Source organism: Rhamphochromis sp. 'chilingali' (genome assembly GCF_963969265.1).
Source record: "Rhamphochromis sp. 'chilingali' genome assembly, chromosome: 12".
In the NCBI taxonomy this organism is placed as follows: Eukaryota; Metazoa; Chordata; class Actinopteri; order Cichliformes; family Cichlidae; genus Rhamphochromis; species Rhamphochromis sp. 'chilingali'.
Window position 1 is genome coordinate 25,506,249 of NC_137939.1, and position 144,179 is coordinate 25,650,427.

General features: G+C 41.3%; 3 protein-coding genes across 9 annotated transcripts in view; 2 read left to right on the plus strand and 1 right to left on the minus strand.

Annotated features, from left to right (window-relative positions):
- The first annotated feature begins 1,156 nt into the window (after window positions 1–1,156).
- Window positions 1,157–13,184, plus strand: LOC308407998 (dystroglycan 1-like). Of its 3 annotated transcripts, none has more exons than XM_080900041.1 (3): window positions 1,157–1,468; window positions 7,655–8,221; window positions 9,277–13,184. In XM_080900041.1, exons 2-3 carry the CDS (start codon window positions 7,799–7,801, stop codon window positions 11,581–11,583), a joined length of 2,730 nt encoding a protein of 909 aa, XP_080756167.1. In that variant the 5' UTR covers window positions 1,157–1,468; window positions 7,655–7,798; the 3' UTR covers window positions 11,584–13,184. The 3 variants fall into 3 exon arrangements, with proteins under 3 accessions (XP_080756167.1, XP_080756168.1, XP_080756169.1); XM_080900042.1 differs by having other exon boundaries at window positions 1,157–1,310; XM_080900043.1 differs by lacking the exon at window positions 1,157–1,468 and adding an exon at window positions 1,473–1,592.
- Window positions 13,185–24,977: 11,793 nt separating this feature from the next.
- LOC308406821 (metabotropic glutamate receptor 7-like) lies at window positions 24,978–101,300 on the minus strand. Of its 3 annotated transcripts, XM_080898055.1 has the most exons (12): window positions 101,211–101,300; window positions 99,750–101,080; window positions 70,751–70,967; window positions 63,640–63,775; window positions 62,907–63,061; window positions 58,915–58,965; window positions 58,027–58,164; window positions 56,050–56,250; window positions 49,436–49,575; window positions 43,790–44,725; window positions 31,506–31,758; window positions 24,978–26,085 (listed from the first exon to the last, which is right to left on the minus strand). In XM_080898055.1, exons 2-12 carry the CDS (start codon window positions 100,251–100,253, stop codon window positions 26,036–26,038), a joined length of 2,781 nt encoding a protein of 926 aa, XP_080754181.1. In that variant the 5' UTR covers window positions 100,254–101,080; window positions 101,211–101,300; the 3' UTR covers window positions 24,978–26,035. The 3 variants fall into 3 exon arrangements, with proteins under 3 accessions (XP_080754181.1, XP_080754183.1, XP_080754182.1); XM_080898057.1 differs by lacking the exon at window positions 58,915–58,965; XM_080898056.1 differs by lacking the exon at window positions 101,211–101,300 and having other exon boundaries at window positions 99,750–101,179.
- A 40,553-nt stretch (window positions 101,301–141,853) lies between these two features.
- Window positions 141,854–144,179, plus strand: part of LOC308407762 (amphoterin-induced protein 3) — a 4,221-nt gene continuing 1,895 nt past the window's right edge. Inside the window, exon 1 of one of the 3 annotated variants that reach the window (XM_080899613.1) lies at window positions 141,854–141,951. The gene's annotated coding sequence lies outside the window, so the exon portion shown is untranslated. Of the gene's footprint in view, window positions 141,952–142,498; window positions 142,852–144,179 lie in introns of those variants that run through there. The other 2 variants (XM_080899614.1, XM_080899612.1) reach the window with 2 other exon arrangements.

Below are 144,179 nucleotides of genomic sequence, written 5' to 3' on the forward strand. Positions count from 1 at the left end.
TTTCAACACCGACTGTCAGTCTGGAAAATGTTCCATTTTCTTTAAACTTTCCTTTCGTCTTTTAAGTATTTTTCCCAAAAGAGCTCATGCCCTATTTAAAACCATAATAATGCAGGCTTAATGCAACCAGTCATTCGTACAGGCTCAAAGATCTTCACAAAGGATTGCCACCATCTTTGTGTTCCACCTATAAGAGGAAAGGTAAGAAGTTGTCAAGGTGAAGAAAGGGGATTTTAAGGAATTTTATGCAATGCAATCAGGCAGCAGCTCAAACCATTGCTAAACAAATCCACGAACCAATACTGACCTTTTTCCTCATAGCTCTAACTGGTACAGGATTTTATATATTTGACATTTGAAAACGTCACACGTTACATAATGTATCAGAAACTTACCAAGAATGCTTTAGCAATGAAATGTTAACCTAGAAACACCTAATTCCTTTAAACCTTGGACTCATAAACAACCACATGCGTGCACCCTGTGACTAATATTACAGCTGCCCTCACTCAGGAGTCTGAGAACAAAAAAATCACTCTTGCAAATGCACATTGGTGAAAACCGTGCACGCACACACAATACCCCACTTCCAGCTTTTAGTTTGTTTTGACGATAAGAATGTGCAAACACGGACTGTATTTCTACCAGCACAAACAGAAAATCAGTTCAGCTGTTAATCATTTCAAAACCCTTCTTTGAACAAATATAACCTCCAGACCACGAGTGACCCTTAAAATATCTGACCAGTTTCCAGCGAAAAACAAGCACAATCTAAACTGTTGCCGCAACAGCTTAGATATCTTTGCCAACTCGTTGCAATGACCCCATAATATTTGCTATAAAGCACAGAAAGAAAGTCAAATATATCACTTCAAGAGTGTTAGTTAAAAGGGTACATTCACGGCAGAACAAAAGTACAAGTGGGAATACCTGCACTTGCCTTTTTAATCATCATCAGAGAGGCACATTGTCATAAAAATAAAACAAAGCTCTGCAGGGAAATACTTGCCCTCACTGAAGTTTGCATCGCAAGCAACACTGTGAGGTTAGGTTACTGGGGAACTTGTGTTTTGCTGCATACTGTCCTGCATCACTTTATTCTGCGTTCACCTGCACGTCTCCAAATAAAAGGGAGGTGGAGTCACGCTGGTACACACGATCGGCCTCAACCTGTAGACCTGTGTAAGAGAAGGATAGAGCGAGGCAGCCGGGGAGGGGTAGTAACCGACATAATTACAACACAGAGCTGTGAAGTGTCTGTAGACTTACCAACCCAGAGGGGAGACATATGTTACCTTGACTGTGCCCAGGTACCCTATTCACACGATACTAGACTTTTTATTTTTTCCTCCCGTGGCGCTCAAAGGGAAGCGCATGTTTTATGGCATTTGAGAAGTCTTCGCTGCGCTCTCAGGGTAGAAGAGGAGACATTACGGCGCGAGTTAGCTAACGTTAGCTCGCTAACAAGGTCAGTTTGAATTTTGGGGTTCCGTTGCTTTTTCACGAGTGGCACTAAGAAAAACGTCTGCCTCTTCGTCTTTACTTAAATGGGCGCATTTTGTGGCACGAACTCCTCTCGGCCGACGAGGCAGGTAAAGAGCTATATTTGTCACCACTATACTCTACTGCTGTTAGCTTGTTAGTTAGCCCGTTCGGTGGCTACCAAACCTCGGTCCGGTTCTTCGATTTTAGTGTTTGTGAGTTGATGTATTCGGACGGTGGCTTATGGAGCGTGCTGCCATGCAGCCTAGTTTTTGTCGTGTATGAGTTTGAGATTAGCGGCGTTTATTTTATTTTATTTTTTATTTTCCGAGAGCGAGAGTCGGGCATCTGTGGTGAATGCCCCAGCAGCAGCTCGCTGCTCTGGTCCGCCTAGAATAGAACAGGTGCATCCCTGAGCTAGCGATGGACGGGCTCGGGATGGCACGCATCGCGGCTCCTCGATTATACGTTTACTGCAGTTTTAGAGGCTTGTATTGCAGTCAAGGTGGAGTTTATTTACTGCGGGTTGCCAAATGGTTTATCAAGGTTGAACGTCGTAGGCGGCGTTGTCATTTACAAAGGCCTCGTCTACCGAGCCCGACGGAAACGGGGCAAAGGAAACGGGGCCCGGTAGCCAACGTTTAGTTACTTAGCTGACACTACCTCCAGGGCAATAACTGGCTACCCAAAATTACTAACAATCCTATAAACATGTAAATTAGGTGTTTTTAACTAAACACACACACACAAATAAAAAATAAACGACCGCAGTATATGCATCTGTTACATCGCTAATTTCCTTTTAGCCTGAGTGTTTTTTTTTCCCTCTTCTTTTTCTTTCTATTAAAGCTGGGTGAATATCGAATTTTGACGTTATACCAGCTCGTTAGCTTCGCTTTAACCTTGCTTTGCGGGTTGTAACCTCACAAACATCAGTAGTCTCGGCCATAAATGAATTCTCACGACTGAAGGAAAATTAATCAGTAACCTAGATCTGAACAAGGACCAATTTCCAGATTAAAATATATTTGGCTAGTTGCTGTTTTTCTCCTGAAACTCCACTGCGTCTTTGTGCATTACAGAGCTGTGAATTCATTTACAGAAAAAAAGAAGTGTGATTTGACTTCCTGCGTTTGACAGCATACAGTAGTTTTTCCTGTAGCGTTAAACGAGCTGCTCGCAGGTCACCACGGCAGGTTACACTTTGACTCAGTCAAGGCCGATTTTGTGTTTTCTTTCCACATTATTTCATTACTTTGTTGAACAGAGTGGAGGGCAACACAAGGGAAACATCCAACTGCAAAGCAAGCTTGTCTTGTGGATATGTTTGTTATTCAGCTCATGCACTATCTAGAGGCTGCTGGATGTGGTACGTCAATTCAATTGGCCCAGAGTGCCACTGTGCATCGGAGCCCTAATTATTTTTGATGGTTTTCAAGTTTTAACTACTGTTGAACTGCAGACTGCATGGATACCACGGCTGTTAAACGGTGTCGTCGCCCCACTAGTGTGGGCCTCAATGTGAAATGGGCAGAAATCACCCACGCTCAAGTCTGTGTCATTGCTTTGTTTACCATAGATTTTTTTTTTTAAAAAGGCTTTATCATAGAAATGGGGAGGTTTTGATGTTTTCAAGCATTTATACAGTTGTCATAGGAACATGATTTGTTGTAGCATATGTATTTGGCTCCACTATGTGTATAAAACAGAACAATTTAATGAGGTTTGGGTTAATGCTGGGGTTTTGAAAGTATCCTTTAAATATTTTAAGGAGTGCTATGTAACTCGGCCTCAGTGCTGCTACAAAGAAAATATGACAGTAACAATGGTGCATAATTATACTCTTTTATGTGCAATGGGAAAGGTAATTAAGCCAGAATAGGTTTTATTTTCTTTTTGAATGAGTGCTTTGATGAAGAACACTTTAGTTTATTTTTGATATATTTAATGATTTGAACACCAGAGAGACCCAGACTTCATGAGTAATCTCTTTATAAAACAATGTTTAGATTGCTGGGCTTTTCCTGAAATGACACATCCTAATTAGTCCTGAGGATTATTCATCTTAAACACACCCTGTTATGCAGACGTTTGAATTTTAAAGCCGTTTAGTTGTTCATTTGAACAGCGTGTTGGAACACTACAAATGCACATTGATTTGAAACGTTTAATGTTTCTTAATGAGATGTCGTTTGACTTTTATTTAAAACTTCCTACATACTGAACGTGATTAAAATCTAGGTCACACTGTGGAGAGCTTACTTTGATGCTCAGATGTTGCCTACCCCCCCCCCCCCCCCCCATTTGTGTGTGGCAGCAGCCTGAGGTGTGGTGCTCAGTCTAAATAAGGCTTATGGGTGTAAACTGTTTTCATGGTAATGTTTGTGTTTTACATTTTGAACACAGATGGATACACGGCTCAAGCAGTACCTTTTGTCTTTACACTCAGCCTGCATGTTGCAGTCAATTCAAGATGTATGTGTGTTAAAGAGACTGCCTGGGTTTGGAGTCAGAAGAGAACTGGGGGAGAGGGACAGGGGATTGAAATCCCACTGAAGTGACTCAGATAAAAATCCCAGATAAGCAACATGTTTCAACCTGGTTTAGGTGTGGTGTGACTCAGTACTCTTTTGCAGAGTAGGCGTCAAACTTCATATTTGAAGAACAAATCCATTGTGTTCTTTTTTTTTTTTTTTTTTTTTTTTTTCTTTTTTTTAAACTAGTGTTTTAAAGTGCCTTTGTGTAAATATATTTTGTATATAAAATGCTCCTCCTCTGATATGTCTCTTCAGCAAGCTGGTGGGGGATACAGAATGTGAATTTTTCTTGTATATCATCATTTGCCCATCTGGCAGTGTAGTCGTAACAGTCCAAATCAGAGTGAGATACAACATACCTGCAGTGGATTTTGATCTGTGATTTTGTTTTTTGTTTTGTTTTGGGGTTGTGTTTTTTTTTTTTTTTTTTTTTTTTTTTTTTTTGGTTATCTTATCTTAGACATTCATCCAACCGCATTTGGGAGACAGGGTAGTGATGCTTGTAACAGTCTAGACATGCAAGTTCAGCAACCTCAAATGTGACCAAATTTACATGTCAGTAAATTTATTACATTTAGGTTTGGAGTTTTGTTGTTGTTTTTTGTTCCATATATAAACCTAAAGCTTTCTGGTAATTGTAGTATATGTACTTGGAGTTGTTCATGTGTGGCTGTTTAGTGTCCTGATTAGTTGTCACATGGTATTAGCTCAAAACAAGCAAACAAAAATAGTCTTATATGTATCTATATATCTGTATAAATTGAGGGTTGTCCTCTCTTAGTCTCATTGGGGCATTGGTTGACTTGAAAACTACTGTAATGTGCACTTGTTGTAAAAAGAACTTGAACGATCTATATTTAAAACGTGGAACAGTAGTTGTTGGTTGTACCATTTTGACGGGTTAACAGGAAAAGGGTATTAATTTGCCACAAAAGTAATGACAATATTTCGAGCTACAAATTTTACAGTAATGTAAACTGTTATTTTCGTAATTGGCTTTTCTGAAGAACATGTTTTAGTTACTTAAAGCAAATCACTAAAATTAAAACATTTAATGTGTTTAGAATAATTTAGATCACAAAGGCAACATGGTATCTTTAGTCAAGTAAATATCCCATCCAAATGCCTTCTTAGTTGCAGTGTGATATTATAAAGGTTATTATATATGTGTATATATATTATAAACGTTATTAACACCTTAAAAAGAGGTGTTGGCTTAGGGATGTTCCAATTTTCTCCTCTTTTTCCTTTTTAAAAGCAGTGAAATGAGCAAATTGATAGAGGTCTGCAAATAATGTGCAGGATTTGCCGTTTCAGATTCCCTCTGAGATTCTGATCACTCCCACCTGCAACATTGCTTTCTATTGAAAACCTTCCAGTAGAGAAAATGCATCCATTCAGCTGTTTAATCAGCTGAGTTAGAATACACAAATTGCAAATAAGGCTTACTAAATGGGTGTAAGGAGTTTGGGGGGCAGGGGGGGGAGGGATAACAGTAGGAACTAAGAATGGGTACAAATTTTAAAGGTTGTCTTATTTGCATAAAATTGATCAACCAGGTGTTTGAGTGTCAGTGATGTAGTAGCAAGTAACAGTTATTCTTAGGAACTATCCATCCATCCATTCTCTTCCACTTATCCTTTTCGGGGTGGGGGGTGAGCCTATCCTTGCTTTCTTAGGGCAAGAGGCAGGGTACACCTGGGCAGGTCGCCAATCTGTCTAACACACAGCCACAGACAACAATTCGCACTCATTCACACCTATGGGCAATTTAGAATTACCGATTAAACTAACCCCACTAACTGCATGCCTTTGAACTGTGGGAGGTAGCCGGAGAGATCCCACGCAAACACAGGGAGAACATGCAAACTCCACACTGAAAGACGCCAGCCTGATGGTGGAATTGAACTCAGGACCTTCTTGCTGTGAGCCAACAGTGCTAACCACCGTGCAACTATAATTTCTTTTTCTTTTCTTTTTTTCTTTTCCAAAGAGATTCAAGTTTAAATATGTTATAGATTGTCTTAATGCTTTTTAAAGGAGAGCGAATAAGGGACACAATCAAATCTGAACATTAGAGTTATTGCTGCTGCATTTCAGTTTACAGGTACACCAGAGTTTCATACATGGATGATTTCAGTAATGATTACTTTTCATTATGTTCATTAAATTTAATGGCTTATTGCAAAACAATAATGCACAGCCTGTGCTCCCACCAATGTAAAGTAAATACTTGTGTATATATTTTGTGATGTCTTGCTTCCTGTGAGTTTCCTTTCATTCATTTCCTTTCATTGCACGGCTGCCCTTTTTAGTTTTTATGCGCTTTCTTGTATGAATCATCCCGGTAATATTGTTTTTATTGTTAGTTTTTTTCCAGACAGCATAAAGCATTGATAAATGAGCAGTTTGTGTATTAACTGTTTTGTTTTTCTATGGCTTAGATTATACATAAAGGGATTCTAGTGAGGGACAAGTGTAGCCACTATTTGACAATATATTGGAGTGTGTCTGTTGACGTCATACGTTGTGCGAGTTAAGCATTAGGATTCTGGGCAAACGGCTGACCCTCCTGTGCCCATTTGAGTGTTACAGGATTGGGGTTGGCTAGGTCAGCGCAATGGAGACTCTAATTCCAACCCCAGGGCATCTAATTAAAATTTACAACAAAGACAAACAACCTTTGACACTCCATCATCTCATGAGACTCATTATAACTCAAAATGGCGTGGCATAGAAGTAAAGATCATTAGGTGATCAACTTTTTTTTTCTTTCTTTTTCTAATAATGTATTTAAAATTTCCCCCAGGGATCAATAAAGTATTCTGATTCTGAAAATGTATTAACATTATGTTACATTGTTATTGAACTTTTTTTTTTTTTTTTTTTTTTTTTTTTTTTTTGGAAAGAAGAATGCATTTGGGAACTTACCTGAATAATGTTGTGGCTCTAGATTACAGTGAGAAAGCTTAATACCGTTTCAAATCCTTTTCATTCACTAGGCCATGCATAATACTTGACAGTACTTGACTCCATGGTGAGCTGTAAATTAAGATGTCAGACATTTAATATATCAAAAAACAATTTAATAACTTAAAAATTGTTGCCATTTTACACCATAAACCACAGATTTAAAGTTGCATAGCTGCAATTTGCATATCAATAAAATAAGACAAATAGTGTTTTGAGGGTTCTTGGCAGAAAGTGAATTTTTTTTGGATTGGCAGATGTGTAATGTAATGGGCATTTGTGGTGGTTTGTCATTATGTATTAATTCTGGGTTCCTTCTTAGAAGCTGGGCTATGGACCAGTGACAGAGTGAGACATTGAGGTTTTTTTTTCTGTTGCTGATTTAGCATTCTAAATAAATGGAAAAATGAAGTGTCATAGCAGATCCTTTTTATTTTCCACTGAGCAATTTTTCAGGACCCTCTACTGTGTAGTACATATATTTACACCAAGAATTATGGACATTAATATTAATTGGTAAACAAGTGCCAAAAAACCCCCACCATAATAGATGTCTGCAGAAACTACCACGCAACCTGTAATAATAGATGTATGTTTACACTGATGTTTTTATGTATGTTTCCACTTTGTTGCCCTCATTTTTTTTTTTTTTCTTTTCTATATAGCCAGATGTCATGGCTGTCTAGCAGGCTGCCAAAGATCTCTTCATGGATCACAGAGGACAACAAAGAGAAACCGTTGCATTTTCAAGCATAGCCAATCACTAAGGAATCTGACTGTCAAGCATATCATCAGTTTGACTTCAGTGCATGTGGCCTCTTCAGTTGTTCATAGACATCTGTTGGGCAGCCCAAAGGCCTATTGCTATGCACTATAAACGGAGAGACGTGAGCTGTGGGGATGCTGGGGGGAGCAGGCTTATTTCGTGCAGGACTATCCCTCTGATAATGGGGCTTCTGGCGACCCTGACTCAGGGCACAGTACCAGAACAGCAAGAGACACTTGTGGAGATGATATCTGTGGAACTAGAGGCATCCATGCAGTCCTCTGTGCTCTCTGAGCTCAACGCTGCAGCATCCTTAGTTGGTGAAGGGCCGCCCACAGCTGTCCCAGATTCCTCTGCAAAGAATGAGGGAGTGCACACCAGTATCCCTGACTCCTCAGCAACTGTGGGCCAGGTGTTCCAGTTGAAGGTACCACCAGGACGTGCCCATGCTGGCTGCAGTGTGCAGGTAAAAAAACCAGCAAAATCATTGAGATGAATCTAATGGTGATATATGTGGCAATTTATTAATTATAAATTAACATTTTAAAAAAAATCTTTCTCTGTGAAGAAAAGAACAATGTTGCTGTACAAATGGTAACAAAAATGGTCTATACTAATAAAGTTTGCATAGTAGATTTGAGCTCCTTTTATTTGTTGGAAAATACAACCATATTCCTCTTCAGTGTGGATGTAGTGTAGGAGAAAAAAAGACAACTGAATGTTAAGGGTCCCCCCCCCCCCCAGGTTAAAATTCATTCTTATACTAAACTAAATGAAAGCTATATAGAAAAGTGTGTTAAATTTTTGTTTTTTTCTGGGCCTCTAATGAAAGTATAACTGAACTTAAGTGTGGTTGAGGAAACAAAATTTAACACATTACTTATTTTTTGTTGTTCTGAGTCTTGTCTCTCTTTTTTTCGCCTTGAATTTCAGTTGGTGTGGAGATTTGTCTTATCCCATTTACCCTTCAGATTTGATCACTGTATCACTGCTGATTGAAGCTGACTTTGTTGCAATTTGTTCAAGTCAGACTTACGAATGAGATGAGATTATTATTGGCCCAAGTGGTGATGCAGAATGATATCCTGTCATACAGTAATAACTCAAAATGATGAGTGATGACTCACAGTTCTTATTATGAATAGACGCTCACTCGGCTTCCTGTTCATGTTTGGAAGGATTTGATAAACTGAACTGAATGACGGTCCCGTTTACTGGCAGCTCGTTCAATGTGAAATATAAAAAAAAAGATTCACATGTTTCCAGACAAGACTATGAATCTTCGAATTACTACTTCAAATATACTTGTCTGTCTTTGTTCTGTGTCATAGAATTTAATCTGCTAGTCAGACCAGGTAATTTTGATATTACTTGAATCCTTGTACATTTTCAAAGTCATTTGCAGCTACTTCTGATATGGAGCAGTCAATGAATGTGCTCAATTTTTATCTCAAAATTATCTTTGTTGTAAAAAAAAAATGGTAATGACGTGTTTTGTTTTTTCCTGTTTCCCTCTTGAAGCTCACCGAGATGGGAAGGGAGACTTTACCCTCCTGGCTATACTGGGACAGAGAGAGCTGCATTCTCAGAGGTTTGGCTCTGGAGCAAGATAAAGGTGTATATCATATCATGGTGTCAGGTGAGGAGCAAAGTCAGAAGACTAGTAGCCAAGTATTCCCCAGTACAGTCTTCTCTATTGAAGTATACCCAGAAGAACGAGCTGATACTGAGCCACCCCTAATCACACTTCAGTCTGATATTGGTGGCCTGCAGCCTTTCACCTGTGGTTCTGAGGAGCCTGTCACTGTCCTTACTGTCATCTTGGATGCTGACTTGACAAAGATGGTTGCTGAACAGAGGGCCAGCTTACTGGGCAATATGAGGAAATTCTCTCATGTGCCACTGGAACACATGAGGGTGGTCCCTGTTGTCAACAACCGCTTATTTGACATGTCTGCTTTCATGGCTGGACCAGGAAATGCAAAGAAAGTGGTGGAAAACGGCGCCCTACTGTCATGGAAAGTTGGATGTGCTCTTGACCAGGGCAGCGTTCCTGACATTAGCAGTGTCCAGTCCTCAGCAAAGGATGGGACTATGTCAGCTAGGCTGGGCTATCCAGTGGTTGGCTGGCACATTGTTAATAAAAAGCCCCAGGGAGTCAGACGGGTCAGGCGGCAGTTGTACAATACTCCTACTCCAGTGCCCTCCCTGCTTCCTCCAACTATTAACCAAGAGCCATATTCACGTGTTATTCCCACTCCAACATCACCCTCTATTGCCCCAGCAACTGATAATTCTGCTCCACCTGTCAGAGGCCCTTTGCCCCTTCCAGTCAAGCCTACCATGAGGGTCAGGGATCAGATAGCTCACACACCTGTCTTTGGACCTCCCCAACCCACCAGAATACTAGGAACTACAAGCACTATCCCCATTCAACCTACCATGACCCGGCCTACTTTTGTGGAAGCTACTGCAGTGCCAACACCACCAAGCACCACTAAAAAACCCAAGCCCTCTTCCACAAAAAAACCTAAGAAACCCAAAACCTCGACTCCACCTCCCCGAGAACCGAAGTCCACAACTCCTAAACCACCTAGGCGCACAACAGCTCTCTCTCTTACTCCGGACTCTAATACAACTCCAGAGATCCGCAACCCCATTGATCAGGTGACTGCATGGGTGGGAACATACTTCGAGGTTAAGATTGCTGCTGATGCATTTTATGACCGAGAGGATGGTACTACTGATAAGCTGCGTTTGACTTTAAAGAAGACACCCAAAGAACCAGTAACTGAAACATCTTGGATCCAGTTCAACAGCACTATCCAGCTTTTGTATGGCCTTCCAGAGGAGCAACATGAGGGGAATCATGAGTATTTCATGTTAGCCACTGACAAAGGGGGGAAGAGTATCATGGATGCGTTTGAGGTTAGAGTCCATCGCTGGTCTAATAATAACAAACCTTCAGTAATGTTTGCTGCTCGTTTTCATGGTGACCCCAACACTTTAAGCAATGATGTGCATAAAAAGATTCTTTTGACTAAGAAGTTGGCTTATGCCCTGGGAGATCGGAACAGCAGCACAGTGACCTTAAGAAGCATCACTAGGGGCTCAATTGTTGTGGAATGGACCAATAACAGTCTCCAGCAGAGTCCTTGTCCAAAGGACCAGATCACAATTCTCAGCAACAGGATTGCTGATCCCCAAGGAACCCCTAAAGTGGTCTTTATCAAAGCCATGGAGCCTGAATTCAAACCCATTAACATCTCAGTTCGTGGCACCAATAAATGCCAACATTACACATTCATTCCACCAGGAGAGGTGCCAATGCCTGAGCTTCCTACAGCTACGCCTTCACCTGATCCAATTAAGGGCACTGATGACGTTTACCTGCACACTGTCATTCCTGCTGTAGTAGTAGCTGCCCTGCTGCTCATCGCTGGAATCATTGCTATGGTTTGTTACCGCAAGAAGCGTAAGGGGAAGATGACCATAGAGGAGCAAGCAACTTTCATCAAGAAGGGCGTTCCAATAATATTTGCAGATGAGTTGGATGATTCAAAGTCACCACCGTCCTCCAGCATTCCTCTTATCCTCCAGGAGGAAAAGCCCCCACTTCCTCCTCCAGAATACCCAAACATGTCTGGCCCTCACAGCACCCTGCTAAACCAGGATCTGTTGGAGGAATATTCAGTTTATCAAGATGATGATCCTAATGCCCCACCTTACCAGCCTCCCCCACCATTTACTGTGCCCATAGAGGGCAAAGGCTCCCGCCCTAAGAACATGACCGCGTACAGGTCACCTCCTCCCTATGTGCCTCCCTAACGCACACCAGGGGCTTTGAGTTTTGAAAGCAGGTGCAATCTAGGGATGCTTGTCGAATTACTACAGGAGTAATTTTACATGTTTAATGAAATGGCTTTGACTTTATAGAGAAGCAGGCAACCATAATCATATATCTCACCAACATGGATAAGACAATACATCATACAATTCAACTACAGGCACAGGGCGAATGGATGAAAAACTGTTTAATTTTTCTTTGTCCTTCAGATCTGCTTTTGACTTCTTGCATATTTTTTTTTTTTTTTTTTTTTTTGTCTGTTCTTGCCAAGAGGAGTCAATTTTATCTTCAATGATGTACTATTTCTATTGTATAGAAAATAATAAAGAAGCAGGAAAAAATGAAGCCCACAGGGCCATTGAGCAGATGTCACCATGACAACAGACTTGAGGCTCTTCCTCACAATGTTAATCTTTATGAGTTCTATATCACTCTTATCTGTCTTTTCGGCTAGGTTTACTAAGATTTTGCACCTGTTATTTCTAGAGGGGAATGAAATTCATAATGCCAAACTGAAAGCATGAAACATTTTATTTACACAAAAAATTAGTTTGTTTCTTAGACATGAGTCTTTCCCTGTTCTCTTCTATGCTTTTTGCCTCCCTCTCGACAATAACATGCAAATGTTGCACTTATGCAAATTCTTGTTAAACCTTGCACTATGTGTCTTGCGCAGAACCGAAAGCATTACGTGGTGGTCGAATGAGGAGGAGAGGGGAAAAAAAAAATGTATCCTTGAACTCATTACATGACTGAAATTCCTCTGGTACTAGATCACAAAAGAACATTACACTGATCATGCCTGTTGTAGCTGTAGCCTAATTAAGTTACAAAACAAATGATTTTATTTTTGTTCATCTGTGCCACTGAATCTGCCTGTGAGATGTCTGCGGTCACGAGGCAAACCTTGTAGGGATGCTGGAAAGATAACAAAGGGGCCATAGGAATGCTGTGCTTTCGAACAGTATGAGAAATGGAGACGTACCCGATGAGTTGGATCCACTGTCTTATATTCAGTTGGTTTTGTTGGTGTGGGGGCGGGTGGGTGTAAGAGTACTGTATTATCACTGCTCTGCCTCTAGGTGTTGCACTGTTATGCTTAGTGCACTGCCTGTTGTCAGTTCAGATGAGGCATGGGGACAAGGGGATGTACATAATTGTGTGCCTGTGAAATTAAACCACTCCATAATGTCAGTGTTTTATCAGTAAACCTAGTCGGGGGGAGGGGGCAGATTGGGAAATTATTTTATTTTTTAATTGTATGTCTAGATTTATGATCACAATCATAAAAAAAGACTTTATAGTTTGTGAGGGTATAAAATGTTTACCTGCCCATCACAAAAGAAATTCTCAATATGATGGGGGATCAAAGAAACCACTATAATATGTGAATTATGTACATTTCATATCTGATATCACCATAAGAAAAAATGGTTAAAAATCTAATGTTTTTACTGAGTTTTTGATACAGTCTTAAACTTGTTTTATGAAAATATATTAATAAAATGTAATACTATTTGTAAAGCCTCAAAGATGGTGTAAAGTCCCATTTATTTGAGAACATGGTGCAGCATTAAACATGTTTTCAATGATGATGTGTCTGTGTGTATTACAGGGGAGATAAACCACAACTCGTGACAGAAACTAAAGACTAGTTCTTATATAGTGCTTTCTATATCTGAGTACTCTGAGAGCATGATACAATATGCCTCATTCACCCCTATTCATACAAGCACTTTTTTTCTTTCCATGCTTAAGTGCTTTCTGTCGAATATTCATACTCCGATGGATTCATCAGAGAGCAACTCTGGATTAGGATCTTGACCAAGGATATTTAGAATGCACCAACCTTCCGATTAGTAGATCAATTGTTTATATGTACTTTATTATTACACCTCTCTACTAGGTATTCAGCATTATTTCATTATTGACATAATGGCATAAAACAGTTACTGCAGTTTTGTCAGCTGCACATCCATGATGTTAAATTTCCCTTTCCACCGCATTCCAAAGCTACACTATTGGATTGCGATCTGGTGGCTCTGGAGACCTTTTGAGTACAGAGAACTCACTGTCTGATGATGATTGAGCTTTGTGACATAGTGTGTTATGCTGCTAGAAGCAGCAATCAAAAGATGGGTACACTGTGGCCATAAAGGGATGGAGATGCTCAGCAACAATACTCAGGTAGGCATTTAAACGATGCTCAATTGGTGCTAAGGGGCCCACAGTATGCGACGAAAACCCTCACATCATTACACCAACTGCAGCCTGAATCGTTCATACAAGGTGTGATGGTTCCATGCTTTTATGTTGTTTATGCCAAATTCTGACCCACCATCCAAATGTCTCGGCATAAATTGGGACTCATTAGACCAGGCGACATTTTTCCAATCTTTTATTGTCCAGCTTACTTTAAAATGTTCCTTCAGTTTCCTGTTCTTAGCTGACAGGAGTAGCGCCCAGTGTTTAGCCCATCTCCTGTGTTCAGAGATACTCTTCTGCGTACCTTGCAACAAATGGTTTGCCTTCCTGTCAGCTCAACACAGTCTGGGCATTCTCCCCTGACCTCTGGCATCAACAAGGCATTTTCTGTAAACCCCAGAGGTGTTTGTGCAGGAAAATCATAGTAGATCAGCAATTTCTGTATGTGTGTGTATTAGGGTATTATTCTGTCTTTCAACAACAGCTGAAAAAGTGTTCAGGTTGTTCTGAATATGTCTACATGACTGAATGCATTGAGTTGCTGTCATGATCAGTTGATCAGTTATGCTAATGAGCAGTTGAACAGGTATATTCAAACTGTTCAAACTGTCATTGATTTGCACGTAATCAGTGACAACTTTTCTGCAAATCGGGCATCTGTGCAAAGTCGAGCTTGAATTTGAGTCAGCGGAGTAGATAATGGTACAGTCTTAAAATGTTGCCACATTCTTGACAGCGTTTACACAAGCATGCTACATTTGGCTCCTGTAGTTGGCTGGGTTTGCAGCATGAGCTATGCTCTCTTTGTTGTAATAAACCAAGCACACAGCAAGCAGCCCCTGCGAGACGGTGTGATATTTTAAGAAAAGGGCTCCCTTTCTGTGGCATTTCGGTGGGCAGTTTTCCTTTTTTTAGGCTCCATGCTCCTACGTCTCTTGGAGAAATATCAATAACAATGACTAATATCTGCTTTCAAATTCTTTTAGTATAGAGTTGTTGTTACAATGGCTTATTCAAAAAAGGTCAAAAACAGTTGACATGCTGCCGACCCATGCTGCTTTGGAAAACGTATATTTTCAAATTACAATACATGACATTTTGATTGGTTTTTGCGTAGTCCGAGAAAAATCATTAAACTGTGAATTGCTGTGAAACATCATGGCAGTGGTGTACACTTCAGGACCTATTTGATGTACTTTATATTCTGCTATTTCTTTAGATAGCATTACATAGAAAGAAAGACCGCTTTTATTTTTTTTAGAAAGGACTTATTCCCATAACTTGTTATACGTAAGTCATGTATCTGTAGCAGGTGAAGGTTTATGCAGAAAATGTCCATGAATGTCAAAAATTACATTATAAATTTCTTTGGCAGTTCTGTAATTATGCTCTCATTTGCTCAGTCTCACCAGTCTCTATTACACATAATTGATCATTATGAGGTGAATTATGTTACAAATTGAAGGTAATAATCATTTATCAGTTAGCCAACAACCATCTAACTGTGGGCGACTGATTCATTTACAAGAGATATTAGTGGCCAGCACTTAAAAGCTCTGTTTCCTCCAAGCACTAACTGTGTGATTGAACACTGCACAGATTAACCACAGCCCTGACAGGTGAAGTGTGTAACACTGATTAACTTATTTCAATGCAATGTTATGTTAGAAACTTGGCTTCTGGCACTAGCACAGTGGACGCTACTTACCTACCACCCACCTAAATACTGTTGCTTGCCAAGAGCTCTCCTTCAAGGCAAAGCCACTGCCTGATGGCCAGACACTGCACCTCACAGCGCTAAATCGAAAACTGCTGAAGGATCATGACAGAGAGCCCAAGAAGTCCAAAATCCCCAGATTCTAATCGAAACAAGCTCCTACAGCATGCACCTCAGCAAGCCCGACGTTTTCGTGGATGAGGGGAGACCTACACAGTATTAGGCAGGTGATTTTTAATGTCGGGGGTGTCTTGTTTAAATATGAAGACATGGCACCTCCTCTTGCAGTAATATTAGCCAGATTTTTATTAACTTAAGAGCATTTGTACACCGTATGGATCATTAGATTGACCAAAAAAAAAAGAGGTTTTAGGCCGTTAAGTGTCACCAGAAGGTCTTCAGTACACTTTAATTTATCTGACTTTTTTTTCTAATAGTTTTGAGAAGAAAGTCATGACCCCAAAATATATATATATATTCAGTGACACTAATCTTCTTCACTTTGTAGTATTTAGTTTTATCTGAATGTATTAAGAAAATCAATTCACTTGGGTGAATTTTCCCCTATTATTCATTTTGGCATTATGTCTTAAAGATTGCTCGGATATTTTTAATGACTTTCTAATGATGGGAATTTTAAAAACTGTTTACCAAACCATTAACACCTGCAGGATCGCCTCTGGCTTGCTTTGTTCAACACGACCAAAGATATGTCGCGTCTAGATATGCCGTTATGATAACACACCACTGTGTTGCTGAGCAGTAAGAGTCACAGTTTCTAATATCAGCAGCTCTGGAGTCGAGGAAAGGCACAGAGGACAAGAACAGTTGTTTGTATCTTTTCTTTTTCTTAAAAAGAAAGAACTCAAGCTGGACCTTGTTTGGTAAAATGAACAAATTTGCTAAACATGGTGAAGGACTTGAAACAAAGGGATAGCACGTTTGCTTTCTATTTATACTCCAGGTGAAGACTTACCTAATTGCTACAGCTGAGTGATTTGATTCTAGAAATGGAGCTGAGCTGATCAATAAATAGATGTAATAGTAGGGTACATCAGAATGTGGAGTTGAGGCTATTTTATACCCTGCCAATCTCTCACTTCATCAGCCTCCCCCACTGCACTCATTAATAATGTACCTGGAATGAAAGTTAATGTATGTGATGAAAAATGTATAAGCTCGTGAAAACTGAACTGACCTTTCAGTTGTTGATGTGTCTGATGCACTTTACTCGAAAACCTGCTGTTGCGGTTGCTTTGCAGCTCTTCACACAAAGCCACTAATCTCATTTATTTCTGAACTTTTCATTTCTAAAATGAGAGAGCCTGCAGCTGTAGATACAGATCAATACAAATACTTGACTTTATGCGTTTAGTTATTGAAATTCTTTCACGGGTATCGACGTACCCACATTAGATGTTTATGCAACTCAAGCTGTATCCGCTAATCAGAAATACTGTTTTGTAAGTGTGTTTATAATTCCTACCGTCATAACAATTTCTAATTACACCGGTAGCCATGCCAAGCCAGGCTGTTATTATGCTCAGGAGGGTAATTATTTCCATTGCCCTGTATTATTGACACAAACTTTTCTCTTGATTAAAAAGGAAAAACTAATCAGTCATTGTATGTACCTTAGTGTTGAGGGGGCGGTAAGGCGATCTGCTACTAAGCACTGGAAGTAGCAGAGAGGGTATGATGGTGGGCAGCACCATGTGATATGGACGGCTTAGTAATAGGCCTCATTAGATGCCCAAAGCCCAAGAAATGTGGCACTCTGTTTCCCATTAGGAAGAAAGCACCATAATAAAAAACATAATAACGATGAAGGATAATTGTCAGCGAAACACAAGTTATATATTTCAAATGTTATTATTAGCAATCCATAAAAATGTCTTGCATATGGCCATATTAAATCATGCAGAATGTGCTGCGGTTGGAGAGTATCTATAAGGAGAGGTAGACTTTAACCTCAGCATTCAAGGTACTAAAATATTAAAAATGCTGCCAAGCAAAACTAAACTGAACCAAAGCCAGATCTGCTAAAGCCAGAATGTGTTTATCATTCAAAGGACATAAAAACAAAATCAATGCTAGAAATAAAAATAAAACATTAAATGCATTTAAATTTTAAATGATACTGCTAGCTTAAATTGTGTAGCATCATTAGCAAAATAAACACATTTTTTACAGAAACTTGTAAGTACACGAGTAACTAGTGTTGAAATCACGCAGTTCTTTGAATCTTTGGGCTGAAGGAAGGACAATACTCGGTGTATAAATGCTCAATCAACAATCATTTATTTCCATACAATTCAACAGTTAGAGCATTACAACGTCCGGACGGGAGAGATGCTACCAGAGGGTCAGGCACATGTCTCAAAATGGTGACGGGTTGCTCAGCTTTTTATAGTCTCTAGTGGCCCCCAGCTAGTCGTAAAAGCCAAAACATCACATTTTTTCTCTGTTACAGCGCCTAAGTTATGACCTCGGCAGTTGTTTCTCTGCTTTCTGTAAGGTGGGGGTGTGGAATGTGGTCTGTCTATCTCCCCTGTCTTTAGACACAGAGTCTCCTGCTTACAACCTTCTCTTCATGATTCAACACTTAAGCATGTCAAGAAAACAGTGTAACACATTCCCAGCAGATCAAGGATACAGAGTGATGCACATTTATCTAATGAACTAATATGTGAATATGTTCTGTTAACTCAAAAGTATAATGAGAACTAAACTACATACAGCTCACACACTCTATATTAAAGGGTATAATGTGATCTACAGCAGTATTCTAATTCAACTACTTTGATTACATATATAAGGTAACATATAATAACAGAATAATATCACAATAGGAAGTTTATTTGATAAAATAATTCACTATAAACTTTGTACAACAGAAGAAGAGACTTCTTTTTACCTTTGGTTTTGTGGTGTAAATACACGGGCATCCTGCTAGCCTGAGTGCTAATTTGCTAACTCATGTCAACACTGGCTTTTTTTACTGCTAGTAGGTCACTTTGGTTATTATCTCCTCATATGAGCATTTTTTTTCCTTTTTCTTTTTCATCATAGATGGGAGCTTTTATGGTAAATATGAATAAAACATACTTCTTCTTAATGGAGATCTCTAATCAGTTATTTACATGGTAGGAACTCATGTCGCAGACATGGACAAGATGACCTTCTGAAGTTCAAACCAAACATCTTCCTTTTCGTTAACCTTTATTTAACAAGGTTAATCCCATATTTTTTCTTGGCACACTATGGGCCCCTTAGTACCGACTGAGCATCTTTACTGAGCATCGTTGCTAACCATGTTCATCCCTTTACGACCACAGTGACCACAGTGTACCCATCTGTAATGATCTGAGCTGATATGGTGCAGTATCTTGCTGGAAGCAGTCATCAGAAAAGCAGTTTCTTGAACTTGAATGAGTTCCCTGTACTCAAATGGCCTCCACAGCAACCAGATCTCAATCCAATAGAGCACCTTTGGAATGTGGCAGAACAAGAAATTTTCTTCATTGATGTGCAACCAACAAATCTGCAGAAACTGTGCGATGCTATCGTGCCAATATGCCCCCAAACCTCTGAGCAATGTTTCCAGCACCTTGTTGAATCTGTGCTACAAATAAGTCTAACAGAGCATGCATTTGGGTAGTTCAACACCATTTTCAACTTTATACACAGAATGTATTATTGTATGCATATATCATAGTATATTGCCAGGACCCAATCACCCAGAGAAGCATATTTTTACTTTCTTTTGTTTTTAAGCCATAACTAAATTGCACATAGGCCTATGAATTGGTTAACTGCACATAAAAGGACTGTTTTTCATTTTTGCTCTCACAAATGAGCATTGCTGTATACCACTGTGGTATTTTTAGGTTTTTGTATATTGTTTTTGGTATTTTGCATCACATTTTCTAGAAATTTTTCTCTTTTAGCGGCACATTAAAGTAATGAGGAGGAAGATTGGGGTTAGACAGATTGTATATTCGTAATAAAATTGAAAACTAAATATGCACCTAAGTATGGCACTGAAAATGATCGTGATGAATTCTTCATCTCAGGCCACAGCTTGCTCTCCCATCAGCAATGACTCCAGCACCATCTTGTGAAAGAATTAGGTAAGTCAATTTAAATGCTTTTTAACAGAGACACAATGAGCTTCTTTGCCCTTAGCACTGAACAGGAAGTCTCTTCAGAACTACTGCATTTTGTCATTTGTCAGTACTGGTTGCACAGGTCTTACATTTAGAGATGTGATGTGAGATATCTGAAGGCTTTTAAGGCACGGGGGGAAAGCAAAGCTAGATGCTGCAGTATCAATAGATGGCAGTAGCATCACATCATGGCAAAGATACTGATTAATGCCCTTTGCATGAGATCATCACATCTTTTGTAGAGTAATAAAAGGTAGCCTCAAGCTGTGGCCAACTAAACACAAAAGTGCAATTATCATTAATCAGTTTCTGCATGTATAGACAGCAAGATCCTATTACAAGATATTTGTGTTTATTTCAATTCATTACCTTCCAGAAGGGTTACCATGGCATCACATGCTCAACAATGAAGGTATCATCGATGCATGTGATGCTATGTATTAAACAGTGCATCAGCAAAGAAGTGATCCTCGGTCAGTTCCCGGTGATAATAAAACGTGCCGGCTCTCTCTTGAGTCACACTTATAATTAGAAAATGAGATAAGTTGAGACAACTGTGAGACTCCATCATTCAGTCACAGATTTAGAAAGTGTAGAGTAATTGCATTTTGCTCCTTATCTCATAAATTGGATCCATTCCAGAGCTGGGGATGGAAATCCTCGTCTTCAGTCATGGAAGGAGCCCATTTGCGTCGAGGCTGTGGATTTTCAGAGGCATGACAAAGCTAAGAAGTTGGGAGACTTTCACAATCGACTCGGGGATGAAACATGACAGAATTCGCCTTGCACCGGCGTTAATGGTGAGCGCAGCCTTTTAAGCTGAGGCTTACTGCGGCAGCTGAGGGCGCGCGGCAGACACTTGTCGTGTGAGAGGTCACTTGAACCATTTATGCGGCGTTGCATTCCAAAGTAAAGGAGAAACAACAGCATTGAGGTCAGGTTAAATAACCCTTTGCTCTGTAATGTCATGTCGAGCCAACCTCCGCTTCACTTGAAAAGATCACAGCTGAAGCAACATGTTGTTTCGGCTCTAAATTATACACAACACAGCAGCAGGATCACTGTCAGTTTATGCACCGTGCCGCATCTTGCTCTTTGTGGTATGCATTTAGCTGGAAACTCTCTGCCCTGTGTCATTATACATGGTCCGGACAACACACAGCACATCAAAATAAAACATGAGGGTTTCTCAGTGTGTGGTTGCTGCTGTACACCATTTCTACCTTTTACAGGCATTGTGCAGTCTGCAAGGCTCATGTAAGCACAGGATGTTTGTGCACAGCTTTGGTCTTACTCCCTGCTGGCTTGATGGCCAGATGGGTCAGTGACAGTGTGGTCGGAGCTTGGCGGGCCCCTTCTGTTCGCTGTGAGGGTCCACTCATGGGATCAAAACCCCCGAGACCAGAATTCTAGAAACTGGATCACAAGGTAAATGGATTGCAAGCTGAGCTGAGACATGCAGTGCACACACATAACCCCACACAGTTACAATAAGGAATATGCACTGTCTCCTGAGTAGCAGAGCGGCTACGTGAACATATGCTTACACGTGTATGGCGTGTATAAGGATCTCCCACGATGAGACAGATCTGTCAGAGGACAGAATGTTTTACCCAGAGAAACAGAAAAATTAACTAAAGAAAATGTGATTTTATTTAATAAGCCAGAAGCAGACCTGATCTTTTATCATTCAAGGCAAGCTGTTCAGGAGGGTTAGATTGCCAAAGTGATATTTTTCTGGTCATGTCATGTGGAAATTTAGTCAAGTCATCTTCAACTGCTATTGCAGTCCATTAACTCCATTGTGAAGATACATAATTGATGCAGCCTTTGGGTAGAGTTTAATCAAATGGAGAGTTCTCCGCACTCCACCGCCAACTGAAAAATGAGACACACGATCCTCAGTGATGTAGTGCGTGAGGTAAGAGTATAAGTCACACTTTGAATTGATTTATAATCATTGCACTGTACACGTCCTGCACAATGCCCAAAGCAAAACATGTGGGTATAAGCTTTTAAAGTTGGATTCGTGTGTATTTATGTGCCCGAGACAGGATCAGCAGAAAGTGTATAAAAATGAAAGTATAACAGCCAGACAGCTGATTTTACTAATCTACTCCCAAACAAAAAGGAGCACCGTTTTGGTTTTCACTTTCATTTCATTTTTGTTTGATGTGGATTTTCTATCACTCTTCCCCAACTATTCATTTCCATCTTGGTATTTTGATTCTCTTTAGGCGTTTACTTTTCTTTGAAATAACAGTGATCTGTGTGGGATGTGGAAATGCATTGTTTATGCCATGCTCCCTGAAATCAAGGGCTTAGCTCTCTAGTTAAATTTCACACTCAGCCAGCACTTATCTCTGTCAGCTCCTGTTTGAGCCACAGATGATCTGCCTTGTTTTAAATGCTGTTGGCTTTTGTTTGTGTCCTGAACCTGAGCTGTGATTCAGTGGTAGAAATGTACTACTTTATTCTATACAAGTACACGCTCCTGAGAGTGTGCTACATCTTCCACGCAGCCAAGGCGGGAAACAAATATGCAACATATTCATAAGATCTATGCCAGCTCGCGTACGTCTTTTCTCCATGAATGCATTTTTGTGACAGGGGAAATTGGGGGAAAGTGGCAGATTAGCGCACCTACTCAGCTGCAAATTCTGAAGAGCATTCGTCTCACTCAGCCATGCTAATAACACAGCAGTCAATTAAATCCATGAAGTCAGATATGTAATTTTCGAATAATCATTAACTAGAATTAGAAGTTTGGCTATTGAAGAGATGGGAAAGGAAGACGTAGAGAGAGGCGGTGAGAGACGTATAACCATCATTACATTAGAAGCGACATATACTAAATCCCTCAGCCGAAGATGAGTGAAGATAAAGGAGGTGACTGAGCTAATTGTGTACTGTCAGAATCCATATCTCTAACGACTGTCAAACGAGCAAATTTCAAATCTATTCTCTCCACCCACCGACACCCCCCCCCCCCCCCCCCCCCCCCCCCAGGCACTGAGAGAGAGAGAGAGAGAGAGAGAGAGAGAGAGAAATAAATACCAGGAGACACTAATGTGATGAGAATGAGGCCTAGTCTCTTCCGCTGATTAAAAATGCAATAACACTGTGACAAACACACACATGCATACACACGATGTGCAGCCAAAGCATGGCCAAGGTGTTGCTCTGTGGACCGACAGATAAGGAATGGCACCCTGGACTAATTATTCACTTGGAGTGAAAGGCATTGTATATTTTCATGTATCACTTCAAGAAAAACAAACAAAGGAGCGAATGAATGAACAGCATTTCACTGGTGGAGCAACAAAATTTACAAGTGATCTTTCTTCATATGATAATTAGAGTCAATGAGAAGATGGTGGATGTTATGACTCATGCCTAGCCAGTGGCTAGCTTACTGTACTTATGAAATCTTGACGTCACTGTGTACTGGTAATGGTAACTGGCCTGGTTTCTGGAGAACAGAAGGAATGCAGTGGAAGGAAAAGATGCTGGTAAACAAAAAGCATCAGAAGGAGGTTTCCAGTACAAGATGCAGCGGGGAAGAAATAAGTGGAGTGAAGAGTGTCTTTATCCACCCCCTGTTATATCAGGCTTCAGTTGGTCACTGATGGGAAGCAGATAAGGTTTCAGTCTGGCTGGAGTTGGATAATTGGACATTTATGGAGAGATAGGAGAGCCCAGAGCCCAGGAGCCATGAAACAGAGCTAATCTAGACCCAGCATCAGTAAATTGTCTGTGAAAGAGCGCATCAGGAGTTCTGACAAGATAAAGAAGGCTTTCCTCAAAGGCGGAGCTGGACCAAACTGACATGAAAACTCAGATAGAAGAAAGCCTGAGCCTTCGGTGCCAGGACTTTTACAAGTCACATGATGTGCGCGCTAAAACGCACATTTCACAGCGCAGCGCCATCACCTTGTCATCCAAATTGGGTCGCGCAGGCTTGTAATTCGTAGACAGAGAAGACAGTTTTGACAATTTTTGTAACTAGACAGCTCTTAAGAGCCAGAACTCTTTTCAAGCTGGTGTACATTTTTAAAAAGCCCATAAAACCTATTGTTCTGCATCAAATACTCCATGTCTTATAATCTGTGACTGGCATCCCTTAAAAGTTTCAAACATTTAAGCCCTCCTGGTGGAATGTGCCTTACTCTTAGTCCACCATGATTAGTTTCCTTCCTTTGATGATTCTTTCTCCCATTTGAGTCTCCCTGGAATGTGCTGCCTACAGAACAGGTGCATACTAAGCAGGTGGGTCCTTACGTAGGAGCCCCGAGAGCCTCGTGATGGAGTAGTTCATATCCCATACTATTTCAGGCAGGTTTATAAAAGAGATTCCAGGACCTGCTTTGTTTTTTTTTACACATTTTCTGCATTTTAAAGTTTTTCTTTTCTTTGCATCACGATCCAAAAAGATATTGCTTGAGTTATTTATTGTTTCGGTTCTTTTTTTTTTGCTGAGCTGCAAATCTAAACTCTGTACAGCCCCTACTGATTGCTTGCACATAGGCACTGACGCAGGCAATTAATTTGGTGGGGGAGAGGCTAGTCTTAATTGGGTATAAGTGGGATTTTTCTTGGCTGTGTGCAACAGAAAATGACAGACTGTGCGTATGAGAAGTAAAGACCATCTGGTCCCACAGGAGTGGAGCGAGAAGCCAGACAAATGGAAAGAGAAACAACTGAAAACCTGTGTGTATCATTCCCCCTCTCGCACAAACACACACACACGCACAGACAAGAGGAATCGGCATTTCTTGGTCATATATCATTTGCCAAGTAACAGCCTAGAGGGTGAAGAAGCAGAAGTCTCTCATGCGTGGCCTATTCATGTTTTGATGCAATAATCAATATTGAAAATAGTAACATTATGCTTGTAGGCAGGCACGGGAATAAAGAGCGGTTAGCTTGTAAAGACTTGGTCATCAGCAGGACAAATTGATCTGACATGTTACATTATTCATGTAGGGGATTGGCGGTGAGACTCGGGAGGGGTGTTGGTGCGGGAAGAGGAGCAAACGGGCGAGTAAGGAAGTCAGCAAGTGGGCATCGTTTTCTCTCGCAGAGGTCACAGCTCCTCGGTGTACGAGCACCAAACATTTCCATCAGCTACGCAAGCCTACAGTATAAACAACACGACGCCTGATTGCACTTGTACGCCACTTTTGGACTTTAGTCTCTCCGAGTCTCTCGTGCAAACTCACACATTTCCGCACACACAGAAATAACTATGATATGCCGTCTGGTTTCGTTGTATAAAAGATAACAAAATGATTTTATTACACGTCCATAATTTGACAGACATCACAACATACTTGCAAGATTGCTCTGATATTAATGTTTCCCACACCATAATTAGGCATAATATACCCAGTGTGAAACTAAATAAAACAAACATGCTTTTGCAGATACAGGGAAGGTCAGTTCAACAACAGATTAAAGCCATATTCTGTCCCTCAGTGAAGTTCACTTCTGGTAAAGAAAACGAGCAGCAGAAGGATGCTGAAGCTTATTATCATTTTCAGAATTTATGTTTATTATTTTTTTTTTCCCCTTTTTTTTCTTCAAGTTTACATCAAATAGAACAAACATACATTGGCACATGCAAAGTGAACACTTTGTGGTGCTTTTCATAACCATTCAAATCCAACAGAACAAAGACTGGATATCTATTGTTTTACTCCAAACATGAAAATACTCTCAGATATTTACAAAAAAATAATAATATATACTTACAATGCCCATCACTCTAACATAAGAATCATCTGGAACTGATTTGAATTAATTAAAATAAATTACTGTATGTGGCAGAGCTTGCTGTTTAAGGTTATTAAATCAATTTCAAGAAATAAGAGGCACAGGAGAAAAAGAAATCACTTAGAAACAATACAAACAGAAATCCAATAATGGGAACCCCAAGAGAATATGGCTTTAATGACATTTTAAAAGAAAATATCTTGAAAGCAGATCCAGTGTCTTTTTCTGCATTTGTCCTTATTCACGGTGGCCCCCTGTTTAGCAGGCATGTTGATCTCCGTCAGCAAGAGAAGGGGTGGGGGTGGGGCCATGACACAAGTTTAAAAAACCCCAAAAACCTACAGTTTGGTTCTGGAGGCTTGACCCAGCCACACAGGCCTAAAGCCGTGCTAGTCTCTGTCAGGACTCATGCATCATGTCTGGATGAAAGTTGGATGCAATCCATAGTCCTGGAGTGCATAGGTACTGCAGGTGGTGCTGGGATGCCTCTGTCTGTCTTTCTCTGCTTCTCTACAGCTCTCTTTTCAATCACAGATAAAGGACATACAGTATTCGTTTCCAAGCAGATCAGATCCTGAGGTTGTTGTAACTCACATATGTTTTCTTTGTTGCTTGACCTGAAATCACAGTGAAATATGAAGAGAGAAAAAAAGATAAAGATTTACTTTAAGCACAGCTAAAACATAAACAGAAGAATGGAAAAGAAAGCATGTTTTCAAAGGTAAATACACATCGTCATCCTCCTTCCTGCTGTGCTGTGCATTCTTATCGCCAGCTGTGTGCAATCAGTAGAAACAAATTCCAGGCCTTGTGTATCATTTCAACTCACAATGCCCCCATGCAAAGCCTTAGATTCTATTTTCAGATGTTAACTAGTGATAAAAAACACAAACACCACACAAGTGGGCACCGAACAAATGCTGGGGCATGCAACGCGATCCCAGTCTGGATTGCCATGGAAACGTATCAGAATGTGGCTGCGTGCCTGTGTGCAGTTTCTGTTTGTGTGTCCTGCTGTATATCGAGAACCACTTTGAGCTTCAGACCTTCAAAGTGAAAGTTTTTTTGCAAACTGAGGTCATCCTGGCTTGTCTGTTTTATGGTAGGAATAAAATGTGGAGTTGTGGTTAGTCTTTGGCTTGCAGTGACATTTAAGCAGGGTGTCATACTATGAAGAATGGGCTAGGGTAATGTGGATGTAGTCCGTAGAGCAATGACAAGTAGGAGGATATGTGTATCTGCAGGCTTGTTGTCCTGTTTGTGCATTTCTTAATCACAGTCATTGCTATTCTACTACTTTAATGTTGCTATGGCGACCATCTCCCATGGGCTATCCAATTAAAGTCGCACCATTTCTTTACAGCTGCATTTTGTAGTCTTGGCCGGGAAGTATGATGAATAAAACATTAGTAAATGTACAACAGAATCTTGCTGGTAAACATAGTCAGGAGGATTTTTTTTTAAATTTTTTTTTAAAGTAAGATGTTTTTGTGTGCGTTTTCAGGTTTGATACTAAAACATTTTGAACCGCATGCATTTTTTAAGAATCCGACTTCTCTGTTTATGATCTGCGCCAGAGTAGCGCATACATTGTGTGCATTAATCATGACCTGATCTAAGGGGTTAACATAAATGGAGGCAGCTCAAGCTGCGCTGCATCATTCACATGTAACATCTTTAAACATCCAACACATAGCTCATACAGTACCAGTCACACCCTCCCAATTTGATAGTCTATTTAAGCTGCAAATTCCCCCTCGCTCCCTCTGCCTCTTACACATCAGTGCCACCGCCGCTGCCCTCCATCACCGCCTGTTGCCTAACCCCTCCGCAACCCCAGCATCCCTGGGAAGGTTCCGCCAGGGATAATAACTAATCACTTCCCAATTTCTATGTATCATATTTATGGGGAGCGGTCAGCTCAGGGTTTAGGCACCTAACTCTAACAAAGCCCTTCCAGAAGCAAGTCTCGCCATTCTGCAGTCCTCCTGAAACGCCTCATTTAAGTGGGCCATTTGAAGGATTATGTAAATTAACTTTAATTTCACTGGTCACTGGGACAGAAAAAAAAACTGCATGTGTAGAATAACTGTTCAAATCTGATTAAAAAAAGTTTTACTTCCACCAACCCGTATCCCCCCCCCCCCCCCCCCCCCCCACACACACACACACAGCAACTGCAGTAAGCTAAAAACTAAACCAAAAAGCTGAATTAAAATCAGATCAGTACAAATGTATGCAAATTTATAGATGAAGAAAAATTATGTAACTCTTTTAAAGGCTTGTATTTTGGTTTCTGCTGTGTACAAGCAACTGACCCTGGAGCTTTCAAATCCAAGCTGCCTTTCCACTTCTTGATGACATTGTTTTTGGTTCAGTCACACTAGAGTAAAAATAGGACAGCGACCTCCATGTGACTAGGAAAAACTGGTGGTTGCCCGGTGCAGCTGGTACCCCAAAGATTAAGCGTGCAACGGCGTCAGCCTCTTTGTGACCGTTTTCGACTGCACAGGCCGCCTCGGGGTGAAAGCAACCTGTCAACCTGCCTCGGACTGATTCCTGTCACTCTCAGACGGACTGATGAAGTGTTGCAAACTACTGCCGTCTAATTTATAAACGTAGACTTATTAGACCATCACATCTAGCTAGCACAAACAATCTGAGCTAGTCTGTACAACTTGCATGCGATGTGTCCCTCTGCAACTGGTTGTATTCTAGCTATATCCCTATAGCACCTGTATCATCTTGCAGTTATGTCTGGACCTGAAGTAAGTAGTTAATGTGAATTTCTGTCTATACAGATGGCAACAGAATTGAATGATTTATCACAGTTTTTTCCATAAAACAGATTGCATGTAATTACCAACCTGACCACATTCATTTGCAAACTGAAAGCTGATCGATTGTGTTTTATCTTGATGCACCAAAGTTGTTTTGAAGACTACAGCTGACTCCAAACGGTTGCAGACCTGGTTCCCATCCTTGAAGCAACCAGTTTAAAGAAAACAAGATCGCAAGTTCACTGCAGTAATTTTGGTTGCATTGTAGTGTGACAGTAACATTAGTTATGTGAGCAAGTCATCCATCTGTGGCTGCCATATCCTCAAAGCTCATTTTCCTTTAAGGGGACCTAAAGTATTATGCTTTTCCTTAATTGCTGTCACATATATACAGTTAAAATGCTGAATTCTCATATTAGATATAGCCAGAGTTTCAAATAATAAAGTCTTCTATGAGATATGATAAAAGTCACATTCGCCTGCTATTCAAACTTTCTGTTTGTGAGCGGCAGCCAATCAGAAGAAAGTTGGCTTAATGGAAAAGAGAGCTAAATTGATTAACTAATATACATTTTATTTCCATATAAAGAAGTATTTAAAAAAAAATCCAGAGCATGAATCTTCTAACGTCTGTGATTCTAGTTAGTTGTAATAGAAATTGGCTCAGACAAATCCTCTCTATCATCCTAATTTTTAATATTAAAGCCTCCCATAACTCTTCTTCCTTTTGGTTCTTCCATTTGTTAAGTTGTGTTTTCCGACTACAGATTTCATTGTTAATTAAATGAAATCAGTCAGAGAAGCATTAAGGCAGTCGCGCACATGCCTGTTGGGAAAAATGTAACGGGACAGTGAATCAATGCGACATCTCAGGGCGAAGCCTCTTCTCCGAGAGGTGTAATCATGATGATATTACACCGTATCAATATCAATGTAAATCTGCAGAACTGCTAATGCTCTTAATCCTATAAATCAGTTTGAGTCATTCCATAAGGGGGCCCCTGAAAAGAAGGAATTTGGCACTCCGATGGTTACAGGAATTGACGGACATTCTCCCGGGATGTTCGAGGCGCAGTTCAGGTTTCAGGGCGGTCATGCACATAAATTCGCCATTAATAAATGTCAGTTCCAATATTGCTAAAAAAAGAAGGGCAAGAGGAGGAGAGTGCATGCAGCGAGGGGAGAAAAGGCGAGAAGATATTCATGTTGGAGAGACAGAAGGTGAGAGACACACCGAGCAGAAGATAGGGGGCACTTTTGGGAGGGTCTTACAGAGACCGCATGCCCTGCTTGGGGACTTTTGATGTGCTGCTACAACAGATGCCAAGGTTTCACCCCTATTTACTCAAAGAGCCACATGTGTGACAGGCAAAGATGTGCTCCCCATCCCCTGATACGCTTGCATCAGCACTCTGACTTATGCGCATAACTCACACTTTCGACTCACACAATGATACACACATTGAGAAGCACACTCAGTCACAGACCCACACACTCATTCTGCTCATGACAGATGAGTGTGACAACTGTTGGCTGTTTGGAGAAATTCCCAGGAAAATCTGTGATCTCAGAGGCATAATCCAGAGAGGGGTTGTGGGGCTGGTGCACCTGTGGGTGCCATGATCACTCTGTGTGATTAGAAGTGTTGTGGGAGAAGAGGTCTTTGGAAGCTGTGATGTGTGATTTGCATGAGCTGTCAATCTTCACTGTCTTTGTCCTGACAACTAGAGATGAGCATAAAGCTTCCATGGCAACGCTGGCCTAGAATTCTGCCTTTGCAGTCTTTCTTCTTTAAAGGGCTTAAAAAACTCTTTCTCATGTTGATGTTTCTCACCCACAACAAACACCATATCACCTAACTACGGAAATATGTAGGCCTCCCCACTCACGTACTAATACCCAGCTTTCTCTCTGCTAACAGGATCACACTTACTGTTTTAGATGAAGGGTGGTATGAGTAACACACAGCAACAGGGACAGATAATCTCCTTCCATGCCCGTCGACAAAGCCCTGCTGCTTGAAATCTCTTCAGAGAGCAAGTGCCCCCATCTCTCATGTTCCCTGCCATGCAGCTGGCCTAAAGGTCGAACTATTAATCAGGATACAAGATAACTGGGTCCTTTTTAAGGGACATTATACATCATTTTAACCAAGTCACCATCCTATTAAACCAGTGGAATGGGCTTTCTAGTACAAGAAAGGAAAAAAGATCTAAAAAAGACTAAAAAGATCTCATTTATGTGTCTTGGGAAAATTTACATCTATTATACAGATGTAGATCTCAGCTCCTGGGTCATCTTTATGGTCTGTATCATTTCTCATGGCTATAAAGGGACTATTTTTAATATTAAAGGCTCACTGTGGACACAAATGTGTTTGTAGATTGTGGACCGTTCATAGGTTAAGCTTATGTCTAACTAAAGTGTTGTACTAAAGTACAAGCATTTCTTTTTACAATGTATTGGTCTTTAAAACTGTGAAAATAAAAATTCAAATGTGTATTTCTAGCAGTCCTTTGGTAATACTCTACGTCCACATTCAGCCTGTATAGAAAAACAATATTAGCATTATTGTAGCTTACAAAAGTACAAAACAGAGCTTAGGCAAGGGTTTTATATTCAAAGGTAAAATCTTATTTTTTTCCAGATTAAAGTCATATATGAGCAAGAAAAAAGAAATTCCAATTACTGGTTGCCATGCATTGTGCCTGCAGTGGTAGACCTTATCAAATTATACTCTGCAATCAGGAAATACTTAGGTCAGGACAGAATTGCTACATGATTGGAAGCATTTATGCTTTGAAGAGACACTGCCAGGAGAACACCACACACGTTTTTGTGAAAGAGTTACTGCTGCGTGTCTCTTACTACTCTGCACTTTGGGCATTCCCTCTGTGCTGGCCTCTGAGGTGTGATGCAGTTGCTTCAACCTAGTGAAAGTGAGGGCTGTTTTTTTATTTATATATATTTTTTCTCATGTAATGTTTTAAAGTTTTACAAGTTTAGCCTCAGAGAATATCACATGACTTTAGTCATGAATTAAAAATTTTAATCTCAGAGAGTCTGAGTTTTGCAGGATGTCCACAGAGTAAGTCCTGGACATTAACACTTAAAAAAGGTTTGTGTACGTATTCATGATTATAGAGTGCAGTAAACTGTTTATTAATAGTCTGCATCCTGCTTACAAATGTTAAAAACTGCGCAAGCTTCTCTGTTTTATTGCATGTTGGCTAAAAACGCCACACCAGATTACTTACTCATGGGGTCAGCAGCGGGGTTCTCACACAGCTCAGTCTTTGCCTCTCCATTGGGCCTCTCGTTGGGCTTCTGGGACAGACGTGATGACATTGTGGCAGCTGTGACTACAGCCTTGAAGCTGCGCTTCCTCTTCTGGACGTTCATCTCAGGGTGGAAGATAATGATGTACACCTTGGGCATGTAGAGCATGCCCAGTGCTACTGAGGCACTGAGGTTCATAGAGATGGTCAGGGTGGTTGTCTGAATGTACAGCTGTAAGTAAGCAGAGACAGGTGAAGAGTGATTTTAATAAAGACTAGAATAGCAGCAGACATAATCAAAATGGGTAGCTCCTTTGTGTGTGGTATCAGCTTTGATTTGGCTGCTCTATGAGGCAGATAAATATGTTAGGAGTAGCATTTAAACACTTATAAAGAAAAATTAGAAACAAGACAGCGATGATGGCTAAACGTCTGTTGCCAATTAAAGAGCAGTCACACTGCTGAGCGAAGTGATGAGGCAAAACCTAATAATAGCCACTGCCCAATAACAAAATCTCAGCATCCAGAAGATACATTACATTGTTTGTTGCCATTTTCTGAGTCTTGCAATGTGGTTAACCTTTCTGCAGAAGGAGCCATGATGTTAGTCATTAAAAACTTTTATAGTTTTATAGGAACATATTTTTAATACTGAATTCCCACATAATTTAATGGATTATTCAATTATACAATTCTTGGTTTGATAACCTACTATTATTAAGAGATAAGTAGGTGATCCCGGCATTTGCTATGTGTTGCTATGAGCAAAAGAGCACTCATGCGTTTAGTACATGATCTAGAAGCATTTATTAAAGCTTGACCTGCAGCTACTCACTCAAGTCAAAGACGGTTCAAGTGTATTAATGACAACAGCAGAAGAATCACCAACAAATATCCTTACTTGCCCTCCTTCCTGCCAGCCTGTTGACTTTTTTCACTCTAGATTGATGGACCACACTGTCAGATGACAAGCTGTCCATGACATATTGAAGCCACCTTTCTTTTCCTTTTATACGAGCTGTTTTATTTCACCGCTCAAGCAATCCGAGCCCTACTTCTCCCACTAGCAAATTCTATTACCAGGCCCACTTTAATGTATATTCCTCTGAGAGTACAATAAAAGAACATGTATGCACTAAGAACACTACATTTTCAGCATACAGAAAGTCTACATTTATCTTTCTGCAGCTCTGCACACAGCAGAATGCAGCCCGAGAAAGGCTGTCAGTGCGGTAAGTGCTAGGATCATTCATTGGACTCCCGTGACATGAACACAGGTACATTCTCTCAAATGCATCCAACATGACATTCCCTTTCAGTCGTTGCATAACACCTTTCACACTGTCAGCCTGTAATTGTGAGCTTGCATAACCCAGATCATGTAGGGATTGCAAATTTTAAACACTGACTTCATTAGAATCTAGTGATTTTTCTAAGAGGTGGTGAAGTCGGTAAATCAGAGGACATTTAAGAGCTCTTTGTTTCATTTAAGGGTCTTGGAGGAGAAATAATCACTTCAAGAGGGGACATTATTGTTTGAAGAGCCGATCACCATAGCCTCCTCTCTAATCTACTGCACTTGAAAGTATCAGATGTCACTTACATACTGCCATTCAGTCAGTCACTGGTAATGTGCACTAGGAGAGGGTACCATTGTAAACACATTATCCACCACAGCGTGTCTGTGGAGAAGCAAAATGCTCAGTGAATCAGTGAGAGGAGGAAATGTCACCATTTGCATACAATCTTTCTTGGTAAATATTCGGAAACGGTAATTTCTTTCACTCATTTCCATGCTAGTCATGCCTTTGTCTTCTAATCTCCAAAAATCATTCAGATGCCTGATATCATCAACACACCAATGCACTCAATTGCCTCCATACCCTCCAGTTTTTCTGTGAAGCAGCATCAGAAGCAGCGATCTGGCTGGTACACCATGCATTAATAACTGTATGAATATCACAGTACTCTCAGCGCACTCTGTTCTCTGTCACTCTGGGCTGGGGGAATGTCGTTTCAGCTGCAAATTTGCAGGGCTCATGACTAGATTTTTTTGGGGCCACGAGTTAAAGCGTTGTGGGGCAGCGCACGTGGCATCAAACATAATCGCCAGAGAATCTTCAGCCTGTGCTGCTGTGCTTCCATGTTTGGTAGATGGTAACCTGTCTGGTATCCATAGCAACACTACAGAGTTTGGTGCAAGCAACTAAAGATGCCTGGAATAAGCTTTTAATGAGATTCTGATACCAAAGAGTCTGCAATGCTGACCCTATCACAACTGATTTATTGACCATGCAGGAGAGCTGATTCGGGAGCAAGCTCACAATAAGCTGTAATAGGCACTTTGTGTGCTCATACGCACACACAAAGCATGTGTAGGTATGTGGGCTTTCATGCTTTCTAATACACATGCACGCACGCACGCACGCACACACACACACACACACACACACACACACACACACACACACACACACACACACACACACACACACACAGGCACATAAGCACACCAAAACAAATCCTTTTTCTAACCATCTCTAACCGCAGAGACAGGGTTTTTCCATTGTGCATCTCTGTGAGCTTGACCCAAATTCGTACCCGCCAATCAAATGCTTTGCTTGTCGCAGAACAGTCATAATTAGCTTCTGTTGCTTTAACATAAATAAATACATGAAGGCATTTTCACAACTGCTTGGCAACTTACTATTTATAACCCCGTAATGATTTATTAACGCGCTCATCAGGAATCAAACGGTTGCTTTTGAATTTTACATCTCACTGACAAGCCAAATGCCAACATTCAGTCACAACAGACGATGTTTCTACTATTTAGACAAAAAGCTGTTGAGCGTAATTCTCATAATTATACCCACCAGGGATATACTTACTGCAAAGGCAATTTAATTGTGTATGGATGAGTACTATAAATGCACACAGTGATAAGAACTTGATTCAGTAAGTGACAATTAGGATGCTCTCTGCCCCGTTAGAGAATGCCTTCAATAATGAATCCAGGGGATTTGCAGTCTCCCCTCAACTACCTGGATGTCTCTTGTTGTTTGGGGTGGCCTACTTTCTATCCTGGCTCGTGTCATGAATAACTCTGTCTGGCTTTGTGCTCCAAAGCCTGATTCTGTATTGTAGCTCTGTATGTTGATGGCCTTTGCTTCTTTTCAACTCTGTACAGGAGATCCCCATTTCTGGTATTCATGATTGGCAGATTAAGAAGCTGTGACCGATAATGCACTCTGCATGTGGCAGAGATGGTAAGTAACTGTCACAACAATTAGAGGAAATCCTTTTTGATCTCAGGCCCTCCAAGGTTTGGAGGCCTATCTCCCCCTACCACCACTTCCCCTGCCAGTGGCGGACTCCCTCAGACATCGGTGCGTTGGTGGTTCTTTGTGTCCGGGGATGGGCGTCCAGGTACACACCGGCTCACTCCTTGGCGGCCGCTTATCGGGGCCTGGAGCCTGGGGCTCGCTCGGGCCACTTCAGAGGTGGGGTGTCCCCGGCCTCTCGGCCTGGGGCTCGGTCACTCAGGCACGGCTGGCTGCCGGCGGGGCTCACGGGCGCGTCACTGCAACTCCCCCTGGCTTCTGCTCCGCGGCTGCTGAGTGAGCCCTCATCTGGGACTCTCCTCAGCTCTTTCTGGGACAGTGGCGCGGCTGCCCCTCTGTTGGTCTTCCTTGGTCTCTTGTGTTCTGGGGGCCTCTGGATGTCTGGAGTTTTGATCTCCTCCATACCTGCTTCATGCCCTGGAGGACGGGGCTGTGGCCCCCCCACACCCTCTAGCAGATCATTACATGAAGGAACCTTTTAAAAAAAACAAGCGCGTCCATGCTCACAGGTGTACACACGGGTGATCACACCCACAAACTACACCCTTTTTGGCTCCTACCTCAAAGCACACTGTGTTCTGTTGATCTTATGTGCTGCACAATAATGTTTAATATTTAGTATTTACTGTCATATTCCCATATATCATTGTGATGTTGTTTATTCTATTACTCTTGTTCTCTTCTGCTTGTTTTCTTTTTTCTTTCTCAGCAGGTGATCCAGGTGATTGATATATGCATTTTTTTTCTCTGCCCGTTCTGTTGGTTTTTGTCTTTTGTCCTTCTCCCCCGTCCCTCTTCTCAGCTGTTTATTCTACCCTCTTTCTTTCTCCCCTTCTTTCCCCCAGTCAAGTCTGTCCCGTATTCAGTAAGTGAAAATAAAATAAACAATAAAAGGTGAATCAAATGGACCATTACGGCAAGGCTGGGATGGTCAATTTGGTAAAGTAAATCCGTTGGGCATCTTTCTTTGCCTTTAGACAACAATTCTGATGGCAAAAGAGCCAAACGGGACAGGCAAAAAGAAAAAAAAAAAAAAGGAAATCCCTTTTGATGTTTCCTTGACATGATTTGTCAAAATACAGTTCAGGATCCATCACGTGTGTCGGCAGGAAAATTGTGAAAAAGTGACATAATTTAAGTCCTACACGACTAAGAATAAAACTCTTTGAAAAAAACAGAGTTATTGTGTTTTGCCTATTTTCTGTCACATATATATTGTTTTTAACAAGGGCAAAGTTTCAAACAATAACATCTATGTGCAAGTGATCCCTGTGAACCAGAAGCTCATGCTTCAAACTGCTGTAATTGCTCTGTTTCAGACAGTTCTCAGTGAGACTGTGTCTAACACTTTACAAAGTGTTACCACCATGTTTTTGTCATGTTGTTACTTTCATTACAAAGGTTCTTCAGTGCTCTGCACAATGGATGGATATTAAGAAGGTACTTGCTGCAATTAGCTGACTACTCTTCACATGAATGGAGGAGGAAAATGGTGGGACGGTCTATAACTTTTTATTGCATGAAAGGACAAAAATATGATAAAGCTACAACTGTGTCCAGGACAGTAGGAATAATCAGCTTCTGCTCACATAGCACTTGATCTTTGCAAGCATCTGCATAGACATCACGCTAACACAAAGCCTGTATTGAAGAACTGAAAGTGATGCTAAAGCTGAGTGAATGCCTACCCCAGCCCAGCAGCAAGAGACGATCTTCAGCATGGAACCAAAAAGTGATGAGCTGACAGGCTTGAAGGACTGTAGCCTCCATTTCTACCTGTAGTTATTTACATTTGGACTGCTCTTGTGTGTTGTGATTAGGACAGGGATTTGTGTCAGTGTATGAACCTGTAGCCTAAAGTTTATATTGTTACTATTTATTATGTGACAATTCACGTCAGGCCATGTTACAAAGTAACGACAAATTAATCTAACAAGTAATGTAGTGCCTTACTTTCTCCAGGTAGTAATTAAGTAATTAATGTAATGCAGTACCCAAAATTTAAGTCTCTCTAGGTGTTTGTTAGTTTGCAAACTCCTCCTACATGATCAGGAGTTTGAGTGACCAAACTTGCCACGCAGGTAGGTTTTGAAGGTTCTTATCCATGTCAGAGATTAAAGATCATCACGTTTCCTAGCAAACACCACACAATAGGCTAACATCACCAGTTTATAGCATTTATGCACCCATAAAACCTTATGAAAACATCGCATCATTTTTCTTTCATGACAGTGATATCGAATTTATACCCCTAAAAGCTGAAATATGTACAATATATTAAAATGCCATCATGTTGCCTGGCAACCGTCTAGCAATAAAGTTAAAGTCTTTGTACACCTACAAAACCTTATGAAAGCATCCTATCATTTTAATTTCGTGACAATAACATCTTATTTATATCCACAAATGATGAATTATACATGTGTAGCAACCACAGAGCAACTGGCTAAAGTGACCCACTTTATTTCCCTCAATTTTCTCCATGCGGGTAAGTAAGTATAAGTAAGTCTATTTCTTTGCAAGCAAAGGCATAGCAATATTTTAGCATAGGTATGTACTAGTAATGTGTAATAATTTACTTTTTTTTGAGTAGCGGCAGCTATCCTTAATATGGTCACCTCAGCCACAGCTATTCCACCCAACCTTCTGTTTGTCTGGGGCAGCCAATTGGAATAAAGATGGCTTAAGGCAGGGGTCCCCAATCTCAGTCCACGAGGACCGGTGTCCCTGCAGGTTTTAGATCTCACCCTGGGTCAACACACCTGAATCACATGATTAGCTCATTACCAGGCCACTGGAGAACTACAAGACATGTTGAGAAGGTAATTTATCCATTTAAATCAGCTGTGATGGATCAAGGACACATCTAAAACCTGCAGGGACACCAGCCCTCGTGGACTGAGATTGGGGACCCCTGGTTTAAGGGGAGGGTGGCCCTGAATGGAGGACAGCTAAAATGCCTTGTTTCAAAAAGAGGCTTTAATAAGAGGCTGCACAATGGCACGGGATAAAACCAATAAGAAACTTTTTAGTGTGAATTATGCAAAGCTACCTTAGTGCAGTCTAAGAATAAAAAACATGGTGCTGGAAATGAGAGTATTAGGTCTCTTTTAAACTTTTGAATTTGGGAAATCATTTCAACCTTGGCCAACATTTAGAGGAGTTCCAAAGAAAGAGATAATCTGTGAGAGAGACAGGTTTTGGTAAAGTTTGATGATCACAAGCCTATTAAAAGATACTAGAGGAGAACACACACTGCCTGCGGAGAAGCTGAGGATCCTCCGCGGCCTGATGCTCCCTCACAATGAAGAAAATTCGACATTGAGAGCGATGATTCTGTCAGCAACAACAGTTTTGACAACATTCAATCAAACTTTAATCACATACTCTGAGATAATGCGCATTACACAGTTCCTCAGTGACAATGCAATGCAGTCAAGTGCCTCTGGCTGGATGGCATCTGTCATGAACAGTATCTCAACTGAATTACAACAGGTAAAATCTAATATAGCGTTTTATATATTTATTCCAAATGATAGCGGAACTACAAATAATGAACGATGTGTTCATATTGTTTGGATACTTCTCTGAGACTGGTTGACATTACCAAAATAAATTATTCCCCACCTACAATATAGATGATGTCAAGGCAGTAGTGGCAGACTGTTCTTCTAGATAATATTCAATTGGAATTTGCATGCATGTTTTTTCAAGCAAAGTCTTGCAAAGATTTCAATCAATCAGTAGCCCAGCCTTAAAAGTGTAAAAGGTAATATACATAAAACCTACATTATTTTCTCCATTTGTGATTTTTTCTTTGTATCACAACAGTCAGGAAAACTACGAGCAGCTTCTGCTTTGCAGCTCCCGGTGTTGCATGAATGAATAAATATATGAATTTTTAATTTCTGTGTTTGGACATTTATATGACCCATCTTTCATGGGATTATCAGACACAATAAGCCAAATGTCACCTAACATCCGGATCAACCAGACTTAGACGTAAGTGCTCAAACAAACATACGCATAAGGCTCCTCGAATATAACGCCCAAGGAGATATTTCACTATGGAAACATAAAAACACATGAGCACAGCCCATTAAAACCCAAGTCATAAATAAATCCAGACAAATCAAACACTACTTCTGCATCCATTAGTGCCAAATGTTTTAAATATGACCAAGTTCATATCTAGCAGTCTGTAACCCATATAACGCACATATGCCACTTTTGCCCTGCGTTCTCATGCTTTAGAAATGCATTAAGAAAATGCAAAAACATTATGAAGAAAGCGTTTAATTAAAGCTCCATTCTCATTCCGCCTCACATCTAAAACTGAAAGATTAACATTTTTTATACAACGGTTGTCATAAATCATGATATGAAGGACAAGATAAAATGAAGTGAATTCCGCTCTCCGTCTCATTTAGCTCGTAATGTTCGCAGATTCTTTCATCTTCGGTCACACCTCTGTGTCTTCCCATTTCAATATGTAATGGCAATACTCCACATCTTAACTGCGCACAGAGTGTGAAACTGATGTCACACTCCCTTCTCCCTGATAAAAAATAATGGACTAAAGTTAAAATCACAACTACAACCTTTCTTTCTTTCCATTATACTTGACCACATTTAGCTTTTCGCCTGCAGTCCGCCTCTGGTGCAATCTACTCAAGGTTTCATGCATAAAACAAGTGATAGGCAGGGGAATTTCACATATTATTTTCAAAAGACTCCACATCTCCGCACTAAGTGTCACATCCAACTCCTGTCAAACGCTGCTGTTTGCAGAGAGACAGGAGTTTTAGAAGATGCAATTTTACCTGCTGAAAGCTGAAGTGAAAAAGTTTTCCGCAGCATAGTTAGTCATTGTTAATGATGCTTGTCAGGACGAACCGTCCCCATGAAGTTTATGTATTACAGGGGACATCTTACAAGAGCCTAAGAGGTTTCCACACATGTACTGAGGCATATAAGCTACATGGAGTTCACTTTTAAGCGTGACTGAGTCTTGTAGGTGTTTTATTAGAGTGTTTCAGTGCCTCGGGATAAATGTTTCATTATATCATCGTCCTACTCTTCTGAACTGCAAGAAATGTTCTATGTTTAAACACCAGCCCTCGTGTTTATTGGCAGAATACATTAAATCTATTTATCAGTCCTTTGCTCAGAGCAAACATTTATGGTGAGGCACTTCAGGCAAAAAGTGTTTTTTTTTTTTTTTTGGTGTCTGTAGCTCAGGAAGTAAAGCAGGTCATCTACTTATTTGAAGGTTTGTGGTTCGATCCTTGGCTCCTCCAGTCTGCATGCCAAATATCCTTGGGCAAGATCATAACCCCAAGATCATAAGTTGCTCTCCGATGCATTCACTGGAGTATGAATGCGTTTGAATGGTAGATAGAGGCACTTAAGCATATAAAATAGAGCTTGTGTGAATGGGTGAATGAGGCATATTGTATAAAGTGCTTTGGGCGCTGCGGCAGAGTAGAAAAGCGCCATTTAAGAATCAGTCCGATCATATCTATTACCTGAACTGTTTATACCTGTATAACAGTTTCAAATAAAAATGTATAGCTTTTCACAACATATAAAATCACCAGCCACTATATTAGTTAGACGTGTTCAACAGCTTGATGATGCAAACATCTAATTAGTGAACCCAACAACAACAACCAAATGCATTTAGACATTTAGACACGGTAAAGACAACCTGCTGAAGAACACCAGAATGGGGCAAGAAATCGATTTAAGTGACTTTGAATGTGGGAAGGTTGTTGTTCCCAGGGAGGCTGGTCTGAGTATTTCAGAAACTGCTGATTTACTGTGATTTTCCCACACAACCATCTCTAGGGTGTACAGGGAATGGTCTGAAAAAGAGAAAATATCCAGTGAGCGTTAGTTCTCAGGGAGAAAATGCTTTGTTGGTGCCAGAGCTCAGAGGAGACCAGTCGGACTGCTTTAAATGGATAGGAAGAGAACTATAACTCAAATAACCATTCATTGCAACCAGAGTATGCAGAAGGGCATCTCTGAATGCTCAACATATCAAACCTTGAAGCAGATGGGCTACAGCAGCAGACGACCACATGAGTGCTGCTCCTGTCAGTTAAATACAGGTAAAGGGAGGCTACAATTTTCACAAGCTCACCAAAACTGGACAAGAGAAGATTGGAAAAATGTTGCTTTAACATGAAAGCATGGATGCTTCCTGCCTTCCATCAACATTTCAGGTTGCTAGTTGTGTTTGGATAGGTTTTCTTGGCACACTTTGGGGTTCTTAGTCCCGACTGGGCATTGTTTAAACACCACAGCCTACCTGAGTATTGTTGCTGACCCCGTCCAAGTTTTTATGACCACAGTGTGCCCATCTGACCCATGTCCCAAAGCTCAAATAACCTCAAACAAGTTTACTGAACATGACAACGAGTTAACTGTGCTCAAATAACCTCCAGTGTTACCAGATCTCAATCCAATAGAGCACCTTGGAAGAGGAAACACATAATGGATGTGCAGCTGACACTATCATGTCAATATGGACCAAATTCTCTGGGGAATGATTCCAGCACCTTATTGAATTTATGTTACAAAGAATTATGGCAGTTCTTAAGGCAAAAGGAAGTCCAACCCAATACGATCTGCGTGTAGATAAAAAAAAATCAGTCTGGCTGTGAAAGTATTTTCTAATTTATGCCGTGATAAAAAGTGAACTTAATTTTCCCTCAGTAAAAACCTTTGACTCTAATATGTCAACAAAATGTCACAAGAATAAGTGGGATTTATCCAATATTCATGTAGCTGTAATGGTAATATCCGCAGATTAACAGATATGTAAATAGATAATGCATCGTTTACATATTTAAAACCTTATTTGCAATACACTTTTTTTGAAATAATAAACTGGAGAGGTTTCATGCTGATTTGATCTGGATGCAGGTGACTTTCATAGTAATTAACTTGAGAGTGGTGAGTATCCGTCTGAGCACATGCAGGTGCACAGTAGATGCTCAGTGATCTTTAGTGTTTTTGCGTGGTTTTTCTCTACGATGCCTGAATGGGCAAACACGGGGAGGGGGTGTCACAGGTGTGGGAAATGAGGGTATCTAAATGGTGTGGGCTTTAAGAAATTCCACTCCTGCTGCAAAACAACATTAGGTCAAAGAGTCAAAGGCACTATCAGCTGGTGTCATGTCAGCCTGGTATTATTAGAAAGCATTTGATATTTGAAAGAGAGATTAGTCATATATGACTGGTTGCGTGGCCACATCTGCACATGAAAAGACAACAGGGCAAGGTATTAGAAAGTGAGGATGCGCTCAAATGCGTCACGCTGAGACTCATTTAGCCGCCAATTGTATATTTCCACGCATATCTAAACACAAGCAATTACACACATGGCACCGATCTAATCCAATCCCCTAATTACACTATTTCTGTATTTTGACATTACTTACAGGGAGGTAATCATATAGGCATCCTTTGAGCCAGTAAGTACAGTTTAAGCAGTAACAGATGTGAGGAAAGCGGGCTGAAAACTTAAGCATAAGTCGGCTGAAAAGACAGAAAAGTTAGCATCCCTTCAACTTGACTTCACTGCAGCTTTTGCAAGGGATTTTATCAAGACATGCCCGGGCACTTCTCACTAGCAGTGGCTGGGGAGTAAGCAGAAATGCACCCTCAAAGGCCATTACGCCAAGCTGCTGCAGTGTGAACCGGAGGTGTGTGCGAGGCAATGATCCAGTGCGAGGAAAGAGTTAACTGCATAAGGGGGAAAGATAAACACATTACTGCTTCGCTAGTCGCCGCAAGTAACATAATGAACTCCTAATCGCTGCTGAGGGTGTAATTCATCTATGAAATCAGCAGCAAATTGAGATGAGGAAAATCAGCTTCTGATCCATCTCATGTGGTAGCTTAGCAGGAAGGATATTGAACGGCGTGCCTCTCAAAAGGTTAGGAGCAACACTTTCCTGTCAGCATCGATATTCTGTCAGTGGAAAACTTCTCCTTGGCTTCGTCTCGTACTCACGGGCCTGCTGAGAAGCACGCGCGTCCAGCGGATGAACGTATTTGTATTCTGCGCAGCGCTGGCCAGATAAGCAATGACTAGCAGAGAAGGTCGGAGTGTCATATTCTCAATCAACTCCAGTAGCACACAATGTCAACTGCTTTGTTGAGTAGAGTGCAGCTGTCAAGAGATGGAATGTGTTGAATCAAATTTCTATTTACCCCCTCATTTCTCTCTGCATTCCTTCTCCTCTTGGTCCTCATCGTTCTCGTCTTCCACCTTTCCACCTGCCCAAACTGCTTGTCTCCCTCTCCAGAATAAAGCGTAATAGTATATGTTGGGCCCCAGGCATGAGAGCCAAAATAGCATCTGGAGCTGCCAGCATCCCCTTGTGTATCCCTCTCAGGCATTCAAGGATTCTGGTGCTTACCATCAGCCCTTCCTTTGTCTTTACATGTCTATTCCCTGAATGTCTGAGCTATGTAAATATGAACTCAAAAAGAAAAGAAATCCATAAATCACGTAGTCACTAAATGTATTTGTGTGTTTGCACGAATATGCACATACATGAATATGTTTGAACAAGATAAAAACGGGGCCAAAGAAATCCAACCACCCATCCATCCTCTTCTGCTTATCATTATCAGGGACGCAGGGGGCTGGAGCCTATCCCAGCTATCATACGGCGACAGGCAAGGTACATCCTGGACAGGTCGCTAGGGCTAACACAGAGAGACAGATAACCATTTTCACTCGCATTCACATCTATGGGCAATTCAGATTCACCAATTAACCTAACTCCACTACTGGGGATAGCGGGGCCAAAGAAATGAAAGTGAAATGTGTGAGGAGGGAGAAAGAGACAGACAAAAGAGAAGTCTGGTGACAAAGAGAGAGAGAGAGAAATGACTCACCTTCTCCGCTGACTGTGCTGTGCCAAAGAAAATCGGGATGAAGGCCAGCCAGACGATGCAAGTTGTGTACATAGTAAAACCAATGGGTTTGGCTTCATTGAAGTCTTCTGGTACATCCCTCGTCTTGATAGCGTAGATAGTGCAGGTCACCATCAGCAGGATGCTGTAACCCAGGGAGCAGATTATCTGTAGGTCTGTGATGTCACACTTGAGCACTCCGCGGGCCAGCCTGGGGTTTATGGTTTTCTGTTCATCGTAGTCGATGATAGTGTTTGGAGGGTCAACAGCAAACCACACCAGCACCCCCAGCAGCTGCACGCAGATTAGACTGGAAGTGATAGCAATCTGGGAGGTGGGGCTGATGAAGCGAGGAGCTGTCACTGTCTGCTTCCCCTGCTCGAAGATCCGATAAATACGGTTGGTCTTAGTAAGCAGTGCGGCGTAGCTGATGCACATGCCCAGGCCCAGAAAGATCCTCCTGAAGGCACACACGGCTACGTCAGGCTTGGCGATCATGAGGAACGTGATGATGTAACACAGGAAGATGCCAGTTAGCAAGACGTAGCTCAGTTCTCTGCCCGATGCCCGCACGATAGGCGTGTCATTGTAGCGGATGAAAGTTGCCATGACAAAGATCGTGGCGATGATGCCAAGCATGGCCAGGAAGACGGGGATAATAGCCCAAGGGGAATGCCACTCCAGCTTGACAATGGGGATAGGTTGGCAGCTTGTTCTGTTGGAGTCCGGCCTCATGTCATAGGCACACAGTCTGCAGGAAGTTTCATCGTACTGGTACTGGTAGCCATCGCAGAGCTCACAGTGCCAACAGCACGGCATGCCCTTTACTTTCTTCTTCCTCTCTCCAGTTTTGCAGGGCAGACTGCACACAGAGATAGGCACCTCCTGCTCCCCATCTGGCCACTGAAGCTCCTCCAGCTGGGAAAAATGTGAGACACCACAGGATAAGGGGTTAGCAACAGTGAGATAAGCAAGTGATACCATGTGGGTATTGGTAAGCAGCTGTATTTTGAGGCAACATAACATTAAATTATGATTTTCCTTATTTTCTGCCATACATATACACTGCTACAAGGGTGGATACTCATAATAAACACGGCCAAAGTGTTTGAAAGCTTTTGTTCAAGTAATCCCCTGAACTAAAAGCCCCCTTGATGTATTGAAACAGTTAATAAGGTGTCTTATCGCATCATATTAACTTCTCACTTGTTGCTATATTCTCAAGCTTATGAAGTTGCATTGCAAAAACAAAGTTCAATGCAGTCTAAACGGTAGGGAGGGAAAAATGTGTAGAAAAAAAAATGATGAACCTAATACAGCACAACATCTTTCCTGCCAATTTCTTGGAGGGATTGCCTTTTCTAATACTTGAAAGTAATTGAAATCACCATGGCAACAGAGCCTACCTTTGTTCAGTGAAATAAAAATAAAGTGATGTGAAATGCAAAAGACATTATGTTTTAATACAGGAGCCAGTGAGGTATGAAATACGTGATGAGAAGGAAGGAGAATGGGATTTGGGATTGCAAAATGCTTCGGTTAGACTTTGCACAGCCATTTCTAGTTATGATTGAAAAGTGCAGTATACAGACACACTATCTGAAGGTCTAAACCAAAGAGGCCCAAAGGTGTTTCATGATTTAAGCTCAAACTATAGCTTCGATGTACAAGCCAGCCCTTTAAAAAAAAAAATCCAAGAAGAAATAGAATTTTAAGACTCTTACATATTTTGCTAGGGAGTTAAAAAAAGAAAAACTTTCAAAGTACTCTGAGCTGATCTTTTTATTTATTATGAAAGTATACTGATCCGTGACTTTAAAAGAAGCAGAAGATAAAAGATACACCAACACGCTTTCGCGGCAATATCAGTCATCAGCAGTATCACAGAACTAAACCGAGTCCAACGAAAACAAAAGGCATTCGTATTCTGGGGCGCAAGTTTTAAGCCTGAAATACATCAATGTGTCGAGGTGTATAGAGCAACATAACAATCACATGAAAATGAAGAGGGATTGAATTTAGTGATTATTTTTTGTAGCGTGCTTTGATGTTAAGTGTATTCATGACTTAAAGACTCCCTGTCGAGTTTCTGACTTCCTTGTTGTTGCGTGTCCTCATTTTGTTTGTCTCAAGTGTACTCATAAAGACGCACACCAATATGCATGTGTAGTTTAGCCGACGTGTTCCCACTGTTTTGCTTATCCGGTGCAGATGATGGCAAAGAAGACAATTGGTTGTTTAAGGGAGATGCACATACATTACAGACTTTTTTCTCCTGGCCCATTACGGGGCTTCAGGGTTGGCCATAACTGTGCCACAAATCATGCGATTACTTCCAGAGTCACAATTTTGATTGCTTAAGTGCTTTCGCACTGAGAAGTAAGGCTAAATGCAGTGCATCACATTTTCCTGGCTCGTGCAATCATAACTGTCAAAATTTGAGTGTGTAGAACTGCACACATCTCACACTCAATGGCTGTCAGCTTGGCCATCCAACAGCTTTTACCGAGAAAGCTCGTGAGTACTGATGCCAGTGCAGCGCGAGCTAACAATGAAAGATTTACTAGCTTTACTTTTTTTTAGGCATTGACTTTGCTGGTGTTGTGGTATTGATGGTGTTAAAATGGTTTTCTTCACTGTAGAAGAAGTTAGTACTATGATTGGTTAAATGTTCAACTTGTGAGCGCTATCGAGACAGTCATAGTTAAATGCTGCCGTTGTCATTTCCCATAATTTCGCGACACTTTGCTGTCAAATTAAATCTCTCAACGTATTTTCCTTTTTTTGTGGTTTGTTTTTTTAAACCATTTGATCAACAAGAATGTGTTTCATGCTTGACTTAATAAGATAATAATATCTGCATTACAATGAGGGTGATTATCATTTATTAGACTTCAGTGATACGCACAGTGCGTTTTAGTCCGTCGGACTGAATGTTTGTTTTTACAGAAAATCTCTACAAGGCAGCATCAAAGACCAGCAACATTTAGGAAAAGATTATCTGTTTTTTTCTTATTTACTTATTTATTTTTGGCTCACCTGCTCAATAAATATGAAGATCGAGCCTGCAGCCTGTTATCTTAACTTAAACCAGAGACATCACATCTAATACTTATGTGACTGCCAGACTTAAGGAAAACACAAGAAATCCTTCATCATCCGCAAACATCAATTTATCAAATGTACCATTACTTTTCTTTTTTTGTAAGGTTTAGAGAAACAAGATATAATGAGACAGTTAGTGAAATCTTTTTTTTTTGTCCTTGCTTCCTGCAGCTCAAACATTTCTAAGGAAATATTTTGACATTTTTGAAAATACACTATTTGTTGCAGTCTTTCTGTAGACTCAAATGGGCTTTAACATATCAACAAAACAAAAAACACTTGTTACAAACTTCAAACACTTATGGCTTTACAGTCAGACTCTTTAAGATTAACATGGATTGGTTTTAAAAAATTGCACCAGGTGCAAATACCATCACATATGACATGAGTCTGGCATCACCTCAGGTGATAGCATCACCTCCTCCACATGTGGCAACTGCCATTAATTGCACATGCAGATATGCACCCCACTCGCACACAAACGCGCACTCTCACACAGCTGCAGTGTGTTTGCGATGTGTGCACCTGTATGACGAATGTGTTGTTTCTGTGCTGTCTGGGTAGATTATCATCTGCCATTTATCTGAGGGCATGAAGGTGCCACTTGTTATTTGGACAATGAATGGTGCTCTCTGGAAAACCTCCCGATTACACACAGTGTGGAAACAGTAATGAGACCAACAGCTCTGTTGCCATGGAGACCAGAAACAAGATTTTTGACACCTTGGACTTGCTATGGAGGCTGCTATTTGGGTTTTGTTTTATTTGTTAATTTTACAGTTAATTTGAGTTTCTGCGAGCTGGAACAGCATCGCATTGAATTTCTTTATTGATCATCGCAGAGTGTATCAGGGTGCTCATTCCAACGAAACCTTTAAATTAGACGGCGCTTACAGAACGCAGTAACACCTTCTTTTCTTTTCTTTTCTGCATTAGGATATAATTGTGTTGTAACAGCATTTGGTTTGTAATCACACTAAAACAGAACGAAGAAGAAATCTCCAGCAGCAGACGTTGTTCCACCTGTTCTATCAAATGCATTTGGTTTAGTTTAATTCTTGTCATCCCCGAGAACCATTATGCAAATGTTGACTCATCGGTATGTAAATGTCATGCTTTTTTTTTCTTTTCTTTTTTTTCCTAATCTGAGTTACAAAGAAATTTCAGCTCAGGTTTCATCCTATCATATGGTAAATGTCGAGCCATGTTTGCCTTGAAAAAATAAGAACTCATCAGTTTCTTTATTGCCCACATGAATCACCTGAGCCCATTTCTCGTGTTGTGACAGTGAGATCTATTACAGTGGCATGAAACCAACTCCCTGCACTTAAAAAAGCAGCTGCAGCCTCCAGCTTTGCACCTAAACCCTATATTAGACAGTAGGTGAATTTAAGTTCCAAATGCAAAATCCATGTTGCTATTCCATGGGTTCAGCTTTCATTTGGATGTGCCAAAAATGTCAAACAACTCACACATCCACATATTTTTAGATTAATATCCTTCCCTTTCCCTGTAACGCACCCAGAGCCGTCATACGGTTTAACTTGTACTTTCATTTCATCTGATAAAATGTGATCATAGACTTTCATCGTGTAGTGCAGGAAAGCTAGCGAGCTGCAGTGGGAACACGGAAGGTGTGTATTTCAGGTGTCACCTTCCAGCGACATCTTTGGTAGCTCTCTGCTGCCACAACACAGAGTATACGGACTGACATAAGTTAGCTTCCACTGTACACCCTCAGTCCTCCAGAAGATGCAGTGAAAGAATAATGATATGCAACATCAGTGAGAGCTCAGCTAGCTGGTTTTCTTTTTATTTCCTTCTTTCTTTTTTAATATTGAACTCCCAAATCGTGTTGCTTCTGATGTATTAGTCTTGCCCAAACATTCTTTCACTGGTGGAAACATATCAGATCTTTTTAATAACATACTAAATGTGACCAACTAAAATCCTTTTATCCCTTTTCATGCACTAGATTTAAAATAGTCTGGTTTCCCTGCATATTTTTTCTTTCCTATTAAAAAAGCAGCTTTCAGGATATTTGATAACTTTTAACAGAACCAAGTTTCAATTATGGTTATAAACATTTTTTTATTAAGTCTAAAGCAACTTTGTGTAGGACTTTGGAATATGTTTAACATTTGGCTTACATTGGAGAGCAACACATCAGTTGAAATGTGTGTGCGTTTCTCTATTTGTTGCTGGAGGAAAATATAAGACCTGAAAATGATGAAATATTGTCTGCTGGGTAAAGCAAACACGTTATTTTGCATGTTAAATTGCAAACGCTCATTTTCTCCACCTGAAATACATCAATCAGAGTGGAAGTAAAAATGTCTGCACCTGATTTGTTTCCATAGTTGAGATGCAAAAAAATGCACACCTTGAGAGATTTCAATTTTGGAAAACACAAAGTCCTCGTGCTGTAGAATCGGCACACACATATCCCTTATCATCACGCATGCCAACATTTGCAAACGCATGCCTCTTGTCTGTTTCATCAGCGGCTGTAAATCATCATACCCTGAGCTGGAGGTTCTCCACCCACTGCCCTACCACTTTATACTCTGGGGTAGAGGAGTTGGTCATCTGGAACTGGAACAGGTCATAGCGTCCTGGAGCATCGCCATTCTTGTTAAACACAACAGAGGTGCCGGCACTGCCTGTGCAGAGCAGAGCAAGAGAGAAGATGCAAAAAAAAAGAAAAGAAAAAGTGTTAGACGTTGGTGTGGAAAAACAAAAAACAAAAAACCCTTTACCTCGTTTCTCCCGACTCCTTGGTGGCCTACAAGGACAAAGCAAAGGAGTCTGTGTGCCTTTCTCCAAATATAAACCTCCAAAAACAAAGACGCATATCTTGAACCTTTGTGATAATAACAGACAAAAAAAGTCTAGAAAGCTACTAAGCTCCCTACTGACCACTATAACACTTTCTTACCTGCTTCCTATTCATCATCACGCCTGCACAATGCCCACTGGCAGAATATATTCTCACATTTAAAACATGGTTAGTCATGTGGACTCTCAACTCTAATATCAAGAACTGGCTGCTGCTCCTTAAAAACAGCGCACACCTCCGCAGATTAAAAGTAGTGCTGCATTTCAGTCACACTCTGGTCAACAACTGGGGACGTAAGGAGGACAAACAGGTCAGCCAAAGCATCTTCCAGTCCCCATCCGCTCTCAGTGTGCAGCATCCAGGCTTAAGCGGTGCCCTGAAGATTTCACTAATTAGCTTCCAGATGACTGTGGACATCTGAAACATTTAAATATCTAAGGTTTTCCTTATTTGAACTTCTGCAGGCTCTCGAGCCTGTCAGTTATTTTAACACTGGTACACGTGTTAATGTGTGCACATTTTAATGCAAATGCCAGTCAACGTGAGTTCTCCTTTACAGCAGGGAGCGCTGAATGACATTAGCAGAATAAAGGTTGTACTTTATTTCATACATGAGGTCTGCATTGTTGATGAGGTCATTTCTACCACCTCACAATGCAGGAGGGAATGAAAAAAAACTGCTGTATTTCACAAGTCTGTTCACCTTGGCAAAGCATACAGTGGTTCACATGCACGGATGGCGATACCATTTTTGAAATGGGACAGGGGGAGCCTGATGACACTTGGCATGGGAATTAAGTACTTTAATAGCTCTGGCTATAATAAGTGAAGAGAATGGACCACGAGCATATGTCCACAACACTTTGGGAACATGTTGTTTTTTGTAACTAGAACAGAGCTTGTGGCTTTTGGATGGAAGGCCACCACACCTTCTCCTTAGTTTTCAGCCAGAAGGGAATTTCATCTCCCTCCAGTTTATTTTTTTTTTCCAAGGACATTTGTCATTGAACACTCTACAAAAGTTTCAGGCTAAAAGTCTCTTGTTAAACAAGAAAGGCAGATGAGGCGAGAGAAAATCCAATTTCAGAGAACAAAATAACCAGCTTTTTAAATAAAATACTGTGAACAAGCACCCAAATTTTCTTTTTGACTTTGTGACACGATTGTGTATTACAAATGAAAGTTTGTGGCCCTTACAGTGTCGATGCAGAGACACGAATCTCTCCCATTTTGCGGTTATGCAAAGTGACAGCACCATATTCCACATTACCACTACAGAAATAGCAGCAGTGGAGCCATTTGACCCACTGATGTTTCAATTTAAAAGTAGAACACTAATTCATAGGCATCTGTGTGTCAGCACAGAAAATGAAGTGGGACGGGTGTTCAGAATTAATTCAAGTGTATTGTCAAAGGCGTACTGAAAACTCTGTCGATATGAAAACCAAACCCAAACCGGGTGGGCGGCAGTCACCGTCCTGTCACTTCGGCTTCCACCAAACAGAGAGTAGACTTGTTGACACAGTGTATAAAGATGTTGACAAGGTATTGACACCAGTGAGCAAAAGCTGTCACAGGGTTAACATTCTTATTGCACGCCCCAGCAAAAATATATAGCGTGCGCAAACACACAGTCATTCAGTAAAGTCACACGCATGATTGGGCACTTGGCGCTCAGTTTCGGCTTCAGAGCAAATAATTAAGTGGCGTTTCTGTGTGCGCAGATAAAAGGACATTAGAAATTCATTTTTATATTCTATTGCCTGATATTTTCAAGGGAACAAAATGCTTTGTGTAGAATCCTAAGCGAGAATGCTGTCTATGATGAAAGATTTATGCATTTGCATGTGGCTCTGAACTAAGACATGACAAAAGTGTACTGCTGCTGTGCGGTGCAGAGCAGTGTGGGTGGACTAGGGATCCACTGCTGTGTTTCTCTCGCATCATTATTCTCTCATTATTTTTTCCTTCTGCCTCTCATTCTTCAGCTCTGTGACTCCAGCACGGTGGGGAGATCAACAAAGGAGGTTTACACTCCTTGGCTCTCAAACACGCGTTAGCAGCGGCACACACACACAGGATAATGTGCATGGTTCCAGTCTAAATGCAATAAGGGGCAGCGAGATACGCCTGACAGAGCACCAACAGAACAACCAGTTATAAAAAGGTGTGAGATACAACAAGGCAGGAAGAGGCTGTGGAGACTGAAAATGGAAAATCTTATTTTTGGTTCACATGAACTTCTTTATTTGTCATTACCAAAATGAAATGTTTTCTAAGGCCAAATGACAGAAAAGTCAGCAGCATGAATCCAGATGGTTATCGAGGTTGGGCAACAGCTTGTCAATCCAGTGCATGAATCTGCACTTGGTTAAGGCCTTCTTGAAATATTTATATTGCTCTGTCGTTTGCATATAGTCTGCTGCTTTAGTTCCACCTTAAACTCAGAGGGCTTCCTGCCTGCTGGAACTCTGCACTGCTGCCATAGCGACAGTGTTAAAGAAAGGCAGGCGGCTCTTTAGCCTTTAGCTCAATAACACAAGTTTGCTTTCACACTTTTTTAGTATAGAAGTATTTATATGGTGTAATTAACCTTGTTAAATTTCATCACTGCAATGCTTAGTGTCAACCAAGTGTCACATATACATACTTTTAATGCATCGGGATAATTTTAGTGCATAATATCACATATTACCCTTAATATTTCTACTGATATAATTTAATTTTCAATGTCAAGAAATATGAAGAAAATAAAGCACTGATTTAATAAAAAGTATTATCTGAAATCACAGCTTTCATACTGAAATCAACTTCTGCAGCCAGAGCCTTGCATTTTTTTCAGTTCCTCAGTGTTTACCAAAGTCTATTTTTAATGCACTGAATATGTTGCTTCATTATGATGAGCCTTGATCTTATATACACCAGCCTGCTGCTGTAAATACTCACTATAGCACCAAACATCCATCCATCTGCAATTAATACTAGTCCTTTAGTACCTGAAATATATGTAATAGATAGATATTTTCTTAGAAACATTAAAAGTTTGTAAAAATCGCATGTTTTCAGTGACAACAGTGAGCTTGGTGATATCCTACGAGTTGAATTTTTGCATTTCATCATTTTGCAAAAAATTATTTACAGAAAAGATTCTTTACGTGACGCCTACAGGTCAAAGTTGGTCCTTTTGGTGACCATACTACTTTATTCACCCACTGTTTATGTCATACATTTATACAGCAATGCAGGACAGGACTAATTTCTTCTGATACAGCAGCTATAGCACACTCAATCGTCCTAACACTGTCAAATACAACCGGTATTGAAAACTGCAACAGCCATTTCACTGATGGTTAAAAAACTATAAAGAAGCAGAAAATAAAAACCCATCCTCTGAATAGACGCATTTCAAATGCTAACAAAAACTGTTTGACGATTCCCTTTTTCCTGTGCAGCCCTCAGTCAAATGCTGCCTCCCAAAATTGGCACTCATTCATTAAACCTGGTTCTCAAAGTTTTGATGAATGCGTATTTGCAATAACAAATTTTTAAAGCAATTTAGTTTGGTCTGTTGTTGCCTGGATGATTGCAGTGTGTCATTAAATGTTTGTCTTCGCTCTACCTTAGTTAGTGTTTTGTCCTCTCTCTCTATGCTCTCTTTTTCTTTCCTCTTGTCTTTCCCTCCCCCCTCAACTGGCCACAGCAGATGGCTGCCCCTCCCTGACCCTGGTTCTGCCAGAGGCTTCTTCCTGTTAAAAGGTAGTTTTTCCTTCCCAATATCCCCAATATACCTATAAGTGCTTTCTTATATTTCTTAATTGATATGGTTTTCTACAAGATAGAGTCTTTAACTCACACCCTGACGTGACAGCTGATGTGATTTGGGGCTACATAAATAAACCTGAATTGAACTGAAATGCACTGGATAAAAAAGCAAAGAAAATCAGAGCTCTGTGGGAAAGAAAAAAAAGAAAGAACTGTGTTGCTCGGTGTATTACTACTTAAATAACAAAACACTGCATAATTATGGGATTGTTGTGAAAACTGTTAACTCTTCCCTAACACACGCCTTCTGTTTTGACTGAAAATGACATTGGGGGGATGGGATGTGACTGAACAACCTTATTTGAATAGATAGAACTAACACGAACAACAGGATCTCTGAGCGAATAATGAAATGAAATGGAAATTTAGTCTGATTACCACGCTAGAAATTTAATTGTTCAAATTCCTGGAGCTGCACGTGAATTAATAACAGCAGTAAATATGCGCTGCAGGTTCAAGGAAAATCAGAGGGTTGATCTCTGTTTTAGAGTAATGAATGCATTCATCTGAAAGAAAAAAGACTTGTGAAACTTTCATCTACTTTAATGTTGCAGTAAAATAATATGCGCATATTACTGTTTGAGTCATGCTTTTAAATAAATGAATCGAATGTTCCTGTTAATTTTCAGTTATAAGATAAATGTTTAAAAGACTGGGTCTCCATCCATCCATACATCTCTCTATCCATTTTCGTATGCTTATCGGTTTAGGGTCGTTGGGGTGCTGGGGCCTGTCGTGAGGTGAAGGGTGGGGTACACCCTAAACAGGTTACCAGCTCATATTAACACCCGGCCAATTTCGATTCACTAAATAAGCTACCATGCCTCTGGACTGTGGGAGGAAGTCTGAGTACCCTGAGAGAACCCCCTCACAAGCTAGATGGCCTGTGGAATTGAACCTACAATCCACAGGAGAGGATATGCCCTTCCAAAAGGAAAGGAAATACTGCAATCTCAGGTAAATCCTTAGTACAATGTGCCTTCTGAGTAACGTAGCCAGAGGTACACTATTCCTACATATACTACACTGCAGGATTTTGTCATACTACTTAAGGAAAGTGTCATTTTTATCTGGGTCCACTTCTAAAGTTTTGAGAGAAGATTATAGCCGTGCTTGAATCACTAGGATCTAAAAGCTAGCCGAATCTTATCTAGAACATTTTGTGAAGACACCGTGTACTTCAAAAGAGCCTTTAATGATCACAGGCTGACATGCATGCCAGCAGATTTGTAATGACAAAGGTTTCTATGTTTTAAATTCGTCTCCCAGTCTCTCTTCTTCCTTTGCTCTCTGCATTTTAGAACAGCTGTCATTAAAAGCCGTTCGGCATTAATTGTTAAGGATCCTCTGATTTCTGCACAGGGATGAATAATGTAGTTATTCAAGCACAGGTAGGCCCATCAAGTATCATATCAATGCAAAATGTTACATATCTGACACATAAAAACAGAGGAGGTAGCCTGAAATGGCTTTTATGGCCATTAAGTTGTTTTTTTTCTTTCTAACTCACATGATGTGCACACAAAGCAACTAAAATACTCAGGAATTAAGTGTTAATTAAAGGAACAGTCTGACACTCATATTTTAAATATGATTAGTCTTCTTATTGCTACAAGTTCTAATAAAATACCGACATTATTTTTTGTCTTTATAACCACTTTAACACATGCACTGCTTTCTCAATACTGGCTGTATGCTGGAAATGCAAATGTCCAACTGAGTCAGATAGGATACTAAATGGTCTTGAGTTTCCTTGGATAAAGTCAGTGAACTATCTAATTGCACTCTGGTGCGAACAGTACTGATAAATATGCAATAATCCATGTGTTTTGTCTCCTGCCTTCTCTATCCAGACAGGTCCCCTCAAACCAAAACTAATTAGACTTGATTCTCCCAACACTGCCTGAAATTCATGTGTCACAACTTTTAAAGTGAGAATGTAGCTGGACAGTTGGTTGGAATATCGAGTGAAAAAAGAGGAAGCTTCTTTGTTTTTGTCCAAAACCTACCAGCACCTGTAAAGTGAACAATGCTGACCCTGCTTTTGCTTTGTTATCTACCAGAAACTTTATATAGTCTTTCCTCATGGCCCAGCAGTAATCCACAAAACCGTAACAAAAAAAAAAAGACACACTGAGAGGAACCTGGCTTTTTAAAACCACAATATGCTCAAAGATGATTAATCCATTAATGAATAAATGTTTGCACAGCTTCTCTTTCAGCTGATTCTATTATCCACTCGCTCAAAAAGAGAGCTTGAAAGATGCTGGACAGAAACCGCTCGTGCTGTTAAGTAAGACAACAGCTGCAATGTTGATAAGTAGCTGATAATTGAATTTTGACATGGTTTATTCTCAGGCGTACAAGCTTTAAATGCAGTCCAAAATTCTAAACACTTAAGCGATACCATAATTGAGTTTGTTTTTGTTACCCGCGCAGCCTGTAAACATCCGAACTTTTACAGCGTGTCACTCACCGTTGAAGCTGGTGTTGCGTATGTAGCTCAGCAGAGTTTTTCCCTCTGCTGCCTCCAACCGCGGACAAACGCCAGGATGATCAGGACATAAGTCCCGGTGCATCTTGTGGAGAGCGTGGGCCATGGCGTACACTGCGTCAATCACAAACTGCACTTTGCCTTCCTGCTCATACTTGGAGTCGATCCCGATGCGCTCCTGGCCTGAGGGAGGAAGACGAAGACGAAGACTAAGAGCCAAATGCATTATGAACCATTAGACGTTACATTCCTGCAGCTCTCCCTGTCATCTCCAGTTCCTTTTTTCATTCCTCAATTTGCCGTTTGTTGTTCTTACTTCAGTTTTGATTCTGAAGGAATTGCACCTAAAGCGACAATGTGGCTCAGGAAATAAGAAAACACATTTAATTCCCACGTGGAAGCTGGATCATGAGAAAGTGTTTATGACAAATACAGCAAATACATTTAATTACTGCAGGGCATTAGAAAGTAATAAACGCCTAATAATTGACCTCATTTGTCCCATCGGAAAGGTGATGAAGATCATGAACTTTAGACTCTTCTACAGGGGCCCCCCGCCCTTTGATACCCCCCTCCCCCGGTGGACTGCCCTTTCACTGCAGGCTGCTGTAAAGGTTCTGCCTCGTCCTGCTGCCGATACACCGACTGAATATGTAACGTACAAGCTCGACAGGATTTTTGTTGTTGTTGCAAACTCAATTGTATTTCAAAGCGTGAAATTATGGAAATTATAACAACAAAAATACTACATCTCCTTTTAATGATGATAATCATCATCATCATTATCATCATAATCGAAATATTCACACTCCTACTTAACAAAAAACAACACAAAAAAACCCTGCACCATCAAAAAGGAGACTGAACGATGATTTCCTCCTCAGTTATAGCTGCTCACAGGAGACCTGAGTGATGATAATTGGCAATACAGCATAAGTATATAAAGAATGCAGAATATTTCAATAAAATAACGAAGTTCAAAAGCGATCTGCGCTGACATTCTAGCCCATTTCTAAGAACATACATTTCTGCCCACACATGACCTTTTTGATTTTCTGAGCTCGGTACAAGCTGCTCAATGGACAGTCTTTGCAGGGAAAAAAAGCCTGTTGTTAGTATTTAATATTCATAAATATCAACTCAGCTTGCAGTTTGAAAAGAGCCAATATATAGGCATTTGTACAGCCATTTTCAGGGGAACTGAAGAAAACATAAAAGGCATTTACAGTCATTTTACAGAGCTTTTGTGGGGCTCACTAAGTGGAAGAGTATTGTCTCTGACACATGATAAAAGACACCAAACAGGCGATTATAAAGGGAACAAAATCCTTCAGGAAACAGTAATTTGTGTCACGCTGCTATTACCATCATCACGTATGCAAGCAAGATTAATAGAGCATCCCACATCACAGGCATCATCCACATGGATAATAGATGCAGTGCAATGCCTGTCACGCCGTTGGCAGGCAAGTTTAGGTAAAATGAGCATGAATCACTGTAAGAAACAAGCCTTTCATTAATACTACTAGTACCAAAGCAGAAGACATAGTTTTCTGTCACTTTCCAAGCTAAATAAATTAGTCTCTGGCTCAGTTACTGTGCTGAGCTGCCAAGGTGACTGTGTTAAGGGGGGAATTGAGGGAATATGGGATTAAAGAGTTACAGGACATTAGCCACAAGAGGAGACAGTCTGCAACTGTAGAAAGACACGTGGTGCATTATTTTTCTAATAATAAACTCTGCCTGTCCTGCACCCGCTGGATAGAAACACCTGGTGTTAGACTTTCTGGATACACAGCAGACAAAAAACAAAAAAAAACTAAACCCTAATCGTTTACCTGCAGCTTCAAGTGCAAGCAAAAGGTCAAGTTCGAATCAACCGGGCGCTGACGTGGGAGAGTGAAACTACGCATCACCTTTTTAATGTACTGCAGAGATGCTCATAATTGGTGCGCGTACCTGTGCATTTTCGGCTGGTATCCTCTTTCTTTGAGGCGCTCAGCAGCTTGCAGTTGAAGTTTTCCTCCCAAAACTCGGCAAACCAGACATTCCTGCGATTGTTCTCGAGGGTGAGTGCAGTAAAGTATTCATCAAACCCTGGAAGAGAGGAAAGAGGAGAATGGCTCAGTTCCGGACCAATTACCAACCAATTCAGGGCTAGAGGAAATGTACTGAAACTTTAAGCTCGGTGGTGGTGGTGCAGTAGTGCTGGTTGCTAGGTGTAGGAACAACACTACTTCATCAAAATTTGACTTTAGTGGTTCCTCTTCCTCTCAAGCCCCGTGGAACTTTAATCACTTCTTTCATCTAGGAAATTACACTAATTAAAAACCAGGATGCGGAATAAATAACGCAGGGATAGTAAGTGATGCCAAAGCCCGCTTCCTCGGGCTACGAGGAGCTGTAGGTGCTGAGCAGGTTTTCTTCACTTCATAAAATCCATTACAACGGAGATGGATTGAAGGCGTGATATATTAACTTAACACATATTTCAGCAGGGCTTTGGTGCCTGTATGAAGAATCATCTTTATGAGAAATAACCTGCTGCAAACAAAAAAAGAAAGCCTGTGTGGTGATTTTTTTCTCTTTTCTGTGAAACTTTACCACCCAATGTGGGTCAGCGAAGCGAGCTGGGACAAAACTCCCCCGCAAGCACCATGGTGCAGTCATTTTTTACTGTTGTTTCTGAGCAAACAGCTCTATCTACAATGGGGTTGAACCAGTTCTGGAATTCTGAGCTGATATCTATGTTTAAAATAACAATCTGGATAATCTCTAATGGCCATAGTCACGTCCTTAGTTTTGCTTTTCTTGTCATTTCCCCTGTGATAGACTGGTGACTTGTACCTCGTCTGTCGCTCAGTCGCAGCTGTGATAACCTACAGCCCCACTGTGACCCTGCATTGGATAAGTAGAAGAAAATAGATGGATGGATGTTATTTCCCCTTTTGTGCCAGAAAAATCCAGAAATTGTCATTCCAAAAATATTGCTTTTCACTGTTTCAGTCTTTTAATTCTTCATAATGGCACATTCGAACATTTAAAATCAAATTGATGCAAAGCCACAGATAAATATCAGTCATTGCCACTGTTAAATGTCAGCAAATTTGGCCGACAGGCTGATGTCGTCTGATATATTCCATAGCATCCCAAATGACTGGAGGAGAGTCTGAATTCCCCATTTTAATGTCACTGTGTATCCACTCTTTGTTATCCAGTCCCATTGGCTGAGTTGTGGGTAAAGGTAATAATGGCTAATCAGAGCTGAATGACTCAGCTGATTTTCCTTTCAAAGACCATCAATAATGCATGGTGGATTAATAATTTTCTCACTGCCTCCAGAGTGTACATTTGTCCTGGCTAGACCTCCCCTAATTAAGGAAAGCTTCATAAAACCCAGCCTTTCAAATTTCCTCAATTGTAATGATGAGTGGTTATTAGGCCTGTGACACTGAACAGAACTTAAAATAGATGGCACATGCTGTGAATATTTCTGTGGTAAATTTTGCATGTCCTGGCAAATGAAGCTATATAATTCCCTTGTTCGCTTCCATTTTCTTCAGGGCAGACTTCTTCAAACTGCAGTTTTAAAGAATAACAGAGTCGTTAATGACATTTCATTTAGACATTAATGATATAAAATGTTAAAATAGTCCAAAAAAAAAAATTGTGTACTATTAAGGTTTTTCTCAAAACCACCATTAAGCGTCGCTTTTGATAACGAGGCAGTGCTTCTGTAATAATTTTAATACCTGTGATGACTTCCAGAGATGAAAAAGTTTACAGTCACTTATTTCTGTGTTTGAGAAAAGAAAAAATAAGTCATTTTATTCTAACTGACTTTAGTTTGGTCTTGTGCAATCCACAGCCAAAGATGGGAACAAGGACACGCTGGTTCTCTGCAGGATGTCAAAAGTCATTCAGAGAGATGTAGGAAATTGTTTGCTGAAGCAGAAATACATGATGCAGAGGGAGGTGAAGTGGGTAGAAAGAAAGTAAATAAAAATATGTCCTTGTTCTTAATAGTCTTTGAAGATTGCAGATTTTTGATCAGTATATGTTCAATGATGTTACAGGATTTCTACAGCATACTTTTTTCACTGCAGTCCAATCTGCTGGATGACACGACGGTTAAACGTAAAAGCGATCGTTCACTTTGATGAAACAACAAAGAACTATGATTCTGGAGCATTTTAAGATCTTTTCAGCTCATTACTTGGGTTTTATCATTTTCAATATTGACTTTTGCCTTTGAAGATGAATTCATTTTCATTAAAAACAACAATACACTACCTGTGAGGCACCCGGGAGTACTCGTGCAGCCGTTAGCAACTAGTGATTGAACACTGAACCAACCTTTGGTTAGAGCCATGATCCTAGAAAAAGGCAATATGCACCATCTGAACTTAATAAGGTTTCACGTTTATGTGACAGAACAGCAAAGACGAGACAGGAAAGTGGGGAAAAATGTACGACCTGGTTAAATGGCACAAAGAATATGTATATGTTATATGAATATGTATAATACACTGTGCTAAAACAATAAAAAAAAATTTTGGACCACCATTAAATGTAAGATTTACACCACAGTTGTCCTAAATTAACAGTACTGGTAATTACCAAAATCATTTTTTCATGTTTCTGTGATGGTTAATCTTGCAGCATGTGCAAGCTCTTTAATCAAAATTATATTTTTAAAGCTGAAATATAATTATTGTTGTTATCCATTCATTTTCAAATTTCCTGTTTAACAAAAACTCTGTAAAAAAAATTTGTAAATCACATTATGTTTTGATTAGGTTGCCAAATTACAGTTATTTACTTCCATTCCTGAATAGAAAAATTAGTTTTGAATGTTATGCTTGATTAATTTCTGTCTCAGAGAAGTCCAGTGTGCCGGCTCAAATTTGGCTTTATTTTTTGCCAAATATATAATAATAGAATTTTTAGTGTTTTTGACAGAGTTCTAAAATATTTGTGTTTTCTTGTTTTTATGACAGGGGGTCCAATAAATGTGTTAAGTGCTGTATGTGTTTCAGAATGTTTCAGTCAGTAACTAATGCATATTTTTAATCTGCCAAACCATAATCATTTACTCCGTAATATAGCAGTCAACATGTTTGCCTCACATGTAAAAGATCCCAGATTCAAGACTGAGAACAGACACAAACTGGGGGGAGGGTGACAAGCTAGTGTAAACCCCTGTAAAATGGGAACCTCAGAAAGGATTTCTTTCACCATCAACAAATAACACATTACATATTGCACAGCACAACCTTAACTGGAAATCCTGAAATACGCCCTGTTGTGAAGCTATTGCTTCAAACAGCTACAAGGATAAATGTGCAGGCTGCGCCACCTTTAGTTTTCCAAGACCTTATGGATAAATGGGAAAGGGGCTCTTTCTGTCACAATCAATGATAGTGAATGAGAATATATATATGGATATGCTAAATCAATTTCAGTGTGTAATAGTGCCAGAGCAGTACAGTTCAATATGTTATACAGAATGCATATATCTCCCAACTGTAGACATAATTTCCTCCCCAATTTTTCACCAATGTGCCTGAAATGCAAGAGAGAAATTGGCCTTTGGTCATGTCATAAGCTGCAAAAACACCATTCTAATGTATTATCAGACAGAATATATACTGGGCTGAAAATGGAGATGGACCAAAGTCTATTATTTTAGGTCTCCCTGGTAGATTCATCCCAATGAGAAAGAGAGGATTGTACTGTATTATTCTGAAAGGAAGAACCTCTTACTGAAGTAGATTAGTGAGAAAGAACCAAGTATTAAAGGTTGGCATAGAGTGTCATTAGAATATCTCACAAACATATCACATTCAAAAGCAGACCAATTTGGAAAACCTATTTGAACTACTCGAGACCTAATGTATCTACCATCTGGCTGCAGAGTTTGTTTGCTAGTTTCTTTTCTAAATGTTCTGATAAATGAAGACTGATTATTGTCATTTTTGAGAAGCTAGGATGATGAGTTCTGTTTGTGGTTTACTCACATAAATGTCTTTGTTTATAGATTTCAGAATGGATCCATCCTTTTATTATAAAACTGAAAAATTTGAGGATTAAGTGTTTAAATATGTATATTTTTATAGTTTTTCAAATCATTACAGTGCAATACTTTGCACGATTATGGATATACTTATAAGCACAAACACATGGCTGTTACACCTGTTACACTTTTTTATATATATTATACAGGATATTATACACTTTTACATTTTTATATATGATTCTTACTCCTGTTTTTTTTTTCTCTTAGTTTAGGTAAAAGTTTTTCTAGTATGTTTCTCACAGTCGGGGGGAGTATTTTTTAGCCGGAAAAAACATTTCACTGTATGTTGTACCAGCTATAACTACATGTGACAAATAAATAAAGAATTGAATTGAATTGAATAAAGAATTGAATTAAAATCAAATGCATGAATCCACCGTCTCCTGGTGAGCACTTTAAAAAGGGTGAAGCTGAAAGTACTTATTCCAATCCTAAACTAATGAATGAATTGAAATTTACTTGATAACCAAAAATAAAGGCTTCCTGTGAACACCATTGTTTTCTTATATTGGCTTGCTGTGTAAATGAGCAACTGTTGGCAAATTTATGCGTCATAAACTCAACAGGTAACAATGACAGCATTGTATTCACAGTATTTAGATTGATATCGTACTTTCTTGTTTTTAGCATTGTTGACTTTGAACTGATGAACAAATTAATCAAGGGGGGGGGGGGGGGGGGGGGGACGACACCCTTAATGAGCGAAGCAACGTAACAAAAGATGCGGTGAAGACTGTAATGTGAATATCTGTGTGCCCACCTTTAATGGACGAGCGTTTCGGCAGTATAGTGATTGCTCCCACTGCTACATCCTCAAACTGGTTGATCGGGCTGCTTTTGGACCCCCAGCTGTCAGATCCAATCCACAGGAAATGGCCCACCTGATTGGCTCTCTTGGTGGCATTGAGAACTCCCCTGCAAGAACATTCATGTTTATTAGGAGAAAGCAAAAAAGGCATGTGCAATCTATTATCTATTACACAGAGCGTCAGCCAGCTTTAAGAAGCTGTTTGGACATTACAGCCATCTCATGCACAGTTCTCCGGTTTATCTCATTAAACCTGAGACGACAGCTGTTTTGTGGGTACGTGTTTATCTGTTACTTAAAGAAAACAGACATTTTTCCTGTCTGTTTTCCTTTTTCCTTCACTTTCACATCCACTTTTTAGTCGTTCGAGCTGAATTTGCAGTTACCACAGTAAATGTTTGATTCTGTGTTTCTTTACGTAAACACTACCCATGGGGCATTGTAAATGAAACAATATCTCTGTTGCTTTGTTGTGATCTGTATTCCCACTTCTCCTCAGAGGCATGCTTGTGTTTGTGTTGTTACAGGTATGTTTGTGTTGCAGACACAGCCCGTGCACATGGTAAATCTGTGCCTCTAGCCTTTCTTCGGGAGCTGCTACTTAGAGATTAAAGACCTCGACATGGCAAATCATCAGCATGCCTGAACAGACATGGGTGAAGCCAGAATGTGCGGCGCTGCTCACCGTATGTCTTCTTCGCTGGCAAAGATGATGACTGCCCGCGAGTGCTGCGTTTCCAGCAGTTGTTGGATGGTTTTGTCGTAATCTTCCAGCTTGGGGTTGTGTGGAATTTTTACAGACTGGGCGATGCAGATTCCACCTTTTTAATGGGAGAGAAGTAAGAAATGATAAGGCCTCTGGGATGATCTCACCCATTCACCCGCTCTTACACAGAGATGTATGCGCACAAACACACAGAAAAAGCCCAAGGTCAAAATATTTGCTTTGTTTTCTTATCCTCTATGAAAATCTATGAAAACAGAGCTGAAGACTCTGCTGATTTTAATGAAGCTGTCATGCGTGCTACACAGTCTAGATTATGTATATTCTTACTGTGCCCACAGTAACATTTCACTATAATCTGCAAACCACAATAGTATGCAATATGAAGCTCACACTGCGCCTTCTAACCGAGCATCAGTCTCAGAGTGAGGGAATTATAAACATATCAGCTATAACAAATCCAATAATCCACACCAACAGGGACATAAAGCTACAGATTTTATATTATGGATTTGGGAAAATCCAGCAGCTTGTCATTGAATTTTCATTTAAAGTCATTATCAAACAACTCTTACTGGAACCTGAACCAATCAGATAGCACAGCTGGCAATAACAAACAGAGAGCATATTAATACAGACAATAAATCACTCTCCGACGGGTCATCACTAATGAGTTTGTACTGGATGGAGGGCGCTGATTGCTTTAGAGACTAACTAAATACAGCAGTTGCTAAATACTTTATTTGGCACAGTATATCATCAGAACTGCCTTTTAGCACATGACTAGATATTGCTTTCTGTTATTCATCAGCCAGTTATTGAGTAGAGAAGCAAAACTATAGCTTTAAAAATAAATAAATAAGATTTTTGGCCTACTCTGGTGTGGTAATTACAGGTGTGGAGGATAAGATAACCTCTTAAGCACTTTGGATAAACAGATAATATGATCGCCTGTGCCAGAGAACATCTTAACCACTGTGGCCCTAGACTGAAGCAGCTTTTGTCCCCCGGTGAACAGCAAACGTCTACCGAAACAATTAAAATTATTCCCACTCAAGCATTTTAATAGTCCGAATAACCTTTTAGTTTGAGTTTCTCTGCATAGTTAGAGAGGTGGAAGGAATCTCTTAATTGCCACTCTCTTCAGCCTCATTACTTTAATATAAACAGCTTTTCGCTGGGAGATCACACGTCTCCAGTCAAGGTTTACTGTGGCAATTTCTGACGGCAGAAGATAAGAAAATGACAACAGCTAAACCTCCTCTTTACTCTCCATTTTTCTAGTATCAGCAAGCAAAAAATTGTGGATTTTTTTTCTTGATATAAGAAATAATCGAGTATCTGCCAAAGGACCTCTGGGATAGCTGCTGTTATCCTCCCTGCATGGACTAAACTTAAACATGGAGACACTGCTAATGTACTGGTTGTTGCTTAAGGGTTTGTTGTATCCTGTTAAAGTGAAACGTGCTTGATGTCATTTGTGCAGACTAGCCAGCGCTGTTGGTCTCAAAGGAACGGCATTTAAAGCTTTGTTTCAGCAGAGAGATTTCAGATCATTTCAGCCTGTCATTTCAGTATGACACTGTATTTGTTATCTTTCTTTCCTTTTTTTCTCCTCAGGAAGCTCTAGCTCTGTGCTGTGACTGATTTGGTTAAATTCATATTAGCTGCAGCTCTTAGTTCCCAGTTGCAGTGTGGCTGCAGGTACATGGATACATATAGTGACTGCAGGGAGGGGGAAAAAACAAAAGAAAACAGAACATACATCTGCTGAAAATCCATTATCTCCATTATAAAAATAAAGAAAAAAGAAACCTGGGGGCTTGTGTAAAGAGTCATGATGGTTTAACAGTCTTCAACAGCAATGTACTATAGGTCACAACAGTCAATTATACAGACAGATACCACAGGAGCCACTGATTAAGATAAAGAAGCATTTGGAGCAGATCCCATTTTCAGAAATAAAGAGCACCAGAAGTGAATGTGCTGCAGGCTTGAAACCACCCTAAAGGCTGCAGGCTGGTAGTTGTGCAACAGTGGCTAAATTATTGAATGGCTGCAGAAACCCTCATCTGTCAGTTAGTGAGATGGTCAGTCAGTTAGTTTGGAAGGCAGGCGCGATGAAACAGCAAGTGTTGTATCGGTGGTTCCACAGTACTGTGCGTTGGGTCAGGCCGTTTTCACCTGTCACAGGAAGCCGTGTGGACTTGAAAGAGTCCTCGACTCAAAGAGAAGATTTAAGCAAGAGGAGAGCGTGTGTCTGTGTGATGTGAGACAGATAAATGTCAAGTTCTGAGAGAAGAAAGTGTCTTATTACAACTAATTGAAGTCAATTCAAGAAAGAGGACTAGAGATAGAGATGGGGGTCTTTTAAGCTGTCGTTTACAGTCGGTGAGTGAGGACAGGAAGTGGATTTTTCAAAAATATATCAAAAGACTCGAAATTTCTTGAAGTCAAAGCGAGGTGAATTGGTTTGTGACATTGAAAGCTTTACCTTATTCACTTATTCGTTTACCTATGATCCAACGACAGCATAATAAGACTATATACACCATGAACCTGTACCCTCTGCTCCAACTATGATTAATATGTTAAAGTCAGCTTAATGATAATGATGGCTAAATTCATCAGGCCCTTGGAAGTTCTGCGCTTATCTGTTTGAGTGCCATAGGTCATGCACTGCATTAACTGCTTCAATTATTCATCCTCACTGCCCTCGGTTCTGGAAATGCACGGCAGGGTGAGGAATCCAGCATTGCCATTTTGCTTGGTGAAATATAAATCCCTTTAAATTAGAGGCTCTTGATGGATTCGACCCCCCGCGTGACTACTCAACACCCTCCAAACCTGAACCCCCAGGGGATCTATAATGCTGCAATTATATTTATCACCTCGATAGTCAAAAGGAAGGCCCTCTTCCCCCCAGTCTCTCTGGCTGAACACTTGGGAGTAAATCACTATGGACTGACAAACAGCTGACATTCACGTGCTACATCTTTGTGTCCTTCTTAATCCAGCGTGCCTTTTCACTGCGGGTCTGGGACTTGGCAAAGTCAGAGAGTCCTGCGAAAGTACTGTGGTCTATTTTATGACCGGTTTCATCCCCGGTCTCCTGCTATTGCTAAATATGAGTCCTGTCCTTAACAGGCCAATTTCTCCTCCCTCGCAACTCAGACTAGATGTAAAACTCATTGTGCTGGCAACTTACTGCGATCAATTCCACAGTGATACTTTGTGGGAGGTTTTCCTGAAATCCAAGTCGTTTTATCAAATGGGAAAACTAAAACCCATCGCTCTGGCTTGACTCCAGACAGACAGGAAAGTACAAACTACAGTTATCTCTGCCAACTTCACCTGAAGCCAGGATGAAGGTGCACAATAAGATAGTGCCTGCAGAGGAGAGAGAAAGTAGAACAAAAAAAAAAAGAAACAAAAAAAAAGACGGAGAGGAAAAAATTGAAGAGATCAATACAGGCTGGCCATCACTCTAGTCTCAGCTTGGGGTAATGGGCAGCCATATTGCATTAGTCCGCTAGATAGTTCTCCTTGAAGTGGTGAAGCGAGAATCCTACTAATGCATCTGACATTTCAATGCAACCAAACACGGCAGCCACAAAGAAATTTCTCAAGGCCTCGCAGATCAACTTGCACGGATGCTGAAACAATATCCACCCAGCAATGCTGTTGTTGTTGTTGTTGTTGTGCAGCTCTTAAAAACAAAAAAAAAAACTAACTGTATTTCTTCAAATAAAACCCACTTGTTATCTCCGATCAAGGCCGGGGGGGGTGTGGATCACAGAAACAAATAAATATAGCCCCTTAATACAGGCCAGGAAATGAAACAATCCCCTCTGCCTGAAAATGTTTTGCAACAAGGCTGCTAAGAAATTAAACAATTGCAGGAAGTGTTACGTTTCAGTGTCCTCAGGGAGTGTGTCAGGGAGGATCCAGGTTTGCAATATGAAGGTTTTCCATGGAAGCTACAATGTTATGCATATTCTGCTATTGTTAGTTTTTTTTCTTCTATTATATTTACAGTTCATGTGCTCATGCTGTGCATCATTAAACACCGTGTGAAATTAGCAGAGCACGAGTGCATTTGGTAGCTGGATTGATCACCATCCTCGTTTTGACACACATTGATGTGTTGAGGGCAAGCGGGATCCTCCAGGCTTAAAAGGCGAAGCCAACCCAGAAGTGCCAGAGACTATAGTTCCTCAAATAGCCACTTGAGGCTGGATCCAAATGCAAGTCAGCCCCCAAAGACTCCCACATGCACACGACAGCCTGTTACAAAAAATGCTTTTAGTCGGCACTGCTAATTTTCCTGTTCATGAAAACTGTACGGGGGGTACATTTTTAATAACTCACCAGAGTAAATTTTATGAGAGCCCAAAGTTATGCATTATTAGAGACGTTTCCGCTTTGAGTGACAGGCAGATGGGAAACAGGCGGCTATAGCTGCTAGCTGTCTGCTGCTCATCAGCTCAGCTCTGTTGTCTGGAGCACTTTTAATACAATTATCTGACTAATCTTGTTTGCTGTGTGGCTAATTGTACCAAAAGACCACTGACGATGCCTGTGCTGTAGTATTTTGTTAATTTTATTGTTAAGTTAAAATTAAAGCATTGTAGTTTTTTTTATATGCTAGGTATCTGTTCAATGCATCCTTAAATACAGCTTTCTAACCATCCAAAAACAAACACTTTTAGCTCTAAAAAAAAAAAAAAGATGGCAGCCCATTGTTTATGGATCTGTGCATCAGAGTGATGCTCTACTTGTTGTTAAAGTAAAATAAAAAGTTTAACAGATAAACTCAGGCAATCCTGTTGATTTAATTTAAGACTGAGTCACTGCTCGCCACAGTATTAAGAGTGTAATGCAGTAACTTTAACAGGGCAAGTGGGAGAAGATTGGAACGAGGCTTAGTACCTAATCATGATTACTTATAGAGATGAAATGGAGGATATTACAAACTAAGGCCTGCCTCTAACAAAAGCCTGTTACGTCCTGAAGTTGAGGTAAATAAAGAACCCGGTGATTATTTAGGAAATATAGTCAGCCATTTAGAATAATTCTTATTTAATTCAATACCTTTGCGGTTAGTTCTGGTGCAGAACCGGTGCCCCTGAATGAATTCTGTGACTGTACATTCACGCTATTACATAATTAATGTGTTTATTAAAGATAAGATGCCTTGGGTACTGGAAGCTTTCCGTCATAGGGAATAATTCCCATTTGTGTATGAATACAAAATAGTGCAAAGCGACTGGAGCTCAGTTGCAACAGTGTGACTGAACAACAATGGCTTATAATTCCATAGCCCTTATGTAGCTGTTAGAGAGTCATAATAATATCACAGTGTTTACTGCTCTTTGCATAAGAATATAGGAGACATCAGTAGGAAATGAGAAAACTAGTGGGAAGAAGCTGTGTTTATCTCAGGATACTGTTTAGGATAAATCAGGTCTTTTCCCTATTTGTTCCTATTCAGGCTACTTTCTCTCTCTTACTTCTGCCTCTGCCCCGTCTATCTGTCGATGCATATTACTCAGGCACAAACAGCTTCTTAAAGTTTTAATGAGTGATCACACTGGACATGAATGCACACAGATAAAATATTCATGCATGCTGGACTTCTGATCGGTGCCTGTGGGACATCATTAGCTTCGCTCATTTTAGAGGTTTCTGCGCATTAGTCTATTAGAAGAAGAGACAGAGATCACTCCCTTCAAAATTACAGGAAATGGACTGGGATCTATAGAGGTGAGAAGCAGCAAAGTACTTCTGTGGCATGGCTGTGTCCTATCATGGATGAAGGGTAATTTTTCCCAGACCTGGGTGACATCCATCTTCTTTGCACAAAGGAGAAAAAGGCAGAGAAGCTACAAAAAGCCCAGCTGTTGTTACCTCTTGTGCATTAAGATCTTTCTGCAATCATTCAGTATGTTTGTTTGAATACACAGGGCATTGAAAATGTGGAGTAATGTACCCTTGTCCTAATTTCACACACAAACTGCAGTAGCAACTGCAGAAAATCTCTGCAGACCCTGTAAAGCGCAGCACAATAAACTCAATTTTTTGATAAAGCTAGTTGACCCGTTGTACTGTATACCAACTGAGCATCTCCTGGCGACAGTAACGACCGCTGTTTCACACAGACCGCTATGTGCCAACAACAGCAGCAATGTGGAAAAAGCTGGTGAGTCACGCGTGTGCACAATTTTCAGCCCAGTTACAGCCAGAAACCACCTCACCTGTGTGAATGCAAAGCTCTGCTGTAAGATCCTAACCTCTCTGGACACAAGTCTAAACATAATCACCTGTTTACCCAGCAAAAGGATCACAGTGGCTTTAAACAATCAGAACAAAACAAACAAAGCTGTTTCTAATAGGGAACTTTATCGACCATTAATTTTCTTTGTAATTATATGGCTTTTGTGAGAACAGCCTAAAAACGTTCAAGAAGCTCGACTCCATTTACTAAGCAGACTAAATATCTTAAACCTCTCTGCTACATACAGACCAGAGCGATTCGAGCTGACTACTCAGAGAGACCATCTTTGCTCAGACTCGTGCAATCTCACTTCCAGTGGTAAAAAACAAACAACAAAAAAAGAAAAAACCCACAATGGCAGAATATAAAACAAAACTCTCCCAAATGACCAGTTTCCGGACTATTCTCTTTTCTCCTCTTTGGATAAAGTGAACATGTTAGACATGTATTTTCAAACAATACCCTTTCTGCTTCAGCAAAATACTCAATGATTGCATTTAAATAAGAGCAAGATGTGTTCGGGCTTTCCTCATTACTGTGACGCGGCATCTTCTCTACAAGATGTTTCTCTGTCTACATTTCTAGTAACACTCCACAACTGGCTGGGGAGAGAAAGCAGAAGTTGCCAAACAGATCAATAATTCATCCACCCAAAACAGATTTTATAATGAATTGGAAAGGCAAAACTAATCATCTTCTGGGTGGGTGCAAGTGCAAGTGCGTTTTAAAAATTGTAAATACACATTTCAGAAAATAATTAGAACTTAACTTTGTGGACGGGTCACCTTTCTTTACCTGCTTCTTTGGAGAGTTGTGTGAAAGCCTCCACTCCCTTCTCTCCATAGCTGCCCTCCGAGGCGATGGTGGAGACGTAAGTCCAGTTCAGCGCTAGGATAATGTCCACCATGGCCTGGGCCTGGAACGAGTCTGGCGGAACCACCCGAGAGAAAAAGTCATAGCGTCTGTCATCACTCAGCTCCGGGGCCGTTGACGCGTAGCTGATCTGCGGGATCTTAAAGAGAAGAAGTGCGGCTGTTATTGTGGTGCAGCAGCAAAAGGTAGTTTCCGTGGTGACTACTTGGACAAATCACATTTTTTGAATGACTGTGTTTGAAATTGCGCACTATTTATTGTACGGTGCACTACATTTGCTCTCTGTCATTTTATTTAAGTGCTCTCAATTTAGTATTCAAAGTGTGAAATGTATGCGCTATATACCCTCGGCTCGGCGCTCTGAAAAAATAAAAATCCCGCAGTGGAACGCAGTAAGAGTATGTTTTTCTACCATTCTCAGAGACTGATAGAGTGTTTACCCGGGTCAGCCATATTTTGAGGCTAAACTGCCTCGAGATGGTGTGAGAAGACTTTTATGTTTTTGAAAACTAAATACAAAGCAACTTCCAGCAGCAACACTTACTAAGAAAACTGGAGGAGAAACAGCTCTATAAGAAGACAAGCATCTCTAAGGCTTACTACACATCATCTGTTTAAAGCATACTTTGTTTAAATATTACTTTAAGCCAAAGGGGATCTTTATTCTTAGTGTTCTTTAACACTACCCATTCTGTCACAAATGTTTGCAAAGGCAGAGTCTGCCGCTTAAATTTTGTACACCTGCAGCAATGGGACTGAAAATATCTGGTTCCAACGGTTCAAACTTGTCTTTAAATATCTTAAACTGAGCCTTGGGGCAGTACCTGAGTTGTCAGCTTAAGTTAAGTTTTCTGATTGGTTTAACTCTGCAAGCAGAACGTTTAAAGAGTAGGTGGGTGGGACTGCTGGCTTACATACAAGAGTAGAAAAACCTTAAACTGATTGGTTGGGGCAGTCTGAAGTTTTTGGGTCGTTTGATTTACTTGTGCATACACTCAACTCATTGTCTGTAACTTTGGTCATGTTAAATAATACGTTCCACCATTATAACAGCATATCTATGATAGAAAATGAAGGAAAACATAATAGCAAACCTTTAGCTAACACAGTGGCTAATGCAGAAAATGTAAACACTGTTCATCTCCTTTCACTGTGTCATAGCCAGATGTTGATCAATGTTTTTGACAAATTGGGGTGTAAAATAAATGAGCGTTTTACTTTCCTTATATTTCATATTACCTCATCAACTGATCAAGTACATATTCACATTTTGCAATATTTTACAAGGCCTATATTGGGTCTATTACCCAGGCCATATGCAGAGCTGTCACTTTCAACTCTTATAGCATATCAATGAAGACTTATTGCAGAAAATGCCTTTGCAGCACTTTTTATAAAACAGCAGCACAGATTGTACTCTGTAACACTTACCCCTTAATAAGACCTTAATCTGTCTCCATCATCCTTTAGCATAGCCAAATTTAGAACTTAAAGAACTCAATATAACTGTGCTACTGACCTCATCTATGCACATAGAAAGACAAGTTTTATTTCATTTCTAGAGCCTTCTAGACTTTCAATCACATCCTAAGGCCTTTCTCAGTGAAGGAAGTAAGGTAGCATGCACCAAAAAATAAATAAATACAAATAAAAAAGATGACTCAAACACCTGGAGTTTAACATTTTAAAATAAATCCATCAGGTGCTTTTCTTTTCTTTTCCAGTTGTCTAAGGGATCCTTCATTGTGAAAGCCCTGTTTACAAATTCAAGAATGGACTTTAATGTTCACATTATTAAGGTTTTTATGCTGAATGGACAAGAAACATGTTATTTAAAACTTGCAAACGGTGCTTTCATTCTGCCTCATTAAGACTCGAGGTGCCTTCTGCACTCGTGCTACATCCGGTCTTAATGGGTTAAAGAAAGCAACATAATCACACTTAATTATCACCCCAATCTACGCAGCTACTGTGCAATTTAGTGAATGAGCAGATAAATAAGAGTGTCTCAGAAGAACATAAAACTGATTCAGTAAGGTCAAGCTCTTTACAAAGATGCAAGATAGTCATTTTTCCTAATGTTTAGAAAAAGGTTAATAGTCTGCAGGTGTTCTCTGAGTACCCTTTGAGTGGTTCAGATTTTGATGGAAACTCATTCTGTCAGTCCACCACTTTGGTCCAGAATTACCTATTAAAACTAAACAATTTTATGCCATGAAACTTTTCACAAGGCTGCATGGTTCACACATCAAACATTTCAACTGTCCAGTACTTTGATTATAACCAAATACTTTCATTCTGACGGTATTCCTGGAATAGACTTTATGTTAGGGCTGGGCGATATGGCCTAAAATTCATATCGCGATATAATTCGAAGCATGTGCGGTAACGATATATATCGCGGTATATTCTTTTCTTCTGTATAACGTATTTTCCACACTACAAGGCACACTTAAAATCCTTTAATTTTCTCAAAAATCGAGAGTGTACCTTTTGTATGAATTCTGGTTGTGCTTACTGACCTCGAACCGATTTGGGCGTGCAGAAATCTGTTAAAAAATGTTTTAGTACAACTTTGGTAAGCCGCACTGCTTGATGGATTGTCAGAGCATTACGGCTGCCTTAGTGAGGAGCTTTGCGGAGTAATCTGGGTCCAAAACTCCGTCTACTTCCGGTCCCAAAATCAAACGATCACTGAGAGTTAAAAACGGTCTAAATTCTTTAATCTTTAATAAAATCATCAGCGTTGCTGTTTTACCAGGTGTAACAATTAAGTTTAACATCCAGGCATCCATGAAAACAGAAGTTATTAAAGTTAGAAGTTAGAAGGACGTTAGCTCGCTAGTTTCCACCTAAACATGACATACCATGTTCTGACTGAGAGATTTTTGAAACTAATTAAAACGTACAGCTCTGCTACCACTTCCGACATAAATGAAGACAGAAAACTAAACAGCAGTGGCGTTTGCAGGGTTACTGAAGTTGGACTAGCTGGTATATAATGTTGTGCTACGTGATTGCTAGCGAGCTGTAGTGAAGCTGGAGGATGAATGCCAACTTTTTTTCCACTCGATAAAAGTTAACGTGAGGGATTCTGGTGGTTAGGGACAAATGCAATCGTATAGCAGGATGCTATACAAGGGCCAAACTTCAGTCAGGAGAACAACTGATCATTCATCCACAATACAAGATTAGTTATTAATATACTGCAACAACATGGGAATAGAGCAGCTGCGAGAGAATTCAACATTAATGAATCAATGTTACGAAAGTGGAGGAAGCGCAGTTTTTGGCTTTCCCCATATTTCAAAAGTTTCTTTGCTATGACTGTCGGCATAATTTGCAGATGATAATGGTTTTAGCCGCTGCGATGCTTTCGACCAAAACAGGCGCAGCTTGATGACATCATAGCGATAGAGCGGTATAGTCAAAATCTCTATCGTTGGCCAAATTTATATCGTTTCTATTGTATATCGTTTATATCACCCACCCATACTTTATGTGTGTTCAGACAGAAAATTAAGTCACTTTTAAAGTCACTGCAAGGACAAGAGTGTACACGAATTTGTCTGGAAAGGTGCAAATTGATGCCAAGACACATCAGTGTGTAATAATGGAAGTCTGTGCATAACCCAGGGATTTAAATGGAGTGGGAAAGAATGGCAGAATGGGAGAGCAGAAAAAACTTTCACAGACACACGCAGTGCACCCAGTGTTAGCTGTAGCTGTGCATCTGGCTGTTTGGGGTGAATAAACACAAATAATCCAGCTGTTAAATTTGCACAAATGACACGAGGCGACGCTATGCTTTCTGTGTCTGAACACAGTGTTTCTCTTCTCTTCTATTCACATGAGCTGTATTAGCTACTAAAAAATCCAAACTCCTCAGACAACAAAGGGATCTAGTGTTTACCCAGTGTGTTTCGGGATTTGCCACCATAACCACATCTGCTGTCACTTTTAGGTTAAAAATGCCCCCCTCCCCCTCCGCTTCCATTAGACAGGTGGGTGCACAAGCAGGGACATACAGCATGTCCTCTTGAACCCAGTGAAGTAGCCCATTACACAGTCCATTAAAAGCAGTGTGTGAATGGCATTCATTTCTGTTAGCGTGATCAAAAGCAGTCGGACACTGGGGAAACACAAGAATGAGGACACTGCAGCTCGCTGATGAGAATGCTTCAATTCACACAGTGTGAGCTATAGCTCACAACTCACAGAGGGTCAGTTGCACAAAACTGACAAATGGAGGACCAGAGGTGGGGGTTAGACTCAAGGTAGCTCAATATGTTTCAAGCAATAAACAAATAAACACATAAAAAGAAGAAATCAGCCAATGCCAAATTTAAGTCAATGTATGAGCAGGGAATGCTGTTGCATCACAAGTCAGATACTACCAAATCCGCCTAAATTGAGTGTACTGGGTTAAAGATGAAGTACAACAAAGTAATGGAAAAGCAAAAGCAACAGTGATTTGAATTTAAAAAGGCTCTTCTTCCTGAAAGTGAAGCACCTATTTGGAACATTTGATAGGGTTCTATCTATCAGTGCTGCTGTAGTAATACCGTGGAGTAAAAAGGTGTTATAGGTTTGTTGAATCACGTCCTATCTCCGCTCCAGCTGGGACCAAAAGCTTCTTGAACATTTGGCTCTCAGGAGCTTTTCGCTGCAGGGAAACATTTAAGATGGCAATGTCTTTTTACTTTGTCTCAGGCTTGCACCCTGTTGATATAATTTCTCCACTCCCTATGTCACAGGAATTGCAGCGCAAACATTCGCACGTTCAGTCGGTCCTTTTTTAATTAGCACTTTGACCTCCAGGTAACAAAAGTGCAAAACCCTGATTGAGGAAAAGCTTGGTTGCCGAGATTAAACCTGCTGAAAGTATAAACTGATGCTGACAAGATTGTAACACCTTTCAATTTTCCTATCTGGCGGTTATTAATTTAGCTCCCTATATGAAATAAGTGGATTAAATTAAAATCTTAACTTGATTATCTTTCTCAGTAGATTAGAAGAAACCGAGTTTCACGTTTCCACTTTGGTCACAGTTACGTGACCGATTCTCAAATCCGTCAAACAAATAAGCTCTCGTTGCAACAAATTGCAGCAGATTTGAATGTCTTTAGAGACGCTGATAATGCAGACATAATCAGGCAAGGAGAACAGATATTTCATCAACACTTTTGAATTGTTTTTCCGCAAATGACAATCTGGAGTAAAAGATTTGTTTTCCCTCAGTCCTTCCATCTAATTTGCTTTTATCTATATTGCACTTGATACTTTTTGTGAGTCGCATGTTTCAATAAGACATTTGACGCTATTACATGTGAAAGATGACAACATTCATAACGACGTCTTTTACGCTACAGTGCCAACAAGGTGAAGAGATGACACCGATGCCTGAAAGCAGTCTGTGTCGATGACAACTACAATAACCATGAACCGATCATGAGCAACTAAAGTCAGGCCAAGAAAGAATGATTAATGATGCCCCCCTTCAGTATCACAATTACCCAAAGCTGATGTCTGGCACCTGTCATCTGCAGTATAGATCAAGGGAAGGATTGCTGAGGGTAATCGTTGGCTTGCTCTTGAATGTATCTGGGCTGACAGGATCGATGGAGGGAAAACACAGAGGTCTGTTATAGGGGACACTGTTTTATTGATTTACCACCACAAAGTGCCGTAGCCGCCCTGAATAAAAATCTGTTGGTGGAGCTTAACGAAAGTAGAGGGGGAAAAAAGAAGAAAAGGAAGGCAGAGACTGAAGGTGGGAGGTGGGAGGAGGGTGGTAATCTGCTTACTGACATTAAATGAGAATTTCAACCTGGGTGTTTAAGTGGAGAGGTGACTAAGCGAGGTTGTGTAAAGGTTAGGCGCATTCACAGTTAGTGGGAATGCCAGGTGAAGTTAATTAGAGCACCGTGGCCTTTCGCTTGAATTTTCACATACGGCAGCCCACAAGCACCATGGGCAGCTCTAAAGAAAGGTGAGAGACTGTAATGTTTGTGCTTAAACTGTCCTGCTCTGCTAATGTGAAGGTGATAATTCTAATGAGCTGAGAGCAATTCTTGCAGATGCTGCTGGCTGCATGGTCTCTCTCTCGTGCCACAATTTGTGATTATTTGAAGAGAAATATGCAGCATATGGCACAGCACGACTCTCAGGCGGGGTAATGGCAAACATCTATCCCTGAAGATATGAACGGACACATATCCTTCTGTACAAAACAGAGGGCTATAACAGTCCATGGATTCTAAACTAAAAACAAGGGCCATCTTTCAAAGTCAGAATTTCTCTTAAAAAAAAAAACGAGACTCTGACTCCATCACTCAAAAATTAGGCACAGAACACTGGAATATTGTCCAGGCTGGGCTTTCTATCCATTAATCCATGAGCAACTCTCAAAAACACAGCTCCAAATAAACTGTGAGTGACACGGCTGAAATGTTTCCCATGGATGGCTCTAACTGAGGCAAGGGCATCCAGGCAATTCTTGTTGCAGGAATCCCTGTGCCTCTATTTGCTGCATGATTAGCTTCTAAGTATATCTTGACATCAGTCAGCTCCACTCGGCTGTTGGTAACAATTCTCCACAGTGATGGCGGAAATGACAGCGGGTTCTGACAGACTGAACTCTAACCCCATGCTGTCTGAGGCTGAGCGCCAACACACAGATTGTCCACATGACACCAGCGCAATCACATGCAAACTCTGAGCGTGATCCTCCAAACTGGCCAACCAAAAAGCTACACACCCTGGCCGTAATAGAGCAAATAATTGCTGCCAGAAAAAAAAAAAAATCTCACATCACTAGATTTATTTGTAGCTCCGGTGCCTGGCGTTGTAAAACAACGATGGTCGATATTCTATAAACAAAATAATGCAGCACTATAAACAGGCCTGTAAAGATATTGAGCTGTTATCAAGTTTTACAACTTTCCCGCTAAATCAAGTCTCGAAAGCTGTGGTGCATGGCGGGCGGGGTCGGGAGGGGAACACACAGACACGGGTTTGTATTCAGACAGCAGTGCCATTTGTAAGCAGGGCAGAGGTAATGACTGTGTCCATACATGCAACCTCAGGCTGGGCTTTGGTAATCTCTCTTTACCAGAGCGTGGCACTGCCAGCACAGCCGAAGAGGCAGGGAAGGAAGGGTGGGGGGAACTGACAGCTTTCCCTCCCTCTATCTGTCACCCTCTCCCCCTCTTTCTTCCTGCCCATCTGTGTCTCTCATTCTCACTCAAACTCTCCTTTTGTGAAGGCTCTGTCTCATCAATGTGCCCCCATACAACCTGTAACTCTCAGTCTCGCTCCCTTGTTCTCCGCCCCTCGGTGTATTTCAAACCAGCTGAAGGGAGACGAGTGAGTTTCATCTTCCTGTGCCTCTCTTCCTCCCTGTCGGCTGTCCGCATGCAGACACGCCCATACAGATGATCAGCAGACACTTCCTGCCCAGAGAGGTCCTTAGGCTGCCAGTTTCCCCCCAACCCGAGACAATCTGCCTTCAGTCATTTGGTCGAATGCCAGCCAACTTTGCCCTTCGTGGTGTCCTTCGTCCTCCTCTTTCCATATTTTTTCATTTTAACCCTCGCTCCAAAATTCTCCCACATACAATTAATTTGCAAAAGCAAATAGAACTACTGGGATTTTATCTTTACAATTTCTATCAACAATGCATCTGCAAATTTGTCAGTACCAAAGCAAAATCAGAATGTAGAAGGTTCACTGGGAGGTCATTTCATTCACAACAAATGCTGTGCCAACTTAAAGAGATCATTCTTTTCAGTTCAGTTCAGTTCTTTTTTATTTCAAACATATACATTCACCAACGTTTCATAAAATCATTCCATACAGTTACATACATTTTAATGATAATGTTTATAAAACGTCAAGTGTCGACATTAAAGTTGACACATTAAACATTTGTTTGTTTATACATTTAGCAAATATCGACAATTAAAATAGAATTTGTGTATATTTGAAATTGTGTTTCAAAGTCTGATATTCACTCTCCCATTAGCTCTGGTTTTGGTCTCTACCAAATATGCTGCTACGTACCAAAGAAAGCCTCTTTAATGAGTCAGTCACACTAAAGTTAAAATAGGACATTTAAAGCTCATAGTTGCTCAGACTGAGAGGGCAACAACCACAACCTCTGGGTGACCACTTTTCACAAAGCAACTGGTCAAGTCATCTGATGAAAGTGAACCGGACTCCAGACAGTCTCAGTCCAACTCTGACTGACTGCTATCGCACTCAAACAGACTGGCAAAGATAATCGCTGCCTGGAAACCGCTGTCTAATTTATAAACGAGACAGACTGCTAAGACGTTGCGATCAGTCACTTGTGTCTCTTTGCAACAGAGATTTAACTGGTTTGGAACTGATTGCATTCTGACTTTATTCTTATATAAAAGCACGGTTGCCGAGCATTTATGTCATTTTGCAGTTAAATTGCTGTCCTGCTGCGACTGTGCCACTATTTGTGGAAGTATTTATGAATTTCAGATTTATATTTCTGATTTTATGGATGGACTATAAGTATAAGTAGTTAATTTTTGTGTAAACAAAAAATTAAACATAATTTCCCTGGGGATTAATGAAGTATTCTGATTCTGATTTTGATAAATAGATGTCAAAAGATTTGCAACAGACGGGAACAGATTTGCAATTTTTGCCTGTTTTTTGTAGATAATTGCTGTATTATCACAAACATGATGTCATTTCAAACTTGAACCCATTCAATTGCAAACTGATAGCAATTGAATGGGTTTTAAATGAATGGGTTGAATGGAGTCAATAGATTTGCTGACTCCATCTGTTTTTAGCCACTTAGAAGACGGAAACTGACTGCGAGCGGTCACAGACCTGATCCTTGTCTCCAAAGCAACTATTTCGAATGCAGCGAGATCACAAGTGCGTTGCACAATAGAAATCATTTCGACCGTGTCTAATCACTGTTTACGCTAGTGTGACTGCACCGTAGCACTTAAGTGTGCCGCTATCTACTAGTTGCTGCCTGCGTCTGACCTTGAACAGAAAGAGTGAAGTGTGTAATTATAGGTTATTATAATTAAGTACAATTACAATACATAGACTGAATTGAAATTAAATGTGAATACAATTAAAGTTGCACCACGCTAACATGGTGATGGAGCTGTGAAATGAAGCATGAGTAGCACAGGTCCTGTGACTTACATGGCTGAAGCCAGCCATCTTGCAGCCTGCAGTTATTTCCAGTTTACAGTCACAAACCCAACTATTCACATTTACATCCTTCCTAAGTGTGGTGTGTGTCTCAAGTCTTGGATTAAAAGATACTGTAGTTGGCAAAGAAAATTAGGTTTTAACAGCGGTTGGGAGACAGGTTACTTATTTTAATCCCTCCACCACTAATGTCTTTACTCTCATTTTTCTCTCCTCTCCAAGGCCAGCCTCATATTGCTCGTTTTGCCATTTTCCCGGCAGCTTTTCAACAAGGATATTACTTGAACACTATTTAACCAGTCGGGATGTTTATTGTTGCAGCAGCTGGTTTTTTGCCTTGTTCTTCTTGTAGAGAAATCACAACACCCTTTCAGAGTTGCCCACACGTTGAACTAGCCCCGGTGTTACATGACAGAAAGTTAGGCTTTTATAATCCTTTATCTAACACGACCTTCCATCGTCTCCTTCTTTCCGCCCACTTTTCTTTCTCCCAGTCGATTCCCTCACCCTCTGTCTCTCCCGCTCACTCCATGCCAGTCCCCTGGGCAGCTCCCGTGCTCTGTGCCGGGCCTGAGCTCTTGCATGGCTGCCCTGCCAGAGTGTATTTTAAGACAACCAGCATGTTTCTCCATGGGTATAGAGGCTAGGTATGACTCACAAATCAGATATTTGACCAGGAGAGCCACACAGTAGAGTAAAGCTGAGGCGTGGGAGGAAAGTGTGGATAGCTCACAAAGGGAACCTGACCGACCTCCATCTTTCCATCTGGTAAACAGACTGCTATTTCAACTGTATCGGTATTTCAAAGAAATAATAATTTCCCAACACCAAATAGCTGCCTATAAGCCTCATCAGAGAAGAGTGTGTATTGAGCAGAAGCTCAGCATCTATGCAGTGCATCGTAAAGGTGTAGTGTGTTTGTTGCTGCTACAAACACATGTCACAAATAGAGCCTAGTGAGTTCAGGATCCTGCCTTTCATGCTAGCATGACAGTCGAGCTTTTATCCTGTCACTCATGAGAGTTATTTTGTACAGATACAGTATCTCTTCAAGTCATTCCGTAAAGCTTCTTTTGACTTAGGATTCAGACAAAGCAAGGCCCTGCAGAGAACAATGCGGTTCAACAGAACAGCCTTGATCATCGAGGCTGTGCTGTGCGCTTTCTTCAGGTGTGACAGAATAAAACACAGCCTGCAGGTTTATGACTAAGTGTTATCAAATGTATTCCTCTAAATCCACGGGATCTCACATTACAGTTGGCTGTATTGATTTTTCCCAGCTGTAAAGTGCACTGGACGCAGTTTCGTTTTTTTCCTCTGTGTTCTTTATAGCCTGCATGCTGACTACATTTCTTCGGCTGGAAAAATAGGAAATCTCAATAATGCTGAAATCTACATGTCGTTATTCCTCATGTGACACATCTGAATACAAATGTCCATATTTGTGCTTTGGGAATCATGGGTGTGCGACACACGTCGACACCCCTGCTCGGCCTCATTGCTTCGTCCAGTCCTAATATCGCTCTGACATATTTTTCACCAAAGAGCGAGCATAGGTTCATGTTTTTCCCACCTCCACCTGGAGCATGCTGGGTCTGACACATTCATTGTCAGTCGTGCACCTGCAACACTCTGACCTGCATCCCAATGAATCCCTCTGTACTCCCCCCCACCTTCTCTCCCTATGTAGCGCTCTCTTCAGACTCGACAGAGCATCATCACCAGGCCCATTTCTCCCCTAATAGTGCAGACAATGCGGGTGAGCCTCCTCGATCTTATCGTCCCTGTCTGCTCACAAAGAATTTTTTAGCAGGGCCATATAATTACAGACTGATCACAGGCGTGGAAAATATCACAGCTATCCTATTCCTTGTGTTAGTACTTCTGAGCTCTTATTTGATGCCATGCACTTGAGACATATGTACTGGTTTGGAAGGCGCACAGAACATTTTCATAAGCAGTTATCTGCTTGCTTGGCATTGCCTGCAGTGCTGCCTTGAACCTCTCCCAGAGTTGAGATCGTAGTATATTATCTGCAACACCTGCATTCACAACACACACACACCAAATTCCCTGTCAGCCCTCGTGGATCTGCATGTTGAGAGTAGTTGAAAGAGCATGGAGACGAATGCACTTTCCTCACACAGGTGAGTTAAAACAGAGGTAATGTCCACACACCGTGCTGTGCATTGTGGTAACTGTAGCGGTTACAGACTGTCTGCAGTCACAGTGTGTAGTGTAATTTCTACGGCGCTGAGATCCTCGTGTTACAAGAAATAGGCAGACTTAGCTGCTTAAACTGCCACTCAGTAAGATATTCACAGTCATCGACCACGGCTTTATAAAATTTGCATAACAACAATGAAAATTCAAATCTATAAAAAGGCAATAAAAATGTACAAACACGAGAATTGTAGTTAAATTGAAATGAAAAACAAATGAGGGGATAGACGAACAAACAAATACCGAAACGGATAAACAATTAAAATAGAGCTGCATGAAAACAAAAGTGAACAAAAACTAGAAACTGTCGAGTATAAAGCCCATAATAAAAGTGATTTAAAAGGCAACTGGGGTTTTTTTCCCCCCCACTTTTTTAAGTCTTCACTGTAGAGGTTTTTACTGCCCTTATTACTTTGGGTTTAGCTGCACACCAAGACCTTCCACCCGGGCCTTTATGTACAAAATCTTAACAGGGATTTCCAGACTAACTGGCCCTCACATTAACTGTCTTTCACACGAGGCATTTTATTGGTAGAACTTGTTGGTGGATGTACACTGCCCCGGGAGGTTCAGTTCAGGTCAATAAAGTCTCTTCTCTCCAGCGGTTTCTGGGTCCTCACGGCAAAAGCCCATTCACCTTTCTTCTTCTGTCTAGACAGGGGTCAGCCAGAATAGCCTCAAGATCTCAGCTTACGTGACTCATGAGAAAATAAAAGCTCTGCTGGGAGGCAGACAACAGCAATATGCTTTCAATGTGACTGAGCTGTCAATAAATTACTATCTTTAAGTCTTGTAAGAAAGTGAGTTGATGCCATTGTTAGGGATGCATATTCTAAAAATGCTACATGATACACAATACCATTAGAGGTTACCAAATTGATACAAAATTCTAAAAAATGAGGACTACTTTTGATATCCTTCTGCGTTTTTTGCTTTAAAATTTTCTCCTTTCAGGCTGGTTTTTGCGGTGCTTCTCTCATGGTTTTATAAATCTATGCCCACCCAAAGATTGGGTAATCCACCACTCTGGTCAAGACTGAAATATGTCGATTTCCATTAGATAGGTTGCAGTGATATCTTGCACACATCACGTCCAAAGGTTGAATCCAATACCTCTGGTGATTGCGTTACTTTTTTTTTCTAGGCCCACCAGCAGACTGAGTTTTGCTATTTTTGATGAAATGTCTCAAAAACAAATGGCAGGATTGTCATTAGATTCAGCACACATGCTTCATGGCCCGCTAAAGACAATTTATAATCACTTAGTTGATCCATGACTTTTTCCTCCAGCGCTGGCATCCAGTTAACATTTTACTGTAATTTACCCACTACTAATTACATCAGAATGAACCACAGCTTTACTCTGTGTTTAATGCTAATTGAAGAGATGGTTAACATAGTAAGTACAGGCTCCAGAGACTCTAGCACAGCTTTGGGCACTAAGTCTTGTTGTATATTTGTCTGTTTTTCTGCTTAATCTTAAATTTTATTTTGCTAACTACACCTGACTAAATGTAAGCATTTACAAAGTCCCTTTTCCTTCACCCAACACTTTAAATCATGTTTTGTTTTAAAATTCAAAAATGTATTTTTCTACCATTACAGGTACACAATCTTTTCTGAACATGACATTGGGATACTCTTGAAAGTTGCCCTAGTTGTTTGTAATCCATCACAGTGAACAACATCAACACATCCATCTTCTGAAGCATTTATCCAGTTTGGGGTTGCGCTAGCTGGTATTGGAGAAGAAGATGAGTGAACCCTCTATCTAGACCTGTGGCCAATTTAAATGCAGATATTTGACAGTATCGGAATTATGCAGGGAGGAAATACTGAGGGGGGAAGCTAGATCATTCAAGGAAAGTCATGCAGGCATCAAGCATTTGAGAAAATTTGCAATGTGTCTCTGGCCCACATTTCACTGCAAGACTGTTTTAATTGAGCCACATTGGAGGGTTTTTGTGAATCAACAACCTCCTGAAGGTCATGCCAAAGCATCTAAACTGGATTTAAGCCTGGATTTGACTAGGCCACTCCAAAAACCTTCAAATCCACAGAAAATGTTCTCCAAAAGTCTTAAGGATCATCATCCTTGTGTTCTTTTTTGTCAGCAGTGGGTTTCGCCTTGGAACCATACTGCTACTACTGCCCCACTCACACATATGTGTTTGTCATCTAGAAAATCAAAGTACAAGAAATCCCTGCAGATTTAACGTACCTCAACCTCAGCCTTAACCAGATCATTTTTCACATAGTGTTAGTTGTGAATAGCTTTTTCCTTTAATACATGAAATCATAACTTCAGAATTCCATTTTGTATTTAATTTTGGTTATCTTTGTCTAATATGATTTTTTTTGATGATCTGAAACGTGTACACCCATCCACCATTCTCTTCTGCTTACCCTTGTCAGAGTCATGGGGTAGAAACATGTAAGTCTGACAATTATGCAAAAAGAAAAAAAAGAAATCAAGAATGGGGGAAATAGTTTTTCACAGCACTGTAGATTCTGCAATATACTCTGATGAGAACAACCCTTTGTTCAATCATGGCCAGACGGCCCTGAGGCTCTCTGTTCTGCTTTGTGCTCCGGGTGTCATGCATCACTGAGGACATCTGACCTGCCAGTCATGTCAGCAACACACTAGAATCCCTGCACAAGCAGAACAATGGACAATAGTTCATTCAGTGAGCCCAAGAAGCTTTTTCCAGTGATCTATTGAAAACCTGCCAATAGTGGAAGAACTGGACACGGTCTTTCACGCAAAGCTATTCTGTGTAAACAGACTCCATTCGAAGTGAGATCACGATTCATCAAAGCGAGTGTCTCAACTAATGGACCGAGAAAATTTATGTGCGATGTGTTTTTGTGACATGAACATTTCACATAACTTCTACTCGCAGTGTAAGAAGGCTACACGCTGTCATGTAGTTCAGAGCCGGAATCAAAGATGCTCAACAGACGCCAGATCAGACAATTAACCCCAGACAAGTTAACCAGCCGAAACAGGAACGAGTCCTGCCAAATACAATGAAACTGTCACACATCACTACTGAAAGGTTATCTTTATTTTCAACACGAGCGCGAACATGCATCTCTCCCAGAACAGCTCATGTGGATCTCAAGCCTGCTAATAACACAATCTGTCAAACGAGCTGAAATATCACAAACAAAAAAACTTGAACGTATAAAAGATCTAAAAAGCTGAATATTGAGCTTTTTGGCTCATTGATCATTCAAAATACAGTATGTATGAAGTCTTGATGTATTTTTGTACAAATTTCATATGCGTTTCATAAAGACGGATTTTCTATATATATATATATATTTTTTTTTTTGTGTTTTCAGTAACTTTTAAAGACTCAGACATTAATCCAAATCCCTATATAAAAATGATGACAGGGTTCAGAGACAGAAAATTCCTCTATAGCGGTATTAGTGAAGCTAAACACATGAATACGGCATTGAAGAAAGACAGGATTATGTGAATTGCACATGGCCTAAATGTAAAGTGTTAACATTATAGTAGAAGGACACCTCAAAGCGTCGGTGGTTAACTTGGGTGCTCCGTAACCTTTTTTTGCATGGTTTCTCCAAATAAAAAAAGGTGTGATGTGTTTCCAACTGTGCACAGGAGCTGGAAAATTGAGCATTGAGAGGGAAGGATTACTGCCACCCAAAAAACCCCACACACACATGTATTTGTCATCTAGGAATTCATTAAATTAAAGTACAAGAACTCCCTGCAGATATACAGTACCTCAATCTTAGCCATAACTAGAACATGCCTAAACTCAGCCCCCATCCCAACCAGCGGTTAACCTCGTGGTAAACCACACATCAAGAATTATGTGAAGACTCAGCCAGCAAGTCATTAAAATTCAAATGAGCTCTGCTACCGATAACCACAAACTGTAACGATCTGCCAAAGAAAGCGCCCATCTAGCTTTTAACGAGAAGCTCATGTTAGTGACAGTGTGGAAGGATGTAAAAATTAATGGCACCCTCCCTCAGCACAGCATGTAGCTAGGTGCATGCTTCCTTCAGATGGCAGGTCTAGAAAGCAGAGCACAAAAAGTACAGCTTCTAAATAAAAGTGCTAACATCAGGTTTAGGAAGTTTTCTGGAAGGAGATCCAGCTTTTTTAAAAACAGCTTTTTACAGTGGATATCTCAAAAACTGGGCATCTCATATCAAAACATTTTACATAGATGAATAGCACTCCAGGCCAGAGAAAAGTCAAAAATTGATTTTAAGGTGAGCTGTCCCTTTAATGTGAATGAATATAGGCATTTCAGTAGCAACAAACACACTTAATACAAGCAGACATAGATACTAAAACATAAGCTGCCAGGCATATAGTGCACAAGCTGTAATACTAACTCTGAAATACAGTGTGGTTAGATTTCTTCGGTACTAAATACATTTTTCACAATTAGCCTCATAAACTAAAGAGTGGCGAGAATAGTCTTTGACAAGATGATGCATCGTACACAAAAGCTGGAGCAAATTTATGCTGGCATGTATCGTATTTCATTGGACTTAAACTTCCAGGTAGTGAGCACATGACGCCTCTATGCATAATCCATTGTTGCTATTGATCCACCAAGCCTCATTAAGGGTAACATGTAAGTGCTTCAGCACTGATAAGGCAGTTAAAAAACACTATATTCGGTCATCAATAGCTTCTGTCCAGGAGACAATTGCAGTTTAAGCATCCTCTATTTGAAGGCAAAGAGCTTCCATAATTTGTAAAATGTCAATGGTGATTGAGGTCTTCCCCCAAATCAATGTACCTGTCAAAAACGGGCGTTTCAGAGAGCCCTTGAAATCCCACAGGATTTGCATGTGAAAATAGTAATCCAGTCAACTGATTTTTTATGTATGCTGGCTGCTGAGGCACAGTATACTTTTCAAGCTCAAAAGAACAGAGGACACAAACACGTTCAAACAGCACTCACACTCCACTGCATAGCCAGCAGAGAGAGGGAAAGAAAGAGAAAGAGAGGGAAGAGGGAAAAAAACATTCACCAAACATTATCTCGAGGGAAATACACACAAAATGAAATTGAAGCTAATGAAACTCTGGAGTTCCGCTCTTATATTTTCACATGTAAAATCAACAGGTATTTTAGCTTAACTACCTGGGGCCCATGCTGCACTCTAATAATTTAGTCCCTCAATAAAGGCCACAGCGTGCTGGCTGATATAATGGCTATACCGTATATTACAGCGTGTTGTCTGAATGAATGTTTTGATGCACCCCGAGGCCCTGCTGTAATAACACAACTGAAGGACAAGGAATGAATCCCAGTGACAGTTTATTATGTACGCTGTGAAGAAGAGAATACTGGACCTCGACATCTCTGATACAAAGAGCAAACGTGCTCATACACTCACTGGACACTTTGTTAGGTACACCTTTGTTAGCACTGAGTTGGACCCTGTGTTTTGCCTTCAGAACTGCTTTAATTCTTCATGGCACAGATGCAACAAGATGCTGGATACATTCCTCAGAGATTTTTTTCAGATACTGACCTGATAGCATCACACAGTTGCTGCAGATTTGTCGGGTGCACATCCACGATGTAAATTTACCATATCCCAACGGAGACTTGTTGACTGTGGAAGCCATTTGAGTTTTGCGACACAGCATGTTTTCCTGCTGGAAGTAGTTATCACAAGATGGATACACTGTGGTCGGCAACAATACCCAGGTAACCTGTGCTGTTTAAACAATGCTTAAGTGGTACTAAGGGGCCCAAAGTGTGCCAAGATAATATCCCACACACCAGCACACCACCACCCACACCCTGATCTGCCAAATATAAGGTAGGATAGCTCTGTGCTTTCACGTTTTAATGCCATATTCTGACCACGCTATCCAATCATCGCAGCAGAAATCGAGACCCATCAGTCCGGACAATATTTTTCCAATCTACTACCGTCTAAGTTTGGTGAGCACATTCAAATGATATCCCCAGTTTCCTGTTTTCAGGTGACAGGAGTGGCACTTGGTGTGGTCTTCTGTTGCCTTCAAGGTTTGATGTGTGTTTAGAGATGCCTCAGTTGTAACAAGTGGTTGAGTTACTGTTGCCTTTCTGTCAGCTCAAAGAAGTGTAGCCATTCTCCACTGCCCTCTGGCATCAGCAAGACATTTTCGTCCAGAGAACTGCCACTCACTGGATATTTTCTCTGCTTTGGACCATTCTCTGTGTGAGAAAATCCCAGCAGATCAGCAGTTTCCAAAAATAATCAGATAGACCTGTCCGGCGCCAACAATCATGCCACGTTCAAAGTCATTTAAATCACCTTTCTTTCCTATTTTGTTGCTCAATTTAAACTTCAGCATGTCATCTTGACTACGCTTGCATGCCTAAATTTGATAAATTGAGTTTTGCGTTAATGAGCAGTTGAACAAATGTATCTAACAACAATGACCGGTGAATGTAAACATTAAAACAGGCATATTCAAATAAAATTGTATACATGCAGTACTCATGTATACAATTTATTTACTCAACTTTTTCATACAACTTTATTGTTAAATGTTTACACTTTAAATTTACACTTTACACACAAAAAGACTAAACCCTTTACTGTGTACATTTTTGTTATTATGCCAGATTTTTAAAAAAGTAATTAAAAGTTGTTCTACTTAAATTAATCACAAATTAATGCCTCGGGATAATTATCCGATATTTGTCATAAGTAAAAGGATCATACAAACTGCACTCATTCTGATTAGTAAATTATGAGGGTATTTCGAATCACAGTCCAAGTACATTTTGCTGATAATGCTTATATGCTTTTACTTCAATAAGAAATCTGGACTATACAATCATTTGTTGCACTGCAGCAGTTTTCTTTTTTTGTATTAGTTCAACTAAAATAAAGGTTCTGACTAATTAACACATAGAAGCGGAGGACATATTAATTATGGTAGTGACTGCATTAAACATTGAAATATACTAATTATACCTTTTAAAAATCATCAAAAACAAACATCTCTTCTCACAAGCAAATGCAAATCTGGGGCACATTAAATTAAAGAGGAAACTAAGAAAATATAAACACTGCAGCAGAAGGGCCATTGTGTTTTCTCTTTCCTCTCTCGCAGTCCTAACTGCCGTGTGGCGTGCCTCTACTTCTTGCCGCTCTTCAGCGGCATGCCAACATCAGAGCCCTCACACGGGTGTGCAGTCTATGCAGAGCCTCGTGCCACCAGCCTCCAGGGATGGCAAGACAGACATGTGAACAGTGCATCTCCTGTCACTTTTAAGTTTAAGTCACGCTGCAGGAAGTGTATTAAGTGTATTGTTTTATTAACCCTCAACCAAATGAAGTGTGTGATGGAGACTTCAAAACAACAGTGACGATCAGATCTGTCAGTCAGCAGGCCGAGCCACCATTTTGGTCTCTAATTATTTAATTTTGTTGTTGTTTTTATCTGTCAGGTGGAAATTTTGTGCAGAAAATCTTGGTCTCTAGAGGATGACTGGTGTTCTCAACACTTGTTTACCTCCTGCTGCACCCTTAGCCAAACACTCCTTGTTTTCAGACCTTTTAACCATTTGTTGTAACGCTTCACTTTACTCTCCATTAAAATGAAAAAGCAAAACGTTCTCACTGTTGAATGATTTCTTACATAAAACACACACATACAGAACTCAGGTTCATTTCCATCAACCTCAGCTAGATTTAAGTTCTAAATGGCAACGTGTATTTGTTAGCGAACATGCTAACATTAGCATACTGAAATATTTGCTAACATTTCGTACACTACTTATGAGCATAATGTGTTTGTAAGTAGATTTAAGAGGCTTTTACTATTATTTTCATCTATTTACAGACATTACTTCACTTTTGGATGTCCACAGGAACGTGCTAATAAATGCATTACTACACATAGCTGCATATTTACATTTTAGCATGTTCTGACCATTTACTAATGTTTCTATACTGCTCATAAATGTTAATAAGGACAACAAAAGTAATGTCTTCCTCTTTTTTCCTCCTGTTTTCACCGTTTTCTTGAAAAAAGGATATATTTTATGTGTTGAAAGCAAGTGATAAGAACATAAGAGAACAAATAACACAATCCAGGTCTGAGAGGACCACACGGCACACCCTTTTGAAGAAGCACACGCTCTCACAGACAGCACTAAAAGCAGCCTTTTAACAGTTCCACTTAATTCATTTACTAGGATTGAGACAGGTGCCGGATAAAATACAGATCATATTTAAAAAGCAAATTTCATTCAGATATCCTGTGCTTAGCCTTACAGCACTTAAGTCCACTGTAGCTAAGTGGTCCAGCCTCTTAGCTGTACTGTTGTAGTTTGCTGTAGTTTGTTCCTGCGTGCAAACGAAACTACAATGAGGCCTCTGATAAGTCTTTTCAGCCCGTGCTGGATCATTTTCTGCTGAGGCAATGGGGACAATTTTTCCTTTTGGAGGGATGAGTGAGAGGCCGGCCTGCAGCCAGCGGAGACCTCCTCATGCTTTTCCACTCATCCCCGTAAGGAGATTGGACGTAATGGGGTTTCCTCTTCCATGGCTCCTTCTGCTCACCAGATAAACTGCAGCAAACTTCCAACAAAGTCTTAGCGCTATTCTTGTCACATTTTACAGTCATTCCAACAATAACTTTTGACGGAATACGGTTGTGACCTCATTGTGAGCGGAGCTAAGCTTTTAAGCAGGTGGCCTCGTCCCCACCCTCCAGGGCAGTGGAATAAAATAGGGGAAACAGCCCCTCTGGGGAAGTCAAACTGCAGCAATTGTCAAGAAGAGACCCAAAAACCCATGTAGAAATGAGGGATGGCGCCTCATTAAAGACACCATATCAACATTTTCCAGCTATAAATGGAATCACAATGCAATAAACAAGCTGCATTATGATTGAAAACAAAGAACGGAATAAAAATGTACTGGCTGCGTTTTCATTGAGAAACATTTATTCATGTAGCAAGCTATTATGTAGCTTAATAATAGGGTGCAGCATCCCCCCCAGGCCTGCAGGGAATGACCAAGACCTTGATATAAGGGCTTGGATTGATTTTCATATTCTCCCCGTGGCAGTCTACTGACCTAATGGCCTTATGTCAACAGAAATGACAACTAGTCTAACAGGGATATTTTATTCATTTTATTAATATTGCATTACTTGCTCGCCATGTGTTGTGTTTGGGTGTGTGAATATATACCTGGTCTGCTCAACGGAACTCCTTCACAACATTGCTTGAACTAAAAAGAGAGGAAGGAAGGAAATTTCAAAAGACATCGTCATTAGGCATCGTCTGTCTCGGCGGTTGTCTGTGTAGATCTGAACCCAGGATTTGGCGGACTCTTTGATGCATTTTCCTTGAGTACAGTTCATTATCTGAAAACATTTTGTAAACACTGCAATATGTGTGCAAAAAAATCCAATTTTCACATCAAATCCATGCACATTTATTGCTTAACAAGATCAGCGGTCCCGCTGAAATCCTCTCGGAACAGATAACATTGTTTGAGGATGCACCAAGAAAGGTGAGATACATTTGCTTCTCGTCGTATATTGATCTTCCTGTCTTTCTCACTTCGTCCAGAGTTCAACACGTTTGAACTCTGGCCTGGGAAATGGCAAGTCCCGCCAATATCCAGCCAATTTAAAAGAGCCGGTGGAATTGACCTCTTCTTAAGTAAGTATTGATTGTCTGAATCCTTGTTTGTATAACTGTATGCTTAGGAAGGTTCTTCCTGGATGGCAGGGATGCAAGTACAAAAAACTATGGTATATAGAAACTGATAAAAAAATGGTGTATATTTGTCAAATTCTGGAAACTCTTGCTAGCCTATTAATGATGTTAATACCTGCAGCCTGTACTTGTATCCCTGCCCACATTATTTCCTGGATTTCATGCGTTTTAACACAGAGTGTGAGCAAATTTCACCGTGCCAATTCGGGTTTAAACTGCCCATAAGTGTCCACGTACAGACAGAGGCTGAAGCTCTCCAAACCTGTCGTGAGGACCAAAAAACTGTGGAGCAACGAGGCTGTGGAGGAGCTTCGCACGTGTTTGGAGACCACAGACTGGGACACAATGAAGGCTGCTTCTAACAGCTTGGACGAGTTTACGGACACTGTCACCTCCTATATCCACTTCTGTGAGGACAGCATTGTGCCATCACGCACCAGGGTGAGTTATAACAATGACAAACCCTGGTTTACTCCTAAACTCAAAAAGCTGTGGCTGGAAAAGAGTAAGGCGTTCAGAAGCGGAGACAGGGACTGCTACAGAGAGGCCAAGTACAGGTTCACTAAAGAAGTGGACATTGCCAAACATCAGCACTCTGAGAAGATGCAGCAGCAGATCTCAGAGAATGACTCGGCCTCTGTGTGGAAAGGTTTTAGGAATATTACAAACTACAAGCCTAAAACCCCCCACTCCACTGATGACTTGCTCTTAGCCAACACCCTTAACGACTTCTACTGCCGTTTTGACGAGCCATCAGGCAGCCTTCACACCTCCAACGACCCCAACAATAGAGGCACTTTGGACACTCATTCCCCCACCTCTCCCCCCTCCATAGAGCCATCACCACCTTCAAACTGTTCACCTGCAACACCCGCCCCCTCACCCCACACAAAAGAGGATTTCACACCACCTCCTCCGACCACAACTCTTCATATTCATGAAGCAGATGTGAGGAAGCAGTTTAGGAGTCTGAATGCTCGGAAAGCTCCCGGCCCAGACGGTGTGTCTCCTGCCACCCTCAGACACTGTGCAAACGAGCTGGCCCCAGTGTTTTCTGGCATCTTCAACTCTTCACTGCAGGCATGTCATGTGCCTGCCTGCTTCAAGTCCTCTACCATAATCCCTGTCCCCAAGAAACCTAGGATCACTGGACTAAATGACTACAGACCCGTGGCTCTGACATCTGTGGTCATGAAGTCATTTGAGCGCCTAGTTCTCTCCCATCTCAAGACCCTCACGGCCCCCCTCCTGGACCCCCTGCAGTTTGCATATAGAGCCAACAGGTCTGTAGACGACGCCATCAACATGGCCCTACACTTCATCCTGCAGCATCTGGACTCCCCAGGAACCTACGCCAGGATCCTGTTTGTGGACTTCAGCTCTGCCTTCAACACCATCCTTCCAGACCATCTCCGAGGCAAGCTTTCCCAGATGAATGTGCCTGATCCCATCTGCCGGTGGATCACTGACTTCCTGACGGACAGGAAGCAGCACGTGAGGCTGGGAAAGAATGTCTCGGACTCCCGGACCATCAGCACCGGCTCCCCTCAGGGCTGTGTTCTTTCTCCTCTGCTCTTCTCCCTGTACACCAACTGCTGCACCTCCACCCACCAGTCTGTCAAGCTAATCAAGTTCGCAGATGACACCACCGTCATTGGGCTCATCTCGGACGGGGACGAGTCTGCCTACAGGACGGAGGTTGAACGTCTGGTGTCTTGGTGCAGCCACAACAACCTGGTGCTGAATGCCCAGAAGACAGTGGAGATTATTGTGGACTTCAGGAAGCACACAGCCCCACTCCCCCCCATCATCCTGACTGACACCCCCATCACCTCTGTGGACTCATTCCGCTTCCTGGGTACCACCATCACCCAGGACCTGAAGTGGGAGCCCACCATCACCTCCGTCATCAAGAAAGCCCAGCAGAGGATGTACTTCCTGAGGCAGCTGAAGAAATTCAACCTGCCAACACGGACGATGATGCAATTCTACACTGCAATCATCGAGTCCATCCTCACCTCCTCCATCACCGTGTGGTACGCTGGAGCCACTATCAGGGACAAACAGAGACTGCAGCGTGTTGTGCGCTCTGCTGAGAAGGTGATTGGCTGCAGACTCCCATCTTTGCAGGACCTGTACACCTCCAGGACACTGCGGCGTGCAGCTCGGATCTCAGCTGACCCTTCTCACCCTGGACACAGTCTGTTTGACCTGCTCCCCTCAGGCAGGAGGCTCCGGTCCATTCGCACCAGAACCTCTCGCCACAAGAACAGTTTCTTCCCCTCTGCTGTTGGACACATGAACAATAACCACATGATTGTCCCCGCCACTAACACATGACCCTACGCTGTGTCACTGCATCATTTCATGTTTGGCACTGATCACCACCTGCACTCATGTATATATCTTTCTACGTAGCACTCATAATTCTTATTCTCATGTATATATCTCATGTATATCTCATGCACATATCTTTCTTTCTACATAGCACTTTAATTCTTATTGTCTGCACTGAAGCACCGCAGCAATTTCCTAATGTTGTAAACCTCAACATCTGGCAATAAACCCATTCTGATTCTGATTCTGATTCTGATTCTGAAGTCAGCACTTGATTAAACGACTGGAATGGAAACCAGCAGGGCTCTCAGTCTCAACTAGAAGTGAATGTCACTGAACTATAGACAATGCATTCAGAATCATAAATTAAAGTGCAACAGATTCATTTCAAGTTCAACAGCATCTCTCTGCATATGTTTATTTTGTTTTTTTGGTTTTGTTTTTATATTTTTTCTTCTTACAGCTCTAAAATAAGTATACTATCTAATGTTGCCATAACAACAAAACCATAGAACTTGTAAAATCAGCCACCACCGCAACATGTCACTTGTTTTTAAGTTAATCACGTAAAGCTATTAGCCCCAGTCTTCACGTGCATGGCAGCATTATTACAACGTTTCTCTCTCAAGTATTACACTTTGTTAAAGCAATGTTTATATTTAGAATGGCCTGGATCTCAGATAGTGCTTTTCTACAACACGTCTCAAATCCACTTCACACACACACACTTTATTCTGTGTCTAAGTAATCATTCGGCATGCAGACTGGAGCAGCCAGGGATCGAACCCCCATCTGTCCGCTCAGCAGAAAGCCTGCTCTACATCTTGAGCCACAGCCACCTGCAATTTAGGATCATCACCCTATTTTAAATGTGACTAAATCCACAGATGATGTGTCATCACATCTCATCTATACATAGAAGCATGTTCACATCCTTATTTTAATCTAAAGGTCGTGTACCCAAATAGAATGAATAAGATGTCTTTTCTGTCCTAAAATATGCTTCTTTTGTTTGTTTACTTTTGCACACACAGTGGTGCAGCGGTTAGCACTATCACCCCCGGCACAAATTTTCTGAGTTTGAATCCACCAGCAGGCTGAGGGTTTTCTGTGTGGAATTTCCTCCTACGGTCACGCTTCTTAGACTTATTGGTGAGTATAAATTGGCTGTGTATCTAAGTGAATCGCTATCAGCCTCTACACGATAGACTGGTGACCTGTCCAGAGTCTACCATGGTGGATAATCAGGAAAAATTGATGTTTGCATGCTGCCTGCATTAAATTAACATCGCACGGTGATTTTCTTTCTATTTGAGAGTACCTGTGTGGCTTAGGTTCACTAAACCACACAGGTACATTTTGTGATCTCATAATCTAATATTCAGTAATTCCCTTTTTCTTTTGTGGATAAGTCACGACTGCAAAGAAGGGTGGATATAATTGGATGGGTTTGATGGCTTATTAAAGTCATCCATATACAGTCGAGTTTTCAATTTCCATCTGCATGCTAAATCCCACTGATTTCTCAAAAGAGAACATTTGGAAATATCTAACCTATTTATCTCATCTCTCGTATACAGTACAAATTCTGCTTGTTTTTTATGCTGTTAAAAACATTTTTCATTTTATTTTTGGCACAGCTGACTTTCTTTTTATAGTCAGTAGTCAAATGTGCACTACTAAAACTTCATTCACCGTCCTCTTCAGTAACAAATCCAACTCTGTTGTTTGTGATCTTAAAAACGTTTACTTATGAGTTAAATGCTGAACCTTAGTTGAGAAAGAACTGTCAAGTTAGGAAATTAATTTTCTTTTTTTATCCACGTTTCAAGCACTTGTTATAAAGTTAAAATGTACTGAGTTGGCTTTCTATGTCAAACTCTGAATAAAAGCCAATTAGTAAGTGATGGAGAGGAAATACAAAAGCTGAAGCCACTGGTGTGGATCATTAGATATCCACAAGACAGCTGTGTTTCCATCCCTTCAGCATTGGTAATAGGCCAATTTGTGGGCATATATGTGCATATCTACTCATATGCTGGCTACTTAACATACCAACGGTGTGTTTTATCGTATGGCTGAATGCAGTACTAGGGATGTGACTAATGGACCTGAGCTGCTGCAAGCATCCACGTACAAATGGCAACCGTTACCATGTTTAGAAAACTAGATATATTAAACCTGTGCCATCCGATGTCACTTTTAGAGCTTTCTCCAAAACACACACACACACAGCTCCTTCATATTCCTTTGGTGTCCGTCTTTACCATTGTCAGCTAAATAGATCACACTGCAAGGCTTCAATCTCCTTCAAATCAGTCACAGTGATGATTCTGTGAAAAAAAGGGGGGAGATAAAAAGCCGACCGGAGCCTGTCAGGGCTATGAGAGCAGAGGACATCAATGCCTCACTTAGACAGCCAGTCTGAAGGGGCCGGTTCCCCAGACGAAGAGGACAAGACGGAGTTCACCTGCATTCAATACAAAGTTTTGCCACCGCCTTTGGGAGAAGAGATGCGACGGAGCATAGCAGGCTGCAATCCCTGATGTAAATGTCATCAGGATCAAAATCAATTTCATGATTCATTCAAGAGGCCAGAACTTTAAAACGTACAAAGTTACCTGTTATTAATTTTTTTAAATTAACAACAGCGTCATCTTCCCGCCTCTGCTCGCGTTCATGGAGTAAGGACTCGACGATTTTCTGCACACATGCAAACAATTCAAAAGTTTGGCTGATTGATTTTTTTTCCTCCTGTGGCATTGTTGCTTCTCATTTCCAACACAGCATGAAAGGCACTGAAATAAAAACATCTTAGCAGCAAATCGGCCTCACCATGGCAACAGTATTGATCACCTCTCCTGGGTCCTCAGAAAAATCTATCCCTCATGTCAATTTCCCAGCACTAACAGTTCAGCAGCTACTCACGTCTTGAATAGACAGGCATGATATTTAGAATCTAGTAATAAAACCTACAATCATTATTTAGCTTCCCTGATGATTCATTTATCGCAGGAGTGAGATACAAAATGACCTGATGATTTTCACTGAGAACAATGCGGGGAATCGGTTGTCACTATTCACAGTCTTGAAGCATAAAGATTACACTAGGATTTCTTGATTATGGAGCTCAACCAATAATGAGGTCTAATTGAAATTGACTAAGAGAAGAAACTGAACGCTTTGTAGAGAGTCCGTCTGACTGAGGTCTGGTCTTTTTGATATGAATCCCCCCCCCCCCCCCCCCCCCCCCCCCCCATTTGCTGGTTTAATTACATCTGAATGGGGGTTTCTCAGGCATTTGATGTTTTTCACAAGACTCACTGAGTAGTATATAGATTTTATTTCAAAGCAGCCTCAGAAACTTAAAGTTACTGCCACCTACCAAACAAACACAGTGTGACTAATGCAAGTAAGTGGGTATGTATTGATTATATTGTATCGTGTGGCCTCAAATTTAATTTGTTATCCATAATACCATTGCTTCTGGTTCCACTGAAAACATAAGTGTGCTCAGAGGCAAAAAAGTTTAAAGGAGGACTGAATCTAACTTCTCAAGGTATTTGGATTTAAGTGCGCCGAAGAAATATGCCTTTTTTTTTCAGCACTTTGAGGAAATGAGAACAAATGCAAAGTGATGGATGGGTCTGCATGACAACTGCTGTCAATCCACAAGCTTGATTACAACACCTGAGCTTCAGCAACACCATGCCTACACTCTGACAGCTTGACACTTGCAGACGTGTTGGTACACCTGGTGTGAGGAGGAGAGAATAAAGAGAATTAGGGACTAATCTGGCTTCCCTTTAAACCCTCTCAGTTTCACAAATGCATAGGTTTTCATGTTACAGAGCTTGCACGAAACTGAGGAACTCTTGCAACCCTCGTGCCGTGCAACAAAATAACAAGTGCAGTTATGCTTCAAAGCGTAACTGCAGGGTTTTGAAATCTTGTAATAATAAAAATTTAATTTATTAAGTGAGCCTACAAAGAGAGAACAGGAACTAAAGCTAGGCTGAAGATTGTGGTGTTGTGGTGGGGACGATCAGTCCGGCAAAAGGAACCACAAACCCTGGATATAAAAAAATGAGTATATATATATATATATATATATATATATATATATATATATATATATATATATATATATATATATATATATATATATATATATGTACACAAATGTGTGGCATGTGTAAGTGTCTGTAGAGTAGAAAGGGAAGACGACTGGGTGGGGGTTAAAAGCTTGTTAAGTACTCTGACGGTCTTACAGATGGAATTAACCAGCTACTTACACAATTTGTCGAACTGAGCTGGAACAAAAACAATGACTGACAAGACTCTGAGTTACAATCTGCAACCAAAAATCATTAGCACCAACACTGCATGCAGCTCCTCCCCAGTTTAAACGCCACTTTAAACTTGCACAGGAAAAACTGTACAGAATTATGCAAAAGCATGCACATGTTTTTTTCGAGTAATTAAATACTTTGCTATGTAGATGTGTTTTAAATAATTAATCTTTCTGTACTGGTGCCTTGCTGCATTTCCCATTTCACTGCAGCACCAGCAGTAGGCCAACATCATCAGTTGACTCTCAGCCAACAGAAATAGAGACGTTTTCCTATATGCTCAAGCTATGCCATTAGGAAATTAGTCTTGTGAATTCCTTTCATTTACTTGCAGCCATCAAGCTCAATCAGGCTGCAAAGCGATGGAAACAAGCTTATTTTGCAGAAGGGAAGCCACCCCCTTCCCCCGTAGGTAAAAGCTAAAGGAAACTCAAGCATAACTCAATGCTTTCAGGTTCAAAACAATTCATAAAACCGCCTGCAGTCTGACGTACAAGAGGTTCATATAATCATGTGCAATCATATGAAACAGGCCTTTTATTCTCAGGAGGGGGTTGTTGAGTTTGGGTGTGATTGTGTCAGGCTGTCAGTGCCCACTCATCCAGACTCCGGAGTGAGACTGGAACAGACGGGAGCTGTTCTTTCAGCACCACCGGGGACAAGCAACAGCACTCTCAGCTGTCTCATCCACACAGTCTAGTGGATTGAAAAACCACCCAAACTCACTTCACCTTCCTTTTGTGCCCCATGTTTTAAGATGGAGAGAGGCATCAGTGAGAACACATCGAATCCAATACCACCATCTGAAAATAGATTCTTGCTCATGATGGATTCTCTCTCTCTTTTTTTGTTGGTGTCCTTTCTCAGACACAGTTTTCAGCTGTTTCACTTTTGCTGTCCTTTCAAGCTGCTTTTGAGCGACAAAAAAAGTGTGTTTACCCCTCTCTAAAGCGCATTATTACCTCCAAATTCAACAAACTTCTGCTGCAATAGTGGGAAAAAATGCGATTATCTTAAAGCCACAAAACTAGTGCACACGCTCAGACTTGCCTGGAAGAGGCGTAGGATGTTGGCAACCATAATCGATACTGAACTCGCCGAGGCTCCGATGACTCCCACCACTTTTTCAGGCTTGACAAACACCGGTGGGTCCCCGTTAGTGCACCGCACGTCGGAGGTGTCCTTCGTGATCAGCGCTTGCACGAAAGTTAACGATTGCTCCAGCGCATAAGTATCCCTCGAACAAGTGTCCAGCACCCGTGCGCCTAAGGTGATGTTGGGTAAGAGTTGCTCGTCCTGGTTAATTTGGTCCAAAGCGTACATCATGGCCTCAAGCCGCTGGATGCCGTTCTCTTTTTTGAGGTCCCCGCACGGCGCACCATCGATTCCTCTGGCATGCACCGGGAAGAGTCCGCCGAGGGTCAGGTGTCCCTCAGTCCGTATCGAATGGGGTGCATAAGTCTCCTGAGGCAGCGCGAAATCTATCACAGTCCTCATAAGCCAAAACACCCTCCATATAAAGCTCAGCTTCACGCGTACACCGGGACAAGCCATGATCAACTTTTAGGAAGGAAGAAGCCTGCGATCCGACGATGATGAGACCAGAAGAGGCTAAGAAGTTTGCTAAAACGAACCCATTCTTGTCACCAGGGAGGAGATTCAACAAGCTGGGCTGAGGAACCAAGGGGCAGCAGAAGACTCAGGCGAACTGCGCCCATCGTTTTACAGCCAGGAGTGAGCGGTTAAGCTTGTTGAATAGTGAAGCCCCTAACGGAAATTTAGCGCTCTCAGGAAGGGAGGCTACATCCATTAGTTAGAGAGAATATCACTGAAAGGAGACGAAAACCCGCAGCAAATTATCTGGCTTAATTTTGTCCATTTATGCTAAATCCAAAGAGCGAATAGAAACATAATGAAACCGCTGCGAGGAACTGGCATATCTTCACAACCCAAAGCCCGGAATTTAAGTATCGTGTAGTAGGAATTATCGCTTTAAATCAATACTTCTTAGGACCGGCAGAAGTGGGTGACATTCTCCTTCCCCAGAACAACTCCACGGGAGCGCAGGAATGGCTCGCTCGGCTGTGGTGTTTGTCTCCCAGGGGTGCATATCATCTCCACAGTCTCCAAAGGAGGGGAGGGAATGACGGAGGGAGGGAATGAGGGGGGGTGGGTTAAAAGAAAAAGGAAAAAAAACGGTTAGTGTGAACGCAAACGTGCGTTCATTAAGCAGTGGACTAAGAAAAACCAGCTAATTAAATCCCCGACTCTTTCTCAGTCTCCGCAACCGGTCGCCTTTATACAAAATGAATGAGTCACAGCGAGGGATTCACTGTGTGCGCCGAGTTTTCAGCCCCCTTTCGACGCGAGACGTCATTCAGCTGGCAGCAAAAAAGAAAAAGGAAAAGGAGAAAAAAGATTAGCATCACTTTGTGGAAAGGTTTCCAGGAAGTTAGCGCTCGCTATCTTCAGACAGAAGAGAAGGTAAACAAGGCAAACAAATGCACTTACAGACTTGAATAATAAGACAATTGTTCCTCTGAGTGCCTTTCAGTGGCTGCATCTCAGCATTATAATCTCTGTCTCCCTACTTCCTCTTCCTCCGTTATCCCCCTGAAACACACACACACACACACACACACACACACACACACACACACACACACACACACACACACACACACACACACACACACACACACACACACACACACACACATAGACACAAAAGTGTTCTTTCCCCCCCTCTTTTCTTTTGATGTTGACGGTGGCAGGCATGGAACAGAGATCTGTGGCATTATGAAAACACAGAAGAGCTGCAGGTATGAAGGGCTTCACCCGCCGACTAAAAAGTGGCTTTCCTGAAATAGTTTTGGATTCATTACTGATGCACCTTTAAAACGGAGCAGAGAGGGAGGTATGGGAGGGAGAGAGAGCATAGCAGACACGTTTGGAGGGGTCCAGGCTGGTCTCCAAGGCAACCCTTCTTCAGAAGACTCCTGATTCATCCTGTGCAACCCTCCTGCCCCCACAAATACACGCACATCACCCCCCGCCCCCTTACCACACACACACATCATCAACATCATCCTGGATAAACATACTGGTCCACAGACTGGTGAAAATTGCCCACACCTTTAGGAGAACGGAGGCCTCACATCTTCCTAACAAAACTCTATCATCACCAAACTATTTAATTGCACAGATGGTACTTTTACAAACAAGAAGATTATGATAATTTGCTTTTGTGGGCATGCATTAGCCAGGGACTCACTTGGCAATTTGAGGCATTAATTAAAAAGGTAGTTTCTGCTTTGCATTCAAAGTAAATCGCACATTCAAAATAACAACAATAATCATTGTAGTCTCTGCTAATGAGTACATGTTCAGTGGGTTACGCGGAGAGAAGGGGAGCGAGAGAAGAGGTGCCCGCTGAGCACTCTGTTAATACATAATTCATGCATAAGCCTTCATTTTCAAGTAACCTTAGAAACTGACCACTCGCCAGCCAACACACATGCAGCAACAGCATCCACATTGTTGGTGGAAAAGTAAAGTACAGTGGCACTCTGGGAAACAGGAAACAGGAAGTGGATTACAGGATAAGTCCCTTAAGTTGGTTTATCATTGAATAATAAGCAGCCTCAGAGAGTTGTTTTATCGTGAAAATGATTATGAGGCATGGAATCCCATTTTATGAACGTGTTCATTCCATTAGTTTCTGTTCAATTAAAAGATTAGAAAAGGCGATGTAGTTCTAATTGAAACATGTCCTATTGACATTACAGGCTTGGATGGACAAATTTCTAATTAATTAAGTTGAGATTAATTCGAGCCTAATCCGGCCATGTAGTGTATTTATCTTCATTAGCCACGCTGAGTACATGAATATCTTTCAACAGGCAACTCGTGCATGTCCAATGTAGTTTTGGGTGTACATACTGTACACTGGGGCCAAAATTCATGAGATGCACTAAAAATACATTTAAGGAAACTGTGTGGGAACTGCAGGGAACAGACTGCTGGGGAGAGAAACCAGGGATGTGAGAGGGGAGGGAGGCAGATGGCCACCTCCACAGTGAGCACACTGAGACAGACAGGAAGGCAGGACTGGAAAAATGCAGCAACAGCCTTTACAAATGACACCCGGAGAGACTGGTGTCGCAACGCACGACACTAATTCCCCAGCTCGGACTCGGAAAGGTTACTTTTGAAAAATGGGGCCCTCACCGTGATTTAATTCACTGACTAACCCCAGGAAGAGGGGCCTTTTCCCCGGGGAGGCTGTGTGATTTAGACTGAGATTACACTTTGGTTTGGATCCTTTCTTTCTCTCCCCTTCCTCGCTTTTATACAGACAAAGAGTCACGTGTCTGCGCACTCAAACAAATTCCATTTCACTTTCATCATGGGATGAAGTAGGAAGCAACAAGAAAGAGGAATGAGAGGTTTATGTTTAATACACAGCTGACCAAAAAACCAAATAGAGTCATAGTTTTCACATGGCAGGGGCGCACAATATTTAACAGGCATCCTGCCAGATAAATTATGGTCTCCTTTGAAAAAGCCAGAGCTTTTGTTTCAAGCATTCAATAACTTGTCTGCTCGATATGGTCTTTTTCAAGTCAATTACAGGGGCTGGCACTGTGTGCTCCTCTAAAGAACGACGAATCCAAGAACAATAAAAAGTCAACATCCAGGACAAGAGGCAATAAGGTTTCTTTTTGGGCAGACACTAGGCACAATGGCTCTGTCTGTCAAATTAATTAACCTGGAAACCTGTTTAATTCCCAGACTCGAATGAAAGGGCGACGGTATCCACAGGAAAGAAATAACTCCAGAGCAGGAGGTAATTGCACGTCGAGGTGATTTGTTCGAAAGCACACAGGCCACCAGCCTGTTTGGAGTCATGCATATTCTGCGAGGGGTGAGGTGTTAATGTTAGATCAATGTAGGAACATTGTTAGATTAGCAACATGAAGGTCACTGAGCTGCTGGGCCCCCTTGTCTCATTTTGTACCATCTGCTTTGGAATAATAAAATCAGGGCTATCCAAGCTTTTCTGTACCACTGTAACCAGAAATAGTGCCTGTAAGGAGACAAAAAAAAGCATGTTGTAATTCTACAGGCGTGCTGCACGAGAAGACAAATTCTTACCTCTTCTGCTGTTTATGCCAAAGACAAAGCAGGTGCAGTGCAGCTAGGACAATAGACTCTCCACACTCTCAATTACGATTGTAATCCATCTGTCATACCCTCTCCCTTCTAATTATGTCTCTGTAAAGCTGCTGCTGTGAGCTCAGTACCCATTCACACTCTGAAATGTGAAAGATAGACAGATAATGCACAAGTGACCACTGGAATACATAACTGCAGTGGGCAGCTTGGTGACAGCTGGTTTTCTCCTGTTTGAGTTTGCTTACATTATAAGTGCACATTGGCAAAAATATAAAGTGAGAAAATGGAAACCCAGTATAATATTAATGTAAACTATAGCTGTTTTTCTTATATAAGACAAGTGTCTACTCCTTATTGTGAGCCAGCATGGTTGTGATAATGACTATAGGTGTTATATGTGACAATAATGAATCCAAAGGTGCTGACCTTCCACCCACAGAGGCCAGGAATTTTCCAGAGACCCTATTAGTGGGTAACTGGGCCTTTGTTTTGATGGCTAACGTCATGCTCCACTGGACTCACATGGTAAGTGGGTGCAGCTGTGTTAGTTAGCCAGGAGGACTTTAGCCACAAATGTGATTGTGATAACAAATGCCTATTGCCGTACGTCCGTTAATTAGCCAATGCTTTGAGCAACTCTGTGACATTTTTCTTTTTTTTTCATCTCAAGTGTTTTTATGTGGCCTTGTGAAAGAGGAGATTTTATCCTCAGTCTCGGTCAGTGAGTCATTACAGCCCCTCTTCATCTGTGTTTCTGTTTTATGGGGATGATACGACAGGCCTGTGAAAGAATATAAAAAGCTACAGCCGGCATTTGTTTAGCTCATCTTACCAAAGGATAAAGGATAAAATTTAGGCTGGGTTAGTCCAAAAATAACCAAACCCCCCAACAAACAAAAAGCCTATAGGGCAAAGACACAAACGGGTTAAAATAAAGTCAGTGTAAACATGATATAGCCAGGCTTAAAGTCAAAATCTAGTTTGTTTTCCTATAGTTGCTACTCAGACTACACAGCTTGTAACACTAAAGACAATAGCAAGCTCCAGGTATCGACTGTACAGCTTGCAGGATTTTAGATGATGTATACTTATTGGCGATGGAAATACAGCGCACTTGATGAGGAGTTGACAGAGAGGTTTCGATTCCGTAGAAGCGATTTATTTAAACCTGCTGAGAAGCTGTTGCAATTCTTGCTGGACACAATCCAAAGATTGGTTTGTACCACTGATCGGTTTTCCCATCAACCAAATCAGTGAAAGCAGGTGAAGCTTTCCAAAAACCATCAACGGTTATACCGCTATGTACTGACCTTTTCAGTGGAGAATCGTATCAAGTTTGATTAATTTTGTGCTTTTCTTTGTGTTGCTGAGGTCTTTCCACTTTTACCTTACACTTTCTTCTCAAAGCGGGGCGCCTGACTCACTACACTCCAAGTTGAGTGCTTTTTCTGGTTAAGCTATCAAACTAGTACTGCTAGACTGTCAGTGTGTTCTTGTGCTGACTATAGCTGTTTTCTTCTTTCAATGTCAGTGAAAATGCCTTTTCTACTTCTATTATCAACAGTTACTGCAAATCAGAAGTGAAAAATCAGCAAGAGAACAACAGGCTGTTATTTATGCACCCTAGCAACTAATACTGCAAGGCAACCACGGTAGTCACATGGGTATTCACATGAATGCATCGCTAAGATCTGGCACAATTAAGACTGGGTTTTCGCTTTGTTGCTGCAAACAAATGATGCGGACAGCGTGCGTTCTAAAGACTAGTGTTGATAATAAAGTCAGGACGATGCTTAGTAAAGTCTTGTTGTTGCTGTATAGTTGCTGGGCAACCACATTGATGAAAATGAAACTCTTTAAATTTGGTTTAATATCACAGAGACATCATGGTAAGAACATCTGGATTTTAGATTTATCATAGTGCAGCTATTTCTTTAATGCATTTGCCTAAGGTTACAGATGAAGAATTAGTTTGTCACTTGTGAGTTTTTATTAATCCAAAGACTAAAAGAAACACAGTAAAACAACATTTAGGTCCAGTATTTGGGCAATGGCACATTTTATATACCACCACAGTGGATTTCACATCAAACTCTCAAGATATGATTGACTTTCAGCTTTAATTCAAGAAGTTTAACACAAGTACTTCATTAACCGTTTAGGAATTACAGACATTTTATACACAGTCCCTTATTTTCAGAGGTTCAAAGGTTAATGAACAATTGATTATCCAGCATTTTCATTACAAAGTGAGGTCGGTTCCCTTGTCATTTCATGACAAATTAAGCGAATAAAGGTTTTGCAGTCCACTCCAAGCTTTCCAGGCATCAATACAAGTGAAGCGGCCCGTCTTTAGCATCTTTAGGCTGAAAAACGAAAACAGACCTATGAAAAACATTACGTGGCAAAATCAACAAACTAAATTCTTTCAGAATTCTTTCTTTACTTAAGAAAACAAACCTCTCATCACATTTAGCCATGTTAAGTAAACACATGAGGAGGTCAGATGATCATTATCAAGGTCTACAATTAAGCGATTCTTTCATGAAAAGGGTTTACACTAAGGTGCAAACAACTGGTTATGCTCAAAAAAATCTAAAAGAGTCTGTACAGTTCTGAAAAGAATATATAGAGAAAACCAAGATTTACCTGTACCAGAATGATGGGAAGAGAAAAATATGGAGAAGGAGAGAAACAGATGATGCACAGTATGCCACATCATCTGTCAAACACGGTAGAGGTAATGTTATGGCATGGGTGTGTATGACTGCAAATGCAAGCAGTTCGCAGGTGTTTATTGATGATGTGACTGCTCAGAGAAGCAGCAGAATCAGAACTCTGAAGTGTGCAGGGCAAGAATCCCTGCTCAGATTCAGGTAAATGCTGCAAAACTGGATGGATAGATGGATAATGACTCAAAGCAAACTGCAAAAGCAAACAAAGAGTTTTTCAAGGCATAGAAATAGGATATTCCTCAATGGCCAAGTCATTCCTCTGAACACAACCCAAATGAACATGCTTTTTAATAACTGAAGACAAAACTGAATCCAGAGAGACCCACAAACAAGCAGCAGCTGACAGTGGCTACAGTAAAGGCTTAGCACAGCACTGCAGAATATTTTCATCCAAGTATGAAAAACAATGCTTAAATTGAAAATTATGTTAATATGTCCAATTACTTCTGAGCCTCAGAAAAAGTGATGGCTGTAATTGCTAAACAGTTAATGTCGTTTTTAAATTAATTAGTGTTTAATTTAATTAATTAAAGCTTAAAGTCTCACTTCAATTGCATCTTTATTCGATGATTTGTGCGAAAATCGTGTAATTCTCCAAATACTTTGTAACTCTGACTGGAATAAGGACGCTCATGCACAGAATGGTGATCTGAACATTTAAAACCCTCCAGCTACAAACACTCAGTTTGTTCTTTTTGTGATATCCCAGCATGAGAAGGCAGAGGATCTCACAAAGAGCGCTTACCTGGAGAGAAAACAGACACTTGCGAACATGGCTGAAGAAAAGACGCCACAAGCTGATAGATATTCTGAAAGTTTTTGGATTTTCCAGAAACAGAAGGGGCTTTAGCTAACAGCCTCCCACAAGAATACCACAGCCACATCTGTCCACTCTAAAACACTTTTGAGCACAATTATACGACAATCACTGTTTGTGAGTATGTGTGCTCACAAACAGTGTTTACGAGCTGTGTGATTTTATCGTATCCGGTCGTTAAGTGATGACGTGACGAATCCTACTTCCGGGCCTAAAGTAGTCTGCATTTAATATGGCTTTTGTGTTGTTAACATGTTTAATGTTGTCAAAGGAGCTTGCAAAGAAAAGCGTCTGGACTTCTTTAAGTTACTTGAAGACGTTTCACCTCTCATCCGAGAAGCTTCTTCAGTTCTAAGGTCAAATGGTGGAGAGTCCCAGATATAAACCTAGTGGGAGTATCCCCCCACAGAGGGACAAAAGGACCCCCTGATGATCCTCTAATCGCCTGAGCCAAGGTGTGAAACTGGGTGTGGGTCCCAATCAGCCAGAGTTTCGGGTGAGTTCATTGTGAAACCTGGCCCCACCTTATCATGCGAATTCCTGAGATCAGATGGCCCAGGATGTGAGTGGGCGTTAAGGTGTCTGGGAAGGGATCTCAAAACTGGATTATAGATGGCAGAGAGTTGGTGTCGTAAACCCCCGCCTCTGTTCAAAGATGGTCGCTCACAGTGGACATAGATGGCTTCTTTCACTCCTCTTTCAAACCATCTGTCCTCTCTGTCCAAAATGTGAACATTGGCATCCTCGAAAGAGTGTCCTTTATCCTTAAGATGCAGATGGACTGCTGAGTCTTGTCCTGTGGAGGTGGCTCTTCTGTGTTGTGCCATGCACTTGTGAAGTGGCTGTTTGGTCTGTTTGGGCCCAGCCCAGACCTCTACATTGGAGAGATCACTGTTGACCTCCCTCGGCTTTTATTACCGCTAATCATTTATTTAAGCTCAGTTTTAAAACCTTAGGATGTAACTACAGCCCAGCCCATGCAGCAGTATATGAATGACTAACCTCGTATTGTTGATGGATTATCTCAGTTGTTCTCCTGGCTGAAGTTTGGTCCTTTTACAGCATCCTGCCATGCGATTGCATTTGTTCCTGACCACCGAGAACACTCACGTTAACTTTTATCGAGTGGAAACATTTTTAGCTTGTTTATATTATGCTAACATACCTGTGTCGCTACCGGTCACGTAGCACATCATTATATACCAGCTAGCCAAACTTCAGTAACCCTACAAACGTCACTGCTGTTTAGTTTTCTGTCTTCATTTATGTTGGAAGTGATAACAGAGCTGTACGTTTTAATTTGTTTCCAAAACCCCGCAGTCAGGACATGCTATATTGCATTTAGATAGAAGCTAGCGAGCTAACTTCCTGCTAACTTCTAACTCCGTTAAATGTCATAAATTCCGTTTTCATGGATGCCTGGATGTTAAACTCAATTGTTACACCTGGTAGAGCAGAACGCTGATCATTTTATTAAAGATGAAAGACTTTAGACAGTTTTTCAACTCTCAGTAATGCCACAGTGATCGTTTGATATATGGACCTGCAGTGGAGTTTAGGTCCAGACACAGCTAGTGACGTCAGACTTAACGACCGGATTGCTTAATCTACTCGATATAAGTACCAGAGATAAAAAAAAAAAAAACCCCAAGGCTTAAGGTCTGTGGTAAAATATCTCCAGTTTCAGACTGCACTCGATTAATATCAGGATTTTTTGCTGTATGATTGTTCAAAGGAACACAAAATGATGGGTATGAGAAAAAGCTTTAATTTAGTTTTCAGAATTAAGCATCAATGTTTAACATTGATCTTCTCCCCTCACTCCCAGCAAGAAAGCAATTAAGTGTAAGATGTTGAGTTATTCCTTTAATGAGGGTCTATATAACGATTACCTCCCTAATATCTGTGAATGAACATATTATCAGCCCTTTTAGCGAATAACCCCGAGTCGGCTGGTGAGTAACTGAAAACTAATAACTGCTGATAAATTCTAATTAGAAAAATGTCAATATTTTCCTGCCCCTCTCACTTAAACGGTGACTCACACCAGATCACTTTACATATTGATCACCTTACCATTACTCACAGTTGTTCCTTTATAACAACTGTGAAGAGCGCTGGAAAAAAAAAGAAGAGATAAAACATACAGTGATAAAAATCGGGACATTTTCTCAAAACAATGTGAAGCTGAACTGTTTTGATCTACGATTACCATTTTTATTCAAAAATGGCTTGTTCTTGTTTTGAATTGATTTCTGTCCCCAAGGTAAATGTCCAGCAGTACAAGGCATTTTGCAAAGTGCAGACTGTGGCTCCATATAAATTGTAGCACTGCACTTGTGATGTGACACAAAGGAGACCTCTGCTTCCAATCTCGACACCTACAAGCCCTCTCTCTCTCCCTTCTCCTCTTTCGGCTCAGAAGTGCACAAGTGTTAAACAGCAGTGCTTCTAAATGGGCCAAATATTCCAGATTAAAACTATCTTCGTGTTAATAAAGATGACAATACTGAGACACTGCACATATTGCACTGCAGATGGATATCATACCCTCATCAACCCTTTCACTTTGGCAGGCACGCATGCTAATTTGTTATTCTTTTAAATTTATGTTTTGGCATCTGGTCACTGTAGCGAGTTAGCATTTGACATATTTGCAATGCACAAGTCTGATGCTGAATTATGTAATTTTTTAATGCTTACTGTAATATTCCCCAAATGAGCTCAATGTTCCATTTTTCAGACAAACTTTATATTTTAAAAACTGTTGTTGTCATTAAAACCGTGTGAGTGGATTATATACCCGTGCTTCTTGAATTAACTGCAGTGCTGTTTGTGTTGCAAAAAACATATTTCCTTCATCTTACACAGCTCATTACCATATGGAGCTGCTAGCAAGGACTGCGGTGGAGGGCAGGCCTACTTATTTCAGATAAGTGCCCCTGCAGTCTTTACCGCAATTGGAAGCGCATACACAAAAGGTACACACACGCACGCACACACGCGCACACACATTTTCAACAAGAGTTTGCAAGAGTGCTCGCTATTGTGCTATTCATCATGCACATGAATTAATCTCGCTCACTCATTAGGTGGAAATTAACAGTGTAACAAATTACTGCATGTGGATATCACATAAGGTGGAACTATAAATCACTGCCTATATGTATAAAAGCCACGTGTTTCAGTCGACACTAATGGTTGCTGCCTCATACACTTTTTGTCGCCTCCTTTTAGTTGGAGACTGTACACAATTAAAAGAAGTTCCAGTTAAACCATTCCCCATTTTGACCATGTGCAAGCCTGAGGAGTGTGCAGCCTGACCGTAATCCCCTGAGTTTATCTGTTCAGTGAGCTCAGTGCTTCACGGTCCCAAGTATTCCTCCTGTCTCTCAGGCTCGCTCTGTCCCCCATGGCCCAGTGGTCCCATTGGAGCACTGTGGCTGGAACTTTGGGTCACAAAAGCTGCGTTATCCCAAGGGCAGTTCTACTGTTGGCACACTGGGTGCTTTTTTTTGTAGCCATCACAGCTGACGTCTCACATGAGAGGAAAAGTGGTGGAGAGATGCATATATTTACACAAAGCTACGCACTGGTGACATTATGGAGATAAGAGGAGTCACGGTCAAGTCACGGTCCCTATGTGGAGGTGACTGCTGTGCTCGAACATAGAGAAAGTATCAGCAAGCACAGTGTTTACAGAGTTTGGAAGGAGGAATAATTGTGTATTGTAGCATTTAATGGGTGCCCGACAGTGTCAAGTGAAAGCGAGTCCTGTCGGCACAGGGCACAGCACAATACCGACAGAGCAGAATGGGACTTCTTATGGTTGCTCGGGGATTGAATAAAGCCCAGTTCATTTGCTGCATATCACGTTTTGTTACATGGTTTCCGACAATTCCTCATATTTCATCCGTGCAGCTGGCAAAGGGCGTTTTATATCCTTCCTATTTCCCCCACCTTTCAGCTCGTTTTAAGCTCCTACATGTCATGGTGGTGCTTTTTCTCCTTTTGGAATTTCTCCCTTCTTGCTTTCAAGCTGAAAATCAAATCTATAAATCAAAAGCAATGGGAGAAAGACATCAGGACTGAAGGGCATTTAAATCCTTTCAGAGTTCCCAAAGCTTCAGAGAGTGAAATAAACAGGAAATTAAAATGAAGCTGGAAATGGTAGAAAACCCTCTTTTTAGGAGATTGAAACCAGGTGCATTTCTCTGGTATATATTAAGTACTGTTGGGAATGAAGCCTCCCAACCCTTATTAAATTCATTACAAAAAGAAATGATTAAATTCTCGGAGAAATGCCAGAAGCGTCAAAAAATTATAACTGATGCTTTTTGCTGAAAAAGATTTGAGGAGGTCACGAAAAACGCTGTCACGCTTAATGTGCAAAAAAGCTGCCAGTTTCAAAGTTCTCTTAAATTACATCATGTCAGTTATCAGGTTGAACATAGCCTATAACCATGTCGGCTCACCTGGCTGTGTGTTTTATTGAAATATTGCTGCAGAACAAAGTTGTTGGCTGACCTTCAGAGTAAACTTCATTTGCATAAAAGTTTGTGATTAGACAAGGTGCAGCCACCACTGCAAAAACAAATTTGTTCACACTTGACAAGCACTGGCTGTGTTCATGACTGAAAGAGCAGGTGACCATAATTTACCACCCGTTGGCCAAACTTGTGCCAACAGGTGTCCACAGTCAAGCCTGTCAAGATCTGTGGCACTATGAACAGCAGTGCTTTGAGTTAAATGCTAGAGTAGATAAGGATTACATGTTTACTATGTTAGCTTAGCGGGTTAGCATGCGAGCATTTGCTACACACCACACAATCAATAATGAGATAAGAATGGACCTGACATTTTGGCATAAACATAAGCAGTGTTGGTCAAGTTACTTGAAAAAAGTAATCAGTAACTAATTACTGATTACTTCCCCCCAAAAGTAATCCCGTTACTTTACTGATTACTTATTTTCAAAAGTAATTAATTACTTAGTTACTTAGTTACTTTTTAAAAACACGATTTACAACCTGAATAGGTGATAGATCTTTCAGCCCAATTCTACTTTTTCTACATAATCCATCATACAAAATGTAATCAAATGGGAAAAGTCCCTTTTTAAAACTTGTTTTATCAGTTTTAATCTTTTAACTTTATGCATCAAGCAAAAATTTTATTATATGCAACATTCTCTGACTGGAAGAAATCTGTTTAATATTTAAACCTATTTTCTGCACATTCCAGCACATAAAATATTTTTTGTGTTTACACTCACTCTTTCAAATAGATGCAAGTAAAACACAGCAGAAAATAAATAAAGTCAAATACTCAGCGGTCCTGTTGCTCTATTTTCACCTGTAAAGCAAGAGTTGGGTAGGTGGAGGTTTATCCTGGTGCAGGTGTGCCGCAGCGGTCAGTGGAAGAATCCGCGAGTTTCTCTGTGAATTTCCCATTACGTCGTAGCGCACTCGGTGCTTGCTTGGAAGTTTAGGGTTTTTTTTCGCTGTAAAAAGAAGTTTTCTTCAAAAGAATGTTTTTGTCACTTTTTATGGAATCAAACTTAAAGTAAGGTCAGTACTTCCACGCTTTAAACGCTGCATGCTCATACTCTCTCCCGCACTCGATATATTATCCATTGTTGGTCTGCACACAGCTGTTTTCACGAACGTCGCACTTGCTTATGTCACTGCCATGAGACATTCTCGCAAAAAAAATCACGGTTTTAGTAACGCAGTAACGCAGCGTTCCTACGGGAAAGTAACGGTAATCTAATTACCGTTTTCGCAATAGTAATCCCTTACTTTACTCGTTACTTGAAAAAAGTAATCGGATTACACCATCTCTGAACATAAGCACAGAAAATGCAGCACCGTGGTGCAGTGGTTAGCACTGTCAGCAAATAGGTCCTGGGTTTGAATCTACTAGCTGGCTGAGGCTCTTCTCTAGGGACTTGACATGCTCTCCTAACAACTGTGTGAATTCTCTCCAGGCACTCCAGCTTCTTACCACAGACCACAGAAGCAGTGTGTTAGGTTAGCGGGTGATTCTAAATTGGCCGGGAGTGCAAATAGTTGTCCGTCTCTTTGTGTTAGACCTGCGACAGACTGGCAATCTGTCCAGGCTGTACCCCACCTCCTGACCTATGGCAGTTGGAATAGACTCTGGCACCTACCCTAACCCTGAAATAGATCAGCAGAATAAAATAAATGGATGGAAAACCACTGGAAATTTCACTTGACATTAAAGGTTTCTGCCAATATTTTACAAGCCCAGTGTCCACCTGGCCTGTAGGTTAATCCCCCACTGGGCATCCACATCCACTAAACAAAAATAAAATAACAAATAAAAACAACTAAAAAAAAACTTAACATGAGGAATAAAGCGATTACAGATTAAGCTAGGCTAGATTGTTTTTTCTGAATCATATTTGAGTCCATCTAACTGATGGTGACACTTCTATAGGCACTCTAATGATCAGATAACTATGAGACAACTATTAGCACAAAAGTCGACATCATAGTGATGCTACAGGAAAAGAAAATTGTCATATTCACTCAAGTTCAACCATTGGGGAACGTAAATATTTGGGCATAAGTTCCTAACAATTCAGATTAAAGATGTTGCGGTATTTCAGGCCTACTGGAATGAATAATACTGAATACTGCATACTAGGATCCCTAGAGCCATATGGCCATGAATAAAATGTGCAGTTTAAAAATGTATCCAAGGAAGCCTTAACAGCCCAATTAAGAGAAATATAATTCTGCTTTTCCTCCAGAAAGGATATTAGATGGTATACACTCAGACATTTAGTAGAAACTGAGAATGACATAGTCAACATGACTCTAACTCCCGCTTCTGTGGAGACGAATCACAAGCAAACATGATGACTCATGTAATTCCTGACAGCCTCTTTGCTGAATTTTAATTAAAGCTAAGCCTAATACCTACACACACGTCACACACGCTGTGATCACCTAAGTAACACTATTGATTAACATCCTTAAAATCTTTTCAGAAAATCGGTGTTATCGAACATTCATTTCAGGCAACTTTTCTCAATCAAAGAAAGGCCAGCAGTCCAGCTCTGCTCAAATACAAACAGATTTACTGCTCGCGGTGCATAGATCAATATTTTTTCTTCATTGTCTTGAGTTGACGTGTGAATGAGAAATCCAAAACTCAAACATAATCACATCAAAATGACTGCTGAAATGAAAAACGATACCTCTAGTTCTTTCTTTCATAGACTCCCATACAATAAATTGAACACCATCAAACCAACGTTATAAATCATGGCACTCGGAGGTAAAGGCAGGAATGAAAGGCACGCTTTCCTTTTAAGTGGAGGCTTACGATTGAACCTCGGGCACTGGAGTCCATAAATCGCAGCATCAATTATTAACCCAAATCTGTTTTAATGTGCCAAAAGAAACCCCAACGGACAAGCTAATGCAACTAGCAGGAAACGAGGAGAACAGATAAAATGACCAGTGTGGCCAGAGTAGGCCTCTTTTTACGTCAGCACTGATCTAGAGTGCAGGAAGGCATCAAACACAAAACCATCCAGTCAGACTTCGGGGGCCATCAGGAGCCATATTAGCAGCTAACAAATAGAGAATTCCACTCATTTGCAAGCGGAAATATGCTGTTAGATTGAGCCTTAAGGACATAATTGATAAAGGCCTCAGAGACATGGCAGTGCACAAGGGACCGGCAGAGTTGAGCGAAGCCACATCTTCAGCCTTCTCCCTCGATGCTTTTAGAAAGCATGTTGAAGTTTACAAAGTGATACAGGCGATTTGGAAGTGCGTAGAAAGCCAACAGCCAATAATTAGTAGACAACCTCAGCAAGTGCACAGTGCCGCTGCAGGGATGTGTGTATATCACGATCACAGACTGAGACTAAAAGCAAACAAGAAATTCATTCCCTTCAGGGTCAGTGAATTTGTGTGCAGTTCATTTTGCGGTAAATGTTTTTTTTATTAACCTCTTCAAGTTGCTCACATATTATGCAGGAAGGACATTCTTGGCATGAAGGCTGCTCCGAGAGGAATTCAGGTAAACATCATTCATCATCATTCCTTATTAAATTTTGCTTATAAAACCCAATTACCAATAGGAAGGGGCTGGGAGGGGGACGTAGATAAAAGAAAAACAGGTTAGAGAGGGATATTTCAAGTTCGAAAAGAACAAACAAATTGTACAAACTCAATAGTGGAATTTATTTTTTTCCCCTTTCTTACTTCAGGGATACCGTATAAATCAAGTTGAGGCATTGATGCCATTTTCCTTGCTTCCACTATTTATTATTTAATTATTCATCATGTTTTGAGGGGGGAAACGGCATGCTGATATGGGAGCGAGCCCTAATTTTGAAAAGCAGTACTTGCCAGCATTCAGCAGCAACCCAATTCCCTATGCTCTGTGTACATGATGCAAAACCTGTAACTGGTTTTGATTTTCATACATTAAAATACAGCCTGGGGCCAAACTATACCACTAGCCAGTCAGTTGGATGTGGTTGTTCTTACTTATTTAAGAAAAGAGCTTTATTTCCATTCAGTGATCACCGGGGAGGCTCTCCAGGATGCGCTCTGATCTCCTTCTTCATCTGACAGAGGGAGGGAGGGGAGTGTGTGAGATGGACACTGAAGCTGTCTTATTAGTGCTTAACTTTCCTGCTTAGGGCTCCAGATTGACATTATAAAAAAATAGAAAAGTGTTCATGAAGGCTGCACCATAAACAGTGGCAGTGATAAATATCTGCTGTCAGTTGCAACATGACTCACTTGTCTGACTCTTAGCTTTACTGCACACAAAGGAGGCACGAGCAGAGCAACCATACACTGCTGTGAAATCTTTATCAGATTACAGATAATAGATGCACTCTATGAAATAGCTTATATTACCAGAGAGTGAGCTGAAGCGGAACACGGTTCTGCACCAAATAATGAATAATGACCATAATTTTACAAAATCACAAACAAACATTGATACAGGTAAAAGGCCATACACGACCTCATTACTCTTCCTATGAATGTGTCGTTTTGTGTGGATTTCAGTTGCTTTCTCCTTCCCCTGTGTTCACCACAGTTCTGCCCGTGCACCAGCTAGGGTGAGGTTCATTTTGGAGTTCACTGAAGTGGATGGAGGATACAAGTCTAGTCCACAGCGAGACTGTAGGTGTAATATGGGGTCTGTTTATAATATGGCTAATTTCAGAACAGGAGAGATCAGAATCATAATATCATATTATTATTATTTCTATTGTTAATCGGGATTATTTGACATGACATCAGATGTGGGAAAGAGTGGCTTTGTTTTTTAATTGAGTGGTTTTCCTTGAATTTGTTTTGAAATGAGCAAAATAAATAAACCTGCAAATATAAGCTGACCTAAACCTGCCACAGGAACTTCACATTTTTACAGAACAGGAGGAGAAGCATTAAGAGAGCGTTACTTGCAAACTAGAACAGCATAATAATCATTTTTAACTTTATTATCTTGGAGTAATAATTGTTGGACAGGCAAAATTGTACTAGAAATGAAAATTAGATTCATTGCACAGCCTGCCATTATATCTATACACTTTCTGGAGCAAATCTTCATTAACACAAATATCTAATCAGGTAATCACATCTCAGGGACTCCATGATTTTATTTATGTAGATATGGTCAAGATAACCTGCTGAAGTTCAAACTGAGCATCAGAATGGGGAAGAAAGGTGACTTAAGATTATTTGAACATGGTACGGTTGATGATGTCAAAAGTGTTGACCTGAGTATTTGACTAACTGCTGATCTACTGGGATTTTCCCAAATAACCAACAACTAGGATTTACAGAGAATGGTCCCAGAATTTGGCTTAAACAACACGAAAGCTTGAATCCATTACACCCCCCCCAGCAAGAGGCTGGTGGGTGGTTTAATGGTGTGGGGATATTTTTGTGACACACTGTCACAAGCACCAACTGAGCATTTCTAAACACCATAGCCTATCTGAGTTTGTTGCTGGCCACGTCCATTACTTTAGAATCACGGTGTACTGCTTGTAGCAGAATAATGTCCCAAGCTCTAATCAGCTCAAAGTGGTTTCTTGAACATGACAATGAGTTTCCTGTACTCAAATAGCCTCCACGGTCACCAGATCTCAATCCACTAGAGCCTCCTTGGCATGTGGTGGAATGGGAGACTGTCATTATGAATGTGCAGCCAACAAATCTGCAGCAACTGTGTGATGCTATCATATCAATATGGACGAAAATCTCTGACGAATGTTTGTGATTATCTATGCCAATTAAGGCATTTCCGAAGCCAAAAGGGCGTCCGGTGAAGGTGTAACTAACGAAGTGATCACAGTGTTTAGTTAAGGAGATTTGCATTTGTAAATCAAAAAGAAAAATAATATAACTGGAAAAATTTCCTCCCACAGCCTAAAGACATGCAAATGAAATCAGGGGGATTAATGACTCTAAATTACCCATAGATTTAAGTGTGGCTTATTAAATGAGTCAGTGATCACTCTGAAATCTGTCCAGGTTGTTTTTCTTCCTTTACTCCAATGAATGGCGTAAAAGACTCCCCAGGCCCTGACTACAGAATGACAAGTTAGAGAAATTGAATTAATTTTGTGTAGTTTCACATCACAGTTCATATATTATGATATATTTACACTTAATTCATATGCAGCTTAAACCACAGTATTTTAATCACTAAAAACAGCCAAGCCCCTTACAGAGCTCCGCTTTGGCAATGCTTACATCTATCTTGTGATGAATTCTTCCTCTCTCACTGCTGCCAGGATGAGTTCTGTTCAATCTAGATCAGTCAATAATGCTGTCTTTTGGGACACAAAGGACAAGAAATTCTTGCTAGCTTCCTAATGTCAATCCGTGGGTTGTTAATCTTCAGGGGTCACTGCAGTCAGTGCTCTAAGGCAATGGTGATAAGGCACTAATATGTTCTTTAGGTCACAATCCACTTTTGTCTGCAGTCTTATTCGTTTGCTGACTACACACGAGTTTGTGGCCATAGGTAAGTGCATCAACATGACAAATGTAACAAAAACGTATTTTCAGTGCAAGATAAACAATCCCTGCAGTTCACAGAACCCACAAATTAAGTTGCAGCAGAGAGTCATAGGTGCCATTTGGGCTGTGCACTAGTAGAAGATTAGATAAGAGCCAGTGCTTTGTGGCTTCTTGTTGAAACATCAGACCTAAACTATCTGGAATTTGTGCTAAATGAATCTGATAAAATTAACTGAGAGGCAGCAAAGGAAAGCCTTGTTTTGCCCTGCAGGTGGGGCTCTCCATAAAGATGTGACATCATGTGAAAATTATGACTAGGCATAACCCTGCAGCTGTCAGCTTTACACAAAACCATTGAGTTCAAGCAAGCATACATGTTTGAAACAGACCCAGAACAAGGAGGGACTCCTGCAGAAATGACTACAGTACACAGTGTGCAATGCTTTCATGCCATAGTAGTGCCATTCATATTTCACATGTATATCATCAGATAATGCTAAAGAGATAAACAAACAAAAAAAAACCAACAACATAAAAATGTTTCCTTTTGAGACACATTCACGTGAAAAAGAAAGCGTTAATGGGATTTGTTAGGTATTTTAGCACTACGGTTAGCATTTACTGGATATTGTTTTATAGTGACATTATACAGGAAAACTCTGTCATTCAATAAGGCCCCTTTGTTTTAGTTATTTTTCTCTTTGACCCAAGAATTGATGTGTGAGAATCACAGGCTGGTACAAGGTTGAAATACCACAGAGATCACTCCCTCAGCTACATTAGTTTCTTAATCTTTTAGACGCCTGTTGAAGGCCAAATGGTTTGTTTCAGATTTCACTAATGTAAGAACTCTTTGTTTTGTGCCTTGAAAATATGTCGCTGAGATAATCACAATTGTAGCTGAACTGATACACTACACAAAGGATGCTTCTTCACCCAAGGGCAGGAAGACGCTGCCTTATCTTGGTCTGTACTGGTTTAAACTGATAAATCTGCTGTCTCATGAATTTTACCCTCTATATAAACTGTTGTACTTGTGAATAAAGTTGAGTCAATTTGGGAAGACAATCTAAAGCAGTCTCTGTTTTCTTGTTCTCCCAAGCTGCTCCCGAGCTCGTACTAACACGCTGAATGGCATGCTTGAATATTACTTGAGAATATATTTGACTGTGTTACAGACTAAGGGACATTCTCTGCTGATAGGTGAAGGTACATTCTCTGCTGATAGACGTCCACGCCTCGGAGGAAGCCGATCCACGGATTAGGCCTTGGAAACCGTTTCCTTCAGGATTCTCTGTAATCTTCGTTTACTTAGTTTACAAAGTTGCATGTGAACAAACCCAGAGTCCTTTGGATATTTGAAACCAAAGCGGAGATGTGTGCCCGTGATGCACAGCGCCACATTTGGCAGAAACCAAGCACAGCATATCAGCACAAAAACTTATACATACAGCCTATCATGCACAGTAGCGGAGTGGTGATGATTTAGGCTGGTTTTAAAGCCACAGGACGTGTGCACCTTGTAGTCATGGAATTGACCATGAACTATATATAACCATATATAGAGAGAATTTTAGAGTCAATTCATCTGCAACAGAACCATGATCCCTAGCACGTCAGCACATCAGGATGGCTGAAAAAGAAAAAAAATCTAATTGTATAGCAATGGTCCAAAGGCCAGACCTTAACCTGACTGAAATACTTTGGCAGGACCTGAAGACAGCTGTGCATAAACCTGCAAACCCTTTAATAAACTAAAGCAACACTGTAAAGGAAAGTGAGCTATAACTAGTCCACAATGATGTGAGAGGTTGATAATGTCATACAGAAAATAACTACTTTACACTTTTGTTGCCAAAAGTAGTTCTAAAAGCTACTGAATAATTAGTATAATTTTTTATGACTTAATAGAGCTCTATTTTTATGACTGTGCATCCAGCCTTTGTTTATTTTATTCAAAAGATGATATTATATATATATATATATATATATATATATATATATATATATATATATATATATATATACACAATAATTTTAAATCCTACAATTATTTATTACCTGCATAGTTCCCATTTCTGTATAACTGTATATCTCAGATTTCTGTAAAGTTTTTTTATTTCATATTTATATTTTGTTCATAGCCTGTACATAGCTTGTACTCACTATAGCCTGTACATACTTATAGTTATAGAATATTCATAACATACTTCATACCGTGTACATTATAACATACCATAATAGACCCATTTCTGTAATATATCTATATTATTGCTAATATATATTGTAATATATCTATATCATGGCTAAAGCACTTCTGGATGGATGCAAACTGCATTTCGTTGCCCTGTACCTGTGACATGTGCAATGACAATAAAGTTGAATTCTATTCTATTCTATATTTAGCGTTGCAAAATCTTAACACTAAAACACTATTGGGGGTGCACTGACATAAAAAAAAGAAAGTAATCCACTTGGACTTTGGTTACTTAAACGGTTGGAGTACATGTAGACTCTTGTCTTTGCATTGGCAACCAACAACAGAATATTTGGCACTCTTTGCTCATGGCTGAGAAATTTTAAGAGCAGAAGCAGCTCTAGCGAGGGAATAATGATGGATTGTAAGGCAGCTGCTCTCCATTCGAAGGCGTGCCAATAACTAGCTGCTAATCAGGCTTGATACAGATGTGTTATGTGTTGATACAGAGAAAATACAGGAGAAAGCCTGGACTACAATCAAGGCATTTAAGGCAGTTTCTGGGGGAGAGAAGTGGGTGTTTTTACCTTTTTTTCCACTTTGAAAATGCATGAAATCTAAACAATATATACGCAAAAATAAAATTAAAAACCCCACAACTAATCTGGGCACTTTAACATAGCAGCACAGCTTTGGCTTACATTTATATGAATATGAAATATTAATGATTTTTTATATTGACTAAACTTTTGAGGGGCACATTATAACCCTAACAGAAATAAAGAAACAGTCTCTGAGTTAACAGGCTGCAAAAACATTTTCTGTTTTAAATTACCTGCAAAGTCCAAGAATTTATGACTGACCAAAAAACACTTATAATTCCAGATAGGATGACGTACACTAGAGGACATTTAGCTTCAGACACCTGATGAATTATAAAGTGAGAAACTCATGAAAATGTACGGTATTAATGACTCACTGCTTTTCAGAGAAGCCATCAAGTCTTCTACGGTTCATGACAAAATTACAAGTGGAAATTTACCAAAGACGTGCTGAGAGGCCGCTTCTTTTTCTTGGCTTCAAAGAGGATTATCTGATGCTCTTTGGCAAAATATAAAGTAGCGCTATGATCAATGTGAGTTAATTAAATCTTTGTTTACTTGGGGCCATAAACATGATTAATCTATATTTTGTTTCGGAGAATATCCAGTGAGCTTTTATCCACAGGATACAGCTAAAGTTTCCCTCTGAGTAACCTAGATTGACTACCTCTCATAAATGCCAGACACACTGGGATTGAAGTAGGATTGGCAGCCTTTTAGAATTCCTTCATTTTCATTTCCCTGCACAGCAGCAACATGCAGAGCACATATGCTGCCAAGAAGCCTTTGCAACAACAACGAAATATCTTAAGAATCCTCCAACCTTGATTCAAACACTTCCTCTATTTGAATGCTTCAAGCAGCAAGCATAATAGTCTTATAGCTTTTAAAAAGCTAATGTGGGCATGCTCACCCGTATGCAATAAGCCACTTTGTTTGTTGAAAACTCGCCAAGTGGCAAAAAAGCAGCTGCTATCTCTGCAGTCTCAAGGGGCTAGTTAATTTTAGAAAGATAATCTCCTGCAATATGCTGAGGGATTAAGACGTTAAAAGTCCCAACATGGAAAGACGATAAGACTGTATAGTCATGGACTGTGAGAGTCATCCAGTGTATTTTAGCGAATAGAAAACTATGTTATTGTGCTAATCAGCATGCAGATCAGGAAAAACAAACACCAGTTGTTCAATTACATGTCTGTGTAATTTGCGACTACCCCTCTCTGTCTGTGAGTCACAAATGATGATGACGATGATGGCAGTTCATCTTTGGCTATTACTATTGTCTCCCAAAGCTAAACTGCAGTACTTTCTCAAGAGATTACCTGCAGGAGAGGAATGCTACACTAAAACAGGGGATGCACTCTCTTTGGCTTAATCAATGTCATTTGCATATTTAGAATAAAAACTAATCCTCATCAAAGTGAGGTTCTCCACCTGAGGCCCTTTCTTGTCCTTTCCAAGCAATCCTTCTCTTATTAAATGATCCCTTGACGATATTCACCTTGCCAGAGAGAACAAAGCACACTCACACAGTGTGCAGAGGGAGGGGATACTACAGGGATGTTTGGACTCAGTATGAAAGCATGATGTGATGCAGAGAATAAAGACCTGGGGTATGCTGAGATGAATGCTAGAGAGAGTAGTGCAGCCGCGCTACAATGCTGTTTGGGTTTGGAAGTCAACCAAACAGTAAGTTCCAGGTGAATAACAATGTCTAGATTTGCAGGAATCAGGTTCAAAGACTGTGGGACTACAGCTAGCACAGCCAGGCCACCCACTTGCGTCTTGGGATGTGGCCAAGGTTTTTTTTTTTTTCTTTTCTCCTTTCTTCAGAGCACAGCCAGGGGTGACATTCAGGCTTCCCCTGCTGCTTCTCAGCTGTGCTTGTAGGAAACGCGTCACACACAGGGCACAAATATGCAAGTAAATACACCTGAAGCAAACCTACAGATAGGAGAGCCATTTCTCCATCAGAGGGATTTGTGTCACAGTAGAGGGTTGCTGAGCAAAAAAGAACTGGGTTTCAAAAGATCCCCTAAGGCCTCGTATTGAGGAGACAACCTCTTCCCTCTCAAGGGCTCCATTCTATATAAGATAAGCAAATTTACACTGGCAGACAAACGTGACTTTTTGCTGGTGCAGGAAGCGCTTAGGAGGAGGTATCATAGGTGGGCAAAGCTGATAAGATGACAGCTGGGATTGGAGAGCCTGGAAAACCAGCATGAAAAAGAGATGCCGAGAGGTTGGATTCCTCCAGGCCTTTTCATTTCAAAACATCCTTTATGTAAAGATCCATAAATCATCTGAGGTTTTAGGAGTCATAACCTGCCAGTCCACAGACTGATGCTCCTCTTCAAGCTTATTTCTTTATGGTAATATCCACCCCAGGGTGCTGTTTGGCTGAGGTTTTTTTTTCCTGGCTGAGGTTCATAAGATTCTCACCCTGTTTATTGGCTGTCAAATGGATTACAGACTCATTATCAACAGGCCTCTGCGTGGCCACACAGGCCTGTTGTTTAAATCACATTTCCACTGTGTCAGCTACAACACTGAATTCCATGGCCGGGGAGTATCAAAGGGTGTGCGTTTTGGGTTTTTTTGTGTATGTGAGTGTGTACAGAACACAGTCTAAACAAAGTGGCTACACTAAAGGCATGGCTGATCCAGTTTAACACCATGTCTCACTTCTAAAGTTGGAGCAAAGTGACTAGCCACTGAGTTTACCACCCAGACTTTAATTTCAGGACAATGGTAGGGAATGACCCGTGAATCCACTGCAGCAGTATATTCAGTGTTATTTAAAAAGAAAAGGCTTTAAGGCCACCGCTTTTTCTACTTCATTTTTCTTTTTGCTGCTCTGGCTGTGGTGTTGCACTAAACTTAGATACTCGTGTCTGCTGCAGCGTGCTGTGGTGAGGTTTGTTGGTGTGATGTAATGTGATGTGATGCTCTTTGAAGGTCCAGGGCTCAACGATGCCATATATGAGACAATTTAACATCTCTAGCCATTATGAATTTACCTGCAAAAGGTGATGGGAAAAGAAAGTAGTGTTATTCAGCTTGGAAATGACAGCATTGGCCAGAGTCTCTCTAAATCAGATTGATGATCCATTTTTCCTGCCCCGGGGCCACAGTAATGTAAGGGCCTGGGATCCACCGAGGCTGCAAAGAGACAGATGGGACCTTGTCTGCTATGACCTTGCTGAGCTAATATTTCTCCCAGGCCTTGTCTGTTGCCTCATCATTAAAGGTGCCATGGCTATTAACATTGGGAGAATACTTCAAAGACGCTGTTTACTTGGACAAGACACAAACCAGGTGAGGAAAATATCACCCGCAGAGTAACAAGGCAAAGAAGGATTGCTTGATAAATGGCAAGTGTCGTGCATTGCTGTGCAGTATACCTATTTACACATAACTCATATGCAGTACATCACAGCTGACAGTATTCCTGAATGGAGTAGTTGAAGAAAAACTTTAATATATATTAATTATAAATTGTGATTTTTCTGGGAAAAATGTCTCTTATGTTAGAGAATTTTCTTAATGATTTCCAAATCTTGGGGTTGGAACAGCTGGCGCATAATTACACAAAACAACTTTTAGAGTATTTAGAAGTTTGTAGACCGCATTCCTATTTTTCTCACCCAACACATTAAAAAAGGATAATAAGCAGAGTAGGAGACACCAGTTTAGTGAGACTTAACAATGCATATAAAACATAAATATATATTTTTTAAAAGTTTTTATTTGTCCATGTGGTCAGAAGCAATATCATTGGTTGCAGGATTAATTGCTGTCCTTGTCCCTGAAGATATTTCTCATGACCCTGGGTTATAATAATTGCCTCGAAGAGAAAAATTGGTATAATAATAATAATAACGAATTACTTATTTACATATTTATCACCTTTAACAACGAACAAAAAAAAATAAAGACAAAATTCATGAAATTAAGGGCAAAGCAGAGCAACAAGAAGAGATAAAAATGATTTAAAAAATACAGCCAAGAAGTTTTAAAACAAATAACAGTAATAATGCTAACAATAAAATGCAATAACAACATAACTGTAACAAAGCAATAAAAAAATGTCACATCAAAGCAAATCTATAAAAAATGCCTCCCTGATGATAATTTTTGACAAATATGTATTCACGCATCAATAGTAATGGTCTACTTTAAAGATGACTATCACAGTACAGATTTTGTTTAATCGTACCTGAAACAAGTTGTGTGTTATCGAAATTAAATGAAACTAAATGTTCTCAAAACTCAAACATCTCTACTCTATTCAAAACCTCAAAAAGCCACAGTGGTGAGGCCATTCATAAACACTTCCTTTCATTCCCATCCACTAATGAAACCAAAGACAGGACAAAACATGGCAGTCAGTGAATCCTGAATATGAAACTGCTACCAAAGCCAACCAAAAGCTGGACCAAGAATCATATAGGTAAATATATAGGTAAGTGTACTGTTTTTTTCTGGACTACCTGTATGCACATGGTTTTTTCAGTGTTGTTTATTGTGTCGGCACATCATTTATGAAGCTGCTATGTTGTAAAACTGCAGTTTTCATGTGTCTTTGACTACTGAAATAAAATTTATGGATTGCTCCATATAGGAAAAGGGTGGAGTCCCCACTCCGGGTCAGGGATGAGTTCCTGCCCCAAGTGGAGGAGTTCAAGTATCTCGGGGTCTTGTTTGCGAGTGATGGGAGAAGGGAGCCGGAGATCGACAGACGGGTTGGTGCTGCAGCCGCAGTGATGCGGACGCTGCACCTGTCCGTCGTGGTGAAGAGAGAGCTGAGTGTAAAAACAAAGCTCTCAATTTACCGGTCGATCTACGTCCCTACCCTCACCTATGGTCACGAGCTGTGGGTAGTGACCGAAAGAACGAGATCGCGGATACAAGCGGTGGAAATTAGCTTCCTCCGAAGGGTGGCTGGCCTCTCCCTTAGAGATAGGGTGAGAAGTCCAGGCATCCGGGAGGGGCTCAGAGTAGAGCTGCTGCTCCTCCACATCGAAAGGAGCCAGCTGAGGTGGTTCGGGCATCTGACAAGGATGCCTCCTGGGCGAGGTGTTCCGGGCATGTCCCACCGGGAGGAGGCCCCGGGGCAGACCCAGGACACACTGGAGAGATTATATCTCTCGGCTGGCCTGGGAACGCCTTGGTGTTCCCCCGGATAAGCTAGAGGAGGTGGCTGGGGAGAGGGAGGTCTGGGCTTTTCTGCTTAGGCTGCTGCCCCGCAACCCGGCCCCAGATAAAGCGGAAGAAGATGGATGGATGGATGGATTGCTCCCCAATTGGGTTTTTTAATTATTGCCCAAATAAATGCCATTTAGGTATTTCCTAAATGGTTCCAGAGTGATAAGATCTGTTTCTAGATGGACATAATTCCATGTTTTTTAGGCTCTCTGTGACACGGGGGAACGCTAGCTGTGTTTCAACAATAATAATCACTCACACCTGTGAAAGACTGTTTCTATGGTAACTATTAGTGAGACCTGGAAACAATAAAATCATTAGAGATGGCAAAACTCCCCTCAGAAAGCAACAAGGATGTTGTCTGTTGTTTCTTTTGCCACATGAACTTTACAAATAGGCAGAATCTCTGCAATTCACTGAAATTTTATGTTATTGGACGTTTGTTGACCTTATTCATGAATTTTCCTGGTCAAGTTTTTTTTGTTATACTTTTAAATTCAATTGTCTGGAGATAAGGAATATGATGTGATTCCTAAGTCTTCCATGTTCTTTAGCTTAAAATACTGTCCTAACTGGTCTAAGAGTTGGAGTAAACTAACTTTTCTCAAGACTGTAAAGAACAAGAAAACTTTTAAATCCACGCAGACATTTATCTGAAGTCTGACTTTTCATTAGAGCTAACCCATAGTCTATTATTTGTTTTCATTTCACTTTCACCGACCATTAATCGCCAAGTCACATTCAGCCTCCTCATGGCAGCATGTAAGCTACATGCCCAACATAAAGTTTATTTTATCATGAATTAATTACAGAAAATGCCTCGGAAAAAAAAAATCTACTGACATTAGGAATAAATTGCAATGCCACAGTCAGACCAGGAAATATGCTCTAGGAAGCAATCCAGTGGGTCACTGTTACTCACCGCCAGCCAGTAAAAGAGAGAGATAAGGAAATAATCAAAACAGAGAGGCGAGGGACTACTTCAGCCAGACTGCACTGACAGATGGGTTCCTACTTTTATTAGTATTTAGTATTTAGTATTTATTTATTTATTGTCATTGTCAAGAACAATGAAATTGCGTTTGGGGCTTCCATACAACCCCAAAAAAAGAAGAAAATAATAAATACCCCTTAAAACCCAAGTGTACATATTTAACCCAGTGTGACTCCAATGCAATAAGACAATCCTTATCAATAATGTTCGTAGAAATTCAGACAAAGACCTGAGAAACATGACAAAATACAACAATGCAACCCATTCAATATTATTGTACTGTGAGATATGATATCAGATATGATAGTTATCTATTTAAGAAAGAGAGGGGGGGGGGGGGCAGGAGGGAGAAGAGAATAAAGATATGATGCACCAATGCAGACCAGTTCATTGCTATTAAGAAGTTGGATATGGTTATTGTCCGTGAGAGGGGGGCAGAGAGTTCAGGAGCCTCACAGCCTGTGGATACAGGCTGTTGGCCAGTCTGGATGTTCTGGCCTGTATAGACCTGTACCTTCTCCCTGAGGGCAGCAGATGGAAAAGGTGGCGCGCAGGGTGATGTTGGTCCCGCAGGATACTGTGCACCCTCCTCAGACAGCGAGTGGGGAAGATATTACTGATCTCTGGCAGACTTGTTCCAATAATTCTGCCAGCTTCTTTCACCACCCGCTGGAGTGCTTGCTGATCGGCCTTGGTGCAGCTGGGGAACCACACTAGAAATCCATACGTCAGAACGCTGCTGATGGCACAGTTGTAGAAGTTCAACATCAGAGATCTGGGAATGTGTGCGCTCCGCAGTCTCCTCAGGTAGTAGAGGCGCTGTTGGGCCTTCCGTACAACTGAGGTGATATGGTTGCCCCAGGACAGGTCCTCGGTCACAGTTACCCCCAAGAATTTAAAACTGCTCACCCTCTCCACCGCCTCACTGCCAATGAAGAGAGGCAGATGGTTGTTATGGCCCCTCTTCCGGAAATCTACAATGATCTCCTTGGTCTTTTTGGTGTTTAAGACCAAGTTATTGTCGTGGCACCATGACTCTAGTTGTTGCACCTCTGTCCTATAGTTTGTCTCATCATTGTTGGAAATAAGTCCGAGCACTGTAGTGTCATCTGCAAACTTAACAATGAGATTGGACGCGCAGGAGGAAATACAGTCATGGGTGAAGAGAGTGTATAGCAGAGGGCTCAGAACACACCCCTGAGGGGCACCGGTGTTGACCACAAGGGTGGAAGAGGTGTTCTTACCCACTCTGACACTCTGTCTACGGTTAGTGAGGAAGTCCACAATCCAGTTGCACAGAGAGGAGTTAAGTCCCAGTTGGTGGAGTTTGGGACGGAGTTTGTATGGCCGGATGGTATTAAAAGCCGAGCTGTAGTCTACAAAGAGGAGCCGTGCATAGGTGTTCCTGTGTTCCAAGTGCTTCAGTAATGTGTGCAGCACTGTGGCGATCGCATCCTCGGTTGACCGGTTCTCCCTGTATGCAAACTGGTGCGAGTCCAGGGATGGTGGAAAAGCAGCTCTGATGTGTTTAATGACCAGTCTCTCCAGGCATTTGGCGGGAATGGGGGTGAGTGCCACAGGTCTGAAATCGTTCAGACATGTGACATTTGACTGTTTTGGGATGGGAACGATGGTTGCTACTTTGAAACAGGATGGTACCAGTGAACAGGACAACGAGGTGTTATATATAGAGGTGAAGACGTCCGCCAGGTCCGCAGCACAGTCTTTTAGCACCTTTTGGTTACCCTCCTCTCTTATTTTATCCAAACCAACCAATGCGTGTTTGATATCTGCTGGCTTTTGCAGAATATTTTGTCTTTTATAACCTTTCAGCTACTTTAGAGCTTAGTCCACAATAAAGCAAAAGAACACTCCGCAAGCCCAAACTCCCTTATCTCCAGTTTCTTATCTCTCATTAGCTTTAGCCTGTGATGAATTTTGGGGCTTTACAGGGGAGCGATTATCTATTGAAATATGGTTTCATTTTGGAAAGACTTTATCAGCAAAGCTATTTAAATGTTTATAATGAAGAACACTGTAAATCCCCCAAGTGCCCCCGTACAGCAGAGTATACACAGCACAACAGTACGCAGCAGGTGGTAATCATTGTGCAATCACTCAAACAACAGTACACACTGAGGCCCCCGAGCCTCCAGCCACTCCCCGGGCAGCCCAGCCCCTGATATTTGCTGGGCGTGTGATTTGTTCTGGGATCTAAGCAATAAGTAAAGCTTCCTCGTGGCCTTGTAGCCAGATTGAATTGCAAAAAACATGTTGCACCTGGTGCAGCAAGAATGGGAAAGAGAAGCAGCAGCACTGTCTGTATTCACTATCTGATGGCTGCAACCTTATTGAAAATCTGATAATGATATTTGGTGAGCTTAATGGTTTCCCTCTGCAGGCGACAATCAGTCTCACTCAATCCTGTTTTCGTACCCACCGCTCCCCATCCCCCCTTCTCTTTTTCATCTTCTGCCTCACTTTCACAGCGTGCGGCTGACAGAGAAGCATGATATATGGCTGCATCTCTCCGTTTTAGAACCCACAGCAGCACGTCATTTTTCCCATACATTTTGTTTTTCAACTTGAATTAGCGTCTGCTTTAGTGAATAATCAATGGGAATCACTGCAGGTGATCAACGCCAGTCTGTCCTCTCGTTATGTCTATTCTGTGGCTCCACTGTGCCTCTGATTCAGCTGCTGAACAGCATAACTGAAGCAGGTAAGGGCTCTTTGTCCAGCCCAAGGTCACTTCAGCCAGAAAGGTTGGTTGTTGTAGCACCTGCTTGAAAAAAGAAATATAGAAAATGTATGATGCCAGTACAGGTTATATACTCCCCTCCACCCAACACCACCCAACATGAAGGCGTAATGACCCATTTGCCCACCGGCAACATTAAACTTTCATCAAATGCGTTCTAATGGAGTCATACATACTTTACCGAAAGACAGCAGGCTACATCCAGAGTCATATCTATCTGCTGCCGCGGCTCACTTTCGCAGCAGACGTTTTATTAACAGTTCCTCCAGAAGCACGAAGCCTGCATCACTTCCTCTGGAATACCTGAAGGCTTTCAAGCCACATTGGCATTTTCACTGTAACACATTTGCAATAATTAACAGAGCTAACTTTCTTATTGTGATTAATAATAGAGTAGAAGATACCATTATTGAGCCACACATTAAATTGCACTCATTAAATTGACTTCCCTGAATGTACCAACTCAGACTACTAAGCAGGACTGTGGAAAGGTCAATGTGATCGTTATATAATTTAGCTGGAGAACAATTATGAAATGGTCTAATAAGAGTGATTTCTAATGAGTGATGTGAGCAATGTGAGAGTGACACCCCTTCGTCGGTGCAGCTAATCTATCTCATTGTCAAAATGTGAACATCCATTTCAGGATTACTCTCCCTTTAGCTGTTTGTGGTACCTACACTGAGACTGCTAAAGCAACTCAATTATAGTTTTGTTTCTTTATACTAAGCCAAAATAGAGAATTTTTAATTCCATTGAATGCCATTTTATATTGCTTATTTCTTTACAGATTAACACCTTGGATTTTAAAATATGTGAGTGCTTAAAAAATTCTTGTTTATGCTTCTAGAAATTAACCAGTGGGTTCAAAAAACTATTTGGCTTGTAAAACCGTAGAAATAAGTGCCGTCAGGTGCTTTTGTCACTGGTGTGTAGATTTCTTTACAGAAGCCTGAAACCCTGTATAAACAGTCTAATAATCATCTAACATGCATATATTATGTGGGTTTTAAGAGCCATTTTCTGCATGATAAGTGCTTTTAATTCTCCTTCTGTGAGTATTTTTTGAAAACAAACCCCTAAAACAAGACAGACTCACATAACATATTCATTGTCTTTTCGCATCTTGTTTTTTTTTTTTTTTTTAAGTAATTGATTTCCATGCAAAATGCACAAAGTAACTCTGAATAAAAGAACCTTTCTAAAGTTTTGACACCTCATCTGCTTTGCTACAAATTAAGTCCAAATTCAGTATTTTCCCTCCTGTGCACGGAAATACTTCTGAACCAGGGCAAAGTTGGAAATGGTTGCAGAAGACCAACTATCTATTCTGCTAGCTTCAGCACTCAATAGCTCTGTGATTAAAGCCAGTCCATTTTATCGATTGAAGTGGAAGGAGAAAAAAACCCCAGAACCTTTCAACATTTCAGTCTCCACTTCTCCATCTGTAAAAGTGGTGGAAAACCTTGACCATGTCCAGGCAATTTGGTCGGAGAGGGCCTCTCCTGTTGCACTCAGTGACTCTGGCCATGCTCTGTTACCTCATCTCATCAGCTGGGAAAGTATTTGTGCTTGTAGCTCCAGAGAAGGCGGCCACGAGTTAAATTGAGTTACCTGTTCGGAGATGGTTTCATTTTCCACGGATGGCCCCGGAGAGCCTTGATGGAACTGCTAACTGCTCATCACCCTTCATGTCCTCCAGTGTCTGTCTGAGCAGAGAGCAGCGACATGGCGACATCAGCAGCGTGGCTCAGGTGGCACGGACAGCTGGCCGCAGGATCCATCACACTAGCTCAACTGTGGAGTGCAGTCAGATAAATCTGCTCCAAATAAACATTGCTGTTTCCATCTTTCACTGACGTGAAGCAACATTCTACTTCTCCACTTGCCATCTCTTTTCTTAATAAGCGAACACAAGCTGCGGTCTGATGAAGCCCCGGCGTTTCTCAACTTCACTCATTCATTACAGAACAGAAGTGGTCATGCATGAGAACACACGCATACATGCAATCAGACATTTTAGATAAGTGGGCAGCGGATTCCCTCAGTAATGAGATAATGATTAATTCTATGGCTGTGATTTATATGAGAGGTCTATATTATGTAGGTTAATCCTCATTGATTTGGGTATAATGGATTTTCTAAGATATGTCAATCTCTCATAAGTGATATTGAAGGGTAAAAGGCTAGAGGCCTGACTCATGTCCTGTCTGTCTGGGTTGATAACCAAGGGGCTGGAGATGAAAGGCGGAGAGGAAAGGTGTAAAGAACTGATGTATGGAGATAAAAGTTGAGAGGATAAACGAAAGGCGAGAAATAAACGATGAGAGGGGATGAGGCAAGAAGTGAAGGAAAGGAACAGAAGGAAGGTTTGCCAGGAGAGCGGGGAGGAGGGGGGGCAAGCGGAGATATGGAAACTGAGGAGAGAAACAAGAGATGACAGAAACAGGAAAAAAGAAGGGGATGAGAGGATAACAGATAAAAGAGCAGAGGATGAGCAGAGAGCCAGCCACCCCACAGTCACGTCACACAATTTACTATGTTCTGGCCCATAATGTTTTATAGCACAATCATTGATAGCACAGTAGTCAGTAGCGATCTCATTTCACAACCCATATCCTTCAGTAATGTGAACACAAAGGGAGAAGCAGAGCTATTAGCAGTGTCCAGTAGTCATCCGCTGCTACTCATGCATAATTGGCTTTCATGGAAGGAAGCAAGAAAGGGTAAACAGCAAGCAATCATATTAACTCCTGCGAATCCTAATTGAAATCCGTTAACAATCAACAGAGATAATAGAGGCTGAGGAGACATGGGCAGTTCACACCCCGAGCCCTCTGTCTGCTCTTCATATACTGATACGCATCAAGACGTGTTATTATGATAATCGATAGTTACGCTTGTACTCGACGGTCGTGTAAACACCAAACATCTGAGCATGAAAGCAGTGAGGTGAGATTTCACCTCAGTGAGGGATAATTTTTCAAATTTAAGTTTGTTCTCTTTTCCGCCCGCCTCACGCTCTGCAAGATTCAAGCGGGTTTAAAAATCGAACGATGTCCAGAACTGTCAGTGTTTTTTTTAAATGCAATCAACAAAATTGCACTATTAAAACAAGATCAATATTAATTTCATAACTGTCTGTTAAATACGGAGCCAAAGCAGGCACACAGTAATTTAGCTTAGCATAAAAAAAGCGCTGGAAGCACTGGGAGCCAGCAAGGCTAGATTACCACCTTGTTTTATCAAGTTATCCATCATGCGTTTAATATGTGCAGCTTGGATATGAAGTAAACAATATGCTAAATGAATTAAATGAGTGAGTTTCCACAAGGCAAGGCTAGTAATTTTTCACCATTAAACTGAGCTAACTGTTGCTGATTCAGGCAACATGCACGAAATATACACAAGACAGTCACTATCCAGAACTGAACCAATACATAAAGGCTGCTTTGACTGCATCATTATTAAAGTACTGTGTGTCTTCTAGCAAGTTTTATTCAGTGTTATCATGTAAATGCTACAGATTAATGCTTTCAATCAATGTTATTTAATTTGTAGAAGTGTTAATTCTAATAAGAAAACATAACAAAAATACTGTAACTGGAATGTTAAAGTCTTAAACCACTAGATGGGGTGCTTGTCTCTTCACAGTTACAGTCACCTTATGCAAGAGACTGGATGAATGAAGAACATTTCAAAGTGGAGATAGTCATGTTGTGCCTAAGTATGCTGTTTGTGATTCAGATTATGCAACGTGAAACAAAAAAAAACTCACCAGGTTGTGGGAGCTTTGAGTAAGATATTCTTGAATAATGCACTGCAATCACAGTGAACACAGAACATATGGAGCATCTGAGCAGCTCCTCGTGACAAGCAAACAGTCTCATACTGCCTGCAACTCCTTTTCAGCAAAGAACTCATCCAGACTGCAAATTCGCCCGGGGAAAGAAAAGAAATAAAATGCAACGCTCCAAATCTTTACCCAGGCACTGACTCATTTATATTTGAGAACCTGGCTGCCAGCCATGCTAACAAAAAGCTGTTGAAAGACACTGAACAAGGGTGCACCTATTCAGGTTCAAAGGTTCACAACTGGCACACAGAGGTAGTGGAAACACTTCATCTGCGGGACTTGGGAGGTCATGTCGGACTTTCCTGCGCAATAATGTGAGAGTCAAACCTGCTTTTGTGTCTCAACCTAACATGTCACAATGTCAGTCATTTATTCAGTGATTGACTCTCAGTTTGACATGACTTGTTTCACCTGAGTTTCCTTCACTTTAGCTTGTTTTTCAAATCACATCACCAAATGTTTTGTGATATTAACATATTTTTCATTTAGGACTCACGCTGGAGTGTTTTTCGCTCTGCAGTGTGACATATCCTTCGGAGAGATGTTTTATTTTTGTGTTGTTTGTGTAATGTTGTTTACCTGTGTTCATCTTTCTTTTTGCCTATCTTTGTCAGGTTTTTCTTGAAAGAGATGTTTAATCTCAGCGAGGTTTTTCTGAACCAAGGTATTATTTTTAAGTAAGAGGAAGTATAATAACAAAAGAAGTCTGAAATAGTCTTTTCTACATCCCCGCATGTCTTTAATGTTCAACAAAAATATTCTTCTTACATCTGAGAATTTAAAGCTTTATATTATCGACTCTTAGCGAGCTTTGCAGTTTCTCAAGGGCAAGATAAGAGCAGACGTTTCGCTGTGCACCACTGCGTTTCTTTTTTTCCCCCTTTCCCCCTTCCCTGCAGCAGATGGTAAAGAGAAAAAATCACTTTCTGCTGGGGGCAGGATGCATCTGGGTCAGGGTTTAAGCTTTGAGGTCCACTCTGAACCTGGCTGACTTGACAAGCGTATTTTGCATTGGCTGAGTCCAATCACATATATGAGAAGGAGGGAGGCAGGATTTGCGAAGCAGCTGGATACAAAGATACTGATTAGATTAGGGATTTTACAGAACAGCGGGCTGAAGCAACAGACACCAGCCTGACAACAGACGCACACCGGAACATGCAGAGACAAATAGAGACTCCCAAAAAGATCTGCAGGCAATCTCAAGTGGAAAAAAGGTGGAAGAGATGAAGAAGGTGCTAAAAGTGACATTCCAGGGGACCTCATTCTGTTAAAAGTACACAGACTTTTACTGTATGATGAGAGACATGTCATGGTCCTGGGTCGTGCGACCCAGTGTTTTGTGTTTTAGCCTATTTTGATGTTTATTCTTTGTTTAGGGTCACTAAGGCAGTCCAGCCATTTGTACATATTACCCGTGTATTAAGTCTCCCTTGCCCTTCGTGTGTTTATGTCTGCGTGTCTTATATTGTCAAGTCCATGCTGTCGGTTATGTCATCTCCCCTGTACTACGTCTCCCCGGTTCATGTGTCTTGTCTAATCTCCATGTTTCCTGTTTTACTTTGAAAGTCTGTATTCACGGTCAGTGTATTCAGTTTCACTCCTTCTGTCCTGTCGTTAAGTTCATGTGTGTCAGCTGTGTTCCCATGTGTGGCCACTTCCCCTGATCATCCCTCATGTGTATTTAGTCTCTGTGTTTCATACAGTCTGTCTCGCGTCGTCTGTGTTACCACCTCCTGTGTTCTGTACCTCCAGCCATAGTCTTTCCTTAGTTTTGTCCAGTTTAGGTTTTCTGTTGAGTACTACACGTATGCTGCCCTCATTCTGTTTTTGTTCTTTTCATCAGCCATAATAAAAGGCTCGTTTGTTGGAATCCACTCCTGCATCCTCGTTTGTGTTCGCACCTGGGTCCACCACACACCTTTCCGCACGGTCTGCCTCCGCAGACCGTGACAGTACGACGCGAGCATGCCGGACCCAGCGACACATGACATGGAGATCGTCCGGACAGTGGAGTCGCTATGCGACCGATGGCTGCACTGTCCCAGAGAGGGGGAACGGGAAGAGTTAGCCCGCCAAGTAGGGGTGTGCGTGTCCGTGTTCCCCTGGTTATGGGAGACGCTGCACCCCCTCGTCAGCGACTTTCTCGTCTCCACTCTCCGACTCCGCCCGCAGCAGCAGCGGCCCGGCGAGTGTGAGTCGTCACCAGAGCCATGCTGTTGCGGTGTTACCCCGCTACCTCATGAACCAGTGGCGGTCAGAGTCGGAACGGTGAGGCTCACCACCGACACACACACTTCATCGGCTTCCGCATCTTCGCCATCGCCTGTCTGCACGGAGATGCCCGAGGCTATTGACTTCGGTGAGGAGGAGCGGCAGCAGGTGTTGCGGGCGTATCGGGAGGACGAGCTACGCTGGAAGCCCTGGCTTATCTCCGAGGAGGAGCTTCTGCCAGCCGCCCCGCCTCGGACCGGCCGCCCGTCCTCGCCGCCTCGATCGGACTACACTTCTCCCGCTTCTTATCTGGCGCGGATGTGGTCGGAAGACGAGGAGCCGCTCGCCACAGAAATCCAAGTTCCGTCTGCGTCCACTTCAAGACGGAAGCGACGTTCACGTCGCCGTCGCTCATCGCTACGGCATGTGTCGCCCTCCACTGAGCTACACGAGGAAGCTGTGGGGGGCATGGATTCCGACCTCGAGGGGCGGCAGCGCGCCGCATGCGCGCAACTGCAGGAGGAGCTACGGGAGGAGCCATGGCTCGCTCCTCACTACGGTGAGATCTTCCGCGGGACACGCCTAGCCCTTGGGGGCCCCCGGAGTTGCCTGGAGCTCCCGCCTGCCGCCCCGCCAACACTCGCCGCCTCAGCCTCTGCGACGCCGCAAGAGGCTCCACTTTCCACGTCAACGGGACCCACGGCCAAGAAAAAACGGCGTTCGCGTCGCCGCCGCATCGCCCGACGCTCGGAGGTTAGTGACGATGTTTTGTGTCCACCTAATCGCTCTGGATGTACTGAGAGCGAGGGGCTCGGAGGGACAATAAATGTCTCAGAGATGAAGACCCCGTGTACCGGTACTGTTAACTCTGTCACCCCCCCAGGCACCGTGTCACAGTCTGTTTTCTCGGAGGCCAGTGAAGAAGCTGTCTTTCCCGTGCCTCTGGCTACTGATATTGAAGGTGTTACTCTCGTGCCTACGTTTTGTATTGGCAATAAAGCTAAGTTTTCTGGTGTTGGGCATGCTGTTTTTGGGGACGCCACACTGCCCTCACAGTACTGTGAACCTGACACTGCCAAACCGGCCATAGGCACTTCGGTTTTGGGGATCAACCCGTGCGATGTTCTGTTAAACCCTGTTATTATGAGTGTGCAGGCTGAGGGGGAGGTTAGGGAGATAGAGGATAGAGAAGACGCTGCACACCCAGGACATGCGTCTTTCGCTAAGGAGGCTTCTTTTAAGACTGTTACGGCATCTGGAGCCTTTTTGAAGACTGTGTCTCAGCCCCTGCTATCCATTGACTATAAATCACGTGAGAAAACGTCTGATCTGATTAGTAATAAGACTGTATTCCCTTTGACTAGCACCCACCTTTTGGGGTCTTTTTTCCCTGTTCCCAAGCCGAATAATGAATGTTCTGCTTATGTAACTAGCCCAGCGCAAGAAGGAACGTCTGGTGTTGATCGGGAAATTGTATGTTATGTTCCGGCGCTAATCGGGCCCCAGGTTCCTCACTCTGCTGATGATTTGACCAGAGTGAGTGCTTTGGGGTCCGACATCAGCAACCGCTCTTCTACACCAGTCCGCCGGGGCTGGACGAGTATTAAGGGCCTGCCGGGTTTTCCTATGTCTGTGAATGGCATTGTGATTTCTGTTAATACTAAAGTGAAGGTCTGTTTATGTTGTGCTTTCCCCTTATCTAATGACAAGGCTGTATTTTGTGTTTCCAAGACTGTCGGGGGGGGGGGGGGGCGCCACGCTAATCATCACAAACCAGCTAGCCCTTTAACCGCACCCCTGGGCCAGGGCCTTTTGACTGCAGTTAATGAACTGGCCGATCTAAGGACAATTCAGCCGGATTGCTCAGAGCCAGTCCACTATGTTTTCTATGCCACGCCAAGTCCATGTGCATCCCACTCACTAGCTTTCTACAGCCGCCTAGTGTGTGGGGCTGAACCCCTCCTTAACTCAGTCTCGCCAACAGGGCTCTTAGACTCCAGTAAGTGTAGTTGTCTCCCATGTGACTGCCAAATTATTGTGTTCAAATCATCTGCACCTAGTCCTGGTTGTGTTATGTGGGTTCATGCATCGAGTCTTGGCCTTAAGAGTCATGCTTCCTGGGACAACATAACTGTCACTTGTGTCACTGAGCCACCTTGCTTCTGGTCTGAAATATTGTTTGAATCGTGCTCCAAGACAGAAGGAGTGTTTAGCTCCCCAAGAAGGGCAACTAAGGACAATTCGGACTGTGTTAAGGACTTAGAGACATCAAGGTCCTTGTCTGTCGTTGCTCCTCTGCTTACATCTGCCAAGGACAGTGTCCGGAGCTTCGTGCTCACTCCCAGGGTGGCTGTGGCGTTACCTGACCTCTCACCTGCGTCTGATCTCCAGGTAGAGGCAGTGGACACCCAGCCAGCACCTGAGCTAGCTCCCACCACCAGGGTCAGGGCAGCCGGAGGTCAGCCATATCCTGCGTTTACACCCCAGGCGGGAATGGCTGCCGTCCGGTTTGTTCCTACACCCAGGTGGGTTCCCAAAGTTATGCCAGTCAGTACACAGCTGAGCTCCGCACCCAGCCTCGGCGCTCAGGTGGGAGCGGTTGTCGCTCTGCAGGTGCCTGCACCGGCTCATGTTTCCATTGGAGGCTCAAGAGAGTCATCGCCACCACGACAGCCTCCTGCTCTGCTCCCTGTCCAGGTGGCAGCCCTGCTCCCGGTCCAGCCAGGGGCCTCCTTAACTGTTCACCCTGCGCCTGCTGCTGGATGCCCGGGTGTGCCTATCCGGCATCCTGCAGCATCCACACCACTTCACGTCATGCCAGCTGGAGGGCCCGAGGAGCCCCTCCGGCCTCATGTCTCGTCAGCTGGAGGGTCCGAGGGGCCCGTTCAGCCTCATGTCTCCGCTGGAGGGTCCGAGGGGCCCGTTCAGCCTCATGTCTCCGCTGGAGGGTCCGAGGGGCCCGTTCAGCCTCATGTCTCAGCTGGAGGGCCCGAGGGGCCCGTCCAGCAACCTGCCACGTCTGCTGGAGGGCCCGAGGAGCCCGTCCAGCACCATGCCACGTCTGCTGGGGGGCCCGAGGAGCCCGTCCAGCACCATGCCACGTCGGCTGGGGGGCCCGAGCCGCCCATCCAGCCACCTTCTGCGTCGTCTGCTGCAGCCTCAGAGTCGTCGTCTGCTGCAGCCTCAGAGTCGTCGTCGGCTGCAGCCTCAGAGTCGTCGTCGGCTGCAGCCTCAGAGCCGGCGTCTTCGTCTGGTCCGGCCTCATCGGAGTCTTCAGCCTCGTCTGGTCCTGTGTCCACCGGGCCTCGGCCAGTGCGCCTGACACTGCTCCGTCGCCGCTGCCTTCCGCGCGGCCGGCCCCCTGAACTGCTCCGTCGTCTCCTTCGCCGCCGCCGCTGCCTTCTGCGCGGCCGGCCTCCGGACCGGCTCTGTCACCTGTGCCGCCCGCCTGGTCGGCCCCCCGACCATGTGACCCGTGTACTCTTGTGCCTGTGGGCTCTGGGTCGGCCCCCTGAACTTTGTTTGGACTTTGGTCTTGTGCTCCTGTGTGTTCTGTTGTTCGTTTTGTTTCCTGTTCTGGTCCCTCCGTCCTGGTCCCCCGCCTCCCGCCCTGGGTGGGGTTTTTCTGTTTTTGTTTGGTTTCTCGGTTTTGGGCTGTCGGGAGCCAGCCCTTGAGGGGGGGGTATTGTCATGGTCCTGGGTCGTGCGACCCAGTGTTTTGTGTTTTAGCCTATTTTGATGTTTATTCTTTGTTTAGGGTCACTAAGGCAGTCCAGCCATTTGTACATATTACCCGTGTATTAAGTCTCCCTTGCCCTTCGTGTGTTTATGTCTGCGTGTCTTATATTGTCAAGTCCATGCTGTCGGTTATGTCATCTCCCCTGTACTACGTCTCCCCGGTTCATGTGTCTTGTCTAATCTCCATGTTTCCTGTTTTACTTTGAAAGTCTGTATTCACGGTCAGTGTATTCAGTTTCACTCCTTCTGTCCTGTCGTTAAGTTCATGTGTGTCAGCTGTGTTCCCATGTGTGGCCACTTCCCCTGATCATCCCTCATGTGTATTTAGTCTCTGTGTTTCATACAGTCTGTCTCGCGTCGTCTGTGTTACCACCTCCTGTGTTCTGTACCTCCAGCCATAGTCTTTCCTTAGTTTTGTCCAGTTTAGGTTTTCTGTTGAGTACTACACGTATGCTGCCCTCATTCTGTTTTTGTTCTTTTCATCAGCCATAATAAAAGGCTCGTTTGTTGGAATCCACTCCTGCATCCTCGTTTGTGTTCGCACCTGGGTCCACCACACACCTTTCCACACGGTCTGCGGAGGCAGACCGTGACAAGACAATCAGCAGAAAAGGGCAAAAAAAATTGTTTTGCAATTTAGGAGAATAAGCTGCATAGACGCTCAACTCTTTTTCTTTTGTTTACCTCCTCGTGCTTTGATTGAATTGATCTTGGGAGTCAAAATCAAAAATAATAAAGTACCACAATTGTTCAACCACATCAAGAGCAGCAAAACAAGGGCCTGCCTGAGCAAAAGAATACGTTCCCCACACAGTTACACCGAAGCTAAAACCAAATGCTGCCAGTGACATCACACTGGCACAATCATGAACCTAATTTAAAGCCTCATATGCCAAAACCATGAATCATTATCAGCTTATGCACACTCTGGTTTATAGGTCATGTGTGATCCCCTTATAATCAGGGACTTGGGGACTAACACTACAGCAATACATTCAGCAGCCCATTCAGCAAACGGTGCTAGGAGTGTTACATAACACCTTAAAACAATCAATGAAAGGTGAATATTTAAAAAGCTATCGAGATTAAGGCTTTCTTTATAGTAGGACAAGGTTCAATTTGCAGGCAAATAGACAAATTACTAAGAGAGCCATTTGAGCCACATTACAAGCCCACGTAAACATAACACCTACAAGAAGGGCCTGTTTAGAATCCATTCCTAACATATCTCAAATGTACACGTGTGGGTGTATGTATTTCTTACATGTTGCAGCCAAGCTGATGACTAGCCCTGGGACAAGATTGTGTCATTGCTTTTTCATTTCAGCACAAACACAGCCAAATGTGTTTTCTTCATGCTCAACCCATTTTTAAAAACAAAAAAAACCCCAAACAAACTAAGGAGCAGGTTTTTAAATCGATCTCTTGTTGAACTTAACATTCCTCCTTAGTCGTTCTCATCCACATTTCTGTGGACACCGACATCTTTCTCCATTACCCCACCGTCTGAGAAGTGAAGCCCATCCAGCGAGTTTGAATCCGTGGGGAATCAGGTTATGTGCCTCTGCAAAGTGAGTGAGTGAGTGAGTGGGAGTCAGTCAAAGCCCCGAGCACTTGCACAGAGGGAGGTGGTGGGTTGGGGCTAGCAGAGAGGAGGTGGCTGCTGGGAGGCAAAGCTAATTCACTGTGACAGAAACCAGAGCTGTCAGGACCACCATGACCAAGCACCATGGACAGCATATATCCAGTCAAACCCACAGCCAAGAGATGGGAACGGAGCAATGTTGGAGTTCAGAAAGAAAGCAGAGGATGTACTGCATAAGGCACTTAGAGGAAGAGTGAATGTGTGCATATTCGGGGGCAGGAGGAAGCAAATGTCGATCGACTTAAAACCACTCAAATAGACGCAGAGCACACAGGTGAGGAAAAGACCCGAAGAGCCTGAAAGCCTTCAAATACACCAAAAGATGAAGAGGGTTTCCAAGCTCACAGAAAAAACAGGTGTATTTACAGCATTAAGAAAACCAGCACTAAGACACAGTCACACATACTCAAAGAAAAACAAAAACACATCGAGCACAGCCAAGTTTCATGCCCCTGGGATTACTGGTGAAAGGTTACCGGATAACACATGCAATATTCATGTGTAAAGCTCCTGGGCTCTGCTAATATGTTAGCAAGCAAAATCATACAAATCTACTAGCACACTAACAGATCAGTGTGGGAAAACTGATATTGGTTAAAAATGGAGAAAGAGAGACAGAGAGAACGAGGAGGGCAGCCACCAGCATGATTACTTAATGATGAGAGAGGGAGACACAAGACTGGTCTCTAAATGACACGGAGAAGGAGGGGGGATTGTGGGAGATTAACTGAGCTCTATGCTGTTTGTTATACACTGCAAAGCACCGCAGGATGTTTCTCGAGCGGCACTCTCATTTGGGAAGAGGAGAAAAAGCCTGCTAGGGGGACCTTAAAGTTAGCTGAGGAGAACGGCGGGAGCCTTGAATTATTCCTCGAGCGCCTCGGGAGGAGGATCCGAAAGGAGATAAGGATTAGACAGCTATGTTGTGGGTATTCATTGATGGGGATACAACTCTGAAAGCGGGAAAACGAAAGAAAGTTGGAGTCTCGTATTGTCGCTAAGCAGTTTATTTTGGATTTGTGGTTTGGCCGTGTGTTCCTTTCTTCATTTTATTTTTTTGGAAGGGAGAATGAGATTAACTAAGTGAACAAAATTGCTCACTTGTCTGGGAGTAGTGTGAACTTTTCTCCTTTTGAGCTTTTAATTTCATAAAGACTTAAAAACATTTTTGAAGGTAAAGTATGTCCACACTATGCTTTCACAATGTGCTGAAAAGTTTTTAATTATATAGAGCTGTGGTGATTAGTCAGTTTATGAATTTGGTGATTAAAGGGAAATTAGTTGGCATTTATTTTCTGTAAGTTTGGTATAGATGAGTTGTTAGAGTTCAGAGGTATTGAACTGAAAAAAGCTTTATGTCGCAGGCTGAAAGACACTTTTCTGCTGTGATTGCGGATAATCTCAGTTTATGTCTGCCTTTTTTAAAGTTTTGGCTTTGGCCTCTTTGTTAGCTGCTGAATGCTCAGTTAATAACACACAACAATCGACGTGCCAAGAAACAATAAAAATAATTGTCATTTAGAGACAGTGATTACTGTGTATACAGGTCCGCGTATAGCTGGACAAGAACACAGTTTTCACAATTTAGACTGTGCACACTCAATGGATTTTAAATGAAGCAATCAAGATGTGATTGCACTGCACTTTCAGCTTTAATTCAAGGGTGTAAGCAAAAACATTGCCTTAACCATTTAGAAATTACAGCCAATTTTATACACAGTCCTCCTTTTTCAAAGAATTAGGTTTAAGCGAGCCAATGACAAATTAAGAAACTGATTTTAAGTGTTTGGTTTGGGCTAAGTATTTTTATTGTGTAGCCATTTATTGAAAAGATGTGAACATGGAAAATAAGAGGTCATCATTAGACTCGAAAAACAGAAACAAAACAAATTATCAAGACAATAAGAGTATATAACTGTAAGTGTATAGAGGTGTAACAGAGACTTTATAAAATAGCTGAAAACTATAGTCGATTTCTGTAGTAATACAAACTGTGGTTCAAGTAAAAAATATTTTTTTAAAGAAAATATACTTTTAGGTAAAACTCAGCATTGATTTTAAATGTTTTTTTATCTGATCTGACTGACTGATTCTATTTTGAAAGTTTAATACATTTTAAAAATATTCCAAAATAGGTACCCAGAGGGGTTTTAAGATAACGGCTGGCGAGACTTGCTTCTAAAACGACCTTGGTTGGATTTTTTGCGCAAGATCAGTGAAATGCTGCAGAATGGAACTTCACAACTGAAAAATAAAATATACTGAGAAAGAAGCCCTGATCTCAACTCACCTAAACATGATTTCTGTCCAAAATAAAGACCGAACAAACATGCATGGTGATGTCTTCAGGTTGAGGCAGTCAAAAACAGTCTTTATATTTAAAAATGTCTAATTATTCAAAGACTTTGGGGTCTGTGCAAATAGAATGACTATGGAAAAGATTTCATATTTGCAATATCTTTGCTAGAGCCTTTGCATTAAAGATGAAGTTCTTGTCATTTA

Coding starts and splice junctions, on each gene's coding strand:
- LOC308407998 (XM_080900041.1), top strand. CDS start 7,799: ATGTGGCCTCTTCAGTTGTTCATAGACATCTGTTGGGCAGCCCAAAGG. Junction 8,222..9,276: donor ATGCTGGCTGCAGTGTGCAG/GTAAAAAAACCA, acceptor TCCCTCTTGAAG/CTCACCGAGATGGGAAGGGA.
- LOC308406821 (XM_080898055.1), bottom strand. CDS start 100,253: ATGGCTTGTCCCGGTGTACGCGTGAAGCTGAGCTTTATATGGAGGGTG. Junction 56,251..58,026: donor TACCAGCCGAAAATGCACAG/GTACGCGCACCA, acceptor TTCCTCCCTCAG/GCCAGGAGCGCATCGGGATC. Junction 44,726..49,435: donor TGGAGAACCTCCAGCTCAGG/GTATGATGATTT, acceptor CATTTTTCCCAG/CTGGAGGAGCTTCAGTGGCC.